The sequence below is a fragment of the Pan troglodytes genome, chromosome 1, assembly GCF_028858775.2.
Source record: "Pan troglodytes isolate AG18354 chromosome 1, NHGRI_mPanTro3-v2.0_pri, whole genome shotgun sequence".
Classification (NCBI taxonomy): domain Eukaryota; kingdom Metazoa; phylum Chordata; class Mammalia; order Primates; family Hominidae; genus Pan; species Pan troglodytes.
The window spans coordinates 21,668,119-21,812,297 of NC_072398.2; the positions used below are offsets into that span (position 1 = coordinate 21,668,119).

Consider the following 144,179-nt stretch of genomic DNA (forward strand, 5'->3'; position numbering starts at 1 on the left):
GGCTTTAATAACAGATATTTTTTCTCACAATTCTGGAGGCTAGGAACCTGACATCAAGCTATGGCTGGGGTGTTTTTTCTGAGGCCATTTTCCTTGACTAGTAGATGGCTGTCTTCCATTGCTGTGTTCACAGGATCTTCTGTTTCTGTATCTTTACCATCACTTCTTATAAAGACCCCAGTCATATTGGATTAGGGCTCACTCCAATAAACTCACTTAACCTTAATTACCTCTATAAAAATCATATGTCCAAATATATTCCCATTCTGAGGCACTGGCTATTAAAACATGGGAACACATACATTTTTGGGAGAAAATGCAATTCAGCCCATAATATATAGTAATCACCTGCAGAAAGGGGTAACTTGGTGAAAGAATATGCATGGGTAAAACTTTAATAGGTATAGCCAGATTACTTTCCAAAAGGGCTGTGGCAAGTATAGTGTCCCCAGCAGTCTCTCAATATCGCTGGTTCCCTACATCCAGCCTCCCTTGAATGTTAAGACTTAATTTTTTGCCAATCTGGTGTCTGTGTGACAAAGAAACTCATGTAATTCCTTGCATTTCCAGTTGTTTAACAGATAAGTTTGAGTCACCTTTCAGTCATTTAATACTTATTTGGGGTTTCTCTTCCCTGCGTCATCTGCTCACATCCTTGGCCCTGCAGTTTCCCAGCATTTGTCTTTGCCAGGTGAGAAACTGCTGTAGCTGTTTCTTAAGACTCCCCTTAATGTTAAAGAAAACAAGTATGTGCGTTAGGTCAAAAGGGTTATTGTAAATCATCTTGCTCTGTGTATTCTTTCCAAACAGAAAAAAATAAAACTTCTCCAAGGCTCTTTTCCTCCACATGACAGCAAACAGAACTTCAGGTAGCTTACAGGAAAATTCATACCACTCTCACTCTGCACGTTCTCAATTCTGAACCACATGCTTTAAGGAGACATTGGATGTGCAAAAGCCTGTGTTTTCTCATCTCTACAATGAGGATGTTTTTCAGGATTCACAGTAATCTCTTAACACAGGCTATTAATACAGATGTGTGCTGTTGCTCCACAGCTGACAAATACCATAGAAACGCTTGAAAGTATTAATGTTTGAATCAATCCCCAACCTCCACATCCAATTTTACTTCGGAAGCCTAGAACCTTCTCCTTAAATACTCATGTCTTCCACATGCACTGATGTATTGGAATTTCCTGGTCTGAATTTCAATCCCCAAAGCACCTGAGGCTCATGCTGCTATTACTGACTGTAGTTCCCTCCTTGTCCCCCGAGTAGTATAAAAATGAGTCTAAGCTGAATCTAGAGTAAATCTGCATGATGTGGACCACCAGGCTAGGGAGAAGGGAGATCCTGGTGGAGTTCCTGACTTCAGCTTTGCAGGCTGGGACCATCTTTTCCTTCACCATTTTCCTAGGCTCCTAACCAGGACTTCACCACAGCACCATAGTTTCTGGAGTAGCTGTTCAGAAGCTCAATGTTTGTCCCTTCCAAGACACACTGATGACTGCCACCTATTGGCTGTGACTTGGAGATGTCCCCAATGTTCCTGCAGCTCTCTGAGCTGAACTTTTCTTCTCTGAAAATGGGTGAAAAGAAGATAAACCTCATAGGGTTCTTGTAGGGACTAATGTTTTGAGACATGGAAAGCAGGTCAACCATGCCTGGCTCCATAAAAAGGCTTCTGGGCATGCTGTGGCTGTTCATATTTATTATTTTTTTCTGAATTTTACTGAAACTCTCTGTAACATGCCCCAATGACTCATGTCCCTTATTGTTGGGAAAAGCATATCAAAAACAAGTCCATTTTTGCATTTGTAAATGCGGTTTGACATTTCTTTTGCCTGGTCTTTGTTCTTGACATAGACAAAACAGGGGTCCCCTGCTGGTAAAAAACAACAAAAACAAAACAAAACAACAACAAAAAACAAAGGTCCCACGTTCAACAAAATATCTGAGAAGGTTCTGGTTGAGATTTATTTAGTCAACACACACACATTAAGCATTTAATCTGAATAGTCACATTTCCAGACACTTGGCATTATTCAACGAACAAAGCAGTTGAAAGTTTCTGGGCCTCAATTTCATTTGGGGAGTCAGAAACTCACAGTAGACATTATAAGCAGTAGACATTATATGTCACGAGAATGTAACATATGATGCCTTTGTGTCCTCCTCTAGGTACAGATGCATCCTCCTAGATTCTGAGAAAGATGAAGGATCTCAGAACCAATTATAACTTTTAAGTGAATGCAGAAAAAGAATTTTAGAAAATTCAACATTACTTTATGACAAAATCTCAAAACAAATTACATATAGAACATACATACCTCAAGCCAATAAAGGCCATATATGACAAATGGACATCTGACATCATGCTAAACCTTCAAAAGTTGTAAGCCTTTTTTCTAAGAGTTATAGTAAGGCAAAGATATCTAACTTCATCACTCTTATTTAACATGCTACTGAATTTCCAGGCCAGAGCAATTAGAAAACAAAACCAAAGACAACCAAATTGGAAAGAAAGAAAATAATTGTCCCTGTTTGCAGATATCACAGTCTTATAAATAGAAAACTTTAAAAATGCTTAGAATAAATTCACTAAAGTTGCAGGATACAAAATCAAGATATAAGGGTCAGTAGCATTTCTATACACTAACAACAAACTATCTGAAAAAGAAATAAAGAAAACAATTGACACCTGCAATAGTTACAGAAAGTTTACTTCCAAATAAAATTATTCAAAAATGTTAAAGATCTCTACATTAAAAGCTAAAGAAAACTGAGGTATAAAATTAAACATAAATGAAAAGTTATCCCTTATTCATAAATTGGCCAAATTAATATTGCTAAAAAGTCTATGTTACACAAAATGATGTATATATTTAACATAATGTCTATCAAAATATCAATAAAATTTTTCACAAAAACATAAAAACAAAAATTCATATAGTACAGTAAAAGACTCTGAAGGTTGGAAGCATTGCACTACTTGACAGTCAAATATACTGCAAAGCTACAGTAACTGAAACAGTCCAATACTGGCATTAAAAACAGATAAATAGACCAATGGAGCAGAACACAGAAAGATGAATACCTCATGGTCTCACTCACGTGGAATCTAAGCAAGTTGATCTCATAAAAGTAGAGACTAGAAAGAAGGTTAAGAGATGCTGAAGTTTTAGGAGAAGGGGGCTTAGAGAATTATCTGTTAAATGATAAACAATGCCTGTTAGCTAGGAGGAATTAGTTCAAGAGACCTATTGTAGTGCAGAGTGAATACAGTTATTGAGAATATAGTTTTTTTTTTTTAAAGTGCCAAGACCATGTTGACCATTCTCACAATAAAAATAACTATTGAGGTAAAGCATTTTTAATTGGCTAGAATTAAGCATTTCAAACATCATGTGTTACAAGATATATATATATGTAGATATAAAATTTTGTCAATTTAAAAATAATTTTTAAACACATCATGGAGCGATAGCAATGCTCCAAATACTGAGTCTGCATCTTCTTCATAAACTTAGCTGAACTATATAGAAAATACAGTTTTTATGATTTTTAAAAATGTCTACTTATCAGCCATAAGCATAGAAACTCTGATATTTACCAGCATGTTCTAGAACCAGCACAGAACATGGGAGTCACCAAAGGACTCTATGGCTTTCACTTTAAGTTTGGGACACCTGGAGTTTCTGGTGCTGATGCTGATCATATGGACGACATTAAAGAAGCAGGTGGTGCTAACAGTCCCATCTCTGGCCATGGTGTGAACACAGAAATCAGGTTTGCATCCAAAATCACCAAGGAAATATTTCAATCCAAAAGCTCTCTAGATCTCTGAGTTTTTTAATACAGAAAATGACTAAGGAATTGGCTTGTTATGTGATTATTTATATAAACTCTGCAATGTAAGCTGCACCCATTTAAATAAAACATATTGTGATATGAGTAAGAAACTTCCCAAGATTCCAGTATCAATGGGGAAGAAAAGATTATTCCAAAATTTAAAGCCACAGAAGCATTTAGAAATTTAAATTAAATTCGAAAAATTAAATATAAATGTAAACATAAATGTAAATGTATTATTGTCTAATATATTACATAAACACTAAAAACTAAAAGATTCTACATGTACACATAAATTGTGCTATATGTAATTTATAAAAAACTAAATTTAAACTTTTTTGCTTGCCATTAAGTGTCCTTAAGATTTCTAAGATATATTTTTGCTTAATGAGTTTCCAAATTCTGATGTTTCTTTATATAGTGATTATGATATATAGCCTACCATTATTAATGCTTTACCTATTCTAACTGATTTCATGTTTACTATATTTTGTGGTAGAATCTAATAACATTTCTTTCATACAAACATTACTCAGTAATTTAATCCTATAAACTGTGTAGAGTACATCCCAATTATGCCAATTAAATGATTCAAATGGTGCATTTCTAACTTAAAAATGTCCTCAAACTCTCCAGTTAAATCCAATTTTTCACTATATTAAAAATTTCAAATTCCTTATCACAACCTACAAAATACTGTATGAAATTACATGGGCTGCAGAGAACAGTGAGAAATCTGTAGCCATAATAAGCAAAGAAGGGAAAGGGCTATGATTGACGCATAGTTGGGGGTGAAAATAAAATAACAGTGAAGTACCAGAGATAACTACGAAATAAACACAATTCCTCTTAATTTCAGAGGCAGTTGTACAGCCTGGGTATACATGTGTTTTCTTTACATGCAGAGTTAATGCCATCTCTTTATGCTGAATATTTCTAATCTCTTACTTGTAGCCAAAAAGTGACTTAAACAAGAATATTTACTGCTAATTATAGAGCATCTATTATACCCCCAGGAAACCTAGCACTTTCCTGTTTGTTCACCTCATTTATATGTCAAAACAACTTTGTGAATTATGAAGCCTTCCCAGTGTACATCTAAACAAATTGGCTCAATAAAGTGAAAAAAAATCAATTATGTAAAATATTAAAATGGAAACAAAAACCAAGTAAAAATTGGCCAAAATAGGGTTCTCCAATTGAAATACAAAAATAAAATGTACTAATTAAATAAAATGTAGCAACACACACATTGTAGAATTACATCTTAAAATTATCTTGTGAACATTAATACATTTTATGAAAGTTATTCTTAGAATTTCTCAGGAATATAGAGAAAATTTCATGAACTTTGGAATGAGAAAACTATACATTAGGTTTAGTATGATCAACAGACAAGAAAAAAACAGGATTTGCATGAGAAGATTCTGAGCCAGCAGCCATAAGATTTTACAGAAGTAAATTCAATACAAAGCAGATAATAAATATTTACTTTCAGAATCTTTGAGATTCCTAGTTTGCTAGTAAATTACCAATACTTTTTAAATTATATTTTGTTCCAATAATTTTGTTTTATTCTTAAAAAAGTACACACCTACACTCAAACACAATTACATGCTCCGTAATTCTCTTAAAGCTAACACTTACGTTTAGAGTGACAGACTTATAAAATTAACTCCATGTTAATCAAAACTAAATGTATGTATGTGTTTTTACAGGCCAGAGGGGTCACAGGCTCAAAGAAAAACGTAGTATGACATTTTGTAAATAGTCATTCGGGATTCAAAATACATGGCTTTTCATTATACTCCTTTATAGTGGGCAATTATAATGGTTATACTGAAGATTATATAAGAGTATCATTGTCCAGTATTTACAAAAGAAAAAAATAAAAATATAACCTATGGGATGTTAGTCCATTTTGTGCTGCTAGAAGGGAATACTGAACACTGGCAAATTAATACAGAAAAGAGGTTTATTAGCCTCAGTTCTGTTGGCTATACAAGCATGACATCAACATCTGCTTAACTTCTGATGAGGCCTCAGGAAGCTTTTATGCATGATAAAAGGCAAAGGGGTATCATGGCAAAAGACAAAGCAAGAGGAATATCAGTTTTTTTTTTGTTTGTTTTTGTTTTTAACAACCAGCTTTCACATGAACTAACAGAGAACACACTAACTGCAGTGGTAAGAACACCAATCCATTCATGAGTAATCTACACCCATGACCTAAACACCTTCCACTAGACCCCGCCTCCAACATGGGGGAACACATTTCAACATGAGGTAAGGCACAAAAAAACCAAAGCATATCATATAAAAAAAAAACCTCCCCAAGTTGTTTGAAATTAAAAGCCACTGGGAAAAGAGATTACTAGAGGTGTCCTTTCACTGTTACCCAGTAGTGTATTGTTACTATCTGTTACCTACAACTTTGGGTAAGGTGGTATAGGTTAATTATTGTGGCAAGATATACTTCATTCAATGCAAAATATTAACACATTAAAAATCATTTTGTTTTATGAAAAGAAATTGCATTCTAAAAATAACATTTCAAAAGCTACTGTATTACCTTAATGTGCAACTCATAAAACAATTTACTACTAAAATTCAAAATGTTTCCCTATTACTATAATGCAAAATACTTCTCTGAATACCTAATGTGTTACTTAAAACACTGTTATACATCAACAAAAAGCATTTCTACTTAGATTTTCCTTATAAATGTTACATTTCAGCGCCCTTAATCATTCATGAAAAAGCATATAAATGATGGTCATCTAATATAGAAGAACTTCTCATAGCTCTTATGCAGCGACAACTGACCACATACTTTAACATAAACAATAAATATAATAAAAATCAAGTTATTTGAGATATGAATTACATCAATATTAAAATATATAATCAAAATATAAAAACTTTTAATGCAAAAAAGTATAACGTGAATGTAACTGTGCTTCAAAAAGACATCATCTCTTGATTCATTTAAATTTACATACAACTAAATTATCTATTTTAACTTTGAATTATTCTCGACAATCAACACTGCTTTAAAGTAACATCTGAAACTGTTAGTGCCTTAGTACTTTCTATAGTAAATTATGTAATGTTTTATTTAGACTTAATTTTGGACATTTGTTTGTATTCACTGTATCTGTAAAATATATTCTACTATACTATAAACTCTGGTGTTTTCTAAGGTATATATCTTGAAAAAATGTTTTTCCACATTTGTAGGAGGTTTTTTGCCCCCATAAAATCCTCTAAAGTTGAATAAAGTCTGAATAATTGTTTAAGGGTTTTTCCTCTAGTACAGATTCTGTTTACAGGAAGATCTTTGAAATAAAGATATTGTAATCTTTTATATTTATAAATTTCACTCAGTATAGTGTTGTGCACTCTGAAGCTTACATTTTGTGAAACATCCTTAAACAGTCATTATGCTTATACCACTTTTATTCAGTATGAAATTAGTGAAGCCATGTATAATGAAGCAGTTTTTAAAGACTGCCACATTTTTTACATTTGTCAGGTTCCTCTCCAGTATAAATTCTCTTATACTTACTATGGATTGAGGATTGGTAAAAACCTTTTCCACATTCTTTACATTTGTAGCGTTTCTCTCCAGTATGAATTCTTTTATGACGAGTAAGGCTTGAGAACTGGTTAAAGGCTTTGCCACATTCTTCACATTTGTAGGGTTTCTCTTCAGTATGAATTCTCTTATGCTTACTAAGGATTGAGGATTGGTAAAAAGCTTTGCCACATTCTTTACATTTGTAGGGTTTCTCTCCAGTATGAATTCTCTTATGGCTAGTTAGGTGAGAGCACTGTTTAAAAACTTTCCCACATTCTTCACATTTGTAGGGTTTCACTCCTGTATGAATTCTCCTATGTTGAGTAAGGCTTGAGAACTTGTTAAATGCTTTGCCACATTCTTTGCATTTGTAGGGTTTCTCTCCAGTATGAATTCTTTTATGCTGAGTGAGGTTTGAGAATTGAGTAAAGGTTCTGCCACATTCTTCACATTTGTAGGGTTTCTCTCCAGTATGAATTCTCTTATGGCTACTTAGGTGTGAACACCGATTAAAAGTTTTGCCACATTCTTCGCATTGGTAGGGTTTTTCTCCAGTATGAATTCTTTTATGACGAGTAAGGCTTGCAAACTGTGTAAAGGCTTTGCCACATTCTTCACATTTGTAGGGTTTCTCTCCAGTATGAATTCTCCTATGTCTAGTTAGGTGTGAGCACTCATTAAAAACGTTGCCACATTCTTCACACTTGTAGGGTTTCTCTCCAGTATGAATTCTCTTATGTTGAGTAAGGTTTGAGAACTTGTTAAAGGCTTTGCAACATTCTTTGCATTTGTAGGGTTTCTCTCCAGTATGAATTCTCTTATGTTGTGTAAGGTTTGAGAACTGGGTAAAGGCTTTGCCACATTCTTCACATGGGTATGGTTTCTCTCCACTATGAATTTTCTTATGGCTAGTTAGTTGTGACCACCAATTAAAAACTTTGTCACATTCATCACATTTGTAGGGCTTCTCTCCAGTATGAATTTTCTTATGGTTAGTTAGTTGTGACCACCAATTAAAAACTCTGCCACATTCGTCACATTTGTAGGGTTTCTCTCCAGTATGAATTCTTTTATGTTTTGTTAGGTTTGAACATCGATTGAAAACTTTGCCACATTCTTCACATTTGTATGGCTTCTCTCCAGTATGAATTCTCTTATGTTCAGTAAGGATTGACCTCCGGCTAAAATTTCTGCCACATTCAATACATTGAAAGATTTTGCTTTTAGTTGATGAACATTGAGTAAGTCTATTGCAATATTCTTTCTGCCCCTTACCTTCATTCACAGTTCTCCAGTCTTTCACTAAGTGCAAATTGTCAAGGCCCCAGCTTCTATGTCTTGTCAGTGTCACTTTTTGGCATAAATCTTTCATATCCTGCTCTGGCAAAAGGTCTTGAATGGAATAAGATAAAATAGCTGAAAGAAATAAAAATAAAAAGTTATTCTGCTTACTAATCTCCAGTAAATATACTTTACAAATCTAATAAATATAATTATATCAGAGACATTAACAAGATGGCATAATAAAATACCACAGGACATGATTCCTTTTTGAACATATAAACTTAACAAAAATATACTGACCAAAATGCCTTTTTGAAAACGATAAAATCTAGTTAAGGGTTTGCAACACCCTAGGTGAGCACAATTGCAAAATCCATGTAGAATAGAAAGTAAAGTTTGTTACATTTATACATACAGCCTTTCTTCCACCCCAATACAGCATGGTGCCTTTAAGAGTAAACTTCAAACTCCTGGCTTCTCCCTCAAAGCAAAGAACAAAAAAACAAAAACAAAAAAACAATACATTGCACATGTGTCCATACTTCTGGCTTTTAGGGGCTTTCCAAAGACTGGTTTCTGTTTCCCATAACAAAGACTGCTGAAAGAAATGGTGGTATGCTTTGAATGACAGCTTTGGTCTGCTAAGAAAAAGGTAAATAATTGCTACTGCAGCAGAGAGATCACAGTGCCACAGACAGACATCAGGTGTAGCACATGATTACAGGTTTTTACAAAGAAACATGAACAAATCTCTTTAGCTGAACAGTAAACACACAATTCCAGAGAAGACAGATCATAAGAAGAGGTTTGAGAGGCTATAAGAATCTCCAGCCTGGCAAATAGCTATTAGCCTCCTCCAGGACAAAGCCACTTATAAAGAGTGTGACAGGTGGCATTTTATTAATGCCCAAATATGAACCAAAGATTACAACATATGCAAAGTTATCAGGGTAACACGGTCCAATCAAGGAAACAAAATAAATAAAAAATTAATTCTAAGAAAATAAATATGTATAAATTATCTAAAAAATTCAAATAACTCATCTGAATGATGCTCAATAAGTGAAATGAGAATGAAGACAACTAAATAAAATCAGGAAATGTGAGTATCAACAAAATAATAAAATATATAACAAGAAACAAAGTGTGGGACTGAAGAATACAAGAAAATAACAGAAATGTTTATACATAAGATGTAAAAAAAAAAATCAAGAATAAACACAAAAAGAACCATAACAAGACACATTATAAGCAAGATTTTGAAATCACAGAGAGGAATAAGATGTTGAAAGCAGCAACAGAAAAGTGATGTGTCATTTATAAGCATTCTCCTATGGGATTACCTGTGAATTTATCAACAGAAACCTTGCAGGGCAAAATGGAGTTGAGTGATATAATCAGGGTATTGAAAGAAAAAACAAAAACTTTCAAGCAAGAATACTATTAACAGTAAAACTGTCCTTCACAATTAAGAGAAGATGAAGGTTTTCCAAGATAACCAAATGCAGAAAAACTACATCACCAGTACAACTGTCCTATAGAAAATGTAAAATGGACTCCAGCCCATTGAAAATAAACTGTGTCATTAAACAAAAAATTATATACAAATACATAACTGTCTGGGAAAGATGTACACATATACAAAAATAAAATTCTGTAGTTTTAGAATGATGGTGCTGAAAACACTTTTACTTCTGCTCTACAATTTGAAATATGCATAAGAACAACAATAAACATCTGTTGATGTCTCTATAATATGAAATATATAATTAGTGACATCAATAATATGAAGTTTAGGGTAAAAATAATGAAAAAAATTTCTGTATGCAACTGAAGTTAAGCTATTACCAGTTTATTATATGTTGTAACTTTGGGGGTTTTAGTGATTCTCATGGTAACCACAAAGAAAATACCTATAGAGTACACATAAACACACACAGAAGAAGAGAGTAGAAGCAATGGCTACAAGAATCCAATAAAACAATAAATGACAATAGTAAGTAATTATGTTTTAGACAGCTATTCAAATATTCATCAACAAAACATCCCAATCAAAAGACTGAATAAAGAGATTTGGAAAAAATTTTAAAAACCACAAACTATGTCTTGTCTCCAAGACACTAACTTTAGACGACTGGTATAATAGACAAAGTGGCAGGAAGAAAGAAGATTCCATGCAAATAGTAATCAAATGACAGTTGGAAAGGTAACAATTATATTGGGAAAAGTACATTATATGTCAACAACTGTTATATTTCACAAAGTATACTTTAAGCCAAAATTGTCACAAGAGAAAATATGAACATCAAGTAATAATAAAAGTGTTCATTTATTGGGAATATATATAATTTATAAGCACTCATGAATACATATAAGATTTACTAAGAACATACGTTCCCCACCAGGTTTCCCAAATATATATGTTTATTAAAAAATTCCACACAAATTTGAAATGCAAAGAGAAAACTAAATGGAAAGTGAAACCATATAGGAAGAGTAAAATCAGCAAGTTGTTGGAACAGGAGGTCCTCTTCTTGTATATCTCCCAAAGCAACAAAAATTTATCAGCCATCTATGGACATAAGTGCCTTTGTGACACAGCCGGGCACCATAGCTCATATTTGTAATTCCGGCTATTTGAGAGGGTGAGGCAGAAGGATTACTTCAGGCCAGGTGTTTGAGACCAGCCTGGGTAACATAGCAAGACCCTGTCACACAAAAAGTACATTTACGATTGCTTTGTGATTCAGGCAGGGGGTTGTAATACCCTGCTAAAAGCACAAGACCAAGGAAAGCCTTTTTCAGAAAGCAAGTCTTCCTTCAGGTGGCAAACTTGAGGACCGCTGGTCTTGGCTACAGACGAAGAAATGGCCCATTTAACATGATTCCACTTAGAATTCTGAAGTAACACTGTAACTGTCATTAACTCCTCCCAGCCATAGTCAAGAAGAGGTCCCGCCCAGTCAGAGAGCTGGGGTCAGATGCTCATTCATGGCCATAGATGCAGAACTGCAGACCTTGACATTTACTGTGGTCTCTGAAGCAGGTGAATAACTCAGTTCTAGACCTTTAAGCTACATTCTGTGGACAGTCCTGACAACCTAGAGACCTGTGACTTGGTAAAAACCTCACAAGTACTGGGTGAGAGCCACACACATACAAACACTTGGTATTAGGCCAAGTGTCTGCCCTATAGATCAAAGTGCTGAAGACAACTCAGTTGGCCAAGGAATAAGACAGAATTCACAAGCACACAAGCCCCTGGTAATAAGCCCACCAAAGACAGACCCCATTGTGGACCCTGCCAACAACCTTAGGACTCAGGTATATCCCCTCTCTACTATGAACCCAGAAAAGATCTCATCAGCCTGGGGACCCAATAGGATAAAATCTTTACCTGTATAAACCAGTTTATAAAAACTGGTAGAGGTGTTTGCTCCTTCAAATGCACAGACACCAATGCAAAGTGATATTGTGCCCATTATCAATGCTTCTATTTTAACATAGTCCTGGAAGTCCTAGACAGAACAATTAGGCAAGAAAATTTTTTAAAAGCCATAAAAATTGAAAAGAAAGAAGTAAAAATACTGTTTGTTGATGACATTATCTTATATGTAGAAAGCCATAACAAATAAATCAAAAATCTCAGTAAATTGGCAGAATATAAAAGGTTATACAAATATCAGTTTTGTTCTAATACACTAACTACAAACCACTTAATAAAAAAAACTCATTTATGGTAACATCTAAATAAATTTCTTAGCAAAAACTTAAACAAGTGAAAAATCTTTATGTTGGGAAATAAAATATTGATAAAAGAAACAAGAAAAAACAAATAAATGTAAAGATACCCAATGTTTATGAATTAGAAGACTAATTATTGTAAAGTGTCATATTATCCAAAGCAATCAATAGATTCAATAAACTTCCTATCAAAATTCCAATGGCCATTTTTAAAATAATGGAATAAAATTTTAAAATTTATATAGCATTACAAGACATTGAATAGTTGAGAAATAAGAACAAAGCTGGGGGCATCACACTTTCTGATTTAAAGCTCTATTTGAAAACTATGGTAATAAGAGTAGGATGGAACAAAATAGATACAAAAAAATGGAACAAAATAGAGAGCTCAGAAATAAACCCATGCATATAAGGTCAATGAATCTTTAACAAGGGCGTCAAGAATACACAATGCACAAAAGATAGTCTCTTCAGTAATTGATGCTGGGCAAAAGAATATCTACATGCAAGTGAAATTAGACCATTTTTTCTTACATGATATCAAGAAATCAACTCAAACTAAAGACTTAAATGTCAGGCAGAAATCCTTAAAAATCTTAGAAGAAAATATATTTTAAAAACTACTTGATATGGTTGTGGTAATGATTTTTTGGATATGACACCAAAAGTACAGGCAACAAAAGCAAATATTAACAAGTTGGACTGCATGAAACTAAAAAGCATCTGCACAGCAAGAAAAACAATAAAATAAGAAAACCTGAAGGATGGGAGAAAATATTTGCAATCCATATATCAAATAAAAGGTAGATATCAACAATATATGAGGAACTCAGAAATCAAAAGGAACACAATAATAATGACAATAATAATAAAATTGAAAAACAGGCAAAAGACCCAATAGATATTTTTCCAATGAAGACATACAAATGCCAACAGATATATCAGAGGGCTGACTATCACCAATCATCAGGCAATCACAAATCAAAACCATGATAAAATATCACTTCACACTTAAGATGACTAATACATATACATTAAAAAGTGAGGTAACAGTTTGACAATAATGTGAAGAAACAGGCTAAGCGCGGTGGCTCATGTCTATAATCCCAGCACTTTGGCAGGCTGAGGTGGGCAGATCACCTGAGGTCAGGAGTTTGAGACCAGCCTGGCCAACATGGTGAAACCTCGTCTCTTCTAAAAATACAAAATTAGCCGAGTGTGGTGGTGCATGCCTGTAATCTTGGCTACCTGGGAGGCTGAGGCAGGAGAATCGCTTGAACCTGGGAGGTGGAGGTCATAGTGAGCTGAGATCATGCTATTGCACTCCAGCTTGGGCAACAAGAGCAAAACTCCATCTCAAACACAACACAACACAACACAACACAACACAACACAACACACAATGTGAAGAAACAGAAATCCTGTACTGTATACTTTAAAAGTTGTAAATTGGTGAAGTCGTTATAAAAATTAGTATGAAGGCTCTTAGAAAAAGATACAAGTATCATAAAATTCAGCAATCCCAGTTCTGTGTATATAACCAAAGGAAATGAAATCAGTATCTCAAAGAAATAGCTGCATCCTCATATTTATTACAGTATCATTCACAATTGACAAGATATGACAATAACCTAAATGTTTTTAGACAGTAAATGGATAAATATGGTTTACATATACAATAAAATATTATTCAGTCATAAAAATAATGTAATTCTGCTATTTAAACAACATGGATGGACTGGAAAGACATTATGCTAAGTAAAATAAGCCAAACACCAAAAGGCAGATACTGTATGATCTCACTTATACAAAGAATCCAAAATGGTGAAACTCACAGAAGCAGAGAGTACAGAGGGAGTTGGCAGGACCTAGAAGTGAATAAATTGGGAAGGTGTTTTTCAGTTTTTTTGTTTTTTTTGAGACGGAGTCTCGCTCTGTCACCCAGGATGGAGTGCAATGGCAGGATCTGGAGTGCAGTGGCTGTTTGCTGCAGCCTCCACTTCCCAGATTCAAGCAAATTCTCCCGCCTCTGCTTCCTGAGTAGCTGGGATTATAGGCACCTGCCACCATGCCCAGCTAATTTTTGTTTTTTTTAGTACAGATGGGGTTTCATTATGTTGGCCAGGCTGGTATCGAACTCCTAACCACAAGTGATCTGCGCACCTTGGCCTCCCAAAGTGCTGGAATTGCTATTTGGTTTTAAGATGAATAAATTTAAAAGATCGAATGTGTAATTTTATGAATACAGTTAATAATAATGTCTTGTATGCTTAAAATTTGCTAAGGCAGTAGACATTAGGAATTCTCACTCCAAATCAATTTGAGTGTGTTAATTATAGTACAACGTATACACATCAAATTTTTATGTTGGACATACATAATTTTTATTTGTAAAAGAGTTGTTACACACACAAATAAATATATATGCATGCATGCATATGTGTGTATGCCACAGTAAGCTTTATAGTAAATAAAAACAAATTTAAAATATAGTTATTTAAAAATAAGGTAAAAGGTGGGAGTTTAATATATGCTCAGCAATCTTCCAAGCTCCCTAATAAAATAGTATTTTTTTTAAATGTAGGGAGTAGATATATTAAATTATATTACTGTTGATATTGTAACAATGTGGGCATAGAGTTTAAATTACCAATCTCAGTTTTTACTTAGAAAATAAAATTTTGAAGTAAAATAAGTTTAGATTTTCTTATATTTAGTGTTCTGATAAAATCACTGAGTATGAGCTTCTGTAAAATCACATTTGAAACCTCCATAGGATAGAAAATCATAAAGCTGAAAATACAACACGTTTGTGGTGTTCCTGGGATTTCTGAACCAAATGCCAATATACCACTACTCTTGCAAATTTCAGACAAGATGCAAAAAGAGAATTAAATTGTGTAAAATAGAGTTCCTCAAAAATATGTAGATATTCCTATGTTCCACAAAGCAATGGAAAAGCAGTCAGATTATATAGTGCCTTATAAACCATGAAGAGGACTTTGCTTCACTCTGTAAACTCAAAGGAAAATCACTTCATGGGTAGTGGAATCCTTAGAGAACTTAAGAGCATGGGGCAGAAGATGCTCCTGTGAGGGGAAGACAAAGAAAACCAGGCTTTTCTGAAGCAGAGCTGCACAAACCACATTTTCATTTCTGGCTTTCTCCTTGACATTTGGGCCTCTAATCTGTGTCATCTGCTTTATTTACTCCTACCTGCCTTGAAATTTGGCTAGTATCACCTGTCTCTTTAAACTCCCAGGCTGTTTTCTTTGCTCTGGAAAGGTGATCAGGTCTGGATTAGACATAGCAAGACCTGTTTCATTAGAAAAAATAACATGACTCTTGCTGGCATGCTCCAGTTACCAACCTGGTATGGTGCTCAGTAGGAAAAAAATTTTTTAGAAGGTTCTAGAAAATTACTCCAAAAATACTATTTTCTGACTTTAACTATACAATATTTAGAAAGGATTTTAAATGTATAGGTTCTTTTTGTTTGTTTGTTGAGACGGAGTTTCGCTTTTGTTGCCCAAGCTGGAGCGCAATGGCACGATCTCGGCTCACTGCAACCTCTGCCTCTCAGGTTCAAGTGTTTCTCCTGCCTCAGCCTCCCAAATAGCTGGGATTACAGGCACATGCCACCATGCCCATCTAATTTTTTTTTGTATTTTTAGCAGAAATGGGGTTTCACCATGTTAGCCAGGCTGGTCTTGAACTCCTGACTTCAGGTGATCTGCCCACCTTGGCCTCCCAAAAACATAGGTTCTCAGCTCCACTACCCAATACTACTGAATCAAAACTTGGTAGTGTAATTAGATTTTGAGGTGTGGGCAACAATATCTTATGCCACTAAAGTTCTGGAATTACCAGTCATCTAGAGTGAAGAATTTAGACCACCTTAAAATTTATGTCAAGATGAAACATTTTGAAGATTTTATTTTCTACACCAACAAATTCCCAAGTTTTCCTTAGAAGCAGAGATCAAAAACTCATTCATGCAAATGACAAACTCTCAGGTAACATTTCAGGAGTGAAAAATATGGAATCCGTAGTATGAAATATATAAATTGTGTATTGAAGTTATCCTCACCCAGGGAGACCAGGTTTCTGTAGTTCTCGAACATCACATCCCTATACAAATTTCGCTGGGCAGGGTCCAGGCATGCCCACTCCTCTGGAGAGAATTCTATGACCACATCACTGAATGCCAATAGTCCCTGGGGGGGAAAATACACACATATTTACAAAATGTGCCATGGGCAGAGTTCTTAATTTGACTCCAACTGAAGAGAGTAAAGTGAACTTGTTCTGGCAGAAACTGTCCAGTAAGACATTGTTTAAAACACAAAGATTCTTGAATGCATTCTGTAACTCTAAGGAAAGAGGATGGCAAAAGATTTACAAAACCAGTGTAGATGCTATATTTTTATAAGTGTTGTAGTATAAAACTAAGGGCGCCAATACATGCATTACATATTGGACAGCTATATTTACATTACACAGGATAAGCTGGATAAATTTCTCAGATGGAAAAATCATCTGAAGTGCCTCTCAGATTTTAATGCATACAACAAGAAATTGGAAATCTGTTTAAAATGTAGATTTTGATTCAGAAGGTCTGGGCTGAAACCTGACTTTGAATTTTGAACAAGTTCACCTGTGATGCCAATGCTTCTGAACCAAGGAGAATATTCTGGCAAACACTAAGTGGCAGGGCATTTATCTCAGTTCATTTGACCATTAAACAAGAGCCTTCATTTTCCAAAGCAAAATATAGGCCAAATAATTTAAGAAGGAGAACTTCCAAATTAAATGTGATGGTTTATGCCCCTCAGTTATTAAATCTCCCCAATGTACTTAATAATACAGAGAAAACTAATTTGCTTTATAGTGCAGAAATCTGTCAGAGAGCACCTTAACCTAGTGAATAAAATTAACATCAACTCTAACAGAAAAAACTGGTATCACGTGTAAAAATGCACAGGAGGTTACAACATCATTGCTATAATAGCATAGGTCAAGAAGGCAAAATCTGAATCTAATCATAAAGAAACATCAGTTTCGTGCAAAGTTCCAACAACTTTCCTTTAACTAATCCAAGGACCCAAATCCATCTCCAATGGGAATCTTGGGCATCCACACCTGCCTATGTTCAACAGATACAAAAGAAACATTCATTTTGCAGGTCAAAATTTATAGTAAAGATTGCTTATGGCACTTAAAGAGCCTGAATGGATATAAAACATTGGTATATAGGAAAGAAATATTTTTCAGAGCCCCCTGACTATCATAAGAAGAAAAATTTTTAAAGTACTTGAAATAAATTTATTAGGCAGAAACATTACAAATATATAAATAAAAGTCTGCAAGTTTTAAACACATGACATTTCTGGAGAAACAGCTGACCCAGCCCTTGACCTAGTACTCATTTACCCGAGAACCAGCCATTTCTTCCTCTTTTTCTGATTTCTGTTCAGATGAGATTATCTGGACAAATCACACATCTTGAGAATATGCCTTAAGAGATGTCAGCACAACTCCTTCACCTGCTATGACCATACACACAGGCAGAAGGACCTTGAAATGCAGAAAAAGCTACTCTCCTGTTTCTTCATCATACAGGACAGGAACAATGAGCTCCTATGTAAAGGTCAAAATGTGAGTTTTCATTTTCCTGCTATCAAGTGCCTTTCTCTGCCATGGAAGCCAGCAATTTTGGCTACGACGATAAAAATACTGGCTGCACTGACTTGACCACACCAAACCAAAGGAGAGCAGGCCCTGTGACCTTCCTCTGGAACAAAGGCTGAACTCAACTCTCACAAATGTATCTAAGGGCCCTTATGCTTGACCCTGACCTTACCTTAGGATCACATGGGGTACTCAACTAAAACAACACCGATGTTCTTACCCAGACCAACAGACAGAACCTGTGGGGAGGGTAGAAGTGGGAGTATTTCTTTAAACTGGCCATGTGATCCTAATTGGAAGCTTGGGCTGAGAGCCACTTAGCTAAGCATTGCTTCTGAAACTTCAATGTGCATATATCATTTGCTATTCTGAGCCCCAATTTAAGTAATGTGATTCTGTAGGTTTGGAAGAGGTCTATTAACTGGCTTCTGTAAGAAGTCCCTGTTCGTGTTAATGTTGATCCTCCTAGGCCCATCATGAGTAGCACTTAGCTATAAAAAAACAGGCACAACAAACAGAGCCCCTTTACACAATACTCTTAGCCCAATACAAATATGATCCAAAGTGAAGACCACCAATCACAATTCTGAAACATGGCATTGTCTGCTAGCCCTTTAAAGTTTAAAGAGGACCACAATGTCTGGGCAAATCTCCATTTGGGAAACAACTTGTGCACAAACATTAATGCCATGTTTATGGAGCATGTACTATGTGCTCGGAAGTACACTACAAAGCATTACACAGGGAACCTCACATTATGTGAGTTAATCTTCATAAAACCCCGGGAGGTAGGTGCGAAGTGTCTCATAATTGCCAGGATGTAAATACAGGGCATATCCTTTCTATTTCTTTTTCCATTTCTCTATCACTGATTTTAAAAATAAAATGTATAGGCCGGGCGTGGTGGCTCACGCCTGTAATCCCAGTACTTTGGGAGGCTGAGGCGGGCAGATCACCTAAGGTCCAGAGTTCGAGACCAACTTGGCCAACATGGCGAAACCCCGCCTCTACTAAAAATACAAAAAATTAGCTGGGCATCATGGTGGCAGCCTATAATCCCAGCCACTCGGGAGGCTGACGCAGGAGAATCGCTTGAACCCGGGAGGCGGGGATTGCAGTGAGCCGAGGTCATGCCACTGCACTCCAGCCTGGGTGACAGAGCGAGACTCCGTCTCAAAAAAAAAAAAAAAAAAAAAAAGAAAAAAAATATATAAAATAAAAGCTAAATATAGATGGAAGAGACACAGAAATAAGTGTGGCATATAGGTCAGAGGAACTTTTTATTGTTATATATTTATATTTACTGTTTTATAACTTGGAGAGCAACTACTGGATCTGAGGAAATAGAGAACAGGTTACTGAGGAAAATGTTTTTAGAAACACAGATTTTAATTAAAAAAGAAAAATTAAGGCACCAAAATATAGTCTTTGGCTCCCATTTATCTGTTTGGATTTGGGAAAATTGTGGGTACCAGCTTTGGGGAGGCAGCAAGAGCAGCTACTCAAACCTCTGATCTCCCCTAATCAGTTGTGTGAGGGGAAATGCCAGGATGGAAACATATTTAGACAAGGTTTCGAAGAGGGTGAATCTGGGCAGGGCTGGGACCCTGGGCTTCACATCTTTATACGACTGGCTTATTTTCAGTTACGTCTTTCCTAAGGCTGCCCATGAGAAACTTGACTTTCACAGTTTGTGTGATTTCAATTAAGACAATTCTTTATTCTGTAACCTAACAATAAATATAATATAAACCTTTAGAATTTTCTGGCACTAATATATTAGAAGCTAAATATTTTATTCCTAAGAAGGTAAAAGCACTTACTGCCACCACCATTGCTGTCCTCCTCCTCCTTCCCCTCCCCCTCCCCCCTCCCCCTCCTCCTCCTCCTCCTCCTCATAATTCTGTTCAGGAATGGCCATTCAGGTAGTGACATCAGAACTCACAATAACATTAGGGAAGTAAGAAGCTCAAACAAAGCCCAAGTTCCCTGTGCACCTCCCTCTCTACTTTTTAAAAAAACAGGCCACATACTTTCAAATTCAAGCATTTATCTACATTTTCTAGACTGAAAGTTCCTGGATGATGGAGCCATGACAGCTCCATTTGCTTTTCTAATAGCCACATCAAATGGAGGCAATTGGTCTATATAGTTTGCATCTCCAGATCTCCTCTTGGTTCTTCATCCAAGTACCAGGAAACTGAAGAAACTCCCATCTAGGTACCAACCAAGAAGATTCATTCTGTGAGGGGAGAAACAAACCCCAGATGCCTTATTTCTCTTCCACTGAGATGAAAGCAGAATATAACCCCATCAACAGTCTTCACAGGACATCCCTAAATGTCTCACAGAATCTCGGATGCTGATGAGAGGGGTTCCAGTAAGCCTAGGCTGATGTCCCCATGATGAATCAGGCAGGACCAATTCAAGGTATTCCTATGAGGCCAGGAAAGTAAATTAAACTGCCCTTGTAAAGCAGCCAACCCTGGATCCATGTGGGATACTACCTGTCCCTGATCAGCTAACTCTTGGGTAAGAGGAAAGACAAAACTATCCTACTCTAGTAAGAGTTCACATATGAGGTGTAGTTGTGGTCATGACTCTGGGCATTTTTGTGGTGCTGACCTCTCATTGCTAAGGTACTTGTTTACACTTAAAGATTCTTCCAGGTCCTGCTGAAGGTAGGCTTTACTCTCCAAAAGAAACTCTGAGACAGGGTGCTCTACCTTTTGCTATTTGCACAACTGCAGCAGGTCACTGGACAAAATCTACAAAACATGGAGAAACCCACTCCAAAAGAGGGACTTTACAAAGTCTATGTTGATGTCTCACAAGGTAGATGTCTCCCCTGAGTTTTCTATCCATCCTCAGTTCAAAGTCTAGCCCTTTATTTTGAATCTTAGGCAAATGCCAGCCCCTCTGTATGGACTGTAGGCAGAGTCAACCTGGTTTACTATTTCGTGGAGCTACAGAATGGGGAGAAAATCTGGAGGAGAGATAGTCCTCATGAAGGCTTCTCTAACAGATGCTGAAGAACCCCAGGACCTAGATTGAAAAGTTTAAGCTGCAGATTTAGGTCTTTGAGGGGCAGGAATGTGACAGGTGCCCTCTGCAGATTCCTGGGCATTTGGACAACAGGAGAAGGAATGAAAGTTGAGAGTCTTAACGCCTACTCAATACACAGATGTGAGCCCAGTTGTTTCTGGGTCCCATTATCTCTGACTCAGTTTTGGGTCTGAAGATGCCGGGGCATTAAAAGAAAGAGCTGGAAGGTCTGGTTGCTGTTTTGTGAAGTTTTTTTTGGTAGAAATATGGTCTAATTGCTCTCAAAAAACTGTAGATTCCAAATACAGAGACCTTTCTATCTAAAAATTGTGCAATATTTTGCTGTACAATTGTGAGATGTGACTGGACGCCCCAAAAAAGAAAGGCCCCTTTACAGTGAAACCTTGTGGGTAACATATGTTTATATCATGTTTGGTAATTCTGGACAGTGTTTAAAAAGCAACTAAAAACAAAATTATTTTCAACTCCAGAAAAACTCTCCACAATGGTAGAACAGAGAGAAAACTGTTGCTTTTTTTTAATAAAATTGAACCACAATGTGACATATATCACATGTCATCTGCTAAGAGACTGCAAAAACAAAAATAAAAGTAATGAAAAAAGTAGAAGACAGAATCTTTTTAAAATATATATTGTTCAGGCTGACCCCATTTTAGGCCTCAGCCCACCTGCATCCAGGCAGGTGGATAGGGTTCTCAGATCCAAGGCACAATGGAGATCTCTGTTTTCAGTAGATGAATTCAAATCCTGTCAGTGTCTTGGTCTCAGACAGAACTAGATAAACCGCAACCAACTGTGTCTTGAGAAGCATATATTAACCACAGGCATACACCAAAAGCCCATTGTGAGTCAAGATCCAGAGTGAGTAGTCTAAAGACTCCATGAGTCAAGCAGTATTATTATTGAAACCTATTACCTACCATTGCAAGTCCTTTCCCCATGGGACTAGTGGAAGAGCCTCCTGGACTAATCACTGGGCAGCTCTTATAGCTTCTTCTTGAGAAGAACACAGATGAAGGTGAATGTCTTGTGAGTGGCCTGATAAATGCATCTTAGAACGCATTAGAGGTGATCAATGTGTTATCTCAATAAGACACAAATGCCAACGTGCTGGGCCTCTTTAGCCAAGAAAAGAACTCTGTGAGTGAGTGAGGGAGGCTGATTGTGAAGTTTGCCTGCCTTCCTTACTCTAAATATAGCCCCCAAAATTGATGGAGATGGCAGGTCCTTGTATCTTGTATAGGGTGATGGCCCATCCCCATGGGTCATGGGTTGGTTCTCAACGTTAAGGGTCAATTTTACCTCTTCCTTTGGGTTATCACCCAGGACACCACCCACATAATGCCACAGGTGGAAGTCAGAGGGCAGCTAGGTCCTCTCTGCACAGATCATGAGCCAGTGGAGGACTACCGAGGTAGCCCATTGGAAGCTTCATAAAAATGTATCTTTGGCCTTTAAAAGTAAAAGTGAACTGCACCTGAATTTCTCTACAAATTGAGACAAAACAAAACATGTCTGCCAGGTCAGTAACAGTAAACCAAGTTGCAGAGGAATTCTGAACTTCTTCCAAGATGGTGACAATGTCTGATGTAAGGAGATTTAAGTATAGCATTGATCAGGTTGTGGTAATCAGCAGTGAGCCTCCATTCCTTTCCCTGGCCTTGAAAAAGGGCCAGACTGGGAAGTTAAAAGGTTAAGAAAGTGGTTTCAGAAAACCCCCTTCTATCATGTCATATGTAACAGGATGAATCCCTTCTATGCCCTACTTGAGTTGATATTATAGGGTGTTGATCACCTTAGGGGGGTTGGAAAGCTGTACCGGTTTCTTGTTGGATTGTACAGTCATCAGTACAAAAGACTTGGGCTTGGTCCAGGTGGGGATCCAAAGCACCAGAATGTCCAGGCCAATGACAGGAAATAGTCACTGAGAGGTGACTGGGAGTAACACCAGAGCTTGTGAAAAAATGATGGGTCCTCCCTTAATGATGACCCTGGCAGGTATTCTAAAGGCTTGTTCTCCTCCAAGTCCATTCATGGGCACAACAAGACTGGTGAACTACACTGGGTATGTGGAAATCAGAGTAACCTATGATCAGTGTGAAATTAGGCCATAAATGCCCATGGGTTTTAAGGCACACACTTCCGGATTTAAAACATCAAGTGTTGGCAAAGATGTGGAGAAATTGGAACCTTTATGCACTGTTGGTGGGCACGTAAAATGACACAGTTGCTATAGAAAATAGTATGGAGGTTTTCTGCAAGATTAAACATAAAATTACTGAGCCAGGCGCAGTGGCTCACGCCTGTAATCCCAGCACTTTGGGAGGCCGAGGCGGGCGGATCCCAAGGTCAGGAGCTCGAAACCATCCTGGCTAACATGGTGAAACCCCGTCTCTACTAAAAATACAAAAAATTAGTTGGGCGTGGTGGTGGGCCCCTGCTACTTGGGAGGCTGAGCCAGGAGAATGGCATGAACCTGGGAGGCGGAGCTTGCAGTGAGCGGAGATTGCGCCACTGCACTTCAGCCTGGGCGACAAAACGAAATTCCATCTAAAAAATAAAATAAAATAAAAGTGCTAACTGAAAAAAAAGGCAATAAAAAGATAAAAACACATTTTTAAAAAGGTAATTTTAATGAACATTTTGTCACTGTCAAAAATATATATAAATTGTAAGTAAGTATATAAAACTACACTTAACATTAGTCATTAGAAAAATGCTAATCAAAACTTCAGGGAGGCCGGGTGCAGTGATTCATGCGTGTAAGCCCAGCACTTTGAGAGGCAGAGGTCGGTGGATCACTTGAGCCCGGGAGTTTGAGATCAGCTGTGCAACATGGTGAAATCCCATCTCTACTAAAAAATACAAAAATTAGCCAAGCATGGTGGGTGGTACATCCTGTAGTCCCAGCTACTCAGGTGGCTGAGGGAGGAAGATCATTTGAGATTGGGAGGTGGAGGCAGCAGTGAGCCATAAGCATGCCATTGCACTCCAGCCTGGGTCCCCAAGTGAAGCCCTGTCTCAAAAAAATAACCCTCAGGGAGATAGCCCTTCTTATGCAGTAGAATGATTTAACAACAAACAAAAGTAAGCATTGGCAGAGATGTAAACATAGAACCCTCATAAACTGCTGATAAAACTGTAAAACAGCACAGCCGCTTTACAAAACAATTTGGTAGTTTCTCGAAATGTTTAACATGGAATTACCATATTGGTGCATCAGCTCCACTATCACTCATGTGCCCAAAAGAGATGAAAATGTTGGTTCACACAAAGACTCACTGGAACATTGTTTGTTATAACCAAATATGAAAAATGGAAACACTCAAATGTCAAAATGTCAACCAGTTAATATAAGGAAAAACAGTTAAGTACATTTTATATTGGAATCCTATTTGGCAATCAAAATGAATTAAATAATGCTACATGCTACAACAGATATGAACCTCAAACAAACTAATAGAAACCAGAAGCAAAAGACTGATAATGTATGGTTCCAATTATACATGTCCAGAAAGTGAATGTCTACAGATAGAATGGAGATTAATGGTTGTGTAACACTAAGATGAGAATGAGAAGTAGCCTCAAATTGCATTAAGTTTTGGGGCAGTTAATGGAATCAGGCTTCTAAGAGGCACTTGAAGTCCACTGAATACATCCTGGAAGTTCAAGGTTAGTGGCTGCCACTTACTGCTTTGTCAACAGGCCTGGAGCACCCACAAGAGCTCAAGTGGACAAGGCACCAGTCCACATCTTCCCACAGCTGGCACGAAGCAGCAGAAGGGGGCTGGGTTGGGGTGCCAAGACCCTGGAGCCCATGAGCAATGGCGGGTGAGGAATCAGATGACTCCCTACATACTAGCAGGACTACAGCACCTGGAGTCGGGCCCAGTGGGTCACACGGGGGTGGCCAGATACACCTGAGGCTGCCAAGTACACTGTCCCAAGTCAGCAGTCCTCCTCTGTGCTGGTGGCAAATAGCATCTACATGCCAAGTTTGAAAGTGAACCCTCATTGTATGGTAGTAAAACAAGTAACACAGTGGCAGGGCATCTGAGTACCCCATACAAATAAAGGCGAACCACCTAGTACTTCCCCCAACCTGGCAACAGAAAGTAGCAAAATAGATTCATCCTTCCAGGGATTGTACCTGATTCCTCTGAAAACAATGCAACATTCCCCCGGCCCCATGCCCATCATGACGTGGGAGGAACAGATTTGGAGCTCTGGAGACAATTAGCTGCCTGTGGAGCTGCTCTTTCTCCCCACAAAGCCTGAGACTTCATTCACACGTGGAGATGCTGAGGCAGCCAGGCAGTACCTGCAAGAGGGAACCCGGCACAACCAGCAGCAGCCCATTCCAGGAAGATGCACATGCTTGTATGGGTCACAAGTTATGCTTTACTTTCCTCCCCTCCAGGAGATCTTGGTATGTTGCCCAGGCTGGGGCACAGTGGCTACTCACAGCTACAATCATCACACATTATAGCCTTGAACTCCTGAGCTCAAGCAATTCTCATACCTCAGCCTCTAAAGAAGCTGGAATTACAGGTACATGCAACTCTGCCTGGATCAAAAAGCATTCTTTAAAGTGTAACCAACAAGTACTATTCAGCCATATGCAAACTTCATTTAAGACCTTTTTAAGTTAACACCTGGTTTAAATGAAATATTCAAACTGATATTTTTGCAGTCAGGAAAGTGCTAGGAGGAGGAAGGATGCTTAGAGCCCAATACCTAAAATAATTCTACCAATTCTAGCCTTTGTTATAAACAAACAGTAATTCTGGCTATATTCAGATACTATTTCTGCAGTGAAGCACTATTATTTCAACAATTTACGCAAAACATAAATTTTCAAGTACTAAAAATAATTGCACTCTACGAATTACTGTTATCTTATGGTATATAGGATAGGGTGTGTGGTCCAAATAAGAGACTTGAAATCTCTGATGAAACACTACTGTCTGTCCAAAAAAAATTGTGAAATATTTTACTTATGTGTACAATGTGGATATTTGTGCTTCTGAAAAGTACTGTATATTACACAAATTTTTAATGCATACAACTAAAAATTCTCAAAAATTTACTTGTCAACAGTAAATATAAATTTTAACTGATAAGTAATTTGAAACTTTCAGAGAAAACAGCAGGATTTTTATTTTAATAATGTGGCAAATTATCAAATTCAGCAATTATTATCTCATTACTAATCTGTCTCTGCCAAACTGATAAGCAGAAAACTTTATATAAGTTTTTGTTTTGTTATTGAAAACCAGCAGAAGACAAAGATGCTCTCTAACCACTCCTATTCAACATAGTATTGGAAGTCCTGGCCAGAACATTAAGCAAGAGAAAGAAATAAAGGGCATCCAAGTAAGAAGAGAGGAAGTCATGTTATCCCTGTTTGCAGATGATATGATTCTATATCTAGAAAACCCCTAGCCTTGACTCAGAAGCTCCTTAAAGTTATAAACAACTTCAGCAAAGTCTCAAAACACAAAATCAATGTACAAAAATTACTAGCATTTCTATACACCAAAAATTATAAAGCCAAGCCAGGCATGGTGGCTCACACCTGTAATCCCAGCACTTTGGGAGGCTGAGGCAGGTAGGTCACGAGGTCAGAAGTTCAAGACCAGCCTGCCCAACATGGTGAAACCCCGTCTCTACTAAAAATACAAAAATTAGCCAGGCGTGTTGGCACATGCCTGTAATCCCAGCTACTCGGGAGGCTGAGGCAGGAGAATCGCTTGAACCTGGGAGGTGGAGGTTGCAATGAGCCAAGATTGCACCACTGCACTTCAGCCTGGCCAGCAGAGTGAGACTCCATCTCAAAAAAAATAAAATAAAAATAAATAAATAAAATTATAAAGCCAACAGCCAAATCAGGAATGGAATCCCATTCACAATTGTCACAAGAAAAAGAAAAAAAAAAAAAAGGAAAAACCTAGAAATACAGCTAACCAAGAAGGTGAAAGAGCTCTACAGTGAGAACTACAAACACTGCTCAAATAAATCAGAGATGACACAAACAAATTTTAAAAATTCCAAGGTCATGCATTTAAAAAAATCAGTATTATTAAAATGGTCATACTACCTGAAGCAATTTACAGATTCAATGCTATTCCTAACAAACTAGCAATGACATTCTTCACAGAACTTTTTTTTAAAAAAGACTGAATAGCCATGAAAATCCAAAGCAAAAATAACAATGCTGGAAGTATCACACTACCTGACTTCAAACTATACTACAGGGCTACAGTAACCAAAGTGGCATGGTACTGATACAAAAACAGAAACATAGACACATGAAACAGCATAGAGAGCCCAGACACCCACAACCATCTGATCTTTGACAAAGCTTAAAAAAACATGCAATGAATAAAGAACTTCCAATTTAATAAATGATGCTGGGAGAACTGGCTAGCCATATGCAGAAGATTGAAACAGGACCCCTTCCTTACACCATACACAAAACTCAAGATGAATCAAAGACTAAAATGTAAAATCCATAACTAAACCCTGGTATACAACCTAGTACCATCCTGGACATACAGACAGGCAAAGATTTCATGACGAAGATGCCAAAAGCAATTGCAATGAAAGGAAAAACTGGCAAATGGGGTCTAATTAAACTGAAGAGCTTCTGTACAGCAAAAGATACTACTGACAGAGTAAACAGACAACATACAGAATGGGAGAGAATTTCTGCAAACTATGTATCTGACAAAGGTCTCATATTCAACATCTATATGGAACTTAAACAAATCTACAAGAAAAAAACAACTCCATTAAAAAGTGGGCAAAGGACAAGAACACTTTTCAAAAAAAAGATATACATGCAGCCAACAATCATTTTTAAAAAGCTCAACATAACTGATCATTAGAGAAATGCAAATCAAAACCACAATGAGATATCATCTCACACCAGTTGGAATGGCTATTACTAAAAAGTCAGAAAATAACAAAACAAAACAAAATGCTTATACACTGTTGGTAGGACTGTACATTTGTTCAAACATTGTGGAACACAGTGTGGTGATTTCACAAAGACTGAAAAAAAGAACTGCCATTTGACCCAGCAATCCCATTACTGGGTAAATACCCAAAGAAATATAAATCATTCTATCATAAAGACACATGCACACTTACGTTCACTGCAGCACTATTTACAATAGCAAAGACATGGAATCAACCTAAATGCCCATAAATGGTAGACTGGATAAAGAAAATTAGGTACCTATATGCCATGTAATACTATGCAGCCATTAAAAAAAAATGAGATCATGTCCTTCACAGAAGCATGGGTGGAGTGGGAGGCCATTATTATTAGCTACTAATGCAGGAACAGAAAACCAAATATTACATTTCCCTAAGGGAGAACTAAATGAGAACACATGGACACACAGAGGGGAACAACAGACATGGGGTGCCTACTGGAGGGTAGACAGCAAAAGGATGGAGAGAATCAGAAAAATAACCAATGCATACTAAGCTTAATACCTGGGTAATGAAATAATCTGTACAACCAACCAACCTCCATTACACGAGTTTACCTATATAACAAACCTGCACATGTACCCCTGTGCTTGAAATAAAAAAATAAAGAAAAAATAATAAAGCTGAATTTATTTTTAAGAAGGTATATACAATCACGCTGAATATTAAAGCAACATTCATGTATGGTGTTTATTAATTCTTCAAAGATTTGATAAACAACAGAAAGTTCTATTTTCAGATATTATATGGTAGCCAGGAAAAAAAAATTCTCTAATTGCAACTACTATGGCATAATAAAACTAAATGGTCTTCATAGTAATCTAAAATCTAATTAATACGAAATGTAAAATAATCTCATATTTTATGACATAATTTTAATCAGTCTTAAAATATTATAAATACACTAAAGTGCCTCCAAACTTAAAAAAAAGTATAACTCAGTCATTCTGAATTTAGATATCTGTTGCTTTCAAAGATAAAATTTCACCTAATTACATACAGTATTTAAAAGAAAATTATAGGGGAGGCGGCAGGAGGACCTGCGGTGGGCCTGCTTCGGCCTTCTCTCTGGCCTGGTTTCCCTCAGCGTGCGACTGTGCACTCAGCCCAGCACCATGGGGAAGCGGGACAACCACGTGGTACTGCCAAAATTATGACATGATACCAACAGAATTAGAATGTGATCAATACTGTTAAAAACAAAAACAAAAACCTGAAACCAGTTAAATTTAACAAAGGTTATTTGAACAAGAAAATGATTCTAGAACTGGAGGAATATGTTCTACATCCTGGCCTATATGAACCCAATAGCAATGGCGAGATCAAGGGGTCCAATCCAGTCTTCAGGGCCCAACAATACAGGATTATTTGAATCGACCAAGGCCTACCTGGGAAGAAGTAAAAGAGCAACTAGAAGAGGAGAAAAGAAAGGCTCCAAGGTTTTGGCTGAATTTGAAGAAAAAATGAATGAGAACTGGAAGAAAGAACTAGAAAAAGACAGGGAGAAATTGTTAAGTGGAAGTGAGAGCTCATCAAAACAAAAAAAGAAAAGAATAAATTTGGTAGGTATTCATCTTTTTCTTCATCAAGCTCTAATTCTTCCAGCAGTTCTTCTGATTGTGAAAATGAGGATAAGAAACAAGGAAAACAGAGAAAGAAAAAGAACCGTTCACATAAATCTTCTGAAAGCTCCATGTCATAATCTGAATCAGACAGTAAGGATAGTTTAAAAAAGAAAAAGAAGTCAAAAGATGCAACGGAGAAAGAAAAGGACATTAAAGGGCTCAGCAAAAAGAGAACGATAAATTCTTAAGATAAACCTTTATCATCCGAGTCCTTGTCAGAATCACAGTTTACTGAGGAGGTACGAGCAAAAAAGAAGAAAAGCAGTGAAAAATGAGAAAAAGCAACAGAAAAAACAAAAAAAGAAAAAGAAGCATAAGAAACATAGTAAGAAGAAAAAGAAGGCTGCTATTTCAAGTCCTGACTCACCATAACATTAAGAAAAATCAGGATTCCCTTATACAGAAAGTGCAATGTCTGAGGAAATTTCAACTGTGAAAATTACAACATATTTACTAAAATCCATGAATTTTCTTGTGTTTAGAATTATTCCTAGACTATTCAGTAGCCACTCAGATGCCACTGTGTGAAAGGGCCACAAATGTTGCCTGCCGCTTGAACATCTGTTTTTTTCTCTTCCAGTGCTTGATAACTCTGGGAGATAATACTCTGCAGTCAGACTAGTGGTTATTTGGGAATAAAATTAATACTTTTAGCTAGAAGTGTCTTAGGATAAACCAACAGAAATTGAATCTGGATACATCTTTGAGATGTAGTCAGAAATGACCAGATGACTCTAGTTAAAATTTTTGGAGGAGGGATTACATTAATATTTCAAAACCCTTACTCTGTAGAGAAGCATATTTTAATTTTTTCCCCTCATATACTTTTATTTACCTGGGGAAGGAGCTTTTAGGGTTGCGGAGCTGGTTTGCTATCTCTTTAGCTAGCAGAATAGTGTGCCTTTGATCCTCACACATCCTGTATTGTGGACATAGTAGCCACGCTTCACTGAGAAGTCAGAGCTGGGTACCAGCAGTCTTGCCCTTTACTGAGCTTAGTGTCATCCTTTACTGAGCTTAGTGTCATCCTTTAATTTTCTTTTTTATTTTTATTAAGTAAAATAGCTATTTATTCAGCCTGTTGGCATGCCAATATGTTCTGTCATATGCTGCTTTGAGTGAACCAGAGAAACAGCCATTTGCAGCATGAGAAAGCCCCAAAAGCTCTGGGATTTACCTCCACTTCAATAATAATGAATATTTTTTAGCCTTAGAATGTGTTATGTCATTTGAATTAATTTTGATTACACTTTGGCTTGGGAGAGGAATTATTTTAAATAGACACTGGTACTCTTTGAACTTGATAGCTGAAGATTCTAAAACGCATGTTTTATACTAAGTTTTATGTTGGGAATAGGCCCCCCAAAATCTGGCCATAAACTGGCCCCAAAACTGGCCAAAAATAAACTCTCTGCAACACTGTGACACGTTCGTGATGGCTATGACGCCCACGCTGGAAGGTTGTGGGTTTACCGGAATGAGGGCAAGGAACACCTGGCCCACCCAGGGCAGAAAACCACTTAAACACCTTCTTAAACCACAAACAATAGCACGAGCTATCTGTGCCTTAAGGACATGCTCCTGCCGCAGATAACTAGCCAAACCCATCCATTTTGGCCCACCCCTTTGTTTCCAATAAGGAATAATTTTAGTTAATCTATAATCTATAGAAACAAAGCTTATCACTGACACCAGTAATCAGAATGAGGCAGGATTTTCTCAATGAAGTGGTAGGAGAATTTTATTCTTTAATTTCAGTTATATCTTAGTTAATTATGTCTAAATACAGTAGATGTTTTCAGAAGGGTATTAATTTCAGGAATTCAAAGAAAAAACTAGATTTTAGAAAAAACTTTTATTATGTGCTGTTGAATTTGGACTTTGTGTTTGATATTCCTTATTTGATAATTTTCTTTTTTCATTTTTATTAAGTAAAATAGCTATTTATTCAGCCTGTTGTCATGCCAATATGTTCTGTGCATATACCACTATATTTAGCACATCCTTTGTAACAGGCAAAATTGTACATCAAGTTATATTTCATGTTACCTGATTGTATAAAAATGTAAAATGAAAATGAATTATTAATTTATTTTAACATTCCTAGTAAACAATTCAGCAGAAATAAGACTGCACACCTACAGCTAAGGGAGGAGACCACCCTCTTATTGTCTTATGCCCAATTTCTGCCTCCAAAGAAAGAAGAAGTAAAAACTAAAAGGCAGAAATGAAATCCACAGGCAGACAGCCCGGCACCAGGCTCTGGGTGTGGTAGTTAAAGATAGACACCTGACCCAACTGGTTATGTTATCTATAGATTCCAGACATTGTATGGAAGAGCATTGTAAAAATCCCTGTCCTGTTCTGTTTCGTTCTGATTACTGGTGAGCCCTTAAAAGGGACAGGAATTGCTCACTCAGGGAGCTCAGCTCTTGAGACAGGAGTCTTGCCAATGCTCCTGGTTGAATAAACCTCTTCCTTCTTTAACTCAGTGTCTGAGGAGTTTTGTCTTAGGTTCGTCCTGCTATATTTCTTGATTCCCTGACTGGGAAGTGAGGTGATTGGCGGATGGTTGCGGCAGCTCCTTATGCAGCTTAAGCCTGCCCTGTGGAACATCCCTGCGGGGGACTCCGACCAGCCCAAGCAACGCAGATCCTGAGAGTGCTCCCGGGTAGGCATTTGCCCCAGTGGGATGCCTCACCAGAGCAGTGTGTGGCAGGCTCCCATGGAGGATCAATGCAGTGGCTAAACACCGGGAAGGAACTAGTACTTGGAGTCCGGACATCTGAAACTTGGTAAGACTAGTCTCGAGAACTTGCCCACTCCATTTGAGTGGAAGCATGGCCTGATCACCCACAGCGTGCCTTTATCTGCACTTTGGTTTTGGTTTTGGTTTTGACTTGGTTTAAATTGCTTGACAGGACTGGTCTTGGGAACTTGCCTACTCCATTTGAGTGGAAGCGTGGCCTGATCACCCACGGTGTGCCTGTACCAGCACTCTGGTTTTTGTTTTTGACTTGACTTGGATTGTTTGATACTTTGGTTTTGGTTTTGACCTGGCTTGGATTTCTGGATACTCTGATTTTGGTTTTGATTTTGGTTTGGTGTAAACTGCAAAAGTGTATGTGTGCCCTTTTTACCCGTTCTTTGTTTTGTGGTGTGCGTGTGGTGTGAGCATGGTGTTTTGTCTCGAAGAAGCATGGGTCAGGCACAAATAAGCCCACCCTACTAGGAACTATGTTGAAAAATTTCAAAAAAGGATTTAAAGGAGACTATGGAGTACTATGACAACAGGAAAATGTAAAACTTTGTGTAAAACAGACTGGCCAGCATTAGAGGTGGATTGGCCATCAGAAAGAAGCCTGGATAGGTCCCTTGTTTCAAAGGTATGGCACAAGGTAACCTGTAAAGCCAGGGCACCCAGACCAGTTCCCTTACACAGATGCTTGGTTACAGCTGGTTTTAGATCTCTCCACAGTGGTTGAGAGAACTGCAGCATAAGCCAGGCTGAGAGAGAGAGAGAGAGAGACAGAGAAGAGAGAGGAAGAGACAGAGGCAAAAGGAAAGTCAAAGAGAGAGAGACAAAGTCAAAGACAGAAAGAGAGAGAGATATATACAAGTAGTTAAGAAAAAAAAAAAAAAAACAGCGTACCTTATTCCTTTAAAAGCAAAGGTAAATTTAAAACCTGTAATTGATAATTGAAGGTATTCTCCGTAACCCTATAACACTCCAATACCACTTTGTTGTCACTGTAAACAAGGGCGTATCCCGAAAGCACTGAGGCTTTCCTATCAAAAGTCCTTAACCCAGTAATCCACAGATGGCCCAAATGCATTCAATCTGTAGCAGCAACTGCTTTGCTAACAGAAAAACAGTAAAAAAAATAACTTTTAGAGGAAACCTCATTGTGAGCACACCTCACCAGTTCAGAAGTAACCTAAGGAAAAAAGGGGGGGCGGAATTTATGTAAAAAGAGTATTATATGGTAAACTCTTGTCCTGAAATAAGTTAACTAGTTGTTTAAAGAAACAAATATTTGTAATAAGTCAGAAAGTTGAGGCATGTCGAAGAATTGTCTGCAAAAGTCGTGAAAGAGGAAAATGTTATAGAAAAACACTTTATGTGCAAGATGTATAAGGAAAGTAAAATATACCTCTGGTAAAAGAATTATAAGGAGGCATAAGACTATAAATTTTTACCTACATCAAAAGGTTAAAAATATGTATACTTTGTTTTAAAGGTTTAATCAAGTTTTAAAATGTTAATTGGAAAGAAAATTCTGTGTGTAAACACTGGCTAAAGTTAAAGAGGTATCATCCAGTTTTTCTGTAAACTGGACATTAAAATAAAAGCACAGCAGGTTTTTCTTAAAGCACCAACCTGCTCTTTAACAAAAATTATGAAAAGTTAAAAAGAGTCCATAAAATCTTACCTTATGGTCAAACATTAACAATTGGATAAATATGTCTATAAGATTTTATTAAAATTAGGTTTAACATTAATAACACACTAATACAAAGGTAAAATTTAGCTTATCTGGTATAAAAATCATACAAAAAGCATTGTTAAATGTAAAATGGTATCTGGCTTTCTTTGGTTTAAAAACTAATAAAAATAGGTGCTAAAGGAAATTTCTCAGTAAAAAGGCACTTAGGACTATGAAGTCCACTGCCAAGGTCCCCACATTTAAAACAAAAGGTCAATTTCTTTAAAATTATATACTTCATTTATCTTCCACTTTCCTTTCCCTCAAAAACTCAGTCTTTTAGCACATGTACCACCCCTAGAATTTCCGGTAAATCAGCACCAGTTTGAAGATCACGTTCTCATCAAAGGGTGGAAAGAAGAAAAACTTGAGCCAGCCTGGGAAGTACCCTACCTTGTGCTGCTAACCACCAAGACTGCTGTTCGTACAGCAAAAAAAAAAAAAGGGGGGGGGATGGACTCATAACACCAGAGTCAAGAAAGCACCACCCCATCCAGAGTTGTGGGCCATGGTCCCAGGGGAAAACCCTACCAAAGCTAAGAAAAATGTAACTCTTTTCATCTATTCTATTAGTCTTTCTTCTTTCCTCGTTCTATTGCTGACCATCTAGTTATTAACATAACCATGTTAATTTCGCCTCAAACTATTGCATTTAATGCTTGCCTTGTTATACCCTGTGGAGACTTGCAAGTCAAAGACAGCTTTCTACTTCAGAAAAGTACTTCTGTCCCTCCTGACTCTCCTCAGACTGGGCATTAGTAAACTAGGACCATTAATCCAGGGAGATTTCAATAAAGACCCCAGTGCCAACCAGGAGTCTTGCCCCCCAATGTAGAGCTTTCATGCCATAGTTGGTCCAACATTCTGTGGACCACTAAAGGGCAAGGATGGACTGCCCCAACCGGTTTTTGTAATTTCCTAAAATCATACCTTCATTTTACTAGAGGGTCATAGACGTTAAAGACTTAAAACAAACTTTAGCAATAAAGACAGGATACCAAGATGCAAATGCCTGGTTAAAATGGATCAAATAATCCATCTGCACATTAAACAAAGGAAATTGTTGTACTTGTGCACATGGCAGGCCAGAGGCCCAAACTGTCCCCCTTCCACTAAGGTGGTCCTCCAGTAGACTAGGCGTAGGCTGCATGATAGCTCTTTTCTAGGATTCTACAGCCTGGAGTAGTAAGTCATGCCAAGCTCTCTCTGCCATATCCTGAAGTCCGGCACCCTGCAGGTCAGCCCCCGAGGGCCATGCAGCTTCCATCTCCCAACACTAAGTTCACTTTGTGTCTCTCACGACAAGGAGAAAACTTACCATTCCTTGGAGACCTGAAGGGATGTGATGAGCTTAAGAATTTTCAAGAGCTTATGAATCAGTCAGCCCTTGTTCATCCCCGAGCGGATGTGTGGTGGTACTGTGGTGGACCTTTACTGGGCACTCTGCCGAATAACTGGAGTGGCACTTGTGCTTTAGTCCATTTGGTTATCCCTTTCACCCTGGCATTTCATCAACCAGAGGGAGAAGAAATAAGACATCATAAAGCAAGAGAAGCCCCTTATGGGTCTTTCAACTCTCACATCTATTTAGATGCAACTGGAGCCCCGCAAGGAATACCAGATAAATTTAAAGCTTGAAATCAAATAGCTACAGGATTTAAGTCAATATTTTAGTGGGTGACAGTTAATAAAAATGTAGATTAGATAAACTACATCTATTACAACCAACAGCAGCAAGCTTTTCATGAGTTAAAGAAAAACTCATGTCGGCCCCAGCCCTGGGGCTTCCTGACCTGACAAATCCCTTTACACCCTATGTGTCAGAAAAAGAAAAATGGCAGTTGAAGTTTTAACCCAGACTGTAGGGCCCCGGCCAAGGCCAGTGGCCTATCTCTCAAAACAACTAGATGGGGTTTCCAAAGGCTGGCCCCCATGTCTAAGGGCCCTGGCAGCAATGGCCCTGTTAGCACAAGAAGCAGATAAGCCAACTCTTAGGCAAAACCTAAACATAAAATCCCCCCATGCTGTGGTGACTTTAATAAATACCAAAGGACATCATTAGCTGACGAATGCTAGACTAACTAGATACCAAAGCTTGCTCTGTGAAAATCCCCGCATAACCACTGAAGTTTACAACACCCTAAACCCCGCCACCTTGCTCCCGGTATCAGAGAGCCCAGTTGAACATAACTATGTAGAGGTATTGGACTCAGTTTATTCTAGTGGGCCCAACCTCTGAGACCATCCTTAAACATCCAGTAGACTGGGAGCTGTACGTGGATGGGAGCAGCTTTGCAAACCCCTGCAAAGTGACTCGGAAGAAGACAAGCCCTCCTCCAGTCACATGCGGAAACTGGTCCACGCACGGCTGAAGCATGAGGAAACTCATCGCGGGACTCATTTTCCTTAAAATTTGGACTTGTACAGTAAGGACTTCAACTGACCTTCCTCAGACTGAGGGCTGTTCCCAGTGTATACATCAAGTCACTGAGGTAGGAGAAAAGGTTGCTATGGTCCTATTATTTTATGGTTATTATAAGTGTACTGGAACTCTAAAAAGAACTTGTTTGTACAATGTTATTCTATACAAGGTATGCAGCCCAGGAAATGACCAACCTGATGTGTGTTATGACCCATCTGAGCCTCCCATGACCACAGTTTTTAAAATAAGATTAAGAACTGAAGACTGGTGGGGGCTCATAAATGATACGAGTAAAGTGTTAGCCAAAACAGAAAAAAAAGAGGTGCCCAAACAAGTCACCTTAAAATTTGATTCCTGTGCTATCATTAATAAGTTAAAAATAGGATGTGGTTCTCTTAATTAGGAAAGAGGCTATATGGCAGAAAATAAGTACATTTATCACGAATTAGGACTGTGTGAAAATAAATGTAGATACTGCTCTCCCTCTCCCTCCCTCTCCCTCTCCCCACGGTCTCCCTCTCCCTCTCTTTCCACGGTCTCCCTCTGATGCCGAGCCGAAGCTGGACGGTACTGCAGCCATCTCGGCTCACTGCAACCTCCCTGCCTGATTCTCCTGCCTCAGCCTGCCGAGTGCCTGCGATTGCAGGCCCGCGCCGCTACGTCTGACTGGTTTTCGTATTTTTTGGGTGGAGACGGGGTTTCGCTGTGTTGGCCGGGCTGGTCTCCAGCTCCTAACCGTGAGTGATCCGCCAGCCTCGGCCTCTCGAGGTGCCGGGATTGCAGACGGAGTCTCGTTCACTCAGTGCTCAATGGTGCCCAGGCTGGAGTGCAGTGGCGTGATCTCGGCTCGCTACAACCTCCACCTCCCAGCAGCCTGCCTTGGCCTCCCAAAGTGCCGAGATTGCAGCCTCTGCCCGGCCGCCACCCCGTCTGGGAAGTGAGGAGTGTCTCCGCCTGGCCGCCCATCGTCTGGGATGTGAGGAGCCCCTCTGCCTGGCTGCCCAGTCTGGAAAGTGAGGAGCATCTCTGCCCGGCTGCCATCCCATCTAGGAAGTGAAGAGCGCCTCTTCCCGGCCGCCATCACATCTGGGAAGTGAGGAGCGTCTCTGCCCGGCCGCCCATCGTCTGAGATGTGGGGAGCACCTCTGCCCTGCCGCCCCGTCCGGGATGTGAGGAGCGTCTCTGCCCGGCCGCCCTGTCTGAGAAGTGAGGAGACCCTCTGCCTGGCAACCGCCCTGTCCGAGAAGTGAGGAGCCCCTCCGCCCAGCAGCCACCCCGTCTGAGAAGTGAGGAACCCCTCCACCCAGCAGCTACCCCGTCTGGGAAGTGAGGAGCATCTCCGCCCGGCAGCCACCTCGTCCGGGAGGGAGGTGGGGGGGTCAGCCCCCCACCTGGCCAGCCGCCCCGTCCGGGAGGGAGGTGGGGGGGTCAGCCCCCCACCCGGCCAGCTGCCCCGTCCGGGAGGGAGGTGGGGGGATCAGCCCCCCGCCCGGCCAGCCGCCCCATCCGGGAGGTGAGGGGCACTTCTGCCCGGCCACCCCTACTGGGAAGTGAGGAGCCCCTCTGCCCGGCCAGCCGCTCCATCCAGGAGGGAGGTGGGGGGGTCAGCCCCCCGCCCGGCCAGCCGCCCCGTCCGGGAGGGAGGTGGGGGGGTCAGCCCCCCGCCTGGCCAGCCGCCCCGTCCGGGAGGTGAGGGGCGCCTCTGCCTGGCCGCCCCTACTGGGAAGTGAGGAGCCCCTCTGCCCGGCCAGCCGCCCCGTCCGGGAGGGAGGTGGGGGGGTCAGCCCCCCGCCCGGCCAGCTGCCCCATCCGGGAGGTGAGGGGCGCCTCTGCCTGGCCGCCCCTACTGGGAAGTGAGGAGCCCCTCTGCCCGGCCAGCCGCCCTGTCCGGGAGGGAGGTGGGGGGGTCAGCCCCCCGCCCGGCCAGCCGCCCTGTCCGGGAGGGAGGTTGGGGGGTCAGCCCCCCGCCCGGCCAGCCGCCCCATCCGGGAAGTGAGGGGCGCTTCTGCCCAGCCGCCCCTACTGGGAAGTGAGGAGCCCCTCTGCCCGGCCACCACCCCGTCTGCGAGGTGTACCCAACAGCTCATTGAGAACGGGCCATGATGACAATGGCGGTTTTGTGGAATAGAAAGGGGGGAAAGGTGGGGAAAAGATTGAGAAATCGGATGGTTGCCGTGTCTGTGTAGAAAGAGGTAGACATGGGAGACTTTTCATTTTGTTCTGTACTAAGAAAAATTCTTCTGCCTTGGGATCCTGTTGATCTGTGACCTTACCCCCAACCCTGTGCTCTCTGAAACATGTGCTGTATCCACTCAGGGTTGAATGGATTAAGGGCGGTGCAAGATGTGCTTTGTTAAACAGATGCTTGAAGGCAGCATGCTCCTTAAGAGTCATCAGCACTCCCTAATCTCAAGTACCCAGGGACACAAACACTGCGGAAGGCCGCAGGGTCCTCTGCCTAGGAAAACCAGAGACCTTTGTTTACTTGTTTATCTGCTGACCTTCCCTCCACTATTGTCCTGTGACCCTGCCAAATCCCCCTCTGCGAGAAACACCCAAGAATGATCAATTAAAAAAAATTAAAAAATAAAAATAAAAAATAAATGTAGATACTGGTCTTGTGTCATTTAGGCTACTTAAATTTAAAAAAATGAAAAAATCCTGTCTACCTTCAGCAAGGGAAAAGTGGCCCTTCCTGTACCAGTGGTCACTGTAACCCCTTAGAACTAGTAATAACCCTTAATCCTCGTTAGAAAAAAGGGGAACGTGTAACCCTAAAAATTGATAGAGCTGGACTGGATCTTCAAGTAAATATCGTGGTTTGAGAAAAAGTTTATAAACGCTCTCCTGAGCCAGTATTTCAAACCTTCTACAATAAACTAAATGTGCCAGTACCAAAAATTCCAAGAAAAACAAGAAATTTGTTTTTGCAATTAGCCGAGCATGTAGCGCAGTCTCTCAATGTCACTTCATGTTATGTATGTGGAGGAACTGTAATAGGAGATCAATGGCCATAGGAAGCCCGAGAATCAGTACCTACAGACCCAGTTCCTGAATGAATTCCCGGCCCAAAAGAATCACCCTGATCACTTCTAGGTCCTAAAAGCCTCAATCATTAGGCAATACTGTATAGCAAGAGTGGGGAAGGAGTTCACCCTTCCTGTAGGAAGACCACATGGTGGAGTTCAAATGACACAGAGTAAATTTCCAAAGCTGCAGACCATTTAGGCCTACCCAGAATTCCACTGGGACTGGACGGCCCCCACCAGGCTATAATGGATATGTGGACATAGAGCCTACACTAAGCTGCCTGATCAGTGGACAGGTAGTTGTGTTATTGGCACTATTAAACCATCTTTCTTCCTACTGCCCATAAAAACAGGCGAACTCCTGGGCTTCCCTGTCTATGCTTCCTGCGAAAAGAGAAGCATAGCCATAGATAATTAAAAAGATGATAAACGGCCTCCTGAAAAAATTATACAATACTATGGGCCTGCCGCTTGGGCACAAGGCGGCTCGTGGGGATACCCAACCCCCATTAACATGCTCAACCAAATCATGTAGTTGCTGTCTTGGAGATTATCACTAATAAAACTGGTAAAACCTTGACTGTTCTGGCCTGGCAAGAAACTCAGATGAGAAATGTTATCTATCAAAATAAACTGACTCTCGACTACTTGCTAGCAGCTGAAAGAGAAGTCTGTAGAAAATTTAACCTTACCAACTGCTGCCTGCACATAGATGATCAGGGGCAAGTAGTCAAAGATACAGTTAAAGACATGATGAAACTGGCAAGTGCCTGTACAAGTGTGGCACGGATTTGACCCTGAGGCCATGTTTAAAAATGGTTCCCAGTGCCAGGAGGATTTAAACCTCTTATAATAAAAATTATAGTAGTAATAGGAACCTGCTTACTGATCCCTTATTTACTACCTGCACTCATTCAAATGGTAAAAGGTTTCATCGCTACTCTAGTTCACCAGAATGCTTCAGCAGAAGTGTATTACAATAAATCATTATCTGTCATGCAGGAAGACATAGATAGTGAAGATAAAAGTGAGAACTCCCACTAATCAAATGAGTGAGAGTCTCAAAGTGGGGAAATAAGGGAGGAGACTACCCCTCATACTGTCTTATGCCCAATTTCTGCCTCCAAAGAAAGAAGAAGTAAAAACTAAAAGGCAGAAATGAAATCCACAGGCAGAAAGCCCGGCCCCGTGCTCTGGGCCTGGTAGTTAAAGATCGACCCCTGACCTAACCTGTTATGTTATCTATAGATTCCAGACATTGTATGGAAGAGCACTGTAAAAATCCCTGTCCTGTTATGTTTCGTTCTGATTACTGGTGCATGCAGTCCCCAGTCACGCACCCCCTGCTTGCTCAATTGATCACAACCCTCTCACGTGGACCCCCTTAGAGTTGTGAGCCCTTAAAAGGGACAGGAATTGCTCACTCAGGGAGCTCGGCTCTTGAGACAGGAGTCTTGCCAATGCTCCCAGCTGAATAAACCTCTTCCTTCTTTAACTCAGTGTCTGAGGAGTTTTGTCTACAGCTCGTCCTGCTACACAGCCATTTGATCCTCGACAAACCTAACAAAATCAAGCAATTGGGAAAAGATTCCCTATTTAATAAATGGGGCTAAGATAACTGGCTAGCCATATGCAGAAAGTTGAAACCGGATCCCTCCCTTACACCATACACAAAAATTAACTCAAGATGGATTAAAGACATTTACATTTGTAAAACCCAAAACTATAAAAACCCTAGAAGAAAATCTAGGTAGTACCATTCAGTACATAGGCACAGGCAAAGTTTTCATGATGAAAATGCCAAAAGCAATTGCAACAAAAGCAAAAATTGGCAAATGGGATCTAATTAAACTAAAGAGCTTCTGCACGGCAAAAGAAATGATCATCAGAGTGAACAGACAACCTACAGAATGGGAGAAAATTTTTGAAATCTATCCATCTGACAAAGGTCCAATATTCAGAGTCTACAAGGAATGTAAACAAATCTACAAGAAAAAAACAACCCTATTAAAAAGTGGGCAAAGGACATGAACAGACACTTCTCAAAAGAAGACATACATGCAGCCAATAAACATATGAAAAAAAAAAGCTTAACATCACTGATCATGAGAAAAATGCAAAAGAAAACCACAGTGAGATACCATCTCATGCCAATCAAAATGGCTATTAAAAAGTCAAAAAACAGTCTGGGGGCAGTGGCTTACACCTGTAATCCCAGCACTTTGGGAGGCCGAGGCAGGTGGATCACTTGAGGCCAGGAGTTCAAGACCAGCCTGGCCAACACAGTGAAACCTTGCCTCTATTAAAAAATAGAAAAAAATAGCTGGGCATGGTGGTGCATGCCACCATATAATCCCAGCTACTCAGGAGGTTGAGGCATGAAAATCACTTGAACACAGGAGGTGGAGGTTGCATTGAGTTGACATCATGCCATTATATTCCAGCCTGGTGACAGAGTGAGACTGTGTTTCCAAAAAAAAAAAAAAAAAAGTAAAAAAACAACAGATGCTGGTGAGGTTGTGGAGAAAAAGAAGCACTTTTACACTGTTGGTGGGAGTGTAATTAGTTCAACCATTGTGGAATACAGTGTGGCGATTCCTCAAAGACCCAGGGGCAGAAATACCACTTGACTCAACAATCCCATTACCAGATGTACACCCAAAAGAATATAAATCATTCTTTTATAAAGATACATGCACATGTATGTTCACTGTAGTACTATTTACAATAGCAAAGTCATAGAATCAACCTAAATGCCCATCAATGATAGACTGGATAAAGAAAATATAGTACATGCACCCCATGGAATACTATGCAGCCATAAAAAGGAATGAGATCATGTCCTTTGCAGGGACACGGATGGAGTTGGAAACCATTATTCTCAGCAAACTAATGTAGAAACAGAAAACCAAACATTGCAGGTTCTCACTTATAAGTGGGAGCTAATTGATGAGAAAACATGAACATGTTGGGGGAACAACACACACTGGGCACCTGTTGGGGGGCTGGGGGGACGGAAAACATTGGAAAGAATAGCTAATGGATGCTGGGCTTAATACCTAAGTGATGGGATGATCTGTGCAGTAAACCACTATGGCACACATCTATGCAACAAACCTACACATCCTGCACATGTACCCCTGAATTTTTTTTAAAATCTTGAAAAAAAAAAAAAAAAAGGAAAGGGTGAATTTCAGGGTTTCCACAGTGGCTAAAATGTAGAGAGATGTTCCAGATAAGAAGGCATGGAGGAGAAGCTCCAAATTTTACCCATAACTTCCCCTAACATCTTTGGCTGCATCATGCACTTTGTAAATGCAGTGATGATACCCAAAATTTCAGGAGTCTGCAGCAGTTTAGAAGGTATAAGAACTGACGGGCTACTGCTTAATGCAGGAAATACAAGATAAAATGGATTTAAATATCTCAAAATGTTCTTGACACACCAAAAGTTGAAACTTTTGGTTCTAGACAAGATGGGATACGCAAACTCTATTCTATTCTCAAAAATTATAGCAATGGGCTTGTAAAAACTTATAAAGCATCAGTCTAAAGACTCTGAAAGTACAGAAAAGAGGGCAGACTAACTTGGAACAGCAGGAGTGGTTTAACGGCTACTGCCCTGGGTATGTCTTTTGTTTTGTTTTGTTTTGTTTTGTTTTGTTTTGTTTTGTTTTGCCTCCTATATATCCTGGTTCAGTAGCAGAGAACACAGTAACCTGGAAAAGGCAACTGAAAAATAATTAAAAAAAAAAAATCTAACATGCTCTCTCTAGCCAAAGAAGCATGGGATAAAGATGGCCTATGCAGAAAGTGATTACTTGACGACACTTTTTCATATTCTGGCAAACATCACACACAAGTAAGACGTAACACTTCTCTTCCCACAGTGCTAGTGTTACAAAAACTAGGAGCAGAACTCTTTCATCCTCACCCTGCAATATTGAGGCCTAGCTTCTCCCAACCCAAATTGAATTGAATGCACTGTTAAAGCAAATACTGAACAGGGCTCTGTCTTCCATTCTCGTCCTGCCATTTAGGTGCAGCCTATCACCCCACCCCCATGGGCTTTGCATTCAGGGAGACTGTAAGTGGAGCTCTCCCTTACATTCCTGCCCCACAGTAATTAGGGAATGCTTTGTTTCATCTACCTCCTGATCACCACCTTGATGAGGGAAAAATTGCCTATTAGGGTTAAGAATATGACCAAACACATGATGCCTGGCACTGGTAAAACTGACTTTAGCTTATTAACTACATATTCTCACATGCCAAGGAAGAAACACCTTGGACACCACACAGAATCACAGAGGGAGTGGTGCTTGCAAGCAGAGTTTAAATGTTGGTGATAATCAGAGATTCTGAAAGTTTTGTTTCTAAATTTCTGCCTTACCTTTTTCTTTTGTGCTTACTTTTTAGCAGACTCTTAGTTACTTATTTTTAAGTTTATCAATTCGTTTATCTGCTTGCTCAAGTGCTCCGTTAAAGTCCTCTAGTAAATTTTTTATTTCAGTTAGGATACTTTTGTTCTAGAATTTCTATTTGGTTGACTTTTTTAAAATCCCTATTTGTTTAGTGATATATTCTATTTGGTGGAACATTGTTTTACTCACTTGCTTTACTTTTTGTTCATTTTTCTTTAGGCTTTTAAAACATGCTTATGAAAGTTGATTTAAAGGCTTAGTTTAATAAATATTACGTCTGTGCTTCCTAAGACAGTTTCTGTTAATTCATTAGTATTTTCCTGTGAATAATATTTTGTTGTTCATTTGAATGACTAATTATTTTTTTATTTGCTTATTTATTTTATTTTTTAGAGATGGGGTCTTCCTATGTTGCCCAGTCTGCAGTACAGTGGTTATTCACAGACTCAATCATAGGGCACTGAAATGCCTAGGCTTAAACAATTCTTCCATCTCAGCCTCCTGAGTTATCTGGGACCTGTAGTGCAAATCATCTTGCCTGGCTCATCATTTTTTATTGCTGAAAAGTGGACATGTTGAATACCATACTGTAGTAAATCTGGAAATCAAATTCTCCTCCCTCCCTAGGCTTTGTGGCTGTTTGCTGTGAGTTGTGGTAACTTATTTAGTGACCATTTCTGTTTATTTTTAAAGCTCTATTCTTTGTCTTAAGTGGTCACTGAAACCTATGTTTCATTAGTTGTTGGCTCTAGATTTGAGAGAGGATTTTTTAAATGTCTAGAGAATACATATTTTTGTTTTTTTTTTTTTTTTTTGGGACTGAATCTCACTCTGTCACCAGGCTGGAGTGCAGTGGTGTGATCTCAGCTCACTGCAACCACCAACCACCTCCCAGGTTCAAGCGATTCTCTTGCCTCAGCCTCCTGAGTAGCTGGGACTAAAGGCATGTGCCACCACATACAGCTAATTTTTGAATTTTTAGTAGAGATGGGGTTTCAACATGTTGGCCAGTATGGTCTCGATCTCTTGACCTCGTGATCTGCCCACCTCAGCTTCCCAAAGTGCTGGGATTACAGGTGTGTGCCACCGTGCCCGGCCAAGATCTTTGAGCATTTTGTTTTCTATTTCTAACATTTTCTGTTTAATGTATACTTTCTCAGTTTGCCTGATTTCTCCACAAAATTAATTTATATATTCACTTATTAGCCATTTAAGGTTCATAGATATGTATTACTTTAATTCGTTTCCTACTTAATTGGGACTAAATTTACCCAAAGATACCTGTGTTTTCAGCTGTGCTACCTTTGGCACCTGCAATAGTTTTGCTCCACTGACCATGCATATTCAGCTCAGATGTCCACGAGCCCATGTTTAACATAATAGATCTGGACAGAAAACGATTAACTGGCCATCTCCTTGTCATGGATGCAGGCTCTGTCTCCTTTTCTCATCTTCTACTACTCTACAGTCTTAAATCACATTTTCAAGTAAAACATAATAGAAAAAATTTGTCTCTTCTTTATCAAGCAAGTAATTCAAATTCTAGGTCCTAGTTTCAAGTCTCTCTCAGAGTGACTCCTGTTCTGTTATTGCTGTTGTCAGACTTCTGTACCTTACTCTAGGCCCATCTATAAACTTTCTTGTAAAATTCAGTTGTAGCAAATTACCTTGAAAAGTCAGTTTAGCAAGAACACTTCATCCTTAGTATCTGATCAGCCTCAATGTTTCATAAGGTTTCTCACTGTCCGCCATCCCACAAGTCTGATCACCCTGGCTGTCCCCAGCAAGAATTGGTTTGGTCACTTTAACCAGAATACCCCTCATCCTTGTTTCCTCTTAGTAAGTTTTCACCCATCAACCCTTAGCCTGCTCCTTGGCTATAAGTTCTTACTTACCCATACTGTCTGTATTTAGAGTTGAGCACAATCTTTCTCCCCAACTACAAAATCTTACTGCAGTGGTGTCTATACCCATCTTATTATTCTGAATAAAGTGTTTCTCATTATGCTTTAACAAGTATCATGGAATATTTTTTAACATGTTTGACATGTAATTTGTAAATAGTGTTCCTCACACATGGACAGCCAAAAGTGATCAGCCTTAGCTGGAGATAGAGCAAGGTAAATACCTAGCTGTAGTTTTTTTCAGAATTCTCAGTTGTTAGCTCATCTCAATTAATAGTCATATTTGCTTATTTATGCATATTTTAAATATTAATGGTTTGAGAGGAGAGTGGATAAACGGTTCGTTTAAGGAAGTTCTTGTATCACCAAGGTAGTCATTAATTTTCCTATTTAAGCCTTGAACATTTTCATGCCTGAGAACAGGTACCTGGAAATCATGTATTCATTCAACAGTGAGCTGTTGACTGCTTTAGGCCTTGTGACAAATGAACAAATAATTCAATATAAAATATCCTGCCCCAGTGACAGTATAAAGCTCTGCAACAAAATGTTAATTCAATTGGTGTGGACTTCCCCAACAATGTACGTTTTAAAGGTCTTCAGAACTGGCTCTAGACTTGCCCCTAGAAGGTAACCTCCACAACCTTGGAAAATTCTACCTGATAAGAAAGATTGTCTTAGCTCACTTGAGGCAGCAACAGATATATGATTCTAACCATATAAGTGGAAGTGAATCTCTTGTTTTTGGATGCATGGGTCTCTGGGCCATGCTGTATTAGTTTGATCTCTACAGTAGAAATGGTGATTGAGTAGCTAGAGCCAATCACGTGCCCAATGCATGCCTATGCAATTGAATCCCAACAAAATACTTTGGACACCAAGACTCTGGTTGGTTTCTCTACTTGGCAAAACTTTGCACATGTCACATTATGACTGGGAAAATTATGTACTGCTTGTGTGACTCCACTGTGACAGGACAACTGGAGGCATGCACTTGGTCTCCTTTGAAAGCTTTCCTACCTCCTATTTTTTTTCCCTAAATATAATCTGTATCTTTTCTATTTAATAAATTGTAGCCATAAATGTAACAGTTTTTCTAAGTGTTTTTAGTTTTTCTAATGAGTCATCAATTCTGACAGTGGTCAAGGAACTCCTGACAAAGTTAAATCAAAAGTGGAATTGCCTGTAATCCCAGCTACCTGGGAGGCCAAGGTATGAGAATTGCTTGAACCTGGGAGGTGGACGTTGCAGGGAGCTGTGATTGTGCCACTGCACTCCAGCCTGGGCGACAAGGCAAGACTCCGTCTCAAAAAAAAGAAAAAAAAAAATTTTCTAAAATGGACTTATTGAATTGTTGCAAAGTTATCATTATAGAAAAGGAAGAATTAATAGTAGGGGTTCATAAATATAATATTTGTTGCCTGGATGTCTACTGAATCACACATGAAATAAGACATCAGGTATGCTGTGAACAGTTATTAGATGTAAAGGTTACCAATAGAACTTAGAAATAATAGACCCAACTTTAAGGAGTCAGAGCAACGGATACATAATATGTAAAATAAATAAAAACAAGTGTTTAAAAATCTTAACAGGGAGGCTATTATAGTGGCAGTTCCAGTGCTTTAGGTTTCTAAGAAAGCCAGAATGCAATATAAACAGAACAAACAAAACTAGAGACTTTACCTATCAGAAATTGCCAATTAACCTTCAACTAAAATATAATCCTTTTAAGAACTACTTTTACAAAATATATATGACCAACTTATTAATGACAAAGTTGACAGTGCAGTAAGTAAATAATGTCTTATACTGGCACTAGTGGTGCCAAGCCTATTAGACATTCACACACACACACAGAAAAGATCTTGATTCTTATCTCAGGCCACACACATAAATTGATTATAGATGACTGTAGCTCTGAATGCAAAAGTTAAAATTATAAAGCTCTTAGAAGAAAACATAAGAGTGACATATGTATTATAACTGGCAAAACTTTTAAAAATAGAAACCAGGACCAGGTGTGGTGGCTCATACCTGTAATCTAAGAACTTTGGGAGGATTAGGCAGAAGAATCACTTGAGGGAAGGAGTTCAAGACCAGCCTGGGCAACATAGTGAGAATGCATCTCTACAAAAAAAAAAAAAAAAAAAAATTAGCTGGGCAGGTGGCATGCCCCTGTGGTCCTAGCTACCTGGGAAGCTGAGATGGAAGGATTGAAGGATTGCTTAAGTCCAGAAGTTTGCGGCTACAGTCAGCTATGACAATGTCAATGCACTTCACCAAGGGTGACAGAGTAAAACCTATCTCATACACACATATATACATATATAATAACAAATTAATTAACAAAAATAACCAGAAAAAAAGAAAAATTGATGTGACTACATTCAATTTAAGAAATTATCAAAATTAAGAAAATAAAAAACTAGAGTGGAAGAAGATATTCCTCTGTGTGTGTGTGTGTGTGTGTGTGCGCGTGTGTATATATCTGACAATATACTTGTATCCAGAATGTATAGAGTATTTGCAAATTAATAAGAAAAAGGTAGACAATGCAATATAACAATGCAAAAGTCTTAAACTGATACTTAAGAAAAATTACCTTCAGATGGCCATTAAACATATAAAATGACATCAACTTTATTAGTTATCAAGGAAATGCAAATTATATCTCAATGCAGTTCAGTTACATAGCCACCAAAATAATTAAAATGAAAAAAGAAAACATACGAAATGTTTGCCAAGATGTACAACAAATGAAACTCTCATGCACTGCTGGTGGAAATGTAAATTGTAAGGACCACATTAGAAAACCATTTGGCAGTATATACTAAAGCTGAACATACGCATAACCTATAATCTAGCACTTTTTCTAGGTCTCTAGCATACAGAAATGTGACTACCTTGGCAACAAAGACATGCACTAAAAAGTTCAAAGCAAGAGTATTCATAATAGTCCCAAACTAGACACAATCGAAATTTTATCAACAATACAAGTTGATTTTATACAATGGAATACAATACAGCAATAAGTATAGATAGATTAGATTATGGATGAAAAAGAAGCAATGCGCCACTAAGAATGTTGAGTGAACGAAGCCAATCATAAAGAGTACACATTTTATGACCATAAAGTTCATAAATAGACAAAACTACTTAATGGTTTTAGAAATCAGGGTAATGTTTGCACTTGGTGGATAGGCAGAAACTACAAGAGGGCATCTAGATTTCTAGTAATCCATGTTTCCTTTAATTTTTCCTTTCTTTCTTTTCCTCTCTTCCTTCCTTCCTTCTTTCCTTTCTTTATTCCTCTTTTTAATGCTCTCCTTCTTGAACTGAGGGCTAGTTACCTAGGTATGTTGCAGAATTTTCTAACATTTATCAAGCTATATACTTACAACTTATGTATATTTATATATGTATAATATACTTCAATATAATTTTAATGACAAGCCCTAATACTTTTCTTAGCAATTGACAGGATACAAATTATAAATAAATATAAGGATTTTATATTTCTAAGAAACCATACTACATTTTCTATTCTTTTTCCTCCTTTTCTTCATATTTATTAAACCTTTTTCATTTCAGCATTCATATTGAAGACTTTGAAAATTATCCAATGAAAATTGTACATGACCTTTATATAGAAGTCCATACTCTAAATGTATCACTCTTGCAATATTAATTTATCAATTTTCTGTGGTAAAATTTTTTTTTTTTTTTGAGAGGGAGTTTTGTTCTTGAGGCTGGAGTGCAAAGGCGCGATCTCAGCTCACTGCAACCTCTGCTTCCCAAGTTCAAGCAATTCTCCTGCCTCAGCCTCCCAAGTAGCTGGGATTACAGACATGCACCACCACGCCTGGCTAATTTTGTATTTTTAGTAGAGATGGGGTTTCTCCACGTTGGTCAGGCTGGTCTAGAACTCCCGACCTCAGATGATCCGCCTGCCTTGGCCTCCCAAAGTGCTGAGATTACAGGCATTAGCCACTGTGCCTGGCCTTTTGTAGTAATTTTTGGCCTAAATAGACTTAGAAGTTAGATAAATTATCATGTACTTTCATTCCTCATAAAAGAATGATGTTAATATTCTTGACAGAAAGACTAGAGACTCAAGGAAGCCCTTAGTTTCATAAAGGCATCAAAAGTAACGATAACAAAAATTCACTGTGTATCAGGACATTAACAGCTTTTCCAGAAATATGGATATAATTTCTGTCAAAAATATTTAGGTTTGAATAACTTCAATTTTATATCATTTGCTTTAGTATTAAAGGTGAAAGTATGACTAATGAAAGTCAATTTTGCTTTATTTTAAAAAGCAGCAGGGGAGGGCAAGATAGCCAACTAGATGCAGCCAGGTAGAACAGCTCTCACAGACGGACTGAGATGACAGGTATGCTTTTAACAGATCTTCAGAGGAAAGGCGCTGAGAGTGGACAGAGGGAAGACACAGAAGCTGGTCTGAAGCGGCAGAAAGCTGGAAACAATGCATGGGGCTACTGTACACCGGGACTCATTTTTGGACCACAATAGCTCCAGGAGAACAAGTTGAACGTCAAGAAGCAATCCACTCTCATAGGCCTCTGGAACCCTGAGCAGGAAGAGACCCCTCGACCACCAGAGACACTTGAGTTAGCAGGTACAGCTGCTGTCCCTTAGAGCTGCAACCCCTACTTGGTAGAGATAGCAAGCCAGCTGATGCAGAGCCTAAAGGGTTTGATAAAGAAGCATCTGTAGTGAAGTGTGGACTTGGCCAACCATCCCCACAGGCTCAACTTGCTCCAGTAGGAGACTTTAGCAGCCCAGGGGAAATGTCAGATCTGATCTCCACAGGGCTGTCTTGCCTATCAGATGGCGCTGGTCTGACCTGAGCATCCCTTGGTCTGCTGGCCTATCCTGGGGCCCCAGCCTGGCCATGTCTGCTTGCAGGGCAGTCTTGGGTGTCCTGGGGGCCCACACTGTAGCTTTTGCACTGATGCACTATGCCCGACTGGTGAAGAGCTCCAGCGAGATGACCCCTATGACCATGCACAAGCCTGTCTGTTCCCTCCCCATACTGCAGCTTCCCCCAGGGCCATGGTAACTTCCCACATCACTTTGCTGGTGCTTGTCTATATGGGCAGGTTTTACTTTAATTGTCCACCTGCGCTGGTGGACCCCCCACCAACCACCATTGCAGATTCAGCCTTGGCAGGCACAGAGCCAGCAAGCCCTACCCACACTAGCACCCCACCCTTGCACTAACACTGCACAGAGAACAGCGGGTCTTCCCCTGAGCAATCACTCCTGCTTGTAGGGCACAGATTAAGCACCCAGACCTGCACCACTAGCACCCTGGCCCTAAGCCAACACCACCTCCAGCACAATGGCACACACACTCTGCAACAGGGACTCCCGCCACTCCTAACCCCCAGCTGTATTGCCTTCACCATTCCAATGAATGCCTGTAGCATGGCAAGCACCCCAGCACCCACTAGCACTCTGCTGCAGCTGCTGCACCTCACCCCCCACCATATATACAGTGCAGTGGATTCCAAACCTCCAGGAGCCAGAAAACAAACAAGGTTCAATACAAGTCTCCCAGAGAGCACAAAGTCCAAGATTTGGGAACTGAGTGCTGGCCCCCTAAAATCTGCCAGAAACAAAACCAGTTGGCTGAATCCACATTTTACCACAATCAAATTCTCAAGGCAATCAAATACAATAAAAGAAGAAGAAGAAGAAGAAAGCACATCCAAAGGCCAGCTACCTCAAAGATTGAAGGTAGATAAACTAACAAAGATGAGAAACAATCAGTGCAAGAACCCTGAATGCCCAAAAAGCTAGAGTGCTTTCTTTCCTCCAAACGGCTGTGTCACCTCTCCAGGAAGGGTTCTGAACCAAGCTGAGATCACTGAAATGACAGAAATAGGATTCAGAATATGGATAGAAATGAAGATCATCTGAGCTACGGGCATACATTGAAACCTAATGCAAGAAAGCTAAAAATCATGACAAAACAATGCAAGAGCTGTCAGACAAAATAGCCAGTATAGGAAAGAACATAACTGTGACAGAACTAAAAAACCCATTCCAAGAATTTTGTAATGCAATGACAAGTATTAATAGCAGAATACACCAAATGGAGAAAAGAATCTCAGTGCTTGAAGACTGACTTTCTAAAATAAGACAATCAGACAAGAATAGTGTAAAAAAAAAGAGTTAAAAGGAACAAATAAAACATCCAAGATATATCATGTTATGTAAAGAGAATGAATCTAAGACTCATTGGTGTCCCTGAAGGAAATGGGGAGAATGAAAGCAAGTTGGAAAACGTATTTCAGGATGTCATCCACGAGAACTTTCCCAACATAGCTAGAGAGGCCAACATTCAAATTCAAAAAATGCAGAACGCACCAGTAAGACACATCAAAACAAGATCATCTTTAAGACATATAATCATCAGATTCTCTGAGGTTGAAATAAAAGGAAAAATGTTAAAGACAGCTGGAGAGAAAGGTCAGGTAACCTACAAAGGGAAGCCCATCAGACTAAAAGTGGACCTCTCAACAGAAACCTTAAAAGCCGGAAGAGACTGGGGACCAATATTCGACATTCTTAAAGAAAAGAAATTCCATCCCAGAATTTCATATTCGGCCAACCTAAGATTCATAAGCAAAAAAGAAATAAGATCCTTTTAAGACAAGCAAATGCTGAGGGAATTGATTACCACCAGATCTGCCTTATAAAAACTCCTGAAAAAAGCACTTAATATGGAGAGAAAAGACTGTTACCAGCCACTACAAAAACACACTGAAGTACACAGACCAGTGACACTATAAAGCAACCACATGAACAAGTCTGCAAAATAAACAGCTACCATCATGATGGCAGGATCAAAACCATACATTTTAATACTAACCTTAAATGGAAATGGACTAAATGCCCCAATAAAAAGACACAGAATGTCAAGATAGATAAAGAACCAAGACCCACTGGTATGCTGTCTTCAAGAGACCCATCTCACACACAATGATACATGTAGGCTAAAAATAAAGGGATGGAGGAAAATCTACCAAGCAAATAAAACACAGAAAAAAGCAAGGTTTGCAATCCTAGTTCCTGACAAACAGATTTTAAACCAACAAAGATCAAAAAAGACAAAGAAGGGCATTACATAATAGTAAAAGGTTCAATTCAATAAGAATATCTAACTATCCTAAATACACATGCACCCAGCACAGAAGCACACAGATTCATAAAGCAAGTTCTTAGAGACCTTCAAGAAATTTAGACTCCCACACAGTAATAGTAGGGGGCTTTAATACCCCACTGACAGTATTAGATCATTGAGACAGAAAATAAACAAAGATATTCAGCACTTGAACTCAGCACTGGATCACATGGACCTGATAGATATCCACAGAACTGTACACCCAAAACCAACAAAATACATATTCTTCTCATAGCCACATGGCACATACTGTAAAATCAATCACATAATCAGAAGAAAGACATTCCTTAGGAAATGCAAAACAACTGAAATCATAACAATCTCTCAGACCACAACACAATCAAACTAAAAATCAAGACTAAGAAATTCACTCAAAACCATTCAAAACCATATAATTACATGGAAATTTAATAATCTGCTTCTGAATGACTTTTGGGCAAATAATAAAATTAAGGTGGAAGTCAGGAAGTTCTTTGAAACTAATGAGAATAAAGATACAACATACCAGAATCTCTAAGACACAGCTAAGGCAGTGCTAAGATGGAAAATTATAACACTAAATGCCAACATCAAAAAGTTAGAAAGATCTCAAATTAACAACCTAACATCACAACTAAAATGACTAGAGAACCAAGTACAAATCCCAAAGCTAGCAGAAGGCAAGACATAACCAAAATCAGAGCTGAACTGAAGAAATCTGAGACATGAAAAACAATTCAAAAGATCAGCAAATCCTGGAGGCATTTTCTTTTTAATTAATAAAATAGACCATGAGCTAGCCTAATAAAGTAAAAAAGAGAGAAGATTCAAATAAATATAATAGAAAACGACAAGGGGGATATTACCACTGATGCCACAGAAATACAACCAACCATTAGAAAATATTATGTATGCCTCTATGCACATAAACTAGAAAATCTAGAGGAAATGGATACATTCCTGGACACACACACCCTCCCCAGACTGAACTAGGAATAAATTCAAACCCTGAACAGACAAATAGTGAGCTCTGAAATTGAGTAATATCTTCCCAACCAAAAAGCAGCACAGGACAAGACAAATTAACAGCTGAATTCTACCAGATGTACAAAGAACAGCTGGTTCCATTCCTGCTGAAACTCTTCCAAAAGCTTGAGGAGAAGGGACTGCTCCCTAACACATTCTCTGAAGCCAGCATCATCCTGATACCAAAACCTGGCAGAGGCAGAACAAAAGAAGAAAACTTCAGGCTGATACTTTTGATGAACATCAATGCAAAAACCTCAGCCTCAACAAAATACTGGCAAACTGAATCCAGCAGCACATCAAAAAGCTTATCCACCATGATCAAGTAGGCTTTATCCCCGGGATGCAAGTTTAGTTCAACATATGGAAATCAATAAATGTGATCTATCAGATAAACAGAACTATAGACAAAAATAACATGATTATCTCAACAGATGCAGAAAAGGCCTTCAATAAAATTCAACAACGCTTCATGATTAAAACTCTCAATAAACTAGATATTGAAGGAACATACCTCAAAATAATAAGAGCCATATACAAGAAACCCACAGCCAATATCATACTGAATGGGCAAAAGCTCGAAGCATTCCCCTTGAAAACTGGCACAAGACAAGGATGCCTTCTCTCACCACTCCTATTCAACATAGTAATGGAAGTCCTGGCCAGGGCAATCAGGCAAGAGAAAAAAATAATGGGCATGCAAATAGGAAGACAGGAAGTCAAACTATACCTGTTTGCAGATGACATGATCTTATACTTAACAAATCTCACGGTCTCGCCCCAAAATCTCCCTGTGCTGACAAACAACTTCAGTAAAGTCTCAGGATACAAAATCAACGTGTGAATATAACTAACATTGCCATATACCAACAACAGCCAAGCTGAGAGCCAAATAAAGAACACAATCCCACTCACAACTGCCACAAAAAAGAGTAACATCCCTAGAAATACAGCTAACTAGGAAGGTGAAAGATCTCTACAAGGAGAACCATAAAATGCTGCTCAAAAAATTAGACAACACAAACAAATGGAAAAACATTCCATGCTTAAGATAGAAAAAAGATCAGTATTGTAAAAATGGCCATACTGCCCAAAAACAATTTATAGATTCAATGCTATTTCTATTAAACTACCAATGAGATGCTTCACAGAACTAGAGAAAACTATTTTAAAATTCATATAGACCCAAAAAATAGCCTGAATAGCCAAGGCAATCCCTTGCAAAAAGAACAAAGCTGGAGGCATCATGCTACCCAACTTCAAACTATACTACAGGGCTACAATAACCGAAACAGCATGGTATTGGAACAGACACATACACCAATGGAACAGAACAGAAAACCTAGAAATAAGGCTGCACACCTACAACTATACAACTATTTGATCTTCGACAAACCTGATAAAAATAAGCAATGGGTGCCACTGCACTCCAGTCTGGGCAACAGAGTGAGACTATATCACAACAACAACAACAACAACAACAAAAACCCCATAAGCAATGGGGAAAAGATTCCCTATTTAATAAATGTTACTGGGATAACTGGCTAGCCGTTTGCAGAAGATTGAAATTGGACCCCTTCCTTACATCATGCACAAAAATTAACTGAAGATGGATAGAACACTTACATGTAAAACCCAAAACTATAAAAACCCCAGAAGACAACCTAGGCAGTATCATTCAGGACATAAAAATGGGCCAAGAATTCATGACAAAGGCGCCAAAAGCAATTTCAACAAAAGCAAAATTGGCAAATGGGATTTGATTAAACTAAAGAGCTTCTACCCAGAAAAGAAAAATATCAACAGAGGAACAGACAACCTACAGAATGGGAGAAAACTGTTGCAAACTATGCACCTGGCAAAGGTCTAATATCCAGCATCTATAAGGAACTTAAAAAAAACCAAAACACAACTCCATTAAAAAGTGGGCAAAGGAAATGAACAGACGCTTTTCAAAAGAAAACATCCATGCAACCAAAAATCATATTTCAAAATGCTCAACATAACTGATCATTAGAGAAATGCAAATGAAAACAACAATGACATACCATCTCACACCAGTCAGAATGGATATTATCAAAAAGTCAAAAAGTAACAAATGCTGGCACGGTTGCAGAGAAAAAGACCCTTATACACTGTTGGTGGGAGTGTAAATTAGTTCAGCTATTGTGGAAGACAGTGTGGTGCTTCCTCAAAGAACTAAAAACAGAAATACCATTTGACCCAGCTATCTCATTACTAGGTATTACCTGAAGGAATATAAATCATTCTATTATAAAGACAAATGCATGTATATGTTCACGGCAGCACTATTCACAATTGCAAAGACATGGAGTCAACCTAAATGCCCATCAATAATAGCCTGAATAAAGAAAGTGTGGTACATATACACCATGAAATCCTAGGCAGCCATAAAAAAGAATGAGATCATGCCCTTTGCAGGAACCTGATTGGAGGTGAAGGCCATTATCCTTAGCAAAGTAACACAGGAACAGAAAAACAAATACTGCATATTCTCACTTGTAAGTGGAAGCTAAATGATGAGAACACATGGACACATGGAAAGGAACAAAAGACACTGGGACTTATCTGATGGTAGAGGTGGGAGGAGGGAGAGAATCAGAAAAAATAACTAATGAATACTAGGCTTAATACCTGGATGATGAAATAATCTGTACAACAAGCTCCCATGACACAAGCTTACCTATGTCACAAACCTGCACATGTACCCCTGAACTTAAAAGTTACAAATAAAAAATAAAAATAAAAAGCAGTACTGAGTGCTAACATTTGTATTAAGAATATGGTTTACTGGGAAAAAATAGACATTTACTAAAACTGTGGACCATTTGTGTGAGTCAAAAACCCTTATATATGTTAGGTATAATGTAAAGAGCAATGCTAAAATAGCTGCATTTTAAGAGAAACTGTTTAATTTTTTAAATTCATATTTTTATTAACAAGCACACATTATGCATGACCTGAAATCATATCATGAATAAATTAGTGTATGCATTATGAGCTCAATCTGTCAATGGGCTTTTATTCGTAAGTGCTGCCGCACTCTTCCCAATGTAATAATAGTGCTACTTCCATTATTTGAGGAGAGCACTATGTTTGTACATGGAATTAAAAACAGACAATGACACACTTGTGGGGTCCTAAGAAAAAAATTATTAAAGGTGGCATTTTCAGCCCTGAGAATTACGTTAATGCACCACCCCCACGCTGTATCTCCTTCAATGAACTTCTCTCCACTGACAATAAATAACCATGTGTGTGAGTCGGACTGTTTCCACTCCCTGATTGCCTTCTTGTCACCGCACCTGGGTAGTTCAGAATCACAAGAAACCCCATGCCACGTGGCAGAATGCACACTGTTCCCACCTCACCACACTCTACTCTCTCCATCCAGCGCTAGCTGTAGCCAGGCTGTCTCGCAGTCCAGAATGCTAGCCAGAGATCAAGCTTTCTGAAGTGCCTTGGCTGGGGCCCACAGATAAGGATCGCCAGGCAGTGCTCTAGAAGCCAACAGATGCCATCAATCAGTTTCCCACCTGCCAGACACTAAGAATCTCTAACACCGGAAATGTCCTCTGTTGCCAGAGCTGAACTCTCACATGAAGACTCCAGAAGGCCTTGCAATGTGGGCACGCAGCAATCATTGCCTCTCTGTGGCCACAAGGAACCAGGCTCTTTCCATGGCTAGTGAGTTGTCCAGCACACTTGGGGCTCCGGAAAGGCCCCTTTACAACTTTAGGCCTTAGCTGAGCTCTCTATTTACATAAGGCCAGGCAGTGCACATTATGGGAGACACCCCTCGGTACTGGGATGAGGATGGCACTTGGCATGTGAGCTAGGATTGGGTGCCCATCGCTCTTCCCCACCAGGCAGTGGCCAGCTAGTTTCTGTCCCCTTACCGACCTCCTTTGCTACAATTGCATTTCTGGCAGGCAGTGTATCAAGGAAGCATCCGCAGTTTTGGACCATGCAGAGAACCACTACTGGCCAAGCATTCCCAATCTGACAGCAGAACAGTACAGCACTGCTGAGGTGAACTTGGCAAAGAACTTTGAGACCATGAAGGCAGCCAACACTTCCAAGTCATCACAACCTGCCTCTCCCATAGATTTATTGTAGACCAACTCAACCATCTCCATGTCAACAAGAAATGGTCCTCACTCTAAGCCATCACCTTTGGATTTAGATCATGGGGCTGTCCTTTCTTTAGAATGGAACTGAAAAGCTTTAATTTCTATAAAAACGTAAGGTTTTGGACCACAGCCTTATTAAAACAAACAAATATGAGCATAGTTGTCTACATATGGAGTATCTGGGATAAAATGCCACTTGAAAGTATAATCACTGTCTGTCTGTTTGTTTTTGAGACGGAGTCTCGCTCTGTTGCCCACGCTGGAGTGCAGTGGTGCGATCTTGGCTCACTGCAAGCTCTGCCTCCCAGGTTCACGCCATTCTCCTGCCTCAGCCTCCTGAGTAGCTGGGACTACAGGCACCCGCCACCACATCCAGCTAATTTTTTGTATTTTTAGTAGAGACGGGGTTTCACCATGTTAGCCAGGATGGTCTCGATCTCCTGACCTCGTGATCCACCTGCCTCGGCCTCCCAAAGTGCTGGGATTACAGGCATGAGCCACCGCGCCCGGCTTTTTGTTTCTTTAGCCTGATAGGACAATATCAGAAATTTCCTTGGTCACAGAGGATATAAAACATAGTTTGAACAAAAGCAGCAATAAAGCTACAAACTATTATTCGGTGTATTTGCTTAAGTATAAGACAGCTGACTGGGGCTTTATCATGTAACATTGGTTTGCTTAGTTTTCATTAACTCTGTTGAACTTAAATTGAATTGTGAATACACATATGGCTAATTCATATTGCAATTAAACTGCAAATTGACATAAACTGTACATAAAAAGCTGCACATTGTCATCCAAAATAATGCTTAGGTAAAACCAAGAATACAATAAACCGATGTCAAGGAACCTACCCTAAAATAAAAATACAGTTAACATGGAACTGTAAAACTAGAATGAGAGAAACATTTACCCATAAAATCTTGTTTGGAACATGGATACAACACTAGAAAAGAATTTTTCTAAATAACTACCATGTTCATATGTGACTGTGCATCTATGCAGACCAGGCATTCTGAATCATTGCCCTGTGGTGTATGGCAGTACAATTTTACAGAAAATGCGCTACAATAATTAATAAAATTCTCTAATGTCAAAATTTTAATGAATAAGTATTTACACTACAAATAACCATTTATATTACTAATACATTGATACTATTATTTTACAAAATAAATAACCTGTAATACAGCCTTTAAAAGCAAATAATAGCCTCACATTTCTAAATTTAAAAAATACAAATTTTGTGAAATATGGTTAAGAGTAACTGATAAAATAAAAATTTGGGCATAAACTATATTATAGTTTGGACAGAGGTTGAAAAAAGTGGATGAAAATCTTAATAAGCCCTTTTGTCTGCACTAAACTTAATCTTACAGGTGAATATTATAATATATATAGGGTACCTACTAGCTATCTAATTTACTTTTTACACAATGTATAAATTCTACCATGTTGTTCTTAATGTTTGAACCTAAAATAACACACAAACATACAGGAGAACAAAATAAGGCAGAAATGTATGGAGACAGTGACATTATCAAGATGATGGAATAGGAGTTCCCTACTTTTATATTCCCTTGCAGCAAAAAAAAAAAAAAAAAACTAGTCAGCCATCCATTAACCAAAGTAACTTTATGAGAGAGCCAGGCACAGTGGCTCATGACAGTAATCTCCTCCATTCAGGAGACTGAAGCAGGAGGGCTGCTTCAGGCCAGGAGTTCAAGAACAGCCTGGACAGTATAGTGAGCTTTGGGATAGAGGGCATTAGGAAACTGTGCTAAAACCCAAGATCAAGAAGAGTCACTTTGAGAAGACAGGCCCTTTGACTAATGAAGTGTCATATTATCCAAAGCAATCTGTAAGTTAACTCAAATCCCTATCACAATTCCTGTGCCACTTTTCATAGTAACAGAAAAGGCAAGCCTACAATGTACATAGAACTACAAGAAATACTGAATGGCTAAACCAATCATGAGGAATAAGAAAAAAGCTGAGGGCATCATACTAGTGACCCATACAAAACAGTTCAAAAGTCACTGTTTGTAGATAACCTGGGGAAACCTTGCTAGGTACTCAGTGGGAGCCACACTCATCCACGCATCTGGTATTAGGCCCACCATATAGCAGAACCCTGCCCTAGTGCCTGCTCCACAGAAAGTCCTGAAGACAATCCAGTCTGCCCAAAAACATGATAGGACTCACAACCACATGTGCTCCTGGTAATAAGCCCACTAAAGGTAAAACCCACTCCAGATTTGGCAGCAACCTTGTGACCCAGCTACAACTCTTTTTACTGCAAGGCCAGAAAAGATCTCATCAGGCTTGAGACCCAAAAGATGAAGATCTTTACCTACTGAAACCAGTTCATAAAAATGAAAAGAGGTGTTTGCTCCTCCAAATGCACAAACACCAATGCAAGTCTATATTATGACCATTCTAATGGTTCCATTTGAACATAGAACTGGAAGTCCTACGTAGGATAATTAAGCAAGAAAACGTAGAAGATCAAAATTGAAAAGAAGAAAAAAAGTCACTGTTTGTAGATGGCATAATCTTATATATGTAAAATCATAAATAGTCCACCAAGAAATAGCTTAAACTAATAAATGCATTCAGTAAAGTAGCAGAATATACAATTAACATACAAATATCAGTTTTGTTTATACAGAGTAGCAATAAACCAGTAAAAAAAACTAATTTACAATAGCAACAAAATAATAGATTTCTTAGCAATAAATTCAACCAATGTGGTGAAAGATCTATTCTTTGGGCTCAACTTTTGCGTGCTCTTAATCAACTTTAAAAATTTTTAAAACAATAAATTTCTGCCAAATCAAAAAACAAACAAAAAACAATGCAACAGAATCCAGGTCTTAGATAAAGACAACCATGAGTTAAAAAGAATGATTCAAATTTATTTAGCTGGTAAAAAAAATTTGCATATATTTCAAGAAGCAGAAGAAAAAATACATATTAAGTTGTCCCGATCAGGCATGGGGGTTCACACCCATAAACTTAGCACCTTGGCAGGCTGAGGTAGAAAGAAACCTTGAGGCCAGGAGTTCAAGACCAGTCTGGACAACATACTGAGACCCTGTCTCTACAAAAACTTTACAAATTAGCCAGGCATGGTAGTATATGACTGTAGTCCTAGTTATTCCAGAGGGTGAGGCAGGAAGTCCTTGAGCCCAAGATTTCCAGGTTGCAGTTAGCTATGATTGCACTCCAGCAACACCTCTAAGTCCTCAGTCCCCTCTCATCTCGGGAGGACACCTGGAATCACAGGACAGTGCAGTGTGACAGCCTGTGTACAGAACAGAGCCTCCCTTCGCTAAGAAAGGGCATCTGCCTCCAGCTGCCGCTCCTGCACTTCTGACAAAACTTCTGACACCAGATGTGTGGAGTTTCCTGATCACCAACCAATTCTCCAACACCACTGGTTGCTCAACAATTCAATACTGACACCACTCAGTTTGCACAGACCTTGCAAGGCCAGGCCTCAGTCCCACATCACTGCCCCCACTACAAAGGCCAGTCACATGCACCAGGGACCCACCTATACTTCTTGAGTGACTGCCTGTAACTCTGGGACTCCCATAACCGCATACTCAAGTTCAATAATTTGACAGAACTCCTCACAGAACTCAGCAAAACATGTACCAGTTTGTCATGAAAGTACATCTCAAAACAGCCAAATGAAAGATCTGTATACAGCAAAGGAAAGTGGCAGGAGAAGATTGGGTGGGTAGGCAATCCTGGTAAATGCATGTGATTGAAGAAATTCCCCATCCTTTATATTCTCAAAGAACAGCTGAATGAAAAGAAACACTCTTCTCATTTTGACTTAGATGATGCTCCCTTTTTTTTTAACCTATTACAAAGCCAGACACGGATTGCAAATTCCCATTTTTGTCTCATAAACAATCACCTGAACAATTCTCTTTAGTGGTAAAAAAAAAAAAAAAAAAGTACTTGTTCACCAACCACCGCTTAACCCATTTATGCTGGAGGTGGCAAATTTTTTTGTGTGTGAAAAATCAGACCATGGTGATGACCCTGAGCAGTAGGGTCATCTAGCAGTAGGAAGTATAAATAACTCCCACGAGCTTAGTGCTCCAATAATGGAACACTAGGCATAAATGGGTTAGCTTCTCTCTTTCCAACAGGCCCCTGAACTTTGACTCACACTCAGCCTGAGCCAACAAATAATTCCTCTTTATGCCCCTCCTAAACACAGGCTGACCTCAGGGTGAAACATTCTCTGATCTAGGATCTAATTTTGGCACCTTTCATCCTGTCCTCCCCTTCCCACATTCTTTCTAGTTTTGTGTGTTCCCCTTTAAATAAAGCCCTTTTCTGCCTAACATTTCAGATGACTGCAGATATAGTTGGTATTTTTCCCATTGCAATATTCCTTTAGAATTAAGTAACTTTTCATGTATACATATGTAACTAACCTGCACATTGTGCACATGTACCCTAAAACTTAAAGTATAATAATAATTTTTTTAAAAATCACCCAAACTACAATGGAAAATAAAGAAAAATTCTGGAGGAAAAAATAATAATAAAAATAAAAAATCAAAAAAAAAAGAATTAAGTAACTTTTTATGTAAATATAAATTAGCTTTATTTGACAAAGTCTAGAAACAGCCCAGGACAATGAAATTTATCCTCAGAAAGAGCTTCTGAACCCGTCTTCCAACCCAACTACATTTGCATCTGCCTATGGATCTCCCACTTTCCAGGAGATCCGTAGCTTCTCTCAATGTAAAGGGCTCTTCCGTGCTTGTGTGAGCAGGCTGGGACACCTGCAGAGGAGGCTCCTCAGGAAGAACTGGGCCTTCAATGACCTTCTTTTGCAGGCTCAAGATTGGCCTTAACTTAGAGTCACTGGGCTCAGACTTCTACTTTCCAGTTAGGGCTATTCATTTAGTTTTAAATGAGAAAATGCCCAGTTTGAAGAATTCAGCAAAATCACTCAAAGACAGTGTTTATAAAAGGGAATAAAATTGTAAGACACTTACATTTTATATTTCAAAAGGAAAGGCAAAAGTGTCTATTCCTTTCAGATAACAAAAAAGTCAATTAAATATTTCTATAACAGATCATTTAGGAAACACTTACTAAATGTGAACCCTTCTAAGAGGAGCCATGTCCCATCTCCTAAAACTTAGCATTGAATTTGGATGTCCAGATAATTAAATACAGAACATTTAATGTCACAAATTATCCACCCTGTAAAAAAGAGGAACTGATGTTTCATGAATCTATATAATTTACCAATTAATCTACCATACTGTCTTGTGAAAGTGAGTTTCCTATAGGCATAATGAAAAAGAGACGTTTCCTATTTTTCTCCCCGATAGAATTCCCAAACTTAAGCCCTGAGATTCTGTTTGAAATCACCCTTAAAATAGAACAGAACTTAGAAACTTACTACACTCACTCTGATGAAGAAAAAGGTAAATGAGTTTTTTAACAAATGAAATATATGACTACATATTTTTTCCTAGAATTCACCACTTTCATACCCTTTGTAAATATTTTCTAACCTTTCAAGCTCTACTGATAAAGTGTAATATATACTTAATAAAAAACTGATGATGAAATAAGTGAACAAATCTTTTTAAGGTGACAAACTCAGGGAGAAGCAGTGCTACCTGGAACACAGACACATCCGACTCAAGCGTCAAGTCAGGCTATCCTATAATTTGGGACATTCTCCCACCCCTCATTCTGCTCACTGAAGTGCTCACTGACCATTCTGTCTGGAGACACTGCACTGTGCCTCACGGTGTGCCCCAGGGATGTTTTGCTTTGCATGTTCTCGCACCAGCTCACTGGAGTAGTTATTGCTTGTCCTTTGGACTAGTTTTTCTCCCTTCACAAGTCTGAGAATCCAGAGGGCAGGAATTATTTCTGTCTTTTCCCAACACCACTGATGTGTCTCCAGGCAATGAAATTGGGGGTTGGGGGAGAATGTCTAAGGGGTTAGCTTTTTAGGTGAAGGGTGTACCAGAAGACTTCTCTAGCCCCAGGACATCCAGCTGCTTCACTGAGAGGCTCCATCTCCATGCCATAGGCTGTCCTCTGGGAGGAAAAAACCCAGGAACCAAAATTCACTAGATACTCCAAGAGACATAGCCACTGTGGGCATCTTGGGCCATTCCCAGACAATTCTGAAATTCAGGACTAGGATAAGAGTGGCTGAGGAGCCGGGCGCGGTGGCTCACGCCTGTAATCCCAGCACTTTGGGAGGCTGAGGTGGGCGGATCACGAGGTCAGGAGATCAAGACCATCCTGGCCAACACGGTGAAACCCCGTCTCTACTAAAAATACAAAAAAAATAGCTAGCCGGGCATGGTGGCGGGCGCCTGCAGTCCCAGCTACTCGGGAGGCTGAGGCAGAATGGCGTGAACACGGGAGGCGGAGCTTGCAGTGAGCCGAGATCAGGCCACTGCACTCCAGCCTGGGCGACAGAGCGAGACTCCGTCTCAAAAAATAAATAAAAATAAAAAAGAGTGGCTGAGGATACAACAAGCTGTAAAGTTTCCAAAGTTTTCAAAGATTTTGTACAAGGCGTCTGTGCCTAGGAAAGATAAAAAGCAGAGTGGCACAAATATTTCTTTACAACAGAGTGCCAAGAGGTTATTCTCTGCTTTCACAAACAGAAAACAAATCTTTAAAGAGTTCCACAAACATGGGTAACTAGCGAAACCCAATCTCTACAAAAAAAATAAAAAGAATTAGCCGGGCATGGCAGCACACACATTTAAGCCTAGCCACTCAGGAGGCTGAGGCAGAAAAATCACTTGAGTCCAGGAGTTGGAGGCTTCAGTGAGCTATGACAATGTCACTGCATTCCAGCAGCCTGGATGACAGAGCAAGATCCTCTTAAAAACAACAAGTCAGGCGTGGTGGCTCGCCCCTGTAATCCCAACACTTTGGGAGGGAGAGGCGGGTAGATCACGAGGTCAAGAGATCAAGACAATCCTGGCCAACATGGTGAAACCCCGTCTCTACTATAAATACAAAAATTAGCCAGGTGTGGTGGCGCACGCCTGTAGTCCCAGCTACTTGGGATGCTGAGGCAGGAGAATCGCTTGAACCCAGGAGGCGGCAGAGGCTGCAGTGAGCCGAGATCACGACACTGCACTCCAGCCTGGCAACAGAGCGAGACTCCAACTCAACCAAAAAAAAAAAAAAAAAAAAGCCGGGTAGGGAAAAAACAACAGGCCAGGCGTGGTGGCTCACGCCTGTAATCCCAGCACTTTGGGAGGCCAAGGCGGGGGATCACGAGGTCAGGAGTTGGAGACCAGCCTGACCAACATGGTGAAACTAAAATACAAAATACTAAAAATACAAAAATTAGCCGGGGGTGGTGGCGCGGGTCTGTAATCCCAGCTACTCAGGAGGCTTAGGCAGGAGAATCGCTTGAACCCGGGAGGCAGAGGTTGCAGTGAGCCAAGATCGCGCCACTGCACTACAGCCTGGGCTACAGAGCGAGACTCCTTCTTAAAGAAAAAACAAAAACAAACAAAACAACAACAGCAACAACAAAGAGTGCCCTCCAATGTTCTGTGAAAAAATGATTAATTAAAATATTGTGCCTGGAGTACGCAATAAAAGACAAATAGCTGACAATGTTGTGAACTGAAGAGGTGATGGTGGTTTTTATGAATTTTGGAAAGAAACTGAAAATTTAGTATTTTATTGCAGGCCAGAGTCAGCCTGGGAGAACAGAGGAGTGGATTTAAGACCCTGCTTTCCATGTTATTTGGAAAATGCAGGGGAAAAGCAGTCTCTTGTGCAGTGTTAAAATAATTAGCAGGCAATTAGACTGAGGTGGCTCTAGTGTCTTGCGTTTCTACGTGAAAAAGAATACTAATAGCTCAAATGCATTTCTTGTTAATGACTGCCTTAAGTAGAAACAAAATCCAAGTTCAACCAATCACAAAACTCCAATTAATCAGTAATTAAATAACTAGGAAATTTCCACCTGGACAGTCCAAATAAGGTGACTGTAACTGTCGTCAATTATTAAATTTGGCTTGCTTCCTTATGCACCTTACAAAAAAGTTTTTCCTTCAAGCACCTCCTCCATAAACCCACAAGCCACACACCATAGCTGGGCGCTCTCCCATTCATGAAACTCCCTTTCCTCAAACAAACTCTTCAAAGCTTTAAAAGTGACTCCATTTTTCACAGGAAAAAGGATGGACTGCACAGCTAAGATAAGCCCCATGGAACAGCTCTTCCCGCGCATGTTTCGCACACCGATTTGGCTTCTCCCCGATGACCCTCCCCTCTGGACCAAGCACACAGTCTGGGGGACCCGCGGGGCTGCGGCTTCATAGCCGCCCAGAGAGGCCGGGGCGGAAGCCGCGGCGCAGTGATGGGAGGAGAATCCCGCGGCGGCCTGGCCCCGCCCCTACCCAGAGGTGACAGATCCCACCGGTGCCAGCCGGGACTCCGGGCCGCTGACTCTAGTGCTGACGCCGGGAGGCCGGGCCGCCATCTTGGAACACCCTCCCAGGAACTCTCACCGTTTTCCGGCTTTCGGGGTGTCCTGGCATCTTAGCTATGTAACTCCCAGTACCTGCAGGTCACAGGGAAACCAGACACTGCAGCAGCAGAGTCACCAGGGCCTCCCGCAGCTGGGGATAAATAGCCGAGAATACGGGACCGAAGCTCCAGCTGGAGTACAAGACAAAGGCCCCGCCAGATCCCGGAAACCGCCTCCGCTTCTCAAGCTGCGCTCCTGATTGGACAGTTCCCACGTCAATGTCCCTGATTGGACAGGGCTCCAGGACCCGCCTCCTTTGGTTATGAGTGACAGGAGATGAGGTCAGCAAAGGGATTGAATGAGACTATTAACAAAATGGGCAATTTTTTTGTATCCTTCCAAAATTGTTCCATGTCTTTCCATGCATACCATCTTTAATAAAGGGCGCACTCTTAAGCCAATCTGCAATCTCTGTTCCTGAGTGTCTAAACAACGTCATCATCATCTTCTGTTGGAGAAAAACCTGAAGATGAGTTTTCCTCCCAAAGCACAGAACAGTCAGAAGCCGAGGCGTGCTTGGGAATGCTGGCGGGTGGAAAGGGGAGGCGCATTCCGGTGCGCCTGTGGAACTGTCCTTGCAAGCAGGACCCAGGTCCAGAACAGCTACGCAATGCATGTGTTTCTGACCAAAGGGGGCCTGATGTCCACTCTTCTGCTGGGCAGGGCAGTGCATGGTTGGGGTATTTACACCCAGGCAGGTGTCCCAGGCCAGTCCCCTGTCAACCCATCATAATAAAAAAGTCAGAATCTATTTTCAAAAGTATATTCAAAAGCATATGTTTAGGATACCTACCTGAGAGCATAGACTAAAGTTGCCCTGATTATACATTCCAACTAGTAACCATTACAAGTGGGCTTTAAGAAAAGAGGCAGTTCCTAAATTTTCATCAAAAATTTACATTAAAATCCATAAGTCACTGACTGGCTATACATTGTTCTTTGTATCACAAATTCCAGATGAGACAGCTAGTTAGGAACAACATACCTTTAAACAATTGCCCCTGGGAAAGGGTGTGGAGATGTGTCTCAAATCCCATACTCAAGTCTCTCTGGGCCAGAAAAATCTTCTGTACCTCACAGAGCTTCAGCTACTTAGAGCTATTCTTTTCTTATCTCCATAGTCAGTACACTTGGACCCTTAACAAGAAATAAGTTCAAACAGAAAATTTGCCAAGCCACAGGAATAATGGCCTGTCAGTGCCCTTCAGGAAGCTGATTGTCACTTTCCTTCAACACCCTTTCCACAGCTTCCCCCCAACACACACACCCTGGATCCCGGGAGAGAGGGGCTGAGGCGCACCCAGACACACCTCGCTGCCCCTCCTGCAAACATACACCCACACACAGACACACAGACAAAGACACAGACACAGGCAGCTTGAAGGAGAGCAAGAGAGAGAGATGGAGACATAGAAACAGAGGGAGAGAAAGACAGTGATAGGCAGAGTGAGTCAGGATTGAGAGAGAGAGAGAGAGAGAGAAGGCTACAGAAAGAGCACGAGGTGGAGGGGGAAGAAGAAGAGAGAGGATGAGGGACTTAGAGAGCCATAGAGCCTTGGAGAGGGAGTGTTCTGCTCCGGTAGACAGGGCCCCTTTGAGCAGGACAGGGTAGGGTGGAGGGTGCTTGGGCTGGGCCAGAACAGGGTGGAAGGGCTAACGGAGTGACCCAACAGAGCCCTGAGACGTATTTTTTGTTGGATTGGCTGCTTTGGTGGTGCGTTTCATAGGACTTTTCCTTTGTTGGCTCCTCCCTGTCCTCTTGGTGCGGTGGGCCCCGATATTTGTAGAGTGCAACCGTCCCTCTAGCGAGAGCTGTGGCACCGAGCATGCCCACGGGGCAGAGGCCTGGGTCTGTCTCGTGTCCTCGGGAATGGAGTTTATACGAAGTTGGTGGCAATGGGATTCCGAGTGCACAGGGACGGTTTTCCTGGTGGCTGGAGAAGGCAATGTCCTTACCCTGGGGAAAGTAGCCCATGCGTTCTGGAGCGGAGGTCTTGGCTGGTGTCTTGTGGGGCCCGCTTCCCCTGCCCGCCCCTTCCCCCGGCTTGGACAGTGGCAGCGGCGCTGGATGAGTGAATTAAATTCCCTGGGCGTCCCGGGAGAGGGAAGACACCCTGGACGGCAGGGAACCCGCCCCTGAGCCTTCGAGGTTGGCCCCGGCCCGCCCCGCCCCGCCCCGCCCCGGGCAGCGAGCTGGGCTACTGATGGGGTGGCTGCCAGGCGGAAGAGCTGGGAAGCTGCTAACTGGCGGTGCTGCAGTGGCGGACGCCCCACGAGGAGGTCCCAGGGTACTGCGAGGGCGCAGGCGGGCGGAAAAGGAGGAGCAGAGTCAGGGTGCGGCTGGGAAGCACCGCGATAAAAGGAGGAAAGTGGGAGGGACCGGGAAACCAAAAAGCCTACAGCACCCGTTATTCCCAGGCGGTCTCCCAGTTAAGTACTAACCAGGCCTGACCCTACTTAGCTTCGAGAGATCAGACGAGATTGGACGCGCTCAGGGTGGTATGGCCATAGACGCCTGGCAGCCCTAAGAGCTCTGCTCAGTCTTGCGCGCCCAACTCCAGGCATCCCGGCAACCCCGGGTCCACGGGGCTCGGATCAAGTACCCCTGAGCTGCTCGCCGGCGGCCGGGCTGGTCTGCTCTCCCCCTCTACCGGCCGCTCTCCCCCTCTACGCCCGAGCACCGTCCACCGCGCGCTGCGCCTTCCGCTGGCCTCCCAGAGCCTCCCGCAGTAGCTGGTGGCCAGGCCAAGCGTGGGACAGCCACAGCGCCGCCCTGCTGCCGGGCGTGGGCGCCAGAGGCCTCTGTCTCCTGCACAGGCTTCGGGCTCTCGAGGTGGCCTCCCTTCCGCCGAAGCTCCAGGCCTTTCCCCAGCTCCCGAGCTCCCAAGCTTCCACTACATCGGGCCCGCTCAGGACCGGGTGTGCTCCGAGACGTCAGGGCCCAGGGCCCACGGTCCTGGTATCCCCGCCGGTCTTCTGCCTTAGCAGTGAGGGATTGTTTTGGATCCCTCTGCAAGGTCCCCTCTTGCCCCACCCACCTAGAGCCTCCAGGGCTGGCCAAGGGCGATCAGCCGACCCAGTCCTGCGGGCCCTCTTTCTCAAAACGCCTTCAACCCTGTCCCCTGTCCCGACGAGGACCCAGCCCGTGGGCAATAAGGGGGCCGGGTGGGTTCTGCTTTGCCCCGCGCTGGCACCAAAGCCGGCAGCCTGATCCTGGGAGAGAGGGGCTGAGGCACACCCAGACACAACTCACGACCACCATGAGCAAAACCACCCATTCACACAGGGGCGCAAGCTTGCGGCCACACACACACACACACAGCTTGAAGGAGAGCAAGAGCAAGAGGGATGGAGAGATAGAAACGGAGGGAGAGAGAGACAGCGATAGAGAGACATAGTGAGGGAAGAGAGAAAGACAGAGAGAGAGAAGGCGACAGAAAGAGCGCAAGGTGGAGGGGGAAAAAGAGAAAGAGAGAGGGTAAGCGATAGAGTCCTGGAGAGAGAGCGCTCTCCAAGCCATAGAGAGAGAGACAGGGTGAGGGAGGAGAGAGAGAAAGAGAGAGAGAGAGAAAAAAAAGGCGACAAAAAAAGCGCGAGGTGGAGGGGAAGAAGAGAAAGAGAGGGTGAGAGACCTAGAGAGCGAAAGCAATAGAGCTTTGGAGAGGGAGCGCTCTGCTCTGGTAGATAGGGCCCCTTTGAGCAGGCCTGGGTAGGTGGAGGGTGCTTGGGCTGGGCCAGAACAGGCTTTGGGCTCTCCAGGCAGCCTCCCTTCCGCTGAAGCTCCAGGCCTTCCCCCAGCTCCCGAGCTCCCGAGACCACATTGGGCCCGCTCAGGACGGGGTGTGCTCCGAGGCGTCAGGGCCCAGGGCCCACGGTCCTGGGTCCTGGGATCCCCTCCGGTCGTCCGCCTTAGCGCTGAGGGATTGTTTTGGATCCCTCGCTGCCCCTCCTGCAAAGCCCCCTCTTGCCCCACCCAATCAGAGCTGCCAGGGCTGCCCAAGGGCGATAAGCCGACCCTGCCCCGCGGGCCCTCTTTCTCACAAAGCCTTCACCGCCGTTGCCTTTCCCGAGGAGGACCCTGCCTGTGGGCAACAAGGGGTCCGGCGGAGGGGCACTGTTTGCCCCGCGCTGGCACCAAAGCCGGCAGTCTGATCCCGTGAGACAGGGGGTGAGGCCCACCCAGGCACAACTAATGACCACCACGAGCTAAACCACCGCACCCCCCCCCCCACAAAGGGTGCACGCGCGTGGGCAAACACACACACAGACACACAGACAAAGACACATACAGAGACAGCTTGAAGGAGAGCAAAGAATGAGAGATGGAGAGATAGAAACGGAGGAAGAGAGAGACAGCAGTAGAGAGAGAGGCAGGGTGAGGGTGGAGACAGAAGGGTGAGAGAGAGAGAGAGAGAGAGAGAAAAGGTGACAGAAAGAGCGCGAGGTAAAGGGGGAAGAAGAGAAAGAGAGAGGGTGAGGAACCTAGAAAGCGAGAGCCATAGAGCCTTGGAGAGGAAGCGTTCTGCTCCAGTACACAGGGCCCCTTTGAGCAGGCTGGGGTAGGGTGGAGGGTGCTTGAGCTGAGCCAGAACAGGGCGGCAGGGCCGCCCACGAGGGTGGGCCAATGGAGCCCTGAAACGTGTTTTTTCTTGGATTGGTTGGTTGCGTTGGAGGTGCGTTTCGTAGGGTTTTCCCTTAATTTGCTCCTTCCTGTCCACCTGTTGCGGTGGGCCCCGGGATTTGTAGACTGCCCCAGTCTGTCTGGCGAGAGCCCTGACGCCGAGAGTGCCCATGGGGCCTGAGGCCTGGGTCTCTCTTGTGTCCTTGGGACTGGAGTTTACATGAAGTTGTTGGCAATGGGATTCCGGGTGTACAGTTACGGTTTTCCTGGTGACTGGCGAAGGCAATGTCCTTCCCCCCGGGAAAGCAGCCCGCTGCCCCTGCCCAACCCTTCCCCCAGCTTGGACGGTGGAGGCAGCGCCGGATGAGTGAATTGAATTACCTGGGGGTTCCGGGAGCGGAAACCTCTCAGGACTGCAGGGAACCCGCCCCTGCGTCTTTGAGGTCAGGCCCTGGCCCGCCGCTCCCCGCACAGCAAGCCAGGCTCCTGGTGCTGTGGCGGCGGCGAGGTGGAAGAGGTGGGATGCCGCTACCTGGTGGTGCTACAATCGTGGACCCCCACGAGGAGGTCCCGGGCTGCAGCGGGGGCGCAGGCGTGCAGAAAATGGGGAGCAGAGTCAGGGGGCGGTTGGGAAGCAGGGCGATGAAAGGGGTAAACAGGGAGGGAGCAGGAAGCCAAAAAGCCTTCAGCACCCGGTATTTCTGTTGTGGGAAACTGAGGACGAGAGAGACCTATATGGGAAAACAGGAGGATGTTTATATTAAGGTACACACTGACTCAGTGGATTCCCATTCAAAAAAATGAGCTTTGAACAAAAACAAGAGTTTGGTTTATAAAGGCTAGCATACAAGAGCAAAACAAAGGCAGTAAATCATATATTGACAGGTCACGTAATCTATAGCATAACTGATGACTTCATATAACTTGTGGCTTTGTAGCTGCTTCGAAAGAAAAAACAAGAACTGTCTAAATACAGACATTTGTCTTTTTTTTTTTTTTTCCTTCACGCTTGCTCCAGAGGAGGGGTGTCTGGAGCCTATTCCGTTGGTTTTGACTTCAGGGACAGCATTACCTTATAACTGTCTTTGAAGTGAGCTTGCTAGGCAGAGGAAAACTTGTTCTTTTTTTTTTTTTTTTTTTTTAAGCTTTGCCTTGTCACATTCTGGGCCTTGGCTTTTACTTCTCAGACTAGGTCACCACAACCTTCTTATAGCCTTGTCTGTTACTTTTCTTGGAGTGAATGAATGCCGTACTTATTGTCATTATTTTCAAACTTCTGCCTCAGTTTTCCCATTTGATGCTTTTATAAACAAGATTTTAATAGAAAGCATCACTATTACTTGATTCTTTTTGAAAGAACAGTTTTTCTTTTTTAGGCACAGGCTGATATTTACACAGAGCCATTAGCTGAGTGGTGGTCTGCCTAGCTACAATTGCCTCTATAGTTGATTTAATGCTCTTAACAAGGAGGGGTAAAAGGCAAGGAAGTATCAAGCAACCTCCTAGTATGGCTGGAACTACTCCTATTAAGGTTTTGAGTCTACCAAAAGAGGTGAACCAGCCTCCAACGATGGAATCAGGAGTCCACCCTTTCCAGGTCTGGACTGGAACATGGGCTAATTTTCTCATTCTTGCAGTTATTTGGATAATAGCTTTTCTATTGTCATCGATTTCTAGGCAGCAATTAGTTAGATTAAACTTTGCACATACTCCTCCTTCCTGGGCTAGGAGATAGTCTAAAGCCAGTCTATTTTGATAAATGGAGTTTCTAACTTTCGTGGTCTGCTGGGCCAATAAGTCTAATGCATTTGCTGTTTCATTAGTGATAATTTCAAGGACTGCTTGCAAACTTATGATGCAGTTAAGCATGTAAATTGGGGTGCGGTACCCCCATGACCTATCTTGTGCCCAGGTAGCTGGCCCACAGTATTGAATTATTCTTTCATGTGGCCAATCTGTGTCTTTCTAATCTCCTGTTTTATGTCTTTTTTATGTCTACATTTCTTTCGTTTCTTCCTTTAATTTCATCACAGACAGGATACCCTAAGGTTTCCTCGTGTTGCAGTGGAAGCAAAAAGAAAGATGGCCTAATTGTTCTGAGTACACAAGCCCCTGTCCATTTGGCTGGTAACTGTTGGTAGGCCTGTGGCCCACAAATCCAATAGAGACCAGAGGGTGCCTGCCAGGTATTTGGAGCTTCAAGCTGATACCAGGTGTGATTTAGAGAAGAGAAACGGGAGAATGGATTTGGATGAGGTGATTTGGAACTATTTTTACCTCGCAAGAAAGTTTTTCTTAGTGTTTCATTATAATATTGCAGTGCTAAACATATTAATTCTCCTACTGGGTCTGTAAAAGCTTTTCCTCAGCGAGCAACACAGTATCCCCTGATGAAATAAGTTTTTAAGAGCCAGACGCTTGAACCTGTGGGCATCGGTTCGGGGGAAGAGTCAGTCAAAGTTATCTTGTGGCATTAACTCTTTTGCTTTCTAAGGCCATTGGTCTCCTATGTTAGTTCCTCCACAAACATAACATGCGGAAATGCCTAGGCTGCTGGCAGTGTTTTCAGCCAGCTGAGCAAACAGTTTCTCAGCTAAAGGAGGAGGCCCTGGTAACTTCTGGTCTACATGCTTATAGAATGACTTAAAGACCTGGAATTGTTGCTGGGCCGGACGGGTCTGGGTTCCTTTTTTGATAACATATAGGTAGGGTATATGATAACATATAGGTAGGTTGCTGGGTACTTTCTTATGTAGACATGTATGGGGTAACCTGAAGTCTACATGGGTAAGCCTGGCTTTAGAATGGTAAAGTTTATAGGGGTACAGGTTTTTGTTTCACAATCTGGTTTTACCATTTAGTAAGCATAATTTTAGTAAGCATAATTCAGTAAGGCATTTTAGTAAGCATAATTGGCCTCTGTTGTGTGCTAGGGTGCCATGATATACAATATCTACAGTCTTTTTCTGTGGTCCCAGGGGAACAAAGTGGCGTTATTCTTGATATGCATATGTATTTGTAGTCATTTCTATAGTATCTTTCTTTTATTATTATTATTATACTTTAAGTTTTAGGGTACATGTGCACAACATGCAGGTTTGTTACATATGTATACATGCGCCATGTTGGTGTGCTGCACCCATTAACTCGTCATTTAGCATTAGGTATATCTCCTAATGCTATCCCTCCCCCCACCCCACAACAGTCCCTGGTGTGTGATGTTCCCCTTCCTGTGTCCATGTGTTCTCATTGTTCAATTCCCACCTATGAGTGAGAACATGCGGTGTTTGGTTTTTTTGTCCTTGGGACAGTTTGCTGAGAATGATGGTTTCCAGCTTCATCCATGTCCCTACAAAGGACATGAACTCATCATTTTTTATGGCTGCATAGTATTCCATGGTGTATATGTGCCACATTTTCTTAATCCAGTCTATCATTGTTGGACATTTGGGTTGGTTCCAAGTCTTTGCTATTGTGAATAGTGCTGCAATAAACATACATGTGCATGTGTCTTTATAGCAGCATGATTTATAATCCTTTGGGTATATACCCAGTAACGGGATGGCTGGGTCAAATGGTATTTCTAGTTCTAGATCCCTGAGGAATCGCCACACCAACTTCCACAATGGTTGAACTAGTTTACAGTCCCACCAACAGTGTAAAAGTGCTCCTCTTTCTCCACATCCTCTCCAGCACCTGTTGTTTCCTGACTTTTTAATGATCGCCATTCTAACTGGTGTGAGATGGTATCTCATTGTGGTTTTGATTTGCATTTCTCTGATGGCCAGTGATGATAAGCATTTTTTCATGCGTTTTTTGGCTGCATAAATGTCTTCTTTTGAGAAGTGTCTGTTCATATCCTTCGCCCACTTTTTGATGGGGTTGTTTTTTTCTTGTAAATGTGTTTGAGTTCATTGTAGATTCTGGATATTAGCCCTTTGTCAGATGAGTAGGTTGCAAAAATTTTCTCCCATTCTGTAGGTTGCCTGTTCACTCTGACGGTGGTTTCTTTTGCTGTGCAGAAGCTCTTTAGTTTAATTAGATCCCATTTGTCTATTTTGGCTTTTGTTGCTATTGCTTTTGGTGTTTTAGACATGAAGTATTTGCCCATGCCTATGTCCTGAATGGTATTGCTGGGTTTTCTTCTAGGATTTTTATCATTTTAGGTCTTATGATTAAGTCTTATTCCATCTTGAGTTAAGTTTTGTATAAGGTGTAGGGAAGGAGTCCAGTTTCAGTTTTCTGCGTATAGCTAGTCAGTTTTCCCAACACCATTTATTAAATAGAGAATCCTTTCCCCATTGCTTGTTTGTGTCAGGTTTGTCAAAGATTATATGGTTGTAGATGTGTGGCGTTATTTCTGAGGCCTCTGTTCTGTTCCATTGGTCTATATATTTGTTCTAGTGCCAGTTCCATGCTGTTTTGGTTACTGTAGCCTTGTAGTATAGTTTGAAGTCAGGTAGCATGATGCTTCCAGCTTTGTTCTTTTTGCTTAGTATTGTCTTGGCTATGCAGGCCCTTTTTTGGTTCCATATGAAGCCTAAAGTAGTGTTTTCCAATTCTGTGAAGAAAGTCAATGGTAGTTTGATGGGGATAGCATTGAATCTTTAAATTATTTTGGGTAGTATGGCCATTTTCATGATACTGATTCTTCCTATCCGTGAGCATGGAATGTTTCTCCATTTGCTTGTGTCCTCTCTTATTTCCTTGAGCAGTGGTTTGTAGTTCTCCTTGAAGAGGTCCTTCACATCCCTTGTAAGTTGTATTCCTAGGTATTTTATTCTCTTTGTAGCAATTGCGATTGGGAGTTCACTTGTGATTTGGCTCTCTGTTTGTCTGTTAATGATGTATAGGAATGCTTGGGATTTTTGCACATTGATTTTGTATCCTGAGACTTTGCTGAAGTTGCTCATCAGCTTAACGAGATTTTAGGCTGAGATGGTGGGGTTTTCTAAATATACAGTCATGTCATCTGCAAACAGAGACAATTTGACTTCCTCTTTTCCTATTTGAATACCCTTTATTTTTTTCTCTTGCCTGATTGTCCTGGCCAGAACTTCCAATACTATGTGGAATAGGAGTGGTAAGAGACAGCATCTTTGTCTTGTGCTGGTTTTCAAAGGGAATGCTTCCAGTTTTTGCTCATTCAGTATGATATTGGCTGTGGGTTTGTCATAAATAGCTCTTATTATTTTGAGATACGTTCAATCAATACCTAGTTTATTGAGAGTTTTTAGCATGAAGGGGTGTTGAACTTTGTGGAAGGCCTTTTCTGCATCTATTGAGATAATTATGTAGTTTTTGTCATTGGTTCTGTTTATATGATGGATTATATTTGTTGATTTGTGTATATTGAACCAGTCTTGCATCCCAGGTATGAAGCCAACTTGATTGTGGTGGATAAGCTTTTTGATGTGCTGCTGGATTCAGTTTGCCAATATTTTACTGAGGGTTTTCCCATTGATAGTCATCAGGGATATTGGCCTGAAATTTTCTTTTTTTGTTGTATCTCAGCCAGGTTTTGGTGTCAGAATGCTGCTGGCCTCATAAAATGATGTAGAGAGGATTCCCTATTTTTCTGTTGTTTGGAATAATTTCAGAAGGAATGGTACCAGCTCCTCTTTGTACCTCTGGTAGAATTCGGCTGTGAATCCATCTGGTCCTGGACTTTTTTTATTTGGTAGGCTATTAATTACTGCCTCAATTTCAGAACTTGTTATTGGTCTATTCAGGGATTCAACTTCTTCCTGGTTTAGAGTTGGGAGGGTGTATGTGTCCAGGAATTTACCCATTTCTTCTAGATTTTCTATTTTATTTGCATAGAGGTGTTTATAGTATTCTCTGATGGTAGCTTGTATTTCTGTAGGATCAGTGGTGATATCCCCTTTATCATTTTTTATTGCATCTATTTGATTCTTCAGTGTTTTCTTCTTTATTAGTCTGGCTGGTGGTCTATCTATTTTGTTGATCTTTTTAAAAAAACCAGCTCCTGGATTCATTGATTTTTTGAGGTTTTTTTTGTGTCTCTATCTCCTTCAGTTCTGCTCTGATCTTAGTTATTTCTTGTCTTCTGCTGGCTTTTGAATTTTTTTGTTCTGCTTTTTTAGTTCTTTGAATTTTGATGTTAGGATGTCGATTTTAGATCTTTCCTGCTTTCTCTTGTAAGCATTTAGTGCTATACATTTCTCTCTACACACTGCTTTAAATGTGTTCCAGAGATTCTGATATGTTGTGTCTTTATTCTCATTGGTTTCAAAGAACATCTTTATTTCTGTCTTTATTTCATTATTTACCCAGTAGTCATTCAGGAGCAGGTTGTTCAGTTTCCAGATAGTTGGGTGGTTTTGAGTGAGTTTCTTAATCCTGAGTTCTAATATGATTGCACTGTGGTCTGAGAGACTGTTGGTTATGATTTCTGTTCTTTTGTATTTGCTGAGGAGTGTTTTACTTCATGTGGTCAATTTTAGAACAAGTGCGATGAGGTGCTGAGAAGAATGTTTATTCTGTTGATTTGGGGTGGAGAGTTCTGTAGAAGTCTATTAGGTCCACTTGGTTCAGAGCTGAGTTCAAGTCCTGAATATCCTTGTTAATTTTCTGTCTCATTGATCTGTGTAATATTGACAGTGGGGTGTTAAAGTCTCCCACTATTATTGTGTGGGAGTCTAAGTCTCTTCTTAGGTCTCTAAGAACTTATTTTATTAATCTGAATCCTCCTATAGTGGGTGCATATATATTCAGGATAGTTAGCTCTTCTTGGTGCATTGATACCTTTACCATTATGTGATGGCCTTGTCTCTTTTGATCTTTGTTGGTTTGAAGTCTGTTTTATCACAGATTAAAATTGCAACTCCTACTTTTTTTTATTTTTTAATTTTTTTTGCTTTCCATTTTCTTGGTAAGTATTCCTCTATCCCTTTATTTTGAGCCTCCTGCCAGTCTGTGTCTTTTAATTGGGGAATTTAGGCCATTTACATTTAAGGTTAATATTCTTATGTGTGAATTTGATCCTGTCATTTTGACACTAGCTGGTTATTTTGCCTATTAGTTGATGCAGTTTCTTCTTAGTGATGATGATCTTTACAATTTGGTATGTTTTTGCAGCGGCTGGTACCAGTTGTTCCTTTCCATGTTTAGTGCTTCCTTCAGGAGCTATTGTAAGGCAGGCCTGGTGGTGACAAAATCTCTCAGCATTTGCTTGTCTGTAAAGAATGTTATTTCTCCTTTGATTATGAAGCTTAGTTTGTCTGGGTATGAAATTCTGGGTTGAAGGGGCCTGTTGTGGGGTGGGGGGATGGGGGAGGGATAGCATTAGGAGAAATACTTAATGTAAATGATGAGTTAATGGGTGCAGCAAACCAACATGGCACATGTATACATATGTCACAAACCTGCATGTTGTGCACATGTACCCTACAACTTAAAGTATAATAATAAAAAAAAAAGAAAGAAAAATTCTGGGTTGAAAATTCTTTTCCTTAAGAATGCTGAATATTGGCCCCCACTCTCTTCTGGTTTGTAGGGTTTCTGCCGAGAGATCTGCTGTTATTCTGATGGGCTTCCCTTTGTGAGTTAACCCAACCTTTCTCTCTGGCGGCCCTTAACATTTTCCCCTTCATTTCAACCTTGGTGAATCTGATAATTATGTGTCTTGGGGTTATTCTTCTCGAGGGGTATCTTTGTGGTGTTCTCTATATTTCCTGAATTTGAATGTCACCCTGTCTTGCTAGGTTGGGGAAGTTTTCCTGGATAATATCCTGAAGAGTGTTTTCCAACTTGGTTCCATTCTCCCTGTCACTTTCAGGTACACCAATCAAATGTAAATTTGGTCTTTTCACATTGTCCCATATTTCTTGGAGGCTCTGCTCATTCCTTTTCATTCTTTTTTCTCTAATCTTGTCTTCTTGCTTTATTTCATTAAGTTGATCTTCAATCTCTGATATCCTTTCTTCTGCTTAATCGATTTGGCTATTGATACTTGTGTATGCTTCACAAAGTTCTCTTGCTGTGTTTTTCAGCTCCATCAGGTCATTTATATTCTTCTCCAAACTGATTATTCTAGTTAGCAATTTGTCTAATCTTTTTTCAGGGTTCTTAACTTCCTTGCATTGGGTTAGAACATGCTCCTTTAGCTCGAAGGAGTTTGTGATTACCCAACTTCTGAAGCCTACTTCTGTCAATTTGTCAAACTCATTCTCAGTCCAGTTTTGTTCCCTTGCTGGTGAGGAGTTTTGATCCTTCGGATGAGAAGGGGTGTTCTGGTTTTTGGAATTTTCAGCCTTTTTGCCCTGGTTTCTCCCCATCTTCATGGATTTATCTACCTTTGGTCTTTGATGTTGGTGACCTTCGAATGTGGTCTCTGAGTGGACATGCTCTCCTTTCTGTTTGTTAGTTTTCCTTCTAATAGTCAGTGCCCTCTGTTGCTGGTATGCTGGAATTTGCTGGAGGTCCACTCCAGGCCCTGTTTGCCTGGGTAAAGGAGGCTGCAGAACAGCAAAGATTGCTGCCTGTTCTTTCCTCTGGAAGCTTCGTCCCAGAGGAGCACCTGCCAGATACTAGCTAGATCTCTGCCATATGAGGTGTCTGTCAGCCCCTACTGGGAGGTGTCTCCCAATCAGGATACACTGGGATCAGGGACCCACTTAAGGAGGCAGTTTGATCCTTAGCAGAGCTTGAACGCTGTGCTGGGAGGTCCGCTGCTCTCTTCAGAGCCATCAGGCAGGGACGTTTAAGTCTGCTGAAGCTGTGCCCATAGCCGCCCCTTCCCCCAGGTGCTCTGTCCCAGGGAGATGGGGGTTTTATCTATAAGTCCCTGATGGGCTGCTGCCTTTTTCGCAGAGATGCTCTGCCCAGAGAGGAGGAATCTAGAGAGATAGTCTGGCCACAGAGGCCTTGCTAAGCTGCAGTGGGCTCTTCCCAGTTCAAACTTCCTGGTGACTTTGTTTACACTGTTGCTACAACTGAATTTTACAAGAAAGTTTATAGATGGGCCTAGAGGAAGGTACAGAAGTCTGACAAAAGCAATAACAGAACAGGAGTCACTCTGAGAGAGACTTGAGACTAGGACCTAGAATTTGAATTACTTGCTTGATAAAAAAGACACAAATTTTTTCTATTATGTTTTACTTGAAAATGTGATTTAAGACTGTAGAGTAGTAGAAGATGAGAAAGGAGACAGAGCCTGCATCCATGACAAGGAGATGGCCAGTTAATCATTTTTTGTCTAGATCTGTTCTATAAACATAGGCTCGTGGACATCCCAGTTGAATATGCATGGTCACTGCAGCAAAACTATTGCAAGTGCCAAAGCTAGCACAGCTAGAAACATTAGTATCATTGGGTAAATTTAGTGCCAATTAAGTAGAAAAAAATGAATTTAAGTAATACATATTTATGAACCTTAGATGGCTAATAAGTGAATATATAAATTAATTTTGTGGAGAAATCAGGCAAACTGAGAAAGTATACATTAAACAAAAATGTTAGAAATAGAAAAAAAATTCTCAAAGATCCTGTAGACGTAGTTGGAGTTGCTCTGTTAGAAGCACTTTTTTGCCCCAGACTTACTTATTCTATTGGTGACTGTTTATGCTGGTGGCTATTTATGTTTTCATTACAGGTCACATAGACATTTTCTTAGGCATGGTTAAATAGTTAGAGGAAAATTACAGGATAGAAGACCCAACTTGACACTTTATGAAAAGTGAAATAATGGAATCTGTCACTGCCATGGGGCATATGTATAGTGTCTCATATATGCAGTCCCAGATAAGCTGAACACGTGATTATGTTAAAATCGACGTAGAAATGCATGTGACATGACAGGACAACTCTGATTTGATAATTTTACTGCTGGAAATCAACACAATGAAGAGGAAGAAAGATATCAAAGAACAATGTAGCTGAGTGTGAACATTAAAAAGAACATATGGAAAAGATTCCATGTATAGGGAAATGATTCCATGTATAGAGTCTGAATTTTACAAAATTCAGCTTCAGCTACTTTTGAGAGGTGACCTTCATTTTCCTTTCTTTACTGTATAAGATTAAGGCTGTCCTAGGGACCATCAACTGGAATCAAAGGGCTGGGCCACTCTGGCTTGAATAATTATCCCTGCCTAGGGAAAAAGAGTAATCTTGCTGCCTTATGAAGCAAAACATGTCAAAACAATAGACACACTAAAAAGCCTGAAAAGAAAGTCAGTATGATGTGACAATTTGGAAAATAAGGAAGCATTTTGAAAAGCTTCCATATATTTCTAAAAATCTAGAATGCTACGCTCATGCCCCAACAAAAGTTTTGGGAAAGGTTAAGATCTCATGTATTCTTGAAATTTATTCTCTGAGTAACAGGAAGTGAAGACAAAAGTCGAGTTGTAAGCTGCGTGGCTGTGTTAAAGGCATGGTTTATTACAGAGGCAGAGTACAATTGCAAAGATAGAAAATGTGTATTCTCTAGACATGTAAAAAATCCTCTCTCAAATCAAGAGCCAACAACTAATGAAACATAGGTATCAGTGAGCACTTATGACAAATAATACAGCTTTAAAAATAAACTGAAATGGTCACTAAATAAGCAACTGTAACTCACAAGAAACAGCCACAAAGCCTAGGGAGGGAGGAGAATTTGCTATCCAGATTGACTACAGTATAGTATTCAACATGTCCACTTTTCAACAATAAAAAATGATGAGCCAGGCAAGATGATGTGCAGCCAGGTGGCTGTAGTTCACTAGAATCTGAGACCCTACACCACCCTCTGCAGAGCTCTGTGGCCTGACAGAGAGAATGGTGCCTGAGGCCCTGCCACCTCCTCCTTCTGACGTCCAGAGCTGTTATCACCCACTTCCTCACAGCCCAACTGTTTTCTTTCCCAGGACCTGAGATTTGGCCTGCCTTTCTGAGGCAGGGCTCCCAGGAGGGAGGCAGTGCCCTCTCAAAGTGACCTCCTGGCCATCCATCCACAGAGACACACCCGTCTCTTGGAGGAGGAAGCTTAGGTCCAGGTGGAAACTGTGAACAGAAGCTGAAAAGAGGCACCTCCCAGAGCTGTGAGTGGCCCTCCTAGGCCTCTTGGGGTGGGTGGTGGAGAGAGCCCAGCAGGCTGTGGTGGGGGCTGTTTCACAGGACTGGGAGGCCACATCTGCCCACTGCCAGATGGTGCCTTCTGAAAGGTGGCCTCCAGTGACCCTCACAGCCCCAGCCCACGTGGGGTGGAAACATCAAACGCCTGCCTAGGACAGCCAGGTAAGCAGGGACATGAAGTGACTCAGGACAAGCAGGGACTCAGGGCAAGGGAACCAGGTGGGTGCAGGGGAGACGAGGGGCAGGGGCTGAACAGGAAGCTGGAAAATGTTCATCCCATCCCAGATTCGATCAACTCTTGGGATCAGCTTGCTTGGTTTTCCCTGAGCCCTGTCCCCCTGGCTGGTTTACTCCTCACCTCCTTGTCTCCTCCATGCCAGAGGGCCCAAGGGCTCAGCCAACACACCATCTGTCCCCAAATTGTAACTGTCTCCACACATCTGTCCCTTGATGACCCTCAACAACATTTGCACATCTCTCAGCATTTCCAGAACCAGAAGCCGCACCTCCCAGCCAAACCCCTCCACAGCTGGGCAAAGTCCCCCTGCCACTGTTCCAGGCCAAATCACCCAGGCATTGTCTCCTTGACTGCTCTCTCACACCCACAGCCCATCAGTCAGAAAAACACTGTAGGCTCTCCCTTTGCCACCCCCATCACCAACCTCCCCTTCCACTGGGATGTGACAGTTGCCTTCTGCTGCCCACAAGGCCTTGGTCCAGCAGGCAGCCTCCTGAGCCCCTGTGACCTGTTGCACTCACATCTGTGATGGCCTACCTCACCAAGAGCCAATACCAAAGTCCTCGCAGGCCAGCCCTGGCCTCCTTCCAACCCTGGAACCCCTAGAGCCCTGTGTCTCAGTCTCCCCATCTGCAGCGTGGGTGCTCCCTTCCCACCCCCAGCCTGAACCCCAGAGCCAGCTCACCCAGACAGTGAGCTCCATGGGCCAGGCATCCAGAGCCATGTCAGTGGCCCAGCCCCTCCTGCACCCTAAGGGAACCCTGACTGTCAGTGTGACCCTAGGGAGGTTGTCCCCAAGTCCTTGGTCCCTCATCTGCCTGTGGAGGGCAAGGCTTGGTGAGTGGGAAGCAGGCATTACCCCAGACCAGCCCCAAGTGCCTGGAGTCTGGTCTCATCTGTGTCTTCAGCCTTGGCATCCCAACTTCCTCACCTCTCGAGGTGCAATGCAGGAGACAGGGTGTGTGCGCTGCGGCCCCGTGATGGCCCACGTCCAAGTGCCTGCTGCTACTCAGCTGAGGGCAGCGTCCTTCTGTCCTGGGGCTCAGCCTTTGACTTTCCCCAGGAGGACCCCAGCTGTCCCTCCTGATGGGGTTGGAGCCCCTCACCTCCTGGGGGTGCCCTCCTCTCTACCAATCATCAGACAGACCCTCACGGAGAGGATGCTGTGGCCATACCTCCTGAGACCCTTTGGCCACTCCTGGGCCAGGTAGCCACTCAGTGAACATAGCCACCAAGGCCTCCTACCCACAGACTGGTGCAGATCCAGCAGGCACCCTCTGTCACATGCACACGGAAGGGGCACAGCACGCACTGGGTGAGCTGCTGCAGCTGTTGGCTCTGATTTCTTCATGGGAGGAAGTCAGCGCCTGCAGTAGTTGGGGCCCATGCAGTCCAGGACACCAGCCCTGCACTACCCTTGACCCCGACAGTGAGCTCCATGGGACCTCTGCCAGGTGGGTGGCAGCTCAGCTCCACAGAGTTCCCACTGCCAAGGACCAGTTGTTCCTGCAGGCAGGCCCACCTGAGGCCCGGGACCTCAGCGGGTGAGATGAGTGACTGTGAAGCACACACACTGAAACCTGGCACACAAGGCCTCAACATCCCCTTGGGAGGCCCCTGGCACCCCTTCTTTACAGGCATACCAGTGGAGGCCATCACAGCTGTGAGTGGGGAAGGATCTGACCCAGAGTCTGGGGTCCTGCCAGACAACCTCAAACCCTGGGCTGGAAACTGTTTCTCTAAAGGGGTCAGTATTATCAACTTTGGCAACCATTTTCTGTGCCAAGGACTTAACTGTGCCATTGTAGCCAGACAGCAGCCTTCCCCAGGCCACCTGTAAATAAACAGGCATGGCTGGATTCCTGTACAGCTTTATTCATGAAACAGCAACATTCAAATTTCACAGCATCATGAAGTATAATTGTTTTGATTTGTTTGAACATTTGGAAATGTAAAATCCACTCTTAACTCACGGGCGGCACAAAAGCAGGTGGGGACAGGCTGCAGTTGGCTGACCTCTAGCTGAGATGGAGCTCAGAGGAGTGGATGACAGGGTGGGCAAGCTCAGCCCCCTCATGGTGGAGATTTACCCCAGGAGGGGTGGGGTCCCTCTCCATCCCTCCTCTTGGCTTCAAGAGCAGCTCAGGTGGAGAGTGGGGGAAGAGAATGGGCCTCAGCAACAAGGACAGAGATGCCAGCTCAGGCAGCCGTGTGGACACATCCACTCAATGGTGCACACTGCAGGCGCCATTTACACCAAGCTGAGCACAGACACAACCAGCCCAGGAGATCGTGGTGAGGGCTATTTGGCGTGGGGGTTCTCTGGGGCAGGGAGCAGTCTCTACCCTGCAGCTTATCTGGAAGTGCCATGCAACAACCATTACAGAAAACACACACTGAGAAAAAGAGCAAAATATAAATAGGACACCAGGTCTGGCCAGTTGGGTCTCACAGGCCAGTGGAGTGAGGAGGCCCAGGTGGGCCTACTAGGGTGGTTGGTGGTGGGCTCCTTCCTATAGGGAGGTTGGGACCCCCAACTCACAAATGACCCACATAAAGTTCCCACAGGCTCAGGGGAGAGTCTGTCAGTCATTAGGCAAGGGGGTCAGAGCTGGAGCCACACAGCAGGTGAGGAGCCCCGGTCACTTTGCCCTGAGGGCTGAGGAGCTGGGGTGGGGGCACACACCCAGGGGCAGATGCACTCAGGTGGCCCCCAGACCCTCCCCCTGCCCAGTGCCTGCCCATCTCCCTAGGGCCCACCAAGGCCTGAGACCCAGAGACCCATAACACCTGATCATCACACCCAGGCTTCCCTGCCAAGGCTAGACAATGCCCAGTGCAGGCAGGCAGTCTGGGCTTGGGGCCAGGACAAGGGTGGGGGTCCCACTGGGTAGGCCTGCTTCCCCAGACCCAGCTGGGATGGTTGACCCACCACTTGTCATTCTGTCAATGTGCAACCTAGATGTGAGGGGCTCACTGCAGACTCTGGCCACACCAGTCACACTCCCCAGCCAGGCCCAATTCTGCCCATCCCACCTAACCTGGCCCCACATGTCCAGTGCCCACCAAGATCCTGCCAGCCAGAAGGACCCATGCTCACCTCCTAAAGCATCCACATGTACCTGCATCCCATAGGGACCCACAGCTCAGGGACAGCCCCTGTGGACCCCCATGGTCAGGGGGTCTCCTGACCTAACCCCCAGCTCTCCAGTCCTAGCCATCATGTCTTTTGGGGACCACCAAACACTGGCCGCCGATGGCCCCCAAGAAGGCAGAGAATGGGCTGGTCATGGCAGCCTCAGGCCTGGGCCCTGACCCCAGGGAAACAGCTGGTTAGTTCTGATTTGGACTGAGCATTAACAACAGGTCAAGCCATGTGCACAAGTATTCTCCTCTATCCGGTCCAGCAGTAGGCTGGGGGATCCAGTGCAGCCCTGGGACCAGCCGTGCACAGTGGTTCCAGCAGTGTGGGGTGGGGATCAGGGAAAGGCCCCGCACTCAGCCAAAAGTTGACACCTGACCTGTTCACCCACCCTGCACAGGGACCCCAGACTTCAGGCAGAGGCAGGCAGTGGAGTTGCCATCTCCTGGGATCCCATCCAGGGTCCACGGAGGCCTGAGAAAGCCTGGCAGGGGCTGAGCTGGGGGAGTCAGGCAGGGGCGGGGGGGGAAGGCAAGTGAAGGGCAGCATGCAACTGGGCATGACTGGCACTAAGACTTCAGGGTCTAGCTGGCCCTGAAAAGGTGACAACAGGACAGAGTCCAGACGAGCCCCTCCACACCCCAACCAGCTGCCAGGCACACATGGTGCCCCTCACTTCCCCAGAGGCCCCAGGAAGGGCTCTTTCTTAATCAACACAATGGGGGCCCCACCCACACCCACACATGCAGTGGTGTCCACACATATCAGAGAATGAAACTCCTGCTGTGCCGATATGGGGGACGAATATCCCTGCCCCTACATTCCCCAGCTTCATCCCCACATGGTGCTGAGCTTGATGCAGCAACCCGAGGGATGCTGTGTCTTGAAGGGACCTGCGAGGCCTAGGGGGCATTTCACAATCAGAGCATTTCCCTGACTTTGTCATTCACCGGCCCTCTGCCTCAGTTTCCTCCACTATGACACAAGGAAGAAATCCTGCCCCACAGACCTGGGGTCTCAGCGAGGCCACCACACCAGGTTAAATGGCTGGAGTGTACAAAAGCCGGGATGAGAGTCCCTGCCCGGGGTATCTCGCCCTGGGACTGAGGTCCACCAGTCCATGGCCAGGCCAGCCTGTCAGGGAGGGCTCCCAGTTCCAAGTCCCTGCAGTTGAGGCCCCCAGCGCATTGGGGGAGGCACAGGGTGGGGTGGAGTGGAACAACGCCCCATCATAAGAGCCCTGGGCAGACCTTAGAGAACAAGCATTAAACTGAGACTCGAATCTGAAGCCAGCTCCGCCAAAAGACTTAGCTTTGGGGTGATATGAGAGCCGGGGTCAGGGAACAAAGCGTTCTGGTTTTAGGCCCACAGGAAGATCTGTGAAGCGCTCTTGGGTAGAGCACACGTTGCCAGGTATGTGCTTGAAAAGAGCCTAAGAAGAGGGGGCGCCAGGAAGGAACCCCGACGCCTAGGGAGAGTCCAGCCTTCCCGCTTCAGCACCTGGCCACATTCCGCAGTTACCCAAGCCAGAAAAAAAAAAAAAAAAAAAAAAAAATCCAGAGGCCAAGGAGGCTAATGGGGCTTTACTGGGACTATTTGGCCTAATCCTCCAAACAACCCTGCCATAGCAGCCCATCAGTCCTCTGCGACAGGTGAGGAACCTGAGGTCCCAGGAGGACACCCAGAAAGTCTAGGCGGAGCCCCCCAGGCCTCCACACCTCCCCCCGTGGCAGCTCCAACCCCAGCTTTTTAACTAGTAAGTCACTCGAGCAGCTGGGCCACTTCCGCTCCCCCCGCGGGGAAGCAGCTTCGCTTTGCCGCCTGGCTGGGGACAGGGACGACACCTCCCGCTGGCTGCCACCAGGGGGCGCGCCCGCAGGGTCCCGGAGCCGGGCGGCGCATGTGCAGCGGGCGGCGCATGTGCAGCGGCCAGCGCACCCGCTCCTGCCCTCGCCGCGGCCTCTGCCAGGACCCCGACACCCCGCCCGACCCTACCCTCAAGCGGGGCTGCGGCCTCACCGTCTGCAACAGCCGCTCCGTCCGGCATTTGGCGTGCTCCCCGGGGCAGAGGCCGCGGTGTCCTCAGGCTGTGGCACCAGCCTGCGACCCCCACGCCCGGCTCCGGCCCAGGAGGAGGAGGGCGCTGCTCCCCGGGTAGGGCGACCGGTCACCTGGGCCGGGAGGGCGGCGCAGGGGCGGAAGCGGCTGTCCGGGCTGCTGCTTTGGACTTCTCCGCCCTCTGGCCGGCCCGGCCGCGTCGCCCAGCGCTCCAGGGCCGCCTGGCGCCACCCTCTCCCAGCGCCGCGGTCCCTCCGGTACCTCCCTGGCGGCTGCGGAGCCCTCCTGGGACAGGGTCCATAAACTCTCTAGAGCGGGAAGTCGCGCAGTCGCGGGGCCGTCACCAGGACCGCTCGAGATCCGAGCCCACTGGGTGCCCCGGACCCTTCTCTCGCCGGCCCGGCCCCGCGCCCAGACCTAGCGGCCGCTGGCGCCTGGCCCGCTGCGTGGGTCTTCGGTGAGCTAGCTGCCCACCCAGTGCTGCGGCCTCGGCTCCCGCATGCGCGCTCTGGTGGTTCCTTGCTAGGGGCGACCCTGTGGGCCAGCTTCCCACGCCCGGTCCCCAGGCCGCGCCTGGCCTAGGGTACTGGCTCCTCCTGGGGGCCGTGGGACTGGGAGGCAGGGGCGTTAGGGGAGACGGTGGGACCGAGGGCAGCCCCTGCTGTGTGCACAGCGAGGTCGAGCGCAGGCCTCTGTTGCACAGCGTGCGGCTTTTGCTGGAACTGTGCTGGGGCTCAGAGGGTGGTATCAGTGCCAGAGGCGATGTCAGGGAGGCTTCACCAAGAAGAAGCCGCGGAGCTGACCCCTGGGGTGTGAGCAGGTCTTCTTCAGGTGGAAGAGGGCAGGACCGAATTGCAGGTGCAGTCAACTGTGTTTTCGCACACCTGGGGGTGAAGGGGACGCAGTCTGTCTACCTGACCCGTGAAATGTAGGAGACAGTACCCCAGAAGCAGCGGGTTTACTGCTGCACTGATTAACCAAGTCTGGAACAAACATGTAGCTAAGCTGCGAGTTCTGTGCCAGTGGTCCCAACACCCACTCCCCCAGGAAAACACAGCTTTGGAGGTTGGGTGCTTGTCAGGCCTCAGAATGGAGAGCAGGGGCCAGAGACACCAAGCAGGGGGAACCCACCCTAGGCCTCTTGAGGGACGACGATGTGGGGAGCTGGTGGCAGAGCCTGAACTGGCCTGAGGTTGCATGGTGGGGACAGATTCGAGGCATAGTAGGGACTGGTGACCTCAGTTCCCAGAATGTCCCAGCCTGGCCTCCTGGTCCAGCCAGCAAGTAGTGGGTGCTGCCCTGCAAAGACTCTGGGGGTGCCTGGGCCCCCCCTCACCAAACTTGACTGGTGACTTCTGTGTTCATCCTCACAAGAAGAGGGATTTTCTCTCACTTTCAGGCAAGCCCAGGAAAGTCAGGGGCCTATGTGAGCCAAAGAGGAGAGAAGGCGATGCTTTAGCCCATTGTTTCTGCCCCGCCTGGTTTGTGGCCTTGGGGACTTGATTTGCACCACAGGATAAAGGGCAATGAAAGCCCCTCCCTGACTGGCTTCTCACTCCACTCTGACCAGCTCATTGCACAGCGCCCACCCTGCAGCTCCAGGTACAGCCTGTGCACCTCCAGCTCCAGGTACAGAGGCTGGGCTGGTTCTGGGCTGACCTCAGGGCCTTCTGATGGTTGCAACCCTCGGGATGCCTCATGCTCACCCCTTGGCACCCACCTGACAGCTCAGCATGTCTGCTGTATGCCATCCTCAATGCCTGCTCTAGACAAGCCCAAGTCCCCCAGGAGTGGCAGAGGGAACTGAGCTGGGAACTAAGTCCCAGCTCACTGAACCCCAAGTGGGCCTCCCACTTTAGGTCACAGCCCCAGGCAAGTTCCCTTCAGGGATGTGATCCCAGGGGCCACAGCAGCACGTTCTGGCCTAACCTATTCACTACTCAATTAAACAGTTACTGAACAGGCCAGGATGGGCATGGGCCCTGACATTAATCCCCTTTCTCTGCGAGGCGGCTGGGTTGGGTTTGCCATCCTGATGTCTTTGTGGAAAGAGCTGGCAGGTGGAGCAAGTCTCAGGGGCCAGCCATAGGACAGGGAACCTAGGATTCGCCTCTGCTGGAACCCTGTGAGGCCCCTGCAGGCAGGAGGGTCCAATGGAGGTCAGGCACCTCTCCCAGCTTGGTGTTCACAGCTCCTCCCTGGCCCACTCCCTCTACACTTGCACCTGCTGGTCTCTGGGAGGGGAGCATCCATCCATCTTCTGCATGTAGCTTTCTGCTGCATTTCCATGAGGATGGTCTCCTTGATAGAATGCCCAGCAGGGTGTCCTGAGCCTGTGCTGGCTGTTCTCTAAGTGCCAAAGTCAGTGAGAGGGACTTGAAAACTCAAGACTTATTAACATTATTTTCTGGTAAAGTGCAGAAAAATAAAAAAAATAAAATAAATAAAAATAAAAACCCTGCTTTCAGGGTTTTTTCCTTAAAATGTGTAAAAACAAATATTGAAATTTCTATCTTTTATATAATTTGGATTCTGTCATCACATGGACCTTTCATTTTCCTGAAATTTATTTTTATATATGTATATCAAACATTGAATTTTTATTTTCTTCTTTACTGAAATTGTTAACCGTTTTAGAGGCCAATTTTTTTTTTTAAAAATCATACTTCACAAACATTAATAAAATGTAGGAATTTATTTATAATGTTATTATACTTTTTTCTTTCTTTTTTTTTTTTTTTTTTTTTTGAGACAGTCTCGCTCTGTCACCCAGGCTGGAGTGCAATGGCCCAATCTTGGCTCACTGCAACCACTGCCTCCCAGGTTCAAGCAATTCTTCTGCCTCAGCCTCCCAAGTAGCTGGGATTACAGGTGCTCACCACCATGCCCGGCTAATTTTTGTATTTTTAGTAGAGACAGGGTTTCACCATATTGGGCAGGCTGGTCTCGAACTCTGACCTCGTGATCCACCCACCTCGGCCTCCCAAAGTGCTGGGATTACAGGCGTGAGCCACCGCACCCAGCCTATACTTTTTAAAGATGTGAATAATTGCATTAAAGACTTTATATTACTTGTATGAATTAATTTACATTTTTCCACAATCTTGAAAAATATTTTAGCTAGGTATGCAATTCCAGATTAACACATATTTAACCTACAACTTCAAGCTTAATATCTATTGATATATCAATTTCATGAAGAAGCTGAGAAACAAGATTAAAATCTATTGTTCCATAATTTGCATTTTATATTTCAATGAGTTTAATTCATTTCTTTTATTTTGGTGTTAACATTTTCATTTATGATGTTTTTAGATATGTATACCTTTTGTGCTTTTCTTGGTTGATATTTGATGAGCCTGTATTTCATCATTCTATAAAATGTTTAAACATGTCTTATTTTCTACTATTTTCTCTGTTTATTTAAATGTCTGTTTTGAAAATTCATTAGAAATAGCCCTTTCATTCCATTTTCAATTTATTTTCACCTCTATTTTATATTTTCTATTCATTTTTCTTCTTGTCCTGACACCTAAGTATAGATTTCAGTTCATTCTTTTACTCATATTTTAGCTGATATTTTTTACATTGCCTGTATCCCTCTAATCTGTAAATGTTTCTAATTACATATATATTTTCTATACCTAATACACTACTTTGAAATTCCTTGAGGCCTAATTGTATAGGGTGCTCTCGTTTTGTTGTTGTTATTTCTGAATGACATTGACTTCGGTGGTCTTCATTTTGCATGTTTAAAAATATTAGATTGTGTGATTATATTTGACAGGTCTTAACTGATGTGCCATTCAGTGCTTTGGGTTGAGCTTTGGGTTCAGTTGAGTTTTGGGTTGGAGGAGACTGTCTTGGATCTTTCTGTTTCTCCCTCAATATCCACCTGGAAAACATTTGAATTAATTTATAGTCACTTAAATATTTCTGTGCAAAAATTGTGTACAGAAGCCCCAAAGTAACAATGGGCTGCCTTCCTTCCTGAATCAGCCAAGGCATAGCCTGAGGAGCTTCACTGTTTATCGTCCTTTGACTGCAGTCTGAGTATTCTAGGCCATTTTTCTTAGACTTGTGGAACTTTGAGGCTTTTCCTTTAGTTAGGCTGGTCAGTTTCTTCTCCCCTTCACTGGTGTTGCTGTAGCATTGTATCCACACCCAAATGCTGTTAAAACCCAACAAAGGATGCCCCTATTATGACTGCACCATCATGGGCAGCCCCACCTTGCCAGCTCTGCTGTCATCCTCCCTCCTTCCTGCCACCTCTGCTTCTTCACTTTCATTCCCCACTTAGGAATAATTTGCCCAGTTGAGCACATATTCTGTTGTCCAGCATTTATGGTGGTTTGTAGTGGAAACGATTTTTAGAATATGTGGATTTTTGGAATATTTCCTCCAAAAGCCCAGATAGCCACACCTTACCTTTGGAGAAATTATTTCTCAGAATACTGCACACAATCGCCTTTGGAAGGAGCATATATCCCCAGCAAAAGCTCTGATTTTTTGAAGTCTGTATTGTGTGTTATTTCCAGGAGAATATAGCAATGATGATAATGTTATTAAACAATTCAAATATGAAATGCTGTTATGCCTAACATAAGGATTTTACGTGATCATGCCTTTTGGCTGAGGAGAATACTCCTGTCTTGTTGGAATTATTGATAATTTGACCGTAATTGCTAATGAGTCAGAAAAATTAGGAACACCAAGTTTCAGTCTTCTCAAGAGCACTCCTCTTATTAAATTTGAACTTTTACCTTTATCACATGCAAAAGAAATATTTTTAGAGAAGTGTTTAATGTTTTCCAGATGGATATATTACTGTTATTAGTTATCATTTTATTAATTTTTAAAAGCATAGAGTTGGAAGTATCAATATGTCTTTCAATATACCTTAGTGGAATTTATTAAATTTTCATGGATATCCTGTAGGAGGTTGAGGAAGTTATTTCTATTGCTAGATTTCTGGGAGATTTATCAGGAATGAGTGTCAGACTTTGTCAGATGTCCATTGAAATAATCATGGTTTTTTCCTTTATTCTATTAATATGGTGTATTACATTGATTGATTTTTAAATTTGTATTTGTAAGATAATTCCACTTGGTTATATTGTCTAACATTCTTTTCTAATTTTCTTTAATTTTTATCAGAGTTGAGGCCTTACTATGTCACCAGGTTGGGGTGGAGTGGCAGTCATAGCTCACTATAGTCTCAAACTCCTAAGCTCAAGTTATCCTGCCACCTCAGCCACTTAAGTAGCTGGGAGTACAGGTGTGCACCACCATGCCAGGCTTGTCTAACATTTTTATGTGTTGCTGAATCCAGTTTGCTAGAGTTTTTGAAGCTTTCTGTCATCATTCATGAGGAATAATGGTCTGTACATTTATTATCTTGTGATGCTTTTGTCTGATTTGTTATCTGGGTAATACTGGCCTCAAAAATGAATCGATGTTTTCCTTCTCTGTTTTGCAAGTGTTTGTTAAGGATTGGTTATTCATTAAGTGTTTAATCGAATTCACTAGTGAAGCTATCTGAGCCTGGGCTTTTCTCTGTGTGAAGAGTTTTCATTAGCTTCATCTATTTACCTGTTGTATGAGTATGCATATATTCTATTTCTTCTTGAGTTTACTTTTCCAGTTTGTGTATAGCAGCAAATTTGTTTCTAATTTGTAGTATTTCATGCTTCTAGGTTTTCATGGCAATTGAGATGTAAGAATAAAAATAATGTTGGGAGAAGAAAGCTGTGGACAATCCATGAATAACCCAACATCTGTTATTGGAAGGAGAAGATTGTTTTTCTTGCTGTACTTAATACTCACATTTATAGTGTGAGACAAATGTAATGTTGTATCTAAATAGAACTAGGAAAATGTGCCATTTGTCATAGTATTTAATCAAGATGGAAGTCTGAGCCTACCTCCTCTCTTTTATTAATATGTAGACAGAAAACCAACATAAATTTGAATAAGGACAAACAAAATGTTAGCAAATGAAGAATGGTATGAATGGGTTAAAATGTGATGAAACAGAGTGGTGAATATTTACACAGAATCCATGATGTGTTAGGCGCTATTTCAAGCTATTTGCACATACAGTTTTAATACCAATGACTTTAAAATGTATAACACAAAGATTCATATAAATAAAAATTACAACATTGAAAATAATATTAGGTGACACTAAAACTGTCATAGAAATACACTTTTCTATAAAACAAATAAATTAACATCAAGTATGAAATAAACTTTAGAAAGTTTGATTACTAATCAGATGAACAAGTGATTAGCCTTTTTAGCCAGGAAACAAGGCATACACATTATTTTCAAATTCCAGAGACAAACATTTTAAATATTGAAGTTTAAGACCTAAAAATGTATCACTGATTTCGTGGAAGTAGATATTCAATAGGTGACATTTTCTAGGTTCTGTGAAATTACATCAGAAAATGTGAATTAGAATATAACCCATAAATAATATCTAGCCACATACAAAGTAATTGAAGATCAATTTAAATAAATATTGGATTAAGAAATAGAGACTGAGGTAAATTTACAGGGTCAGTGAGGATCTAAGGAGGAAGCATTGACACTGGAGCCCAAGGACCTCGTATTGCAGAACAGATTCTACCAGTGCTAACTTCCTGCTACAGAGAAAATATCGATTATGTTCATGTGCAGGTGCTATTCATGAAGAAAGGGATTAGAACTTCAGAAATGTGTTCAAAATATATCCCTACTTTGATATATTAATGAAGTAATCACATTCTACACATAACTACTCCATATGGAATACTGGGGAGGGGGTGTTCCAAATAAAGAAACTGAGGATTTCTCATGAGTACTCAATGTCTGCTAGAAAATATCTAAGTAAAATATTTACCTTATGTGGACAGTGTTGATGTTTGTGCAACAAAAGTTTTGAGAATCCCTAAAATGTACAATGGAGATGAGGAGAAAATATCAGAGTTCCCCAGGACCAGAAATGAGGCAAGAAAAAATTCAGAGGAGTTGTGAATGTGAAAATCCAATGGCTGGTCACACAGCAACACTGAAAGTCTTGTGCCAGGCCAACTAGAATAAATACATAAACATACAGATTGAAAATATTTACAGTATTAGATCTCTGTGTTGTGAGGACTAAATTATAAATATTGAAGCATACAAGAAAATAAGCTACCAGAATTTAAGCTACCAGAATAGATTACACATACATTTCTGATATTGAAATAGTCACAAATATGTAAGTCAATACAGTGGGAAAATATGAAACCAAAATAATGTTGAAAAATCAAAAATCTTTAAATTTGAAGAGCATATGTGAAAAGAGCCGAGGATAAATTGAATAGCTGAAAAATAAGGTATAGAATTTGAATATACATCATATTTGAATATTCATCTTATGAATATACATTGTATTAACTTTGTAGGAGCTGCTGAGAGGAATAGTGCACTGGGAGATTAAGCAGAACAAATTTATAGTGAAAAAGGTAAACTGACATAAAACATAAATATAGATAAATAAAGACTAGAATAGGAAGGGGTAGAACATATCCAATTACTTCACTGGCATATATAAAAAGAATAAAACACAACAATCAGAAAGTAATAATTTTATAAGATAAAATTAAAAACCAGATACAAATCTTTTAATTCAGACATGCATAGTGTTAAAAAAGAGATAAATAAATATAAATATTGATGCAGAAATAATAAACTACTACTGCATAGTAAAAAAAAAGGAAGGGAAAACTACAGAAATATATATCTGAAAAAAATAGATTTTACATCATAAATGTTATTTACTATATGGTCAAAATTATCACAAATGATATCTTTTTTATTCCATTCAATGTTTTCTTGGTTTTTTACACTTTTTTATTTTTTAATTTTTAGTTTACAAGATGTCAAACACTCAAAATGTTTTCTTGATTAATTCTATCATGAAATTTTAAAAATAGTCACATTATTTTGTACACCAAATTATATATACATATATAGATACACACACACACAAACACACACACACACACAGCACACCAGCACATTCATAATCACCCATATAGAATGCCCATTATCTATACTACCATAGTATGGGGCTCAGTATTTAGAAAACACTTTTTGTAGTTCTAGATCTCTTGCCTAATATTTATCAACTAGAAGAGTGATAGTCATATAAAAATACCTCATGAATGTTTGTATATCTAAACTAAATTTTATTTTAAAGAAGAGAGTCACTAAATGGAAAAAAAATTTAAAAACAAACAGACTCCCTCACATCACAGCACCCAGACTGCTTCTCTTCTTAGTCTCTCTTTTACAAAGGTTTAAGGACCCTTGTAATTGCATTAGGCCAAACTTGCAATTCAAGTTAATATTCTTATTTTTGAGTCAGCTGATTGTCAACCTTTATTTCACCTGCAGCCTTAATTCTGCTTTGTCACATACTATGATATATCGCTAGGCCCTGGGGGTGAGACATAGGCATCTTTTATGGCATTATTTCACTTTCCACAGGGCTAATTAACTACATCTCCTTAAAATAATCCTGGCTCTTTTTGAGTTTTGTTTCTATCCCAGAGAAGTATGTAAAAATTTTTTTTTTTAATCTCAGGAGGAAATTGCTAAAATCCAGCTCTCAATGTTACAGGACACAGACTACCTTTTTCTGCTTTATGACATCAATGAATTTGCATTAAATTAATTCCATGGCATTCCTTTTCTTAAGACTTTATACAGGAATACTTTCTCATGCCTTGGAAAAATACTAATTTCTCTAACAGTAAACATAATTCTCCACATCTTAAGCAAGATATCTCTGTATCAGAACCCTTTATAGACATACAATTTCACTGAATAATTTTGCAATTATTCTCTCATGTTATTGTCACGTATACATTCACTTAAGTACAGTATATTAGGAAAGTGAATAATATATGGTGAATTCATATAGATTCATATATATGTATATGTACACACACACTGTGTATAAGTCATATCCCATAAAGAAATAATGAAATTAGGTCAGATCACAGTAGAATAAAACTGAAAATCAGCTCCAAAATAAATCTTCAAAACCATGCAAATACATGGAAACTAAATAACCTGCTCCTGAATGAGCATTGGATCAAAAACAAAGTCAAGATGGAAATTTAAAAATTCTTCTAACTGAATGACAATAATGACACAACCTATCAAGACCTCTGGGATACAGCAAAGGCTGTGCTAAGAGGAAAGTTCATAGCCCTAAACACCTACATCAAAAAGTCTGAAAGAACATGAACAGAATATCTAAGGTCATACCTCAAGGAACTAGAGAAACAGGAACAAACCAAACCCAAACCCAGCAGAATAAAGGAAATAACCAAGATCAGAGAAGAACTAAATGAAATCGAAACAACACCAACAACAAAAAGTACAAAATATAAATGAAACAGTTGGTTCTTTGAAAAGATAAATAAAACTGATAGACCATTAGCAAGATTAACCAAGAAAAGAAGAGAGAAAATCCAAATAATTTCACTAAGAAATGAAACAGGAGATAACTGACACCACTGAAATACTAAAAATCATTCAAGGGTACTATGATCACCTTTATGCATATAAACTAGAAAACCTAGAAGAGATGGATACATTTCTGGAAAAATGTAACCCTCCTGGCTTAACTCAAGAAGAATTAGATACCCTGAACAGGCCAATAACAAGGAGCAAGATTGAAATGGTAATTTTAAAATTACCAACAAAATAAAGTCAAGGACCAGACAGATTCACAGCAGAATTCTACCAGACATCCAAAGAATTTGTACCAATCCTTTTGACACTATTCCACAAGATAGAGAAAGAAGGAACCCTCCCCAGTTCATTGTATGAAGCCAGCATCACCCTAATCCCAAAACCAGGAAAGGACATAACCAAAAAAGAAAACTAAGACTGATATCCTTGATGAATATAGATGCCAAAATCCTCAATAAAATACTAGCTAGTCAAATCCAACAACATATCAAAAAGATAATCCACCACGATCAAGTGGGTTTCATACCAGGGATGCAGGAATAGTTTAACATATGCAAATCAGTAGATGTAATACACCACATAAACAGAATTTAAAACAAAACTCACATGATCATCTCAATAGATGCAGAAAAAGCATTTGACAAAATCTAGCATCCCTTTACGATTAAAGCTCTCAGCAAAATAGGCATACAAGGGACATACCTTAATGTAATAAAAGCCATCTTTGACAAACCCACAGCCAACATAATACTGAATGGGGAAAATATGAAAGCATTCCCTCTGAGAACTAGAACAAGATAAAGATGCCCCCTGTCACCACTCCTCTTCAACATAGTACTGGAAGTCCTAGCCAGAGCAATCAGACAAAAGAAAGAAATAAAGGACATCAAAATCAGTAAAAGGGAAGTCAAACTGTCACTAGTTGCGGATGATATGCTCTTTTACCTTGAAAACCCTATAGACTCCTCTAGGAAGCTCCTAGAACTGATAAAAGAATTCAGCAAAGTTTCCAGATACAAGATTAATTTACACAAATCAGTAGCTCTTCTGTACACCAACAGCAACCAAGCAGAGAATCAAATCAAGAACTCAACCCCTTTTACAATAGCTGCAAAAAAAGAAAATACTTAGGAATATACTTAACAAAGGAATCAAAAGACCTCTACAAGGAAAATTACAAAACACTCCTGAGAGAAATCATAGATGTAGCTGAGCGTGGTGGTGCATGCCTATAATTCCAGCTACTCAGGAGGTGGAGGCAGGAGAATCACTTGAACCCAGGAGACGGAGGTTGTAGTGAGCCGAGATCGCACCATTGCACTCCAGCCTCAGTGACAAGAGCGAAACTCTGTCTCCAAAAACAAAAAACAAAAAAAGAAAAAGAAATCATAGATGACACAAACAAGTGAAAACACATCCCATGCTCATGGATGGGTAGAATTAATGTTGTGAAAATGACCATACTGCCAAAGGCAATCTACAAATTCAACACAATCCCCATCTGAATACCACCATCATTCTTCACAGAATTACAAAAACAATTCTAAAATTCATATGGAACCAAAAGAGAGCCTCATAGCCAAAGCAAGACTAAGCAAAAAGAACAAACCTATAGGCATCACACTACCTGATTTCAAACTGTACTATAAGGCCATAGTTACCAGAACAGCATGGTACTGGTATAAAAATAGGCACATAGACCAATGGAACAGAATAGAGAACCCAGAAATTAACCCAAATACAGCCAAATGATCTTCGACAAAGCAAACGAAAACATAAAGTGGGGAAACGACACCATTTTCAGCACATGGTGTTGGGATAATTGGCAAACCTCATGTAGGAGAATGAAACTGGATCCTGATCTGTCACCTTATACAAAAATCTATTCAAGATGGATTAAGGACTTAAACCTAAGTCCTGAAACTCTAAAAATTCTAGAAGATAACACTGGATAAACCCTTCTAGACATTGGCATAGGCAAGGATTTTATGACCAACAACCCAAAAGCAAATGCAATAAAAACAAAGATAAATACCTGGGACCTAATTAAACTAAGAGCTTTTGCATGGCAAAGGGAACAGTCAGCAGAGTAAATAGACAACCCACAGAGTGGGAGAAAATCTTCATAATCTATACATCTGACAGACGACTAATATCCAGAATCTACAACAAACTCAAATCAGTAAGAAAAAAAAAAACCCATCAAAAAATGGGCTAAAGACATGAATAGACAGTTCTCAAAAGAAGTTATACAAATGGCCAACAAACATGAAGAAATGCTCAACATCACTAATGATCAGGGAAATGCAAATCAAAACCATACAATGCAATACCACCTTACCTCCTGCAAGCCATAATAAAAAAAAAAAAATCAAAAGACAGTAGATGTTGGCGTGGATGTGGCAAACAGGGAACACTTCTACACTGCTGGTGGGAATGTTAACTAGTACAGCCACTATGGAAAACAGAGTGGAGATTCCTTAAAGAACTAAAAGTAGAACTACCATTTGATCCAGCAATCCCACTACTAGGTACCCACATAGAAGAAAATAAGTCATTATTCAAAAAAGATACTTGCACATGCATGTTTATAGCAGCGCAATTCACAATTGCAAAATCATACAACCAACCCAAATGCCCATTAATCAACGAGTGGATAAAGAAATATATGTGATGGAATACTATGCAGCCATAGAGAGGAATTTGTTAACAGCATTTGAAGTGAACTGGATGAAATTGGAGACTATTATTCTAAGTGATGTAACTCAGGAATGGAAAATTCAACATCATATGTTTTCACTGATATGTGGGAGATAAGCTATGAGGACTCAAAGGCATAAGAATGATGCAATGGACTTTGGGGACTTGGGGGAAAGAGTGGGAGGGAGGTGAGAGATAAAAGACAATATGGTGCAGTGTATGCTTGGGTGATGGGTGCACCATAATCTCACAAATCACCACTAAGGAACTTACTCATATAACCAAATACCATCTGTAACCCAATAACTTATGGGAAAATAAAATAAAATAATAAATGAACAATAAAATATAACACACCAAGAAAGTGAAGAGACAACCCACAGAATGGGAAAAAATAATTGCAAACTACCCATCTGACAAAGGATTAACTACCCATCTGACAAAGGATTAATAACCACAATATATAAGAAGCTCAAACAACTCTACAAGAAAAAATCTAATAATCTGATCAAAAATGGCCAAAAAAGACTTGAATATATATTTCTTAAAAGAAGACATACAAATGGCAAACAGGCACATGAAAAGGTGCTCGACGTCAATGGAGAAATGCAAATTGAAACTGCAGTGCAATATCATCTCACTGGAGTTAAAATGGCTTATATTCAAATGACAGGCAATAACAAATGCTTGAGAGAATTTGGAGAAAAGGGAACCCTCATATAATGTTGGTGGGAATGTAAATTAGTACAACCACTATAAAGTACAGTTTGGAGGTTCCTTAAAAAACTAAAAATTGAGCTACCACATTATCCAGCAATTGTACTGTTGGGTATATACCCAAAAGGAAGGAAATCAGTATGTTCAGATATCTGTACTACTATGTTTGTTGCAGCACTATTTACAATAGCTAAACTTTGGAAGCAACCTGAGTGTCCATCAAGAATGCATTAAAAAATGTGGTACACATACACAATGGAGTACTATCCAGCTTTAAAAAAGAATGAGATCCAGTCATTTGCAAGACCATGGATGGAACTGGAGATCATTATGTTAAGTGAAATAGCCAGGCACTGAAAGACACATATCACATGCTCTCACTTATTTGTGGGATCTCAAAATCAACCCACTTGAACTCATGAATATAGAGAGTAGAAGGATGATTACCAGAGCCTGGGAAGGATAGTGGGGGGCTAGAGGGATGTGAGCATTTTTCATGGGTACAAAAAATAGAATGAATGAGACCTGCTGTTTGATAGCACAATAGGGTGACTATAGTCAATAACTTAATTGTACATTTTAAAATAACTTAGAGTGTAATTGGATTGTTTGCAACTCAAAAACTAAATGCTTGAGGGGATGGATGTCCCATTCTTTGTGATGTGATTATTTAACTTTGTATGTCTGTATCAAAACATCTCATGTATGTTATAAACATATATACCTATGTGCTTACAAAAATTAAAAAATTATAAAACACTTGGCTCAATTTGAATTTGGGGTAAGTAATGTTATTATTTTGTATAAATATCTTCCAATAATTGCTTAAACATATTACACACAAATATGCAAATATTCATAGCTATGCTAAAAAGTTATTCATTGTTTATCCTAGTTTTAAACTTTACTGTTTCTTATATTTTCTTTTGGTGAATCTGACACATCCATTATGGAAGTATCATAGGATTTACAAAAACATTGTACAGATGTGGGGAAAAAAGAATAAAAGGTCATATGGATTGGTAAGAGTATAAAAGAAAACTGAGTTTCAAATGATACATTGAAAACATAAATCAGGATGTACATCTGAGCTCTCACCAGGAAATGTGGCAACCAGATTGTCCTTGGGCTGAGGGTGAAGTCTCTGAGCATTCTCAGAGACAGACAATGCAAATCAAGTTCATTCTCATTGTGCTTGCTTTACCTTCAAAACTGTATAAGTCCCTAAGCGTATATATGATCATTAATAATTGTGGGAAAAATAACATCATTAAATGTACCAAAACAATAGACTGATCACAAATACTGCAGGTGTTTAGATCAGATGTCTGAAGCAAAGAAAGAGAGTGTAATGAAAAATAATTTGAAGAAAATAGAGCTCTATAAATCTGTTTATTCGTCTTTATAATAATGTCCAATTTGTTGAGATTTTTAAAAAATGACATGATTTGTCTACAGATCTTTGCACTCTGGCTTAAGTTAAATGTATATACAACTTATATAATAAAATACTGGGCTGTTTTATTATTATTTCTTGGTCCCCACCACTTTCAACATATTCTAGAAATGGCACAGTAAGACCTATGACTGGTTATCAACAACATAAAGTGATTATGAGAGTTTCATGTGACAGATAAAGGAAGGTTGGTTGGTTCAGTGGCAATAGTTGGCAAACTGAGAAACTGAAGTTACAATTTTAGAAAAGTATTATTCTTTCTAACTAGATATTTCCATGAAAATAATCTTGTGAAGTGCAGAAGTGCCAAAAGAATAATTATAAGATAATAACCAAATAACTAAAATACATCTCAATTTCTCTGGCAATGTAACTTAATGCAGGGTGCAGCCATAATCACGATGTTTACTAACATAGACATTTATGATCTCAAGACATTTAATTCTTAGCTCGTTGAGAAAAAAAGTACTAGAAGTGTTACTGCAGAGACAAAAGACAAAAAACAGTGGAGGGGCTTGATCACAAGTCATATCTTACAATTTTTGGAAACCTCTAAAAATCCTGCCTGGTGGTAGGTGTTTGAATCTGGAGTGAGCTATGATTGTGCCACTGCGCTCCAGCAAGAATGACAGAGCTGGATCCTGTGTACAAATATATACGTATTGTATATATTGTCAATGACCAGTCATAGGTCTTACAATGCTGTTTATACAATATGGTGAAAATGATGTTGACAAAGAAATTATCAAAATAATAATAAAAGCCCAGTATGTTATTTTATTATGTAAGTTGTTTATAAATTTAATATAATTGAGGCAGATTATGAAGATCTGTAGACAAATCATGTCATTTTTTAAATCTCAACATAATAGAACATTTCTTTTTTAAAGTACGCAAGCTCTTTGACCATCATGTCTCTGTGCATGACTGTAATAAGATAGCCAGAGCAACTGCTTCCACTGTGGAGTTGGGAGGGGATAAATACACATGCTTTGTACTTTGAGTGCTCTGATCAGGATCAGGGGAGGTCCCTGCACTCTGACTTTATCTCTCCTAAATGTGAAAACTGCAGAGATTTTTAATGTGAACTGAATATTACTGTTAGATCCTTTTGGTCTATAGCTGTTTCAGTTCACTATTCTTTTACCGATTTTCTGTCTGGATAATAAATCCATTGTTGAAAGTGTAGTATTGGAGTCCCCTAACATTAGTGTATTGCTGTCTATTTATCCCTTCAGTTCTGTTAATATTTGTTTTATATAGTTAGGTGCTCAGATGTTGGGTGCATATATATTTACAATTGTTATAATCTCTCAATAAGTTTACACTTTTATTGAATAAAAAAGAGACAAATGAAAAATTCTCTAATGTTCAGGGACATGCAGGTTTTCTATTGATCATGTTTCTTCTTGATATTTTTATGCCATGGCAGGCTGCAAATGAATAATCTCTATTATCATCCTTGTGTTCCTTTGTGTTTTAACTTATCCTTATTCCATTCTCTCTTTTATCTTGAAGAATAGACACCAGAAAATCCTATCCCTACCAAATGCAAAAAAAATCCAAAATTATGCATATTAACATTTACAAGTCACATTTGTGAGTATATATTTTAATTAGAAAATTACAATTTTAAACTTTCAGAGGAAATGGTAGTAATATAAAACAGAGGACATTTTCATAATAAGGAACTCTTATATTCTTAATATTCTGCAAATTATTATTCTCTCATCACCAAATAATCTTACCTAAAGTAATATATCACCAATTTAATAAATTTAGTTTAAAAAAACACAAAATTACAAAACAATTAATACTATATTTGAAATCATGATGTATATTGCAAGCCTCCCTTCAGGTAAAGTTCTATTAACTCTACAAACATTTTATAAATGGCAGAAGTTACATTTCCAGATAGTTTTGTGGTAACCAAAAAAGAATTTATTTATTAGCAATTTTCATAACACATTGAGACAAAATATTATTTGTGATAAAATATCATTATTGTAAAATATTTAAAACATCTCATGTATTAAGAAATCCTAATTTAGATGGGGCCAAGCTGGTGGATTAGAAGCAGCTGTGGCTCATGGCGCTCATGGAGAGCAATGAAAACTGCGAGTGAATTCTACACCTTCAATTGAGGTACCCAGGTTCTTGCATTGGGACTGACTAGGCAGACAGCTCGACCCACAGAGAGTGAGGAAAAGCAAGTGGGGCGATGGCCCACCCAGGTGTGGCACAGAGCTAGGGGAGCCCCACTATCAGCCAAGGGAGGCGGTGAGTGATTGTGTGACTCTACCCGGGGAAACCATGCTTCTGCCAGGGATATTTGCAACCTGCAGATCAGAAGATTCCCTCGTGAGCCCAGTCACCATGGCCTTGGGTCTGAAGCACAGAGCTGTGTGGAGTCTCAGGGGAGTACTCGCTGGCTCACTGGGGTGTGCGTGGAAACCCAGGAGTTTTGCATTCTCTGCCCCCAGAAGTCCGGCAAAGCGCGAGATAAATCCATGCATTCCCCTAGGAAGGGGGCTGAATCCAGGGAGCCAAGTGGCATCATTCTGTGGGCCCTACTCCCACAGCGCCTCACAAGTTAAGACCCATTGACTTGGAATTCCAGCTGGCCAGCGGCAGCAGGCTGAAGAGGCGGAGATGGACCACGTTCCCGCGGGGAGGGGCAGCCGCTATATCTGTGGTTTGAGTTGGCCGCTCTAGTCTGCTGGCACCAGGGACCAGGGGGCAGTTCACCACAACGCAGCACAGCTGCTGTGCCTGATTGTGGTCAGGAACTTGTGTTTGCCATCCCATTCCTTTTTCTCCTCTACTGTTTCTAGTCATGGGGATGTTTTATTTCACAAACTAGAACACCGACTTCTTGGCAACAGATAAACTTTTGGCTTTGTGACACCCACCAACCAAACCTGAAGTATAACTCCACCCTGATAATAACTGCCACATTTGTGATTCTTTTAATTAAGAAAAACACTTGATGTTATAATGGTAGCTTTTCTTTTCATAAACCTATATATCTTAGCACAGAACACCAGCTCAGCCTGTTTGGGTTTGGCATGGTATGTTCCCACGCGTTGTCTTTGATTCTATAACAAACAAGTCTTCCAATTGGCCTCATTCAGGACACCCTCACCCCTCAGACTTCTACTCTCTACAAATACAATTCTGCCTGAACTCTCTAACTGGATCTATTCTATCATTAGCTGCCATAAGTACAACCTCAGTACTCATTCTTTGTTGTTTCTTAGCTCTTGATTTGTTCATTTAATTGACTTATTTGAAGTTTCTCTATTTCTTCTTTTAAAATTTCCTTGGCCAGTGCTCACAGAAAAAAAAAACTGTCAACTAAGAATCCTACACCTAGCAAAGCTATGTATCAAAAATTGAGGATTGCTTGAGTTTAGGAGTTCAAGACAGGCCTGGGCAACATAATGAGACCTCATCTCTGCTAAAAATAAAAAATACATATTAGCCAGGTGTGGTGGTGTGCACCTGTAGTCTCTAAGCTACTTGGGAGGCTGAGGTGAGAGAACTGCTTGAGCTCAGGAAACCTAGGCTGCAGTGAGCTATGATTGTGCCACTGAACCCTAGCCTGAGTGACAGAGTGAGGTCCTGTCTCAAACGAACAAACAACAACACAGAACCTTAGGCAATCTAACAAAAATGTAGTTTTGGTCAATTTTTGCTATTTTAAATTCCTGATTTTTCTTTACATTCTAATGCAAAGGGAAATGAAAGCACTGGTGAGACCTAGGCTAGAGGGGCCTGCCCTCGGCTTACTGTATGTTACCTCTGGGTGACCTCTGCAAAATCTCCAGAGGCATCTTGGGTGAGAAATAAGCCAATGTGAGCATCTCAGAAAAGGTTTTCACTTTAGGCCTTCCTGAAGCAAGAGCCTAAGAGAGTTGGGATAGAGCAGGAGCACATTATGCTCTCTTAAGCATTTCCCACCAAGTGACCTGGATACAGGGCTGTCTCTAGGGTGTGGGTGCTTGGCTACCAGAGTTCTAAGTTTTGTTGGGGTCTGTCACCAAGGTAGTAAGATGGCTTTTTCAAAGTTTCATCCTCTGGGCTCCTTGCTTCCATAAGACCTACCCAAAGGCCCTGCTGGGCTATTGACTGCTCACTATCTCTGCATGTCAACTCTTTACCTGTGCACAGTTATGCAAGTACAGCCCTTCTCAGTTCCCTGGAAAGACCTGAATGCAGCCAGGGCCTCAGGTGTGAGATCACAGATCCAGGTAACAATCTACTTTTTCTTACTAGTTCTGTGACACCAGAAAAGTTATTGTGGGTTTTGGGGTCTTTCAACATGTACAATGGGGTAACATGCCAGCATCTCCTTCCTAGGGAACTCATCAGGTGTGTATGAGATAAAACTTGTAAAACTCATGGTGTGGCATCCCATGTAGATAATGCACACACTTAGAGATAAAAGAATTATAAGGAATGGGAGGTAGCATAAAATACAATTCAAACAGGCCTGTGTCCAGCAGTGTGTTATTGGAAAGTCACTTCCCCTCTCAGCCCCATTTTTCATTCTGCACCAGTAAGAGTTTGAGATGAAATGAAATTCAGATATTGTCATCCTCTGACATTACTCCTTTCAGTGCCTTCTCATTATATTCAGAATCAGACCCATGTCCTTCATTTTGGCCTATGTGTTGGGCAGCCTATAGGAAAGGCTCACAACACTAAGGAGTTAGTGACTCACTTCTGACCAACAGAATGCAACGAAAATGATGGGATAACACTTCTGTCCTAGGTCACGCTGTTATAGCAAAGATAGACTGAGCCACTTATCAACAACAGAATGTTCTTTTTCACAGTTCTGGAGGACAGAAGTTGAAGATCAGAACGCCGGCATGGATGGCATCTGGTGAGAACTCTCTTCTGAGTTGCAGACTGTAGACTTTACATTGTATTTTTACCTGACAGATAGTGGAGGAAGGAGCTCTCTGGGGTTTCTTTTATAGAGCCAGTAATCCCGCTCATGAGGGTTTCACCTTCAGGACCTAATTACCCCCCACTTCCTAGTACTGTTATACTGGGGGCCAGGATTTCAACATATACAATTTTTGGTGGGGAAATGTTCAGTCTATTGCAACTCTCATTATGTTATTATCCAAAAAGCTGCCATTTTCTCCTAGTCACTTTCTTCTGTGTGTTCTTCCTCAATCTCTCTCATCTCTTCTGTTTACTCTGTCCAGTGTTTTCTCCCTCATTCTCTTTCTCTGTCAATATGTATTTTTCTTCCTGACTTTCTACTGCATTCCTCAAATTCAGAAAGCAAGCTCCAGTGTTATGAGCTGTCCTGTGCAGAGGCCTACACAACAGAGAATGAGGGAGTGCCCAGGCCAGGGGAGACACTCAGGCTCTCAGTCTACACTGAATCCAGCCGATACCCACATGAGTGTGCCTCGAAGCCAATCCTCCCACAGCCCAGCTTCAGCTGAGAACACAGCCCCAGTCTCATTGCAGGCAGCCAGCAAAGCTGTGTCCAGATTCTAGTCCACCTAAGTCATGAGATAAGTAAGCATTTGTTGTTTGAAGGTGCTAAGTTTGGGGATAATGATGTCAGAGAGAAGCAGATCACTATCTTCTTCTTCCAGGCCTCAGAGCCTTCCTTGCCTCTCCTCTTCTCTTCCCCAGGCTCCCTCTAGCCCCACCGGCCTCTTTCTCACATCCTCTGCCAAAGTCACTTCTGCCTGCATGTCTCTGCACCAGGAGTGGCATCTCCCTGACACACTGTTCCCAGACTTGTGCAGGGCTAGCCCTCTGTTGTCATCCTAGTCATGGCATAAATGTCACCTCAGTGAGGCATTTGGGTCCCTCAAATGCTATGGCTCCCCAGCCCTCCCTCCCAACATCCTACTTTAATTATAGCATTTACTCTTCTTTTATATGCACTTGCTTTAGTGTTTTTGTCCATATATCCTCAGACTGTGGGCTCCTTGAGTGGGGGAAAGGGCCACTCAATCATTTCCCAGCACCACATGCTGGGCCCACCAGGGCACTTCGCACAGGTTTAGTTCTGTGGCAGGGTTGCTGAGTGAATAAATGAGGGAATGTCTAACCTCCTTACCTGATTCTGATCACCTCATAATGGTATATTTCTTACAAGAAACACAGTAATTATAGTTGATAGTAAAACAAAATGACAAAATAAAATTTCTGAAGTTTCCTGTTGAGCATTTGTGATAGCTTTTATTATATAATTATCCCAGTTAAGATTTTAAGTTTTATAACTTTTACATAGATTTTTAATAAAAACCCGTTTTAACTCTGAGTTGTGACAATGTTTTATAGTCTATCTCCAAATTCTTCTATAGTTTAATAATTTTATTCATGTTTTTATGAATGATATTGACCCTGATATTTATTTTGGAAAGAGGAATTCTACAAATTTCCTACCAGGTCAGACATTTCATCATCCAGGATTTAGCATCTGATGTTCCAATTAACAGGTGTACAAGTTGATATGTCAAGTAACCCTGGGCCATGTATGCCCTAAATAATTCTAAATTATTTGATGAATATTTGACTTTGTTTAGTTTTTAAAAATTGTTAATTGTAACTTGTTAGTTCATGTATAACTTGTTAGTTCATGTAGACTCTGAACTCATGCGCTAGATTTAAATTCTGCAGTCGCTTACATATCTGGGTCATGGTAAATGTGGATCTTTAGATGTAAGAAAGTTGGGAATTTATGACAGTTGGGAAAATAATTTCAGAACAAAAAGCAAGAAGGAGAAGTCAGTGGTGGGGCAGAGGAGAAGAGAGATCAGAATCCTAAGGGGCAGGAGGGAGAGCTGCACACCAGGAAGCAACGGAAGAACAAGGAGGGGAAGGATTTACTAAAAAATGTATCTAGTTTTTGTTACTTCTGATTGTAAAATTTTCCATCTTTAGCCATCTTTAACCACAGAATATTTTAGTGGAGCAATGTTTAATTCAGAATTATATGTGGACTCCTTTGCCTACCAACTAAAAATACTGCCCATTGGACCTGAGGAAACTTGGTTTTTCTAACGTTCCTTTCAAAGGAACAATGTTTCTCTAGTCAATCATTAATGTGGCCATTAAAGTTTCAAATAATCCTTGATGAAGTAATGCTATTCAGAGAAATAAGCGTAAGAATTGTAATAAAAGTATATATAAGTACCAATAGTTTTGTCCTAAAATGAAGAGTATTTAGAGGACAGTTTGTATGTAATTCTGTGCACCTAATGTATAGGCCCTAATGTGATGGTTGGCCATATCTTAAAGCAGAAAAAAGCCTGTGATCCTGGTGGGTATAAAACCAGAGAAAACATGCTCTATGGATTAAAGATGTTTTCTTAAGACAAAAAAAGTGAAAGGAGAATGTAACCAGTTTCATAGTAACTGACAGCAATGTTTATCCAAATTGATGCTGATCCAGGGAAAACCACTAACTGTCCTCTCTGTGAGGTTGGCTCAAACAATAGGCTCAAAGGTCCTATGCCTATGGCCTACCCTTGGATTATTCTTATAAAAAATAACTTTAGGCATCATAACACATAACAGTAACACAAGGATAGCACAGTGAGATGAAGATGGCCTGATTCTACCAAGAATGTCAAAGAAATGGGGTCTACAAAATCTAGGCACCAAACTCAGGATAAATAGCTGCAGAACTCAATAGAAAGAGAACAGAGTTCAGCTCTTATGCTGGCTTACCACATCATCATGCACTTGACAAGTCAGGAAAAGCAAGGCAAAGGGGACCTTCATGGGTGGTGCACATAGTCAAGGCTGTCACCTATGGCAGTGGGTAGTGCAGAATATATCTCAGTGGAATCTTCATGTGACCATGAAAATTAGCAGACCACCTGAGGTAAGTGCCCCATTCAAGTGTATCATTTTTAAATCTTTTATACCATATTTTTACTGTACCTTTTCTATGTTTATATACACAAATGCTGACCCTTGTGTTACAATTGCCTACAGTATTCAGCACAGTAACATGCTATACAGGTTTGTAGTTTAGGAGCAATAAGCTATACCAGATAGTCTAGGTGTGTGATAGGCTATACCACCTGGGTTTGTGTAAGTACATTCTGTGATGTTCATGCAGCAATATTACACAGTGGTGTGTTTCTCAAGATATATCTCCATTATTAAAAATGTATGATTGTATAAAAAATAAAATGGATGTTGAAAGTGTGAAATTGCTATATATCATTTCATAACATATAACCCCAAAACTTTGTGGCATAAAATCACAATATTTATTACCTAATTGAGTTTCTGTAAATGAGGAATTCAAGAACAATTTATCATGGTGGTTGTGCCTCAGGATATCTCATGTGGTTACAGTCAGAGTTTAACTGGGGCTGTCATCCAAAGCCTTGACCGAAACTAGAAGATCCACTTTCAAGTTTGCTCACATTCACGGCCCACAAGTTGGTGGGGTTTGTAATTGAAGGCCTCAGGTTCTCTTCACATGGATATTTTTGTAAGGTTGCTTGACTGTTCTCACCAAATAATTGCTGGTTTCTTCCACAGTGAGTGCTTAGGAAAAAGCAAAGCATAAGTGGCAAAATCTTTATGCTGTAGACTCAGAAGTCACACTTGGTCACTTCTGTCACATTCTATTCACCAGAGAGGATTATTAAGCTTGACATACTTTCAAGAGGAAGAAAATTAGGATCGATGCAAGGACTTGAATAAGTTTGTAAAAAAAAAAAAAAAGTAAAACACAAAAACAAAATATATACTTTATTTCTCAACATAAGCTTCATCAAATGCAAGACACTTTTATAAGCAATAATACCTATCCCTACAAAAACTAAGGTCCTGGGAATTTAACCACGTCAAGATAGTCTCTTTTACATCATTAACTGAAGAAAATGGGTGTCCTGAAACCATCCCCCTGTCTTTTTCTGATTTTTTTAAGATCAGAAAAGAAAATGAAGAAGTTAGCAGGAGCCAAATCAGGGCTAAAAGGTGGATGCCCAATAATATTCCATTGAAACTGGCAAAATTGTCTTTTTTGATGAGAGGAATGAGGAGAACATTGTTGTGGTGGAGAATTCTCTGGTGAAATTTCCTGGAAGTTTTTCTTCTAAAGCTTTAACTTTCTCAAAATACTCTCATAATAGCACGTGTTATTGGGGTTTGGTTTTGGTCCTCTAGAAAGTCAACAAAAAAAATGCCTTGAGCATCCTAAGACACTGTTGCTATGAGCTTTGTTCTAGACAGTCACCTTTTGCTGTGACTGGACCACTTTCACCTCTTGGTAGCCATTGCTTTTATAGTGTTTTGTCTTGAGGATTTCACTAGAACAGCTGTGTTTGACCTCCTCTTACAATTATTTGAAGAAATGCTTCAGGATCTTGATTCCACTTACGTAAAATTTCAGTTGAAAGCCCTGCTCTTGTCTGCAGCTGATGTGGAAACAAGAGTTTTTTAATCTATTGAGTGGACAATTTTTCAAAATTGTGTATATTTAACCAATTGAGACGGCTATGGTGTTGGCTGTTGTTTATGCTGTTGTCATTCCTAAAGCAGGGCATGAACAAGTTTTTTTTTTTTTTCTGGTGAATTAATGTGAATTGTCTGCCACTGCAGGCTTTATCTTCAACATTGTATCCCTTCTTCAAATGAGTTATTCATTTGTAAACTTGTGAATGTTGGGGGGCAGTGTTCTCATAAACTTGTCATAAAAGAATCAGTGATTTTACTATTCACCCAAAATTGCCGTATTGCTATAAATTTTATGTTTATTCTTGCTTTAATTTTAGCAGAATTCATGTTGCTCTAATGGGACCTCTTTTCAAATTGGTGTCTTAGTTTTCTTATTAGAATTCCTCAAATTAGATCCTGTTCAGACATGTTATAAGAAGTTAGTACAAGTTTATTTAGGTGCAAAATATTTTTGAAATCTATGCGTAGTTTCTTCATAATATGCATTTCCTATGAACTTTTTGAAGATCCCTCATACTTTTTGAAGACTTTCAAATAGTTTTTGAACATATTTTTAAACTACCACAAAAAAATTATCTATAGCACCGAATTTCAGATTTACCAAGTTTGTGATAAGTATAATAACCAATGGAAATACCAGATGGGCAGTTTAGCTATTGAAATAGAATTGGAGTTAAATGATTGTAGAGGTATTCAGTAAAGACCTGCAGGCATTGAAAAGCATTTAAAAATTTAGAAATAAAAGAACAGGATTATATGTACCATTTAAGAGGAGGAAGAAGAGAGGAAATATATCAGAAAAAAAAAAGAGCACAGAGGAGGATCACTAACAGCAAATGTTATGTAAAACTTAAGGACAGTGAAGCCATTGCTGTTCTCCACAGAGCACTGACATTTCCTTGTCAATAGTATCACTGAAATGCCTGCTTCCATTTCCAACATCCTGTCTTTGTGAAGCAGGGTTTTTTGCAGTGACAGCAACCAAAACAAGGTTACAGACTAGATTGGACATAAGCACCACATTTTGGGTATCACTGTCTCCCATCACCCCCTGATGGAACTGTCTAGTTGCAGGAAAACAAGCTCAGGTCTCCCACTGATTCTATATTATGATGAGTTGTATAATTATTTCATTATATATTACAATACAATAATAATAGAAATAAAATATGCAATAAATGTAATGTACATGAATCATCCTGAAACCATCCCCCTGTCCAGTCCATGGAAAAGTTGTTTTCCACAAAACCAGTCCCTGGTGCCAAAAAGACTGGGGACTGCTGCAATATAGGAATAACAATATAAAGAGAGGAAAACACGAAACCTATCACATCTTTAATAGTATATGTACTGATGGTGTACAGAATACACTAATTACATTCATTCATTTAATATCAACCAATACCTACAAACCACTTACAAATGCCTGGAATTATTTTAGGAGAATGGTGAACAAAAAAGCAAGAGAGACAGATAGCAAATTAAAAATATACATGTATGATTATCAGAGCAAGACCCCATCTCTATAAAAAAAAAATTCTACACATATACGCCAGGTAGTAATGAGTACTAATTAAAAAAATGAAGAGTGAGAGCAGAAAGAGACAGATAAGTTAATTCATGTAGAACGATCAAGGAAGGTTTTCTGTGATGACAGTAGTTACCAGCGCAGGTTTTAGAATCAGATGCCAGTTTTAATCGTGGCTCCATGTCTTATAGCTGGGTATTCCAAGGACAATTTATTCTACTTTTAAATCTCACTTTTCTTTTTTTTTTTTTTTTGAGTTGGGGTTTCACTCTTGTTGCCCAGGCTGGAGTGCAATGGCATGATCTCAGCTCACCGCAACCTCCGCCTCCCAGGTTCAAGCGATTCTCCTGTCTCAGCCTCCCTAGTAGCTGGGATTATAGGCATGTGCCACCATGCCCGGCTAATTTTGTATTTTTAGTAGAGATGGGCTTCTCCATGTTGATCAGGCTGGTCTCGAACTCCCGACCTCAGGTGATCCGCCCACCTCGGCCTCCCAAAGTGCTGGGATTACAGGCGTGAGCCACTGTGCCGGGCCTAAATCTCACTTTTCTAATTTCTAATTTCTAAATGTTTATTACATTAGAAATAGAAGCACTGAACAAACAAACATACGTAAAGAATCAAGCACAGAAACATGAGACTATATCATGAATCAAGAATAATGGTTATAAAAATGAAGACAATAAAACTGCCAAACGTATTAGACAATTCTGAAGATTAGAAGATAAATATACATAAAGAATTTAGCATGTTGTGTGGCATATAGTTAGCCCATGGTAACTACAGTTATTATCCTCATATTACTAAGGGAAAATATGTATTATACTTGAGCATTTAAAAAGCTGTGAGACATAATTTTTCAAATTATGCAAACAAATAATTAAAGATTCAATTTTATGTTAAATTAAATAGTTCTTCCTTTAACATTTTTTAAAGAGATTTCTTGAAAGCATATGTCAAGAATCTCACGTAATGCTTTCTGCTTAACCAAAATTTAGGCGAACTTAACACTAAATCAAACTCTTAAAATGTAGTTATATTAAAGAAACTATTTAATGCAAGAATAAGCACAACAGCTTTAGCTCCTTAAAAGCTGTTTAAGCATTTCAACTAAAAAATCATTTGTCTTTCAAATACACAGGAATCTGTTTAGAAAAATTATAACTAGAAAAAGTTGGAATTCTAAAGTAAAAAGTGCGTAAGGCCATAAAAATGTTTTGCAGCTTTTAATTTAGATGTCAACTGGGGAAAAAAAACCATTCTCTGAGGTTTGCTTTTATACCATTAAAGACTTATTTTTTTATTACCAGCAATACAGAGCAACTCATTCCGGTTGAATCTTGAAGGTAAACTTTAACTTAAGTTTTGGCTAATTTTTAAGCACTTCTGTCATGTACCACGATTTCATCTCAGAAACCCGAATCTCAATTTCATTTAGACATTTGGAATAATAAAAGGTTAAATGCTTCAAAATAATATTCATGTAGAGGCTTATGCATGTGGACCAGGAACCTCCACGTATTACAGAGTTTATGAGAACATAACAAATGTTGATACACACATTTAATTCTGAAATAAAAACTCACAACAAATAAAATTGTAACAAATCAAGAAAATTCTGTAGGTTACACATTTTATGTCTAAAAATACAGGTATTAAACACTCAATGATGGATAAAAGAAGAAATCACAAGAGAAAATGGAAAATATTTAGAGACAAATTAAAAATATGAAATACCAAAAGCTGAGATACATCAAAAGCAGTATTATAAGAGAAAAATTTATAGCTATAAATGATTATTAAAAAATAAGATATCAAATCAACAACTTAACTTTACACCTAAGCAACTAAAAACAGAGGGAAAAGGAGGGAACAACTAAAAGCTAGCAAAAGAAAAAAATGATAAAGATAGCAGTGGAAATAAGTGAAATAGAGAATAGAAAAACCATATCAAAAATCAACAAAACCGAGTCTGTTCTCTGAAAAAGATCAACAAAACTGACAAACCCTTAACTAGATTAAGAAAAAAGGAAAATACTCAAATTACTAAACTAAAAAATAAAACGGGTACATTACTACTAAATTTGGAGTAAAAAAAAAAAAAGGTGTAAGAGAGTGCCATAAGAAACTGTACACCAAAAAACTGAATAACCTAAATAAAATGAACAAATTCCTAGAAACAACCTACTAAGACTGAATCAGAAAAGTTAAATAAACCTATTCAGCAAGGAGAGTCAGCAAGAAGATTGCATCAGTAATCAAAAACCCAGCAAAAAAGAAAAGCCCTAGACCAGATGGCTTCACTGTTGAATTCTACCCAACATTTAAAGCAGAATTAACACCAGTTTTTCTCAAACTCTTTCAAAACATTGAAGAGGAGGTAATATTTTCTAACTTATTCTGTGTGGCCAGTATTACCCTGACACCAAGCCAGACAAAGACCATAAGAAAACTACAAACAAACATCCCTTACAAATGCCGATGCAAAAATCCTCAACAAAATACTAGCAATTTAAATTTAGCAGTACATTAAAAGGAGTATACACCATGAATGAGTATAATTGACTCCTGAAATAAAAGTATGCTCCAACACATGAAAATCGGTGTAATATCACACTAACATAAAGAAGGAAAAATCTTCATGTGATCATATTAATCAAAGAAAAAGCATTTATCAAAATTTAACCCATTCATGATAAAAGATACTTAATAAACTATAAAAAGAAAGAAAACACCTTAACATAGTATGTTATATTTAAAAAAAACAAAAAACAGTAACATTATGGTGAAAGACTGAAAGCTTTTACCCTGAGAGCAAAAACAAGGATGCCTGCTTTTACCATTCTATTTAACATAGTACTGAAGTTTCTAGTTAGATAGAATAATAAGGCAAGTAAAAGAATAAAAGACATTCCAATTTTTTTAAAAAGTAAAAGTATCTGTTTGTGGATGACATAGTCTTATATATTAAAAATCTTACAGTTTCTATGAAATATACTGTCAGATGCAATAAATAAAATTCAGCAAACCTGCAGGATACAAAATCAATACACAAAAATCAGTTGTATTTCTACAATAACAAACTATATGAAGAAGAAATCAAGACAACAGTATCATTTATGATACCATCAAAAGAATACTTAGAAACCAACTTAACCAAGGAAATGAAAAACCTGTACAGCAAAAACTATAAACATTGCAGAAAGATATTAAAGATGACACAAATAAATGAAAAGACATACGTGTTTATGGATTGGAAGACAAAACCTTGTCAAGATGTCATTGTTATCTATAGTCATCTACAGATTCAATAAAACTCCTATAAAAATCCCAATATTTAAAAAAATAGAAAAACCTATTTTAAAATTCAGATGAAATCTCAAAAAACCACAAGTAGCCAAATGAATATTAAAGATGAACAAAGTTAGAGGACTAACACCTCCTGGTTTCAAACTTACTGCAATGCTTCAGTACCCAAAACAATATTGTACCAGTATAGAGACAGACATAAGGACCAATGCAATAGAAATAAGGAACCAAAAAATATGGTCATAATTTTCAACAAGTGAGTCAAAACTATTCAATGAAAAAAGGACAGTTAATGGTGTTAGAAAAAAACGGATATTTACATGGAAAAGAATGAAGTTGGACCCTTACTTTACACCATATAAAAAACTTAATTCAAAATGACCAAACATCTAATTCTAAGAGCTAAAACTATACAACCCTTAGAAGAAAACATAGGGAAAAAGTTTCATAACATAGAATCTGGCAATAATTTCTTGGATATGATAGTGAAAGCACAGACAATGACAACAAAAATACATAAAAATAACTTCATCAAAGTTAAAAACTTTTATGTATCTAAGGATACAATTAATAGATTGAAGATTCAATTCACAGAGGGGGAGAAAATATCCACACATTATATATCTGATAAATAATTAATATCCAGGCTATATAAAGACCTCAGCAGCAGCAACAAAATAATCAAATTTAAACATGAGCAAAGGTTTTAAAATACACATTTCTTTAAAGAAGATATACAAATGACCAGTAAGCACAGGTGAGGTGCTCAGCATCAATTATCATGAGAACAATGTACATCAAAAGCACAATGCAATACCAACTGACACATATAAGTATAGCTACCATAAAAAAAACCACCACCAACAAACCCAAAGAAACAACAACAACAACAAACCCAGAAAATAGCAAATGCTGGATGTGGGGAAGTCAGAACTCTTGTACGCTGCTGATGGGAAAGTAAGATGGCACAGTCACCGGGGAAAACAGTAATCACCATATGATCCAGTAATTCCACTTCTGAGAATATACACAAAGAACTGAAAGTGGGAATTTGCACACCCATGTTTATAGCACCATTCACAATAGCCAAAGGGTTGAGAAAGCCCAGATGTCCATCTACAAATGAATGGATAAGCAAATATAGTCAATACACGTAATATTATTCAGCCTTAAAAAAGAAAAGAAATTCTAATACATGCTACAATACAGATAAACCTTGAAAAGATTATGCTAAGTACAATAAGCCAGACACACAAAAAAAGCAAATACTGTAAGCTTCCACTTTTATGACGTACCTAATGCAGTTAAATTCATAGACACAGAAAGTAGGATGGTGGTTGCCAGGGGATGGGAGAGGGGAAATGGGGAGCTATTGTTCCACGGATACAGAGTTTCACTTTGGGATGATAAAACAGGTTTGGAAATGGATAGTGGTGATGGTTGCACAACAATGTATTTGTACTTAATGCCACCGAGTTGTACTCTTCAAAATGGTTAAAATGGTAAATTTTCTGTTATATGTATTTTACCACAGTAAAAAAAATTAGTATACATATTTTACCACAGTAAAAAAATTAGCAAATATTTAAAAATCTACATTTTTCTTTGAACTGTCTCTTTACGTCCTTTGTCCATTTTTCAATTTGTCTGCTGGTCTTTTAATAATTTTTTTTCTTTTCTTTTTTTTTTTGAGACGGAGTCTGGCTCTGTCGCCCAGGCTGGAGTGCAGTGGCGCAATCTCGGCTCACTGCAAGCTCCACCTCCCAGGTTCACGCCATTCTCCTGCCTGAGCCTCCTGAGTAGCTGGGACTACAGGCGCCCGCCACCATGCCTGGCTAATTTTTTGTATTTTTAGTAGAGATGGGGTTTCACCATGTTAGGCAGGATGGTCTCGATCTCCTGACCTCGTGATCCGCCCGCCTCAGCCTCCCAAAGTGCTGGGATTACAGGCGTGAGCCGCTGCGCCCAGCCAGGTCTTTTAATAATTTATGATAGCTTTATATATATATTACCCAAATTAGCTTTTTGTCTGACATGTATGTTGCAGATCTATTTCCCCAGTCTGTTGACTTTTGACTTTGAGGCATTTTTCTCTCATAGAAAGTTTTAATTTTTACAGAGTCAAATGCATCAATCTTCTATACAATGACTTCATGGGTATGGTGTTTCAGTTTAGAATAAAAAAGTTGTAGATATGAATAAAGGAGATGGCTGTACAACACTGTGAATATACTGGATGTGACTGAACTGTACATTTGAACATGGTTAAAATTGTAAGTTTTATGATATGTATATTTTACCACCAAAAAAAGGACAGGCTTAGATGTTTATATATTAGGGGTTTGGAGTACCTGTAGTATTTATTCCCCTCCAGGGCTCTAATTTATAAAACACCCAAACAAGAAAAGTAGATATTGACTTCACAAATCCCCATGGCACCTTACAAGCCCCACAGCACCGGCTGTCTGGGAAAGTAGAGGTAGAAAAAGTCACATAAACTTGAGGTCAATGTGAGACCTCCCCTACTCTGGAACCAGATGGAGGAAGGCATGCATGCAGGCTGACCTGGAGAGATGGGGTGGGCAGAACAGTACTCCCATGAGCCCAGATCTTAAGTGCTCTCACATGCTCTCAGGCATGTATCAAACCAAGAAAGCAGGCTAAGAGGGTAACACATCTACCTGTATACAGGGAGCTATGAAATATCTGAGCTGAGCAAGTGATGCACAAGAGGACAGAATCAGTATGACCTTTATACAGTGACCTGGCTCAAATAATTCCAGGCTGTCATTAACCAGGTGAGCTCCTCTAGAGGGGGTGAAGTGGGAGTTGGGGATCACAGAAAAGAAAGCATGGTAGCATTTCTTCTAACTCTATCATAAATAAAAAGGCCGGGCAAGGTGACTCACGCCTGTAATCCCAGCACTTTGGGAGGCCAAGGCAGGCGGATCATGAGGTCAGGAGATTAAGACCATCCTGGCTAGCACAGTGAAACCCCGTCTCTACTAAAAATGCAAAAAATTAGCTGGGCCTGGTGGCATGCACCTGTAGTCCCAGCTACTTGGGAGGCTGAGCAAGAGAATCACTCGAACCTGGGAGGCGGAGGTTGCAGTGAGCCAATATTGTACCACTGCACTCCAGCCTGGGTGACAAAGCAAGACTCTATCTAAAAAAAAAGAAAAAGTAACACATCAATGCCCTTTCTCAGGACCCAAATGTCAGGTGAAAAAAATTTTTGTCATCTCAGTCATGTAATATGGACTTTAGCAGAGCAGTACACACATGGTCATTTACTCTTTTCTCTCTGCATGTTATATGCTTTTTCAATTTTACAAGGTAACTGATCCATTTGTTTCATTATACTAGCTGTGAACAAGGCTGCTGAATGTCACACCAGATGGCCAGCATGTCTGTGAAGGGCAGAAACTGGGTCAGCCAAACAGCTAGCAGAGGCCAACTAGTAAGTACCTGGTGCCTACTCCACAGAGGGCTCCACACTTAAAAGACAAGATGAGCAAATGCCAGGCTGCCTCACTAGTTATCTCCCCAAATAAAAAAATAAAAGTAACCCCTCCAGGGAACAGGTGTATGTCTACACCTAAGTACGTGTACACAGCTGCATGCAAAGGGGAAAGGCTTGGAAGGAATCAAACCCATCTCTGAACAGCAGTTACTTCTGGGGAAGGAGCAGGTGCTGAACACCAGTTACTTCTGGGGAAGGGGCAGGTGAAGCCGACTCTCAGCCTTATTCACCTTTTCAACTGATGAGCTGCATCAATTTTAGCAATTTTTTTTTAAAAAGGCAATTTGTACTCCTTGGGTGATCACACAGGCCTTGCAAAACTGAACCACCAACAACCACCTGCACCACTTCCCATGAGGCCAAATAATGGCTTCCCTCGAAGCTCAGCCCTCCCACGCACTTCTCAGTCCTGGTCCCGTGCAGAGGGCTACTGACCTCCTGGGGTACAGGGGACTTAGGCTGAACCCACCCCACAGATTCCTGGTGAAACCAACATGTATCCAAGGGCCTTTCCCCAACCTGGGCCATGTGCCTACTGCATAAATATGCCTGTTCTTGCTCCCCTAGGACAGAGGCTCCCTTTTCTTACAGTTGGAATGAGGGATGGAGAGATTTGATGGTGTCCTGTACAAGTTGGATGTTAATCTGATGTGGTGCTGCTGGAGAAGCTTGCCTGAGTCAGGCACATTCTCAGCATGTGGTATGTGCTGCCCCTTCAAAGCTGCAGGATTCTCAGAAGGTAGGTACTACCACAACCCCCATTTACCGGTGAGCAGAGGTCAGGTGACCTGCAGCCGGCCAAGCAGCTGCTAAGTGGCCAACAGGCTGGATCTGCATCTCACTTGCAGAGGCCCTGCCTGGCTGCTGGGGCTGCCCTGGAGACTCATCCTGCCTCCTCCTCCTCTTCCCTCCACAGTTATGCTGGCTTCTATCCACAGCTGCGCTCCAGGTGGGGAATACCTATGGAGGCACCAGGGTGCAACTACTCAAAGACTCCAGTGTGCAGAAGGGCCCCTGCTCCATGTTGTTCCCATATCCAAGCCCAAGCTCATCTAGGACTTCAGCAAACCCAAGCTTCCCTGAATTCCCTGCTGAGACCAAACTGAGCCCTGTGACCCACACTACTACACTGGTTAGCTGCCAATCCCAGCCCCTGCTCCCTCCTGGGCCCCTGTCTGTGCAGTTCTGAAGTCCTACAAGAATGTTAAGATCCTAAGCCGACTCTCACCCAGGGTGGTAAACAACCAGGAGCCACCAGGGGTAGAGAACATACCCAGATAGGTTGTGCTGCCTGTAGGCTTAATGTCCTTCCCTGACTACCCACCATGCTTGCCAGGCTGGAAGGGGGACTCCAGAAACTTGGGAAACCCAGGCTTACAGCTGGCATATGGAACACAGGCCTGGAAGAGCACCACTCCTGTCCATGAAGTCCCCCAGATGAAACCAGGTAATTATGGAATACATGGGTACCATGCCTGACCCCCACTCAAACTCAGGTGGGAACCGCAGCAGTGACTTGCCCCTTCTGCCACTCCGGCTCTACCATTGCAGGAGGGAGGAACATCTGACCCCACGCACAAGTGGAGACACTAGGTGTGGGCAGATCCCAGTGGTTGCTGCAGGTGAACCTTCCCAACCAACCACACAAGGCCATCTCAGGTGGGTGCACACCTGGGCTGGGCTGGGCAAGGACACCCCTCAGAGGGTAAGAGCCATTGAGGAGGGCTGTCACAGGGGCCCCTTTTCCTGCTCTGAGAATAGGTTTGGGGAGTAGGGGGACCTCTCCCACTCCTTCCAGGAGCCACGTCTTTCAAGATGAGGCACTCTGCCTGCCTGTTCCCATTTGGCCCCAATAGGCCATTGCCAACATTCAGAGAACAAAAAGAAAGGAGCCTCACCCGTTTTCCCTGACACATCGGAGGCAGGTGGGTATGCCCAGGGGACCTGGAATAGAACCCGTTCATCTGCCCAGCCCCAGGCTGTGCTAGCTTCATCTTGTCTATCTGTGTGATGCAGGGAGGAGATACCAAGAGGTCATCACACAGGCCATGGACGAGTTCTACAAGAGCCAGGTAGAAGAGAACTGTCCTGGCATGCTGCCCAGCACCCAGCTCACACACGCATCTCTTATTTGAAGCTTCCCCAAAGCAGGTCTTGAAGTCCAGGCTCCCTGAGAAGCTGCGGAGGAGACTGCTGAGCTAAAGGGCCTATCACCAAATGTGCCACCCTTGCTTGTTTCATCCTGGCAATCTTGGATTATTTTTGCCCTGAAATTTTGGAGCAGGGGACAGGGAAGACAGAAGACAGTGTGTATCAGCCCTCCAGACTGAGGCAGGTCAGACCTCCACTCGGGTATTTTTCTCCTCACTAGTTGCCAGCTGGGGGAAGCAGCACTTGTGAGCACCTGCCTGTCTCCCCAGGTCCTGTTGAGAAACCCCATCTGTGCCTTTAGAGACTGCCCAGATTACACAGACCCAGCAACCGCATCTGCAGCCCCCAGGGCCTATCCCTTTCTACATGGGTTTCACTGCATGTGAGTACACGGTGGGCTTGATTCCTGCCCACTACTCCCTGCCAGATACCCCATGCCCTCCTCATGAAGAAAATGAGGCCACACGGACACACTCAACCCATCATGGTGAGAGGGTGGCTGAGGCTCTACTTGCCTACCCTTCATTGCTGGTTCAGGGCCAGCTGTCTGGCCATATCCCTACCCAGAGGTGGGACTTTGGGGACATTGTCCACCGGGATCACTGGCCACTTTTAAAGTTCCGAAAACAGAAGACCAGCTAGTCCCCTCAGAGTTCAGTACATGGGATAAGCTGCGGCTTGCCTTCAGGAACAGGTTTCCCACCAAGTAGATGCCCAAGGCCCAGGGCACGCCCAAGTTTGTGTGAAGCCTGTCTGCCATGTCCAAAGCCCATGCCGACCCCCCCAACCCTGGAGCCACTGGAATGCTTGTTCCTGGGCATATAAGACCAAGATAGCTGCAGCCTTGCAGGACCACTATGCCCATCTGGCAGCAGCACCCAGAGGGCCTAGAGAAAGAAGTTGGAGGTGAAACCAGATGCTGTTGAGATGTTTTATCAGGCAAAACCACATACTATAAAAAGGCTTTAAAACGCAACAGGAGGAGATGTGAAGACACAAACAAGTGCCTAGTGACACATGGCTATCAGAACACATTAGAGAATCCACACCACTTCCCCACTTTTACCAGAAAGGGCAGGCTTTAGGCCACCTCCTCCTCCTCGGCTGTGGCGTCCTGGTACTGCTGATACTCAGACAGCAGGTCGTTCATGTTGCTCTCAGCCTCGGTGAACTCCATCACGTCCATGCCCTCGCCCGTGTACCAGTGCAGGAAGGCCTGGAACACACTTGAACAGCTCCCGGATGGCCGTGTTGTTGCCAGTGCAAGTGGCCATTTTTAGCCCCTTGGGTGGGATGGCACGGATAGCCGTTTTCACATTGTGAGGGAGCCAATCAGCAGAGTACCTGCTGTTCTTATTTTGAATATTGAACATTTGCTCATCCACCTCCCTCATGGGCATGCAACCTCTGAAAATGGCAGCCACTGTCAGGTAGTGGCCATGACGGGGCTCACAGGCAACCATCATTCTTAGCATCAAACATCTGCTGGGTGAGCTCAGCCACGGTCAGGGCCCGGTACTACCGGCTGGCTGCCCCGGCTGGACAGTGGAGCAAAGCCAAGCATGAAGAAGTGTAGCCAGGAAACTAGGATCACGTTCGTGGCCAGCCTTCGCAGATCAGTATTCAGCTGGCCTGGGAAGCACAGGCACGTGGGGACCCCACTCTTGGTAGCAGACACCAGGTGATTCAGGTCAGCGTAGGTGGGTGTGGGCAGTTTTAGGGTTCTGGAACAGATGTCACACAGAACTACAGAGCTTCACTATCAATGCAAAAGGTCTCATCTGCATTTTCTATGAGCTGGTGGACTGAGAGGGTGGCATCGTAGGGCTCCACCATGGTGTCTGACACCTTGGGCAAAGGCAGAACACTGAATGTGTTTATGATCCTGTCTGGGTACTCCTCCCAGGTCTTACTGATGAGAAGGGTACCCATCCCAGACCCGGTATCCCCACCCAGAGAGTGGGTAAGCTGGAAACCCTGCAGGCAGTCACAGCTCTCAGATTCTTTTTTCACAACATCCATCAGCGACTCCTTCAGCTCTGCACCTTCTGTGTAGTGCCCCTTGGCCCAGTTGTTCCCGGCCCCACACTGACCTGTAAGACAACACAGCAAGTCACTGGATGGCCAGATATACAGTCATCAGGGGTCACCACAATGCGAAAAACGGCCGTGTCATGTGTGAGGTGAAAGCACCATTCACCCTGCAGGTGGAGCAGGTGGACCTCCCTCCCCCAGAGCTGAAGGACAGCAGCCTCCCCTGTTAGAAATTAAGTCAGGAACTGAACCTGAGACAACCTAACAACAGACCTGGCTGCAGGTGGCTCCTGCCCATCCCTGAGGGAAGCAGCAGCCACTGCCCCCAGCCCAGCTCCCTGCAGAAAGATTGCATCAGCAGCTCCTCTCAGGCAGACAGCTGGGCCTTCCTCCCAAAGACCGTTTAGGAGAAGGAGATTGAGTGACTCAGGATAGGAGGGTGTTCAGGGGCCCTAGCTCCACAGTTCCCACAGCGATGACTTTGGGGCACTCCTTGAATTTGAGCGGCCCTGGCTAAGGAGCCTCACCCCAGCCCTCACCCGCAGCTCACCGAAGATGAAGTCGTCTGGCCTGAAGATCCTCCCGAAGGGCGCTGAGCACACAGAGCCGATGGTGCCCGGCTCCACATCCACAAGCACAGGGCGGGGCACGTACCTGCCACCTGAGGGGGGCGGGAGGGCATCAGCAAGGAGAGGGCCGCCATTCCCAGGAGGGCGGCTGGGGAAGGACAGGGGTCTCACCGCTGGCCTCGTTGTAGTACACGTTGATGCGCTCCAGCTGCAGGTCCCTGTCCCCATGGTAGGTGCCAGCAGAGTCGATGGTATGTTCATTAGAGATCACCTCCCAGAACTGCGAGAGACACGAGGGGCCAAACAGGCCAGGGCTGAGTCACGGAGGCCAGGGAGCCCGAGGCTCCCCAGCCCCTCTCCCATCCCCACCCCCAGGCCGCTGGATCCCTGGGGGTCCGCCCTGGCTGCCTACCCAGCCACCCAGCTCCACCGCATCCCAGGCGCGGAGCCCAGGGGCCGCAGTACAGCCCCAGCCGCTGCCAACATCTTCTCGGGCCACCCGGCAGGCCCGCGCTGGGCCCTCAGAGCCCCGGCCACCAACCTTGGCGCCGATCTGGTTCCCGCACTGCCGGGTCTGCCATAGCACGATCTCCCTCATGGCCACTGCTGGACTAGGGCGGCAGGAGAAACGCGAGGAGGAGCAGGAGCGCAGCGACAAGGCCAGTGCTCCGCCAACGCTAAAATAACCCCGCGTCCACCTCCCCCAGCCTCAGATTGGGCTCCCAGAATAAGCAACAGCTTTACTTCCACACAGGTGTACCCACCTGTGAATCCCTCGGCGTTCAAGGTCTGTTGGAGAGCTCAGGTGGCCTTGCTGTGGTCCTTTCCACGTTGGGGAAAGCTGGTCAGCTGGAGAACTTCCTCCCATGTCTTTAGTAAGGCTAAATCCCTAGCTGAGCTGAAACGGAATTTTCCTCCCGTGTGGAGGGGAAGCCTTTTGTTTCCGTGTTCACAGAGTGCCTTTGCACCTGTCCTACATTGATGACATATTTTTGTAATTGATGAGTCGTTTTCTATCAGGAGATCTGTGGTTAGGAAAGGCCTCCCCTTTGTTAACTCAACAGGATGTAATTATAAGTTTTCCTTTGGAGCAGCTCAAACCCGGAGTAAGCTATGGGTGTTAGAGATAGTCAGGCCTCTGACTTAGCTAGAGTCTTCTTTAGAGTATGATTAACCCTTTCACCTTTCCAGAGGACTGCGGTCTCCATGCAGAGTGAAGGTGATATTGGATTCCTAAAGCTGAGGATAGCTGTTGGGAGACGCCTGCTGTGAAAGATGGGCCATTGTCACTTTGCAGGCCTTTGGATGACCCAAAAGGAGGAATTATTTCTTCTGGTAAACACTTGTCAGATAGGGTGGGGAATGCCTGGATCTAACCAGTGAATGTATCAGTAAGCATTAGCAAATATTTGAATCTCCTGCAGAAAGGCATCTGAGTAAATCAGAGTTGCCAGTCCTCATCTGGATAGGTTCCTCAGTGTTGGACAGGTTTAACTGGAGGAGGAGAAAATTGCTGGGTCTTTGGGTTATTTCAGACACAGCGCTCACAGGGCTGAGTCACCTGTTTTAGCGTCTTGAAAAGATTCATCCCCATAAACAAATGAGACATTAACTGAAGCAAAGAATCCCTTCTATGGTGGAAAGAATCATGAAAGTGCTTAATTATTTTCCTACAATTCGTACTCGGCATTAGTAATTTATTACCATCAGTCAGCCAGCCAGAGGGATCCTGGACTGAACTGCAATCCCTGGCCCATTTTTGTTCTTTTTCAGAGTGTTCTGGCCCAGCTCTATGTACGCTGAGCAGCATGCCCATAAGCTTCATTGGCCCTTTCAGTGCAGTGGCCTTGGCTGACACATCTGTGAGGGCATTTCCTTTTACACGGTCAGTCTCTCTTTTGATGTCCTCTGCAATGAATTACAGCCACTTTTTTTTTTTTTTTTTTTTTTTTTTTTTTGGTGGCAAAGCAGCATTCTAACAAGCTCAAAATCTGAGTAATGTATGGAAAAGCCCTTGGTGGTCAGGAGTCCCTACCTATTCCAAATTGCAGCATAAGCATGAAGCACTAAAAAATCATACTTGGAATCAGTGTAAAAGTTAACTTTTAAGTCCTTTCCCAACTGCAGGGCTCTGGTAAGTTTAATTGACTCAGCTTTTTGAGCTGAGGTAGAGGCCAGCAAGGCTTGTGCCTTGATTATCTTGTGCCAACTAATAATAGCATACCTAGCCCTCCTGTTTTCCTGATGCATAAGACAACCTGCATCTCTTAACCACTCTTCCTTGGGATGGTCAAGGGGCTCATCTCTCTTAAGTCTGGCCTGCTAGAATAAATTTGTTTCATAACCCGTGACGTGGTTTGGCTGTTAAATCTTATCTTGAATTGTAGCTCCCATAATTCCCGTGTGTCGTGGGAGGGACCCAGTGGGAGGTAATTGAATCGGGGGCGGGTCTTTCCCATGCTGTTCTTGTGACAGTGAATAAGCCCATGAGATCTGATGGTTTTATTTTTTTTTATTTTTTTATTTTTTGAGACATAATCTTGCTCTGTTGCCCAGGCTGCACTGCAGTGGCGTGATCTCGGCTCACTGCAACCTCTGTCTCCTGGGTTCAAGCGATCCTCCTGTCTCAGCCTCCCGAGTAGCTGGGATTAGAAGCGCCCACCACCAAGCCTGGCTAATTTTTGTATTTTTAGTAGAAACGGGGTTTCACCATGTTGGCCAGGCTGGTCTCCAACTCCTGACCTCGGGCGATCCACCCGCCTCGGCCTCCCAAAGTGCTGGGATTACAACTGATGGTTTTATAAATGGGAGTTTCCCTACACAAGCTCTTTTTGCCTGCTGCCATGTAAGAGAGGTGATTTTGCTCCTCATTTGCCTTCTGCCATGATTGTGAGGCCTCCCTAGCCATGTGGAACTGTCAGTCAATTGAACCCCTTTCCTTTATAAATTACCCAGCCTCAGGCATGTCTTTGTTAGCAGCAGGAGAACAGACTAATACAACCTGTATGCCAGAAAGGTTGGGAGCACTTGTGGACCCTGGCAGATAAGTAGCTGGGTTTATGGTTTGGCAGACTTTAAGGGTTATGTCTGGAGTGTCTAGCAATAAGGCCTGATACTTTAATAAATGTTCTCTTATTATCCACTGGTGCCCTTTAGCTTCTAGGACCACCTTCCCTTGATGTGGGGTTGAAAACCTTTAGGTGCTGTCCTCGTGCTAGTTCATTATCTTTGCCTACTAGAAAAGTTGCAGCAGCAACAGCTCTAAAACATCCAGGCCACCCTGAGGCCACCTGACCTATCTGCTTAGAAAAGTATGTTACAGCCCTTGGAATGTTCCCCAGTTTTGGGACAAGATTACCCAGGGCCTATGCCTTGCTTTTTGGCCACATAAAGATAAAATGGTTCATCCAACTTGAGGACTCCCACAGCTGCAGCAGAGCCCAATTTCTCTTTGAGAGTATTGAAGCTTTGCTTGCAGTTCTCATTATATTCAAGGAGCTCTAAATCTTTCCCTTTTAGTGTATCCCATAAATGCTTGGCTACACGTCCAAATCTGGGCACCCATAAGCAGCAGTACCCAGCCATCCCCTAAAAAGGCCCACAGTCATTTGTTGGACTGCGACTCTTGAATGACTAAAAGAGCTTTTTTACTTCTAGGGATGTTGATCAGTTCCAGAGGTGAATACAGATTTCAAATATTGGAGCCGTTGAGTCCAAATCTGAGCTCTGTATGTTGATACCGTATATCTGCTAGTTCCCAGGAAATTTATCAGTTTAACAGTATTATTATCCGAGTCTTCTTTAGTTGGGCTAGCAATGAGTAAGTCACCTAGATACTGAATAATGGTGCCTGTTTGCAACTGTAAATTTCTTAAGTCCTTAGCTAGGGCATTTTCAAATAAGTGGGGGCTATTCCAGAACCCTTCAGAGAGGACCATCCAGGTTAGTTTTGAGGTTGAATGAGTATCTGGATCAGTCCATTCAAAGGCAAACATATTGTGAATCTGGATACATTGAGATGCAGAAAAATGCATCTTTCAGAACTAAGAATGTAAACCAGCTTGGATCCCCCGGGACTTGGGTAAGGATTGGGGACAATTGGGTGTATGGAGACAACAGCTGCATTTATTAATGCTCTAAGGTTTCTGACAAATCTGTACTTGCCAGATTAGGCTTTTGATCTGGTAACATGGGAGTATTGTAAGGAGACTCTCATGGCCTTAACAAGTCATACGGCAAGAATTTGGCAATAAGGAGTTGAATTTCCCATCATGCTTCTTGCCTTAAAGTGTATTGTCTCTTCCAAGGGTGAGGAGCACTAGGCCGAAGTTGGATTTGAGTGGGGGAGGTGTTTAGTGTGTTTCCCAGAGCCTGTGTGGCCCAAACCTCAGGATTTACTTACGAGAACACCTCAGGTGGTAAATGTGACAGCTCATCCTTAACTTCTTTTTTTCCCCTGAGGGGTCAGGAATAAAAGTCACACTTTCTCTGCTTTATGATCTGTGAAGGTCACCATGGCTTGGTCACTGGAGTCAATAAAGCTCTCCCCAGTGAGAGGTCAGGCATTCAGACAATACTAGAAAGCAGATGAGAAGCCCAGAGGCCCTGGAGAACAACTTAGAAGATAAGAAAAGCAGTGTTTTCCGACTTGTCCATCATGAGAAGACAGGAGCCCATCGTATTGAATCAGGACAGAGTCATCTGCCCCCATATCTAATAAGAAGTTAATACTCCTACCTGCCACTTCAAGAGTAACCTGAGATTCCTCCACCTCTCAATGGCTAATAGTCCAGTGGGAGTGGAGGCAGGAAGTATCAGGCCCTACCACTTTTGGGTCTGCTGGGCTCTGATGATGGCTCTCTTGGAAGCACAGTGCATTCCCTTTGGTAGTGGCTGACCTTCTTACAGAGGGCACATTGATTTATACCCAAGGCACAGTGGCCCAGAGGCCCAGACTTGGACTTTAACCTTCTCACTTCCTCTGCGAGGACCAGGGGTTAAGGGGCTGGCTCTGAAGTGGTGGAGAGCACAAGGCTGCAGCTAGAAGCTGGGCCTTTGGGGAGGTTTGTTTTATTTTATGTTTTCTCTGCCCTATTGCTGTGATTAAAGACTGCAAAAGCCAAGTCTAAAAGTGGATTCTTGGGAGTCTGGAGGCCTAATGCTGCTTTTTGCATCTTCCTGCAGATATCGGAAGCAGACTGGATTATAAAATGAACTCCTAGCAATGCCTGTCCCTTCTTGGAGTCAGGGGCAGTGTTAGTGTATTTCCTCAAAGTCTAAATTATTCACCCTTGTAATAAGGCTAGGTTTTCATCTTTTCTCTGAGTAATTTTCCTGACTTTATAAAAATTAAAAAGCTTCATCACACATCACACTTTTTTATTCCTTCAAGGAGTCAAGTGATCATAATTTTTTTCTCTATATATCCTACTCTCTTCCTAATTCATTCCTCTTTTCTAGGTCCTAATTCTCTTTTGGGTCCTGGTCAGGAACCGCTGTGCCTCCTACTTGATAGGTGTCATGTCCCTGGATGCAGGCTGCCACCCTATTAGCATGTGCTCTTGCCAATCCCATAACACACTGCTTTTCTACCATGCAGCAGGTAGACATAAATATATGCAAATCTTGCCTGGTCAAATCATACATCAAGGTTAGCCTCTTCAACTTGTCTATGAATTTTCCTGGATCCTCTGAAAACTGTTTAAGTTTTTCCTTGCATATGGCTAATTCAGACATAGAAAAGTTTACATATACCAATATTGTGTCCCCATCAGCATCTGCCACTTCCCAGAGCAGGCAAAGATTCAACTTTGCCAGCTGATAAGAGGCCCCACTGCAAGTTGTTCTGGTGAGGCTCGGGTCTTTGAGAGTGGGTATGTATGTAAGACAGGACTCGAAGGTCAGGGAGGAGATGATGACCGGACACTAGATTACCCTGGAAAACCAAAAGGACTTAATAACATGTTGCACACCTCACCGGAACTGGAAGGAGTCTGTGTTCTTACGGGGTGCTTGGACTTGCAGGGGAGAGTTCAGCCCCAGCTAAGAAAAGCCTAATATTAAGAGGCACTTGCATTAAAGGGTAATCAATTATGTCCAGTTCCTCTTTTGTCTTTTCCTCCATCAAACAAATACAAGCCCATTTTAATTTTTTATCCTGACTAAGCATCAGAGAAGCCTGTACATAGTGTATTTCCTCCCATTTAATTTCTCTTCTATAAGACAAATTAAGCTGCAAAAAGAGGAGTCAGACCAAACAGGGGAAATGGGAAGGCTGTAACTTGTGTATTGTAATGTATTAATTAGCCCATTTTCTCACTGCTATGACAAAACTGACAAAACTCTTTCAGGGAAAAAGTGACATGCTGGCTTTAGAAAGTAGGGTCCAGCTGTCCTTTAGCAGCCCATCAAAGATTACCTTCTGGTTAAGAAATGAGAGAAAACTGTTAAGGAAAAGTCTCATGTTCTTCATCTTGAGGCTAATTGTTTCCAGGGGGTTGTTGGAAAAGAGGCTGTCGCTAAACAGGTATAGCTGATCTTGTCATGCAGGGCTGTTAAATACCACATTTCAACTTCTAATCATAATGATGGAGAGGTTATTGCTGATCTTTTCTGATAATTAAGGTGCAAAAATACTAGGTTCCATGACATCTCTTTTTTCCAGTGTCCCTGGGACCAGTGGCAAATTAAACAAGCCATCAACTGAAAGTCAGAGGATCGTTGAGGAAGGTAAAAGCTTAACTGTTTGGGGCCTCCTTCCTGTGGCAGCCTCCGGGCTGTTACAAAACAGAGGCGGTGAGCAGACAGGCGACAAGATGCAGAGCACTCAGGTGAGGGACAGAAAGCACAAGGCGGACAGTCCAAAAAGACAAAGTGGCAAACATCTTGTTTAGTCAAATTCATTCTTCTCAATATACCCCAGGGCCTCTGTGAGCTTGGCCTCTAATCTGAGTATGACACCCCCGGGCCTCTAACTTTTTGGGCTGAGTCTCTCACCCTAACATTATACCCTGGGGCCTCTCGCTTAAGTAATAGTGGATAATCATTCTTGTCTACCAGAATGGCTTCACGACTCTAAAAGATGGCCCACTTGCCCAGTCAATCAGTGTCAGCAGATTGATTCTGTGTGGATTATTTTCCTTGGAGTGGGGATCTTGTCTTGATGTCCCTTCATGGTGTTACTGAAACATGTTGCTGGAAAAGAGGGTCCTGATACAGACCACAAAGGAGGATTCTTAGATCTTGTGCAGGAAAACATTTGAGGTGAGTCAGAGACCACAGTGCAAGAAGCAAGTTTATTAGAAATGACTCCATTACAGAGTTGGGCATCCTCAGAAAACAAAAGCAGGAATGCAATGTCTTTTGTTAGTGTCTCTATTTATAAGTAACTGTAAAGAGAAAGAGTTACAATTAAACTTGGAAGGTGCAGATGTACTCACTAAAGGCAGGGGTTATTGGTTTTAACAATGACCATTAACCCTTTGACCTAAGCTAGCTCATTAAATTTATCTTTAAGAAAAAATGCTGCACTCCTAGGACATTTATAAATTTTTCAGGCTGGATGGAAGATGCCTTGTATGGCCTTAAATTATACCATGGGCTCCTGTCTTCTCATGATGGACAAGTCGGAAAACACTGCTTTTCTTGTCTTCTAAGTTGTTCTCCAGGGCCTCTGGGCTTCTCATCTGCTTTCTAGTATTGTCTGAATGCCTGACCTCTCACTGGGGAGAGCTTTATTGACTCCAGTGACCAAGCCATGGTGACCTTCACAGATCATAAAGCAGAGAAAGTGTGACTTTTATTCCTGACCCCTCAGGGGAAAAAAAGAAGTTAAGGATGAGCTGTCACATTTACCACCTGAGGTGTTCTCGTAAGTAAATCCTGAGGTTTGGGCCACACAGGCTCTGGGAAACACACTAAACACCTCCCCCACTCAAATCCAACTTCGGCCTAGTGCTCCTCACCCTTGGAAGAGACAATACACTTTAAGGCAAGAAGCATGATGGGAAATTCAACTCCTTATTGCCAAATTCTTGCCGTATGACTTGTTAAGGCCATGAGAGTCTCCTTACAATACTCCCATGTTACCAGATCAAAAGCCTAATCTGGCAAGTACAGATTTGTCAGAAACCTTAGAGCATTAATAAATGCAGCTGTTGTCTCCATACACCCAATTGTCCCCAATCCTTACCCAAGTCCCGGGGGATCCAAGCTGGTTTACATTCTTAGTTCTGAAAGATGCATTTTTCTGCATCTCAATGTATCCAGATTCACAATATGTTTGCCTTTGAATGGACTGATCCAGATACTCATTCAACCTCAAAACTAACCTGGATGGTCCTCTCTGAAGGGTTCTGGAATAGCCCCCACTTATTTGAAAATGCCCTAGCTAAGGACTTAAGAAATTTACAGTTGCAAACAGGCACCATTATTCAGTATCTAGGTGACTTACTCATTGCTAGCCCAACTAAAGAAGACTCGGATAATAATACTGTTAAACTGATAAATTTCCTGGGAACTAGCAGATATACGGTATCAACATACAGAGCTCAGATTTGGACTCAACGGCTCCAATATTTGAAATCTGTATTCACCTCTGGAACTGATCAACATCCCTAGAAGTAAAAAAGCTCTTTTAGTCATTCAAGAGTCGCAGTCCAACAAATGACTGTGGGCCTTTTTAGGGGATGGCTGGGTACTGCTGCTTATGGGTGCCCAGATTTGGACGTGTAGCCAAGCATTTATGGGATACACTAAAAGGGAAAGATTTAGAGCTCCTTGAATATAATGAGAACTGCAAGCAAAGCTTCAATACTCTCAAAGAGAAATTGGGCTCTGCTGCAGCTGTGGGAGTCCTCAAGTTGGATGAACCATTTTATCTTTATGTGGCCAAAAAGCAAGGCATAGGCCCTGGGTAATCTTGTCCCAAAACTGGGGAACATTCCAAGGGCTGTAACATACTTTTCTAAGCAGATAGGTCAGGTGGCCTCAGGGTGGCCTGGATGTTTTAGAGCTGTTGCTGCTGCAACTTTTCTAGTAGGCAAAGATAATGAACTAGCACGAGGACAGCACCTAAAGGTTTTCAACCCCACATCAAGGGAAGGTGGTCCTAGAAGCTAAAGGGCACCAGTGGATAATAAGAGAACATTTATTAAAGTATCAGGCCTTATTGCTAGACACTCCAGACATAACCCTTAAAGTCTGCCAAACCATAAACCCAGCTACTTATCTGCCAGGGTCCACAAGTGCTCCCAACCTTTCTGGCATACAGGTTGTATTAGTCTGTTCTCCTGCTGCTAACAAAGACATGCCTGAGGCTGGGTAATTTATAAAGGAAAGGGGTTCAATTGACTGACAGTTCCACATGGCTAGGGAGGCCTCACAATCATGGCAGAAGGCAAATGAGGAGCAAAATCACCTCTCTTACATGGCAGCAGGCAAAAAGAGCTTGTGTAGGGAAACTCCCATTTATAAAACCATCAGTTGTAATCCCAGCACTTTGGGAGGCCGAGGCGGGTGGATCGCCCGAGGTCAGGAGTTGGAGACCAGCCTGGCCAACATGGTGAAACCCCGTTTCTACTAAAAATACAAAAATTAGCCAGGCTTGGTGGTGGGCGCTTCTAATCCCAGCTACTCGGGAGGCTGAGACAGGAGGATCGCTTGAACCCAGGAGACAGAGGTTGCAGTGAGCCGAGATCACGCCACTGCAGTGCAGCCTGGGCAACAGAGCAAGATTATGTCTCAAAAAATAAAAAAATAAAAAAAAATAAAACCATCAGATCTCATGGGCTTATTCACTGTCACAAGAACAGCATGGGAAAGACCCGCCCCCGATTCAATTACCTCCCACTGGGTCCCTCCCACGACACACGGGAATTATGGGAGCTACAATTCAAGATAAGATTTAACAGCCAAACCACGTCACGGGTTATGAAACAAATTTATTCTAGCAGGCCAGACTTAAGAGAGATGAGCCCCTTGACCATCCCAAGGAAGAGTGGTTAAGAGATGCAGGTTGTCTTATGCATCAGGAAAACAGGAGGGCTAGGTATGCTATTATTAGTTGGCACAAGATAATCAAGGCACAAGCCTTGCTGGCCTCTACCTCAGCTCAAAAAGCTGAGTCAATTAAACTTACCAGAGCCCTGCAGTTGGGAAAGGACTTAAAAGTTAACTTTTACACTGATTCCAAGTATGATTTTTTAGTGCTTCATGCTTATGCTGCAATTTGGAATAGGTAGGGACTCCTGACCACCAAGGGCTTTTCCATACATTACTCAGATTTTGAGCTTGTTAGAATGCTGCTTTGCCACCAAAAAAAAAAAAAAAAAAAAAAAAAAAAAAGTGGCTGTAATTCATTGCAGAGGACATCAAAAGAGAGACTGACCGTGTAAAAGGAAATGCCCTCACAGATGTGTCAGCCAAGGCCACTGCACTGAAAGGGCCAATGAAGCTTATGGGCATGCTGCTCAGTGTACATAGAGCTGGGCCAGAACACTCTGAAAAAGAACAAAAATGGGCCAGGGATTGCAGTTCAGTCCAGGATCCCTCTGGCTGGCTGACTGATGGTAATAAATTACTAATGCCGAGTACGAATTGTAGGAAAATAATTAAGCACTTTCATGATTCTTTCCACCATAGAAGGGATTCTTTGCTTCAGTTAATGTCTCATTTGTTTATGGGGATGAATCTTTTCAAGACGCTAAAACAGGTGACTCAGCCCTGTGAGCGCTGTGTCTGAAATAACCCAAAGACCCAGCAATTTTCTCCTCCTCCAGTTAAACCTGTCCAACACTGAGGAACCTATCCAGATGAGGACTGGCAACTCTGATTTACTCAGATGCCTTTCTGCAGGAGATTCAAATATTTGCTAATGCTTACTGATACATTCACTGGTTAGATCCAGGCATTCCCCACCCTATCTGACAAGTGTTTACCAGAAGAAATAATTCCTCCTTTTGGGTCATCCAAAGGCCTGCAAAGTGACAATGGCCCATCTTTCACAGCAGGCGTCTCCCAACAGCTATCCTCAGCTTTAGGAATCCAATATCACCTTCACTCTGCATGGAGACCGCAGTCCTCTGGAAAGGTGAAAGGGTTAATCATACTCTAAAGAAGACTCTAGCTAAGTCAGAGGCCTGACTATCTCTAACACCCATAGCTTACTCCGGGTTTGAGCTGCTCCAAAGGAAAACTTATAATTACATCCTGTTGAGTTAACAAAGGGGAGGCCTTTCCTAACCACAGATCTCCTGATAGAAAACGACTCATCAATTACAAAAATATGTCATCAATGTAGGACAGGTGCAAAGGCACTCTGTGAACACGGAAACAAAAGGCTTCCCCTCCACACGGGAGGAAAATTCCGTTTCAGCTCAGCTAGGGATTTAGCCTTACTAAAGACATGGGAGGAAGTTCTCCAGCTGACCAGCTTTCCCCAACGTGGAAAGGACCACAGCAAGGCCACCTGAGCTCTCCAACAGACCTTGAACGCCGAGGGATTCACAGGTGGGTACACCTGTGTGGAAGTAAAGCTGTTGCTTATTCTGGGAGCCCAATCTGAGGCTGGGGGAGGTGGACGCGGGGTTATTTTAGCGTTGGCGGAGCACTGGCCTTGTCGCTGCGCTCCTGCTCCTCCTCGCGTTTCTCCTGCCGCCCTAGTCCAGCAGTGGCCATGAGGGAGATCGTGCTATGGCAGACCCGGCAGTGCGGGAACCAGATCGGCGCCAAGGTTGGTGGCCGGGGCTCTGAGGGCCCAGCGCGGGCCTGCCGGGTGGCCCGAGAAGATGTTGGCAGCGGCTGGGGCTGTACTGCGGCCCCTGGGCTCCGCGCCTGGGATGCGGTGGAGCTGGGTGGCTGGGTAGGCAGCCAGGGCGGACCCCCAGGGATCCAGCGGCCTGGGGGTGGGGATGGGAGAGGGGCTGGGGAGCCTCGGGCTCCCTGGCCTCCGTGACTCAGCCCTGGCCTGTTTGGCCCCTCGTGTCTCTCGCAGTTCTGGGAGGTGATCTCTAATGAACATACCATCGACTCTGCTGGCACCTACCATGGGGACAGGGACCTGCAGCTGGAGCGCATCAACGTGTACTACAACGAGGCCAGCGGTGAGACCCCTGTCCTTCCCCAGCCGCCCTCCTGGGAATGGCGGCCCTCTCCTTGCTGATGCCCTCCCGCCCCCCTCAGGTGGCAGGTACGTGCCCCGCCCTGTGCTTGTGGATGTGGAGCCGGGCACCATCGGCTCTGTGTGCTCAGCGCCCTTCGGGAGGATCTTCAGGCCAGACGACTTCATCTTCGGTGAGCTGCGGGTGAGGGCTGGGGTGAGGCTCCTTAGCCAGGGCCGCTCAAATTCAAGGAGTGCCCCAAAGTCATCGCTGTGGGAACTGTGGAGCTAGGGCCCCTGAACACCCTCCTATCCTGAGTCACTCAATCTCCTTCTCCTAAACGGTCTTTGGGAGGAAGGCCCAGCTGTCTGCCTGAGAGGAGCTGCTGATGCAATCTTTCTGCAGGGAGCTGGGCTGGGGGCAGTGGCTGCTGCTTCCCTCAGGGATGGGCAGGAGCCACCTGCAGCCAGGTCTGTTGTTAGGTTGTCTCAGGTTCAGTTCCTGACTTAATTTCTAACAGGGGAGGCTGCTGTCCTTCAGCTCTGGGGGAGGGAGGTCCACCTGCTCCACCTGCAGGGTGAATGGTGCTTTCACCTCACACATGACACGGCCGTTTTTCGCATTGTGGTGACCCCTGATGACTGTATATCTGGCCATCCAGTGACTTGCTGTGTTGTCTTACAGGTCAGTGTGGGGCCGGGAACAACTGGGCCAAGGGGCACTACACAGAAGGTGCAGAGCTGAAGGAGTCGCTGATGGATGTTGTGAAAAAAGAATCTGAGAGCTGTGACTGCCTGCAGGGTTTCCAGCTTACCCACTCTCTGGGTGGGGATACCGGGTCTGGGATGGGTACCCTTCTCATCAGTAAGACCTGGGAGGAGTACCCAGACAGGATCATAAACACATTCAGTGTTCTGCCTTTGCCCAAGGTGTCAGACACCATGGTGGAGCCCTACGATGCCACCCTCTCAGTCCACCAGCTCATAGAAAATGCAGATGAGACCTTTTGCATTGATAGTGAAGCTCTGTAGTTCTGTGTGACATCTGTTCCAGAACCCTAAAACTGCCCACACCCACCTACGCTGACCTGAATCACCTGGTGTCTGCTACCAAGAGTGGGGTCCCCACGTGCCTGTGCTTCCCAGGCCAGCTGAATACTGATCTGCGAAGGCTGGCCACGAACGTGATCCTAGTTTCCTGGCTACACTTCTTCATGCTTGGCTTTGCTCCACTGTCCAGCCGGGGCAGCCAGCCGGTAGTACCGGGCCCTGACCGTGGCTGAGCTCACCCAGCAGATGTTTGATGCTAAGAATGATGGTTGCCTGTGAGCCCCGTCATGGCCACTACCTGACAGTGGCTGCCATTTTCAGAGGTTGCATGCCCATGAGGGAGGTGGATGAGCAAATGTTCAATATTCAAAATAAGAACAGCAGGTACTCTGCTGATTGGCTCCCTCACAATGTGAAAACGGCTATCCGTGCCATCCCACCCAAGGGGCTAAAAATGGCCACTTGCACTGGCAACAACACGGCCATCCGGGAGCTGTTCAAGTGTGTTCCAGGCCTTCCTGCACTGGTACACGGGCGAGGGCATGGACGTGATGGAGTTCACCGAGGCTGAGAGCAACATGAACGACCTGCTGTCTGAGTATCAGCAGTACCAGGACGCCACAGCCGAGGAGGAGGAGGTGGCCTAAAGCCTGCCCTTTCTGGTAAAAGTGGGGAAGTGGTGTGGATTCTCTAATGTGTTCTGATAGCCATGTGTCACTAGGCACTTGTTTGTGTCTTCACATCTCCTCCTGTTGTGTTTTAAAGCCTTTTCATAGTATGTGGTTTTGCCTAATAGAGCATTCTCTTAGCATCTGCTTTCACCTGCACTTTCTATAGGCCCTCTGGGTACTGCTGGCAGATGTGTGTAATTGTGCTGCAAGGTTGCAGCTGACTTGGGCTTCTATGCCAAGGAACAAGCATTCCAGTGGTTCCTGGCGGGATCAGTATGGACTATGGACATGGCAGGCATGCTTCACAGGAACTTGAGGCTGCCCTGGGCCTTGGTTATCTGCTTAGTAGGGAACCTGCTTCCTGAAGGAAAGCCTGGCTGCTCCTCCCCAGGACCAGCTGGCCTCTGTTTGTAACTTAAAAGTGGCCAGTGCTGCCCACCGCTCCCCCCACTTCCAAAAGGGTTGGGTAATTCTACCCCAAGGTGGGACCTTGGAGACAATGTAGTAACACAGCTGGTCCTGAACCAGCAATAAAGGGTGGTCAAATAGAGCCCCAGCTACCCCTTCCCCATGATAGCCTGGGTGTGTCAGTGTGACCTCTTCCCCCTAATCATGTTGGCACACGGATGTCTGGCAGGGTCGGAGACTAGTTGGCAGGAATCAAGCCCACTGTGTACTCACATGCATGCAGAAGGGAATTAGGTCCCATATAGAAGGGAATTAGGCCCTGGGGGCTGTACATGTGGTCGCTGGGCCTGTGTGCTCAGTGCAGTCTCTCCAGGGCACAGGTGCAGTTTCTGAACAGGAACTGCGAATCTGGCAACCAGTGAGGAAAATGCCCACACAGGGGTCTGTCCTGCCCCAGGTTGGAGGGATGGCACTCTGGAAAAGTGATTAATGTACACTGCCTCTGGTCTCCCCTATCCCCTGCTTCAAAGCAGGAGGAGAATACAAGGCTGTCAGGATGAGAGAGGTGGAAGTCGTACCTTTGGGGTCAGGCCCTTGAGCCACAGCCTCTTTCCCAGGCCTCTCAGGGAGCCTGGACTTCAAGGCCTGCCTCACGGAAGCTGTCAAATAAGATGGATGTGAGCTGGGTGCTCAGGAGCACACCCAGGACAGTGCTCTTCTACCTGGCTCTTGTCGAACTCATCCATGGCCTGTATGATACCCTCTTGGTAACTCACACCCTCACACAAGTGGATAGGGAGGATGAAGCCAGCATAGCCTGGGGTTGGGCATATGTTTAGGTCCTACCCCAGATCCCCTTGGCCTTCCCCTAGGCCTACCCACCTGCCTCAGATGCGTCAGGGAAGGCAGGTGAGGCTCATTTCCCTCAATGCTGGCAACTGCCTCTTGAAGCCAAATTGGAACAGGCAAGCAGGGGAGTGTCTCATCTTCAGAAAAGATGGGCTCCTGGAAGCAGCTAGGAAGTGAGAGAAGTCCCCCTTACTGCCCCAACCTGTTCTCAGAGCAGGAAAATGGGCCTCTGTGACAGCTCTCCTCACTGGCTCTCACCCTCTGAGGGGTGTCCTTGCCCAGCGCAGCCCAGGCCTGCACCCACCTGAGATGGCCTTACATGGATCTGGTTGGGAAGGTTCAGCTGCAGCAACCACTGGAAGCTGCCCACACCTAGTGTCTCCACTCATGGGTGGTGTCAGATGTTCCTTCCTCCTGCAGTGGTTCAGCCAGAGTGGCAGAAGGGGCAAGTCACTGCTGCAGTTCCCACCTGGGTCTGAGTGGGGCCCAGGCTTGGCTCCTGTGTATTTTCCAATCACCTGGTTCCACCTGGGGCTTCATGGCTGGGAGTGGTCCTCTTAGGGGCCTTTTGTTCATATGCCAGCTGCAGGTCTGGGTTTCTCAAGTCTCAGGAGTACCCCTTCCAGCCTGGCTAGCATGGTGGGCCATGGGGGAAGGGGCATGAAGCTTCCAGAAAGCAGAACCTAGTGGCTGCTGGTGGTTTTCCTCCTTCAGTGGGAGTCAGCTCAGAATCTCAACATCCTTGTAGAGTTTCAAAACAGTACAGACAGAGTAGCATGTAAGCAATTGAGGCAGAATGGTGGGGCCAGGAGGGAGCAGGGCCAAGGCCTGGTGGCTTACCCATGTAGAGGGGATTGTAGGGGATTATCTACTATCAGGGAATTCAGTGTAGCTTGGTCTTGCTAAAGCCCTAGATGAACTTGGGCTTGGACATGGGAGACAGCATGAAGCAGGGGCTGTACTACACGCTGCGGTTTTTGAGCAGCTGTGCCATGGTGTGCCCATAGATGTTCCCCACCTGGAGCACAGCTGTGGGTAGAAGCTGGTGTAGCTGCAGAGGGAAGAGGAGGAGGCAGGAGGAGTCTCAAGAGCAGCCTCAGGCAGCCAGGCAGGGGCCTCTGCAAGCGAAATGCAGATCCAGCCTGTTGGCCTCTTAGCTTCTTGGCCTGCTGTAGATCACCTGACCTCTGCTTACCTATAAATGGGGGTTGCAGTAGCACCCGCCTTCTGGGATTCTCGCAGCTTGAAGGGGCAACACACACCACGTGCTGAGAATGCACCTGACTCCGGGGAGCTTTTCTGACAGCACATCAGATTCAGCATATCTAACCTCTACCAGACACCATGAAATCTTCCCTACCCCTCATTCCAACTGAAGGAAAAGGGAGCCTGTCCTAGGGGAGCAAGCACAGACATATTTCTGTGGTAGGCACATGGCCCAGGCTTGGGAAAACCCCTTGGACACATGCTAGTTTCACCAGGAATCTGTGGGGTGGATTTAGCCTGGAACCCTGTACCCCAGGAGGCCAGTGGCCCCCTACATGGGACCAGGACTGCATCCCAGGAGGCCAGTAGCCCCCTGCATGGGAGGCAGGTGGTGGGACTGAACTTTGAGGGAAGTCATCATTTGGCATCAGGAAAAGTTGTGCAAGTGGTTGTTGGTGGTTCAGTTCTGCAGGGCTTGTGTAATAACCCAAAGCGTGCAAAGTTACCACAGGCTCATCAGTTTAAAAGGTAATGGGGACAGTTGGCTTCACCTGCCCCTTTCCCAGAAGTAACTGGTGTTCAGAGGTGGATTTGGTTTCTTCCAAGCCCTTTCCCTTTGCATGTAGCTGTGTGTGTGTATTTAGGTGTGTACACACACATTCTGTAGAGGAGTTTTGTCTTTCTATTTAGGGGCATGACTAGTGAGGCAGCCTGGCATTTGCTTATCTTGTCTTTTAAGTGTTGAGTCCTCTATGAAGTGGGCACTGCGTCCTTACTAGCTGGCCTCTGCCAGCTGTTTGTTCCTCCAGTTTCTGCCCTTCACAGACATGCTAGCCATCTGTTGTGACATTCAGCAGCCTGGTCCCCAGTTAGTAACATGAGAGGACTTAATCAGCTACATCATAAAACTGAAAAAGCTCACACTATGCAGAAAGTATAAATTAACATTTGTATACTACTCGGCTGGGGTCCACAGTACATGACTGAAATGACAAAGAGGTTTTTTCATCTAATGTTTGGACCCTGAAAGAGGGCATTTATGGTTTTCTTATTTAGAACACAGAATAAATACTACCCAAAATTATCCCCAACTCCCACTTCACCCCTCTAGTTTACCTACCTCGGAGAGAAAGAGGAACTCACCAGGTTAATGCAAGCCGGAAATTTTGAGCCAGGTCACTGTGTAAAGGTCATACTGCCTCTGTCCTCTCGTGTGTCACATTCTCAGCTCAGATATTTCATAGCTCCCTGTATACAGGTAGATACAGTACCCTCCTAGCCTCCTTTCTTGGTATGATACATGCCTGACAGCATGTGAGAGGGCTCAAGGTCCAGGCTTATGGGATGATTTGGGCAAGACTGTTCTGCTTGCCCCATCTCATCTCTCCAGGTGAACCTGCATGCGTATGTTCCTCCATCTAGTTCCAGAATAGGGGATAGGGTTATATGGTTTGGCTCTGTGTCCCCACACAAATCTTACCTTAATTTGTGATAAAGCCCATGTGTCAAGGATGGGACGAGGTGGAGGTAATTGAATCATGGGGCAGTTTCCCCCATACTGTTCTCATGGTAGTGACTGAGTTCTCCCAAGATCTGATGATTTTATAAGGGGCTTCCCCCTTCACTTGGCTCTCACTTCTCTCATGCCTGCTGCCATGTAAGGTGTGACTTTGCTCCTCTTTCACCTTCTGCCATGATTGTGGGGCCTCCTCAGCCATGTGGAACTGTGAGTCCATTAAACCTCCTTTACTTTATAAATTACCCAGTCTCAGGTATGTCTTTATTAGGTATGTCTGTGTGAGGACAGACTAATACAGTAAATTGGTCCCAGGAGTAGGGTGCTGTTGTAAAGACACCCCAAAATGTGGAAGTGACTTTGGAGTTGGGTAACAGGCAGAGGTTGGAACAGTTTGGAGAGCTTAGAAAACAGGAAGATGTTGGAAGGTTTGGAACTTCCTAGAGACTTGTTGAATGGCTTTGACCAAGTTGCTGACAGTGATGTGAACAATAAGGTCCAGACTGAAGTGGTCTGAGATGGAGATGAGGATCTTCTTGGGAACTGCAGTAAAGGTCACTCTTGCTATGCAAAGAGACTGGTGGCACTTTGCCCCTGCCCTAGAGATTTGTGGAACTTTGAACTTGAGAGAGATGATTTAGGGTATCTTGCAGAAGAAATTTCTAAACAGCAAAACATTCAAGAGGACACAGAGGGACCAGGCATGGTGGCTTATGCCTGTAATCCTAGCACTTTGGGACGCCAAGGTGGGTGGATTACTTGAGGTCAGGAGTTCAAGACCAGCTTCACCAACATGGGGAAACCCTGTCTCTACTAATAATAGACAAATTAGCCAGGCATGGTGGCAGGCACCTGTAATCCCAGCTACTCAGGAGGCTGAGGCAGGAGAATCACTTAAACCCAGGAGGCGGAGGTTGAAGTGAGCCGAGATCACACCATTGTACTCCATTCTGGGGGACAAGAGTGAAACTCCATCTCAAAATAAAGAGGAAGCAGAGCATAAAAGTTTGAAAACTTTGCAGCCTGATGATGCAGTAGAAAAGAAAAAACTCATTTTCTGGGGAGAAATTCAAGCCCACAGCAGAAATTTGCATAAGCAACAGGGAGCTGAATGTTAATCACCAAGACAGTGGGGAAAATGTCTCCAAGGCATGTCAGAGACCTTCACAGCAGCCCCTCCCATCACAGGCCTAAAGGCCTGGGAGGAGAAAATGGT

General features: G+C 42.2%; 1 protein-coding gene, 1 long non-coding RNA gene and 5 pseudogenes across 8 annotated transcripts; 3 read left to right on the forward strand and 4 right to left on the reverse strand.

The window, feature by feature from the left end:
* On the reverse strand, nucleotides 3,464-4,029 carry PANTROV1R-PS201 (vomeronasal 1 receptor panTroV1R-ps201 pseudogene; annotated as a pseudogene).
* Nucleotides 7,294-67,263, reverse strand: ZNF678 (zinc finger protein 678). Of its 6 annotated transcripts, XM_063791116.1 has the most exons (5): nucleotides 67,041-67,263; nucleotides 48,148-48,240; nucleotides 16,551-16,677; nucleotides 12,114-12,234; nucleotides 7,294-8,848 (listed from the first exon to the last, which is right to left on the reverse strand). In XM_063791116.1, the coding sequence occupies exons 4-5, from the start codon at nucleotides 12,196-12,198 to the stop codon at nucleotides 7,356-7,358; spliced, it is 1,578 nt and encodes a 525-aa protein (XP_063647186.1). In that variant the 5' UTR covers nucleotides 12,199-12,234; nucleotides 16,551-16,677; nucleotides 48,148-48,240; nucleotides 67,041-67,263; the 3' UTR covers nucleotides 7,294-7,355. The 6 variants fall into 6 exon arrangements, with proteins under 6 accessions (XP_063647186.1, XP_063647183.1, XP_054515511.1 ...); XM_063791113.1 differs by lacking the exon at nucleotides 48,148-48,240 and having other exon boundaries at nucleotides 67,041-67,244; XM_054659536.2 differs by lacking the exon at nucleotides 12,114-12,234 and having other exon boundaries at nucleotides 67,041-67,239.
* On the forward strand, nucleotides 29,518-30,276 carry LOC107970407 (protein FAM133B-like; annotated as a pseudogene).
* A 2,190-nt stretch (nucleotides 67,264-69,453) lies between the features above and the next one.
* Nucleotides 69,454-69,573, reverse strand: LOC112207637 (5S ribosomal RNA; annotated as a pseudogene).
* A 37,045-nt stretch (nucleotides 69,574-106,618) lies between these two features.
* On the forward strand, nucleotides 106,619-124,332 carry LOC104004764 (uncharacterized). Of its 2 annotated transcripts, XR_010150070.1 has the most exons (11): nucleotides 106,635-106,843; nucleotides 107,432-107,481; nucleotides 120,256-120,349; nucleotides 120,980-121,151; nucleotides 121,329-121,544; nucleotides 121,749-121,859; nucleotides 121,964-122,071; nucleotides 122,174-122,337; nucleotides 122,429-122,484; nucleotides 122,564-122,747; nucleotides 122,833-124,332. It is a non-coding gene; the product is annotated as an uncharacterized LOC104004764 (long non-coding RNA). The 2 variants fall into 2 exon arrangements; XR_010150071.1 differs by lacking the exon at nucleotides 122,174-122,337 and having other exon boundaries at nucleotides 106,619-106,843; nucleotides 122,833-123,530.
* On the reverse strand, nucleotides 123,592-125,852 carry LOC134808039 (tubulin beta-8 chain-like; annotated as a pseudogene).
* A 10,900-nt stretch (nucleotides 125,853-136,752) lies between these two features.
* On the forward strand, nucleotides 136,753-139,046 carry LOC107966659 (tubulin beta-8 chain-like; annotated as a pseudogene).
* The last annotated feature ends 5,133 nt before the right edge of the window (nucleotides 139,047-144,179 follow it).

What these genes read in the sequence shown, in the direction of transcription:
- ZNF678 (XM_054659536.2), bottom strand. Translation starts at nt 67,070, where the DNA reads ATGCCAGGACACCCCGAAAGCCGGAAAACG. An exon ending in ACCCCGAAAGCCGGAAAACG is followed by an intron (nt 48,241 to 67,040) that starts GTGAGAGTTCCT and finishes TTTTTTTTGTAG; the next exon opens with AGATGCATTCTCACTATGTT. An exon ending in CAGAAACCTGGTCTCCCTGG is followed by an intron (nt 8,849 to 16,550) that starts GTGAGGATAACT and finishes TATTTCTTTCAG; the next exon opens with CTATTTTATCTTATTCCATT.